Source organism: Salvelinus fontinalis, chromosome 3 (genome assembly GCF_029448725.1).
Source record: "Salvelinus fontinalis isolate EN_2023a chromosome 3, ASM2944872v1, whole genome shotgun sequence".
NCBI classification, from domain to species: Eukaryota; Metazoa; Chordata; class Actinopteri; order Salmoniformes; family Salmonidae; genus Salvelinus; species Salvelinus fontinalis.
In genome coordinates, this window is record NC_074667.1 from 34934916 (window position 1) to 35076623 (window position 141708).

General features: G+C 43.2%; 9 protein-coding genes and 1 pseudogene across 20 annotated transcripts; 7 read left to right on the plus strand and 3 right to left on the minus strand.

Moving 5' to 3' along the window:
* Positions 1-2184: 2184 nt before the first annotated feature.
* On the plus strand, positions 2185-30716 carry LOC129845721 (innate immunity activator protein-like). Of its 4 annotated transcripts, none has more exons than XM_055913613.1 (10): positions 2185-2315; positions 18859-18975; positions 20167-20300; positions 24262-24384; positions 24672-24903; positions 25032-25085; positions 25203-25485; positions 26075-26233; positions 26478-27198; positions 30173-30716. In XM_055913613.1, the coding sequence occupies exons 2-10, from the start codon at positions 18921-18923 to the stop codon at positions 30263-30265; spliced, it is 1854 nt and encodes a 617-aa protein (XP_055769588.1). In that variant the 5' UTR covers positions 2185-2315; positions 18859-18920; the 3' UTR covers positions 30266-30716. The 4 variants fall into 4 exon arrangements, with proteins under 4 accessions (XP_055769588.1, XP_055769596.1, XP_055769583.1 ...); XM_055913621.1 differs by lacking the exon at positions 2185-2315 and adding an exon at positions 6822-12796; XM_055913608.1 differs by lacking the exon at positions 2185-2315 and having other exon boundaries at positions 6822-18975.
* Positions 30717-34394: 3678 nt separating this feature from the next.
* rnpep (arginyl aminopeptidase (aminopeptidase B)) lies at positions 34395-47348 on the plus strand. Of its 3 annotated transcripts, none has more exons than XM_055913633.1 (11): positions 34395-34912; positions 40422-40562; positions 40965-41116; positions 41827-41943; positions 42248-42483; positions 42904-43017; positions 43216-43328; positions 45255-45363; positions 45483-45707; positions 45926-46068; positions 46723-47348. In XM_055913633.1, exons 1-11 carry the CDS (start codon positions 34529-34531, stop codon positions 46867-46869), a joined length of 1881 nt encoding a protein of 626 aa, XP_055769608.1. In that variant the 5' UTR covers positions 34395-34528; the 3' UTR covers positions 46870-47348. The 3 variants fall into 3 exon arrangements, with proteins under 3 accessions (XP_055769608.1, XP_055769619.1, XP_055769624.1); XM_055913644.1 differs by lacking the exon at positions 40422-40562 and adding an exon at positions 40221-40361 and having other exon boundaries at positions 34397-34912; XM_055913649.1 differs by lacking the exon at positions 40422-40562 and having other exon boundaries at positions 34397-34912.
* Positions 47349-47438: 90 nt separating this feature from the next.
* On the plus strand, positions 47439-58171 carry LOC129845774 (NADH-cytochrome b5 reductase 1-like). Of its 2 annotated transcripts, XM_055913683.1 has the most exons (9): positions 47439-47678; positions 51202-51348; positions 54106-54178; positions 54466-54572; positions 54834-54963; positions 55486-55569; positions 55687-55772; positions 55948-56047; positions 56972-58171. In XM_055913683.1, the coding sequence occupies exons 1-9, from the start codon at positions 47664-47666 to the stop codon at positions 57142-57144; spliced, it is 915 nt and encodes a 304-aa protein (XP_055769658.1). In that variant the 5' UTR covers positions 47439-47663; the 3' UTR covers positions 57145-58171. The 2 variants fall into 2 exon arrangements, with proteins under 2 accessions (XP_055769658.1, XP_055769668.1); XM_055913693.1 differs by lacking the exon at positions 51202-51348.
* Positions 58172-59081: 910 nt separating this feature from the next.
* LOC129845755 (adiponectin receptor protein 1-like) lies at positions 59082-70138 on the plus strand. 3 transcript variants are annotated; one of them, XM_055913672.1, is made up of 8 exons: positions 59082-59689; positions 60451-60680; positions 61257-61373; positions 65831-66002; positions 67062-67248; positions 67424-67611; positions 68026-68219; positions 68400-70138. In XM_055913672.1, exons 2-8 carry the CDS (start codon positions 60537-60539, stop codon positions 68526-68528), a joined length of 1131 nt encoding a protein of 376 aa, XP_055769647.1. In that variant the 5' UTR covers positions 59082-59689; positions 60451-60536; the 3' UTR covers positions 68529-70138. The 3 variants fall into 3 exon arrangements, with proteins under 3 accessions (XP_055769647.1, XP_055769640.1, XP_055769631.1); XM_055913665.1 differs by having other exon boundaries at positions 59083-59689; positions 60458-60680; XM_055913656.1 differs by lacking the exon at positions 59082-59689 and adding an exon at positions 59696-60354 and having other exon boundaries at positions 60458-60680.
* A 3799-nt stretch (positions 70139-73937) lies between these two features.
* LOC129845785 (guanine nucleotide exchange factor MSS4-like) lies at positions 73938-76010 on the plus strand. The gene is made up of 2 exons (XM_055913705.1): positions 73938-74453; positions 74762-76010. Exons 1-2 carry the CDS (start codon positions 74301-74303, stop codon positions 75008-75010), a joined length of 402 nt encoding a protein of 133 aa, XP_055769680.1. The 5' UTR covers positions 73938-74300; the 3' UTR covers positions 75011-76010.
* A 3025-nt stretch (positions 76011-79035) lies between these two features.
* LOC129845794 (lysine-specific demethylase 5B-B-like) lies at positions 79036-111790 on the plus strand. Of its 2 annotated transcripts, XM_055913722.1 has the most exons (27): positions 79036-79178; positions 79594-79769; positions 86045-86122; positions 86738-86860; positions 87047-87217; positions 88468-88593; positions 89089-89188; positions 90315-90415; positions 90656-90814; positions 91117-91236; positions 91444-91602; positions 91998-92179; positions 92461-92623; positions 92749-92868; positions 93092-93289; positions 97410-97591; positions 97976-98100; positions 98439-98589; positions 99899-100019; positions 100998-101353; positions 106640-106778; positions 107074-107253; positions 107425-107583; positions 107860-108391; positions 108543-108748; positions 110445-110702; positions 110909-111790. In XM_055913722.1, exons 2-27 carry the CDS (start codon positions 79617-79619, stop codon positions 111041-111043), a joined length of 4497 nt encoding a protein of 1498 aa, XP_055769697.1. In that variant the 5' UTR covers positions 79036-79178; positions 79594-79616; the 3' UTR covers positions 111044-111790. The 2 variants fall into 2 exon arrangements, with proteins under 2 accessions (XP_055769697.1, XP_055769690.1); XM_055913715.1 differs by lacking the exon at positions 79036-79178 and having other exon boundaries at positions 79425-79769.
* Positions 111791-112418: 628 nt separating this feature from the next.
* Positions 112419-118252, plus strand: LOC129845809 (negative elongation factor D-like). Of its 3 annotated transcripts, none has more exons than XM_055913749.1 (15): positions 112419-112637; positions 112795-112948; positions 113031-113140; positions 113311-113420; positions 113614-113721; positions 113820-113972; positions 114397-114527; positions 114896-115061; positions 115857-115991; positions 116199-116338; positions 116472-116586; positions 117080-117175; positions 117289-117429; positions 117587-117716; positions 117797-118252. In XM_055913749.1, the coding sequence occupies exons 2-15, from the start codon at positions 112917-112919 to the stop codon at positions 117829-117831; spliced, it is 1602 nt and encodes a 533-aa protein (XP_055769724.1). In that variant the 5' UTR covers positions 112419-112637; positions 112795-112916; the 3' UTR covers positions 117832-118252. The 3 variants fall into 3 exon arrangements, with proteins under 3 accessions (XP_055769724.1, XP_055769707.1, XP_055769716.1); XM_055913732.1 differs by having other exon boundaries at positions 112836-112948; XM_055913741.1 differs by having other exon boundaries at positions 112839-112948.
* A 1548-nt stretch (positions 118253-119800) lies between these two features.
* On the minus strand, positions 119801-123757 carry LOC129845831 (cathepsin Z-like). Its single transcript, XM_055913756.1, has 6 exons — positions 123583-123757; positions 122224-122387; positions 121444-121623; positions 121168-121318; positions 120643-120808; positions 119801-120406 (listed from the first exon to the last, which is right to left on the minus strand). The coding sequence occupies exons 1-6, from the start codon at positions 123696-123698 to the stop codon at positions 120281-120283; spliced, it is 903 nt and encodes a 300-aa protein (XP_055769731.1). The 5' UTR covers positions 123699-123757; the 3' UTR covers positions 119801-120280.
* A 4677-nt stretch (positions 123758-128434) lies between these two features.
* LOC129851538 (probable aminopeptidase NPEPL1) lies at positions 128435-130504 on the minus strand (annotated as a pseudogene).
* On the minus strand, positions 130283-135807 carry LOC129845840 (probable cytosol aminopeptidase). The gene is made up of 6 exons (XM_055913765.1): positions 133347-135807; positions 133043-133118; positions 132777-132877; positions 132364-132482; positions 131294-131360; positions 130283-131086 (listed from the first exon to the last, which is right to left on the minus strand). The coding sequence occupies exons 3-6, from the start codon at positions 132856-132858 to the stop codon at positions 130983-130985; spliced, it is 372 nt and encodes a 123-aa protein (XP_055769740.1). The 5' UTR covers positions 132859-132877; positions 133043-133118; positions 133347-135807; the 3' UTR covers positions 130283-130982.
* Between the last annotated feature and the right edge of the window lie 5901 nt (positions 135808-141708).

The following is a 141708-nucleotide window of genomic DNA, read 5'->3' on the forward strand; positions in this document are numbered from 1 at the left end:
CATGGGGGCTAGCTCCCCCGTGACAGTCCGTAGCTGGACATGGGTCGGCTCCACCCGCACCCCAACAGGTAGTATGTCTGGTCTCACCAGGGTTACTGTAGAGCCCGTGTCGACCAGGGCCAAACATTCCACCCCCTCTACCTTGACGACGACATTGCAGAAGTCCCCAACGGTGGTACGTCCCACCACAACTACCGGACTAGGAAACACGGCGGCAGCTACACCCTGGGGGAGCAGGACCCCACCCTCTTGTCTGCGCTGCTGGGTACCTCCTTTGCTTACAGTGGGTTCGGGGGCGGGGGGGTGGATCCGCGCTGCCCCCTGCGCGAGAACCCGTTGTCGTTTCCCTGGTGACGGGGGAATCTGCCACACTCCCGCTGAATGTGGCCAGGTTGGCCACAACCCCAGCAGACAATAGGAGTTGAGCTGACACTGCGACGTTGCCTTGAGCCCCTCTCCATGACAAGCGAAGCAGTCTTGACCAGCCCGCCCAACTCGTCAACCCACTCTGGCTTTGTGACCCCTGGCACCCCAGCCACCGCTGCTCTCACCTCTGGTTGACTGGTGACTTCCACTCTCACTCCCTCACCCCAGATCAGCTCCCTCTTCCTGGCTATCTCCACTGCAGCCTGCAGAGATGGTGGGTCCGCCATCTGAACATGCTTACCCAGTTCGGTGGAAGAGAGCGCTCTAATAAAACTGTCCCGTGCCAGCTCGTCTTGCACCCCAATCGGCATAGTTGCATAAGCCCGCCTGGTCAGGCTCAGAATACCACTTGCCAACGCCTTTAATGATTCCCCCTGAAGTCTCTTTTTGTTACACAGTTCAATACGCAGCATGTTGGGCTGCGCGTCGCTGCCGAAACGGCCCCCCAATGCCTCCACTAGCGCACCGTAGTCGCCCCTATCGCCCGGGGCTAGCGTTAGCAGGCATTCCGACGCCTCCTCCGCCAGGCTCAGGGCAAGCTGTAACGCTTTCGTCTCGTCAGACCACCTCCCGGCTCTAGCCAACAACTCGAATTGAGTGAAAAAAACTTCCCATTTACCTTGTCCATTGAACTTTGGTAGTTTAGCCGCTACCGTGGCTAATGGCAATAGGTCGCCGCCATCTCTGTTTACCTTAGCAGGCCCAGCCATTTCCGCACCCGGTGACGTCGATATCCCCGTCGCCGTGACGTCAGCTCTCGAGCGATGCGAAGGAAAACCCGCCAGTTCTGCCATCTTGCTGACTGACAATTTAACTCCCGCCATGTGGCTCTCCAGCTTCCCTACGGCAGTCGCCGCCTGACCCTCCCGACCGGGTACCCCCGAGCCCACAACGGACACTTTGTCCGACTCTTCCTTAATTTTCCGCCTCGCCCCAAGCGACATGACCGTAGATGCGAGTCACGCTAAAGCCAACCCGGCCTATACTGAACAGCTAACTCGCCTAGTCACGATCCCGTAGTTCGAAAGCACTTCTGACACCAATGTAATGACCCGGCTGGGTCATAAAGGGAAAAGAGACGGACTCTAGGTGTGCAGGTCAGAACACAGGTTTATTCATAAACTGGGCTATTGTTCCGGCCACAACCCACGCCGCTAAATGCCGAACGTACACAATGTTACCCTGTCGGGTCAAGAGTCACTCTCATAGGAACAGATCAAGGCACGAACAGAAGAGAGAGAACAATGAGACAGTAATCCCTATTTATGCATTTCCAAATCCCGCGGTATTACCCATCATACCCCCCCAACCTTTCCATCTGTCCTGACATATTCAACCCCTGCTAGTAGCCATGAGAACAATAACACACCCACAAACACAGAACACAATACCGGGTCGTTACAATATATTTGAAATTATGTGAAACCAACAGCTGGAATTAATTACACTGAGGATCTGATCACTGTCGGTAAATTGCTCTTTGATGTGATTGAGAGTCGAAGTTCTTAAGAAAAAAAAAAACTAAAGGAATGGGACATCCCAATAGTTTGGAGATTTGGGGGTGCATTAACTTTTTTAACTTCTTCTTGTATATTAATTTGATATTTTAAAATAATCTAATTATATTAAAATACAATTTTATTAAAGCATATCTGTTGTAGGGGAGATAGATTAATTTATGCAAAAGATCGTAAACTCACTCAAAGTGTCGCCCCTACTTTCGGGGACTGATACCATGGCCCATTCCCGTTGCGACGTCCCTCTTCAAGGTACGTAAAGAAGCAATACTTCTACAACTTCTGGAAAACGTGGATGAATGTTGATATGGACATGCAAATAAGTTGTTCTACGCACTACAAAATTGGATATTTGACATATAGCATAAGAAGGTATGGTTGCTACTTTCCTTTTCGAAGTAAACGGACAACTTTTCCATCGCATTAAACAATGTTTTATTTTTACGAGAGTAGCGCAAGTTTTAGCCATAGCACAATGCTAGACCAAGTTCTGCAGACCTTGATTATAATAATGATGCAAAATTATTGTAAGCGTCTTCATAATATCCTTTACTTTGTATGCAATAATGTATAGGCCTACATTTCCATGCAGTAGTGTTTTTGTTTGATTTGTACTTTACCACTGCCTAACTCCAACTTTTGTTAAGCAACTGGAAAAATTAAGTGTTTACACTTGAATCAAAAGTGAAAAGTTATGGACAGAATACTTTCTTACTGAGGTGGTCCCGTGACGACAACTTTGCAGATTAATGAATGAATGAATGGTAAATGTTAATCCTCCATGGAACGTTGTCATGGAGGATATAGTAGGGCAATTCCACCGTAACAGAGTGACGCTGATACTCCGACTTTTTTCCCTTTAAAGGCCCAGTGCAGTCAAAATTGTGTGTTCCCTGTGATTTTTTTGTTGTTGTTGTATCATATTGTACAACAGCTGATGTAACGAACACTGTAAACATGTGGAAATTGTTTTATCAGTAGCTAGGTTTCCATCCAATGGGGAACAGATTTTCATGTGAATATTCTAAAATCCGCATAAAGAAAATATGCTAATTTTCCAAACTGACTTGTTGCTGATAAAAATCAGTGTGATGACAATGCACACAATGTACTTTTTCTCTTAAGTTATGTACTGAATACAAAACTAAAGTTCAATGTGATACCATCGCATTTTCAACTCTACTAATGTTTTTTTCAAGCTGTTGCGTTAAATAGCAAATGTGCCTACACTGGTCTTGTATAACAAAACGCATAAGATCTCCTTATCACGGACCTTATTTTCGGCGTTTATCCAAAAACCCTACAAAACGTTATTCATTTTCTACTATAGGCTTTGTCCAACGAACCATGGCGGGTTAGTGCATACAAAGACTGCATTACTATTGCTCTCTATAACTTGGCCCAAAATCTGTCTTCTCCGGCAGGTGGCGTTTAAAAAAAGGAAATTGCTCACCAAGCAAGGAGTTTTTGGTTGGAGGACAATGTGTGTAGCGTTTGGAGAACAAACAATATATATATACAGGCTTGTTTGATCAAAAATAAGTTGCATAATGATCAAGTTGTTATGAGTGTACTGATATAAGTAGGACACGTGACATCTCGGTAACTTTGAGAAAAACACTATCGGAGTTGTGCCTGGTCGTCACTAGTTACCACAGCCACAAAGTCCTAAACCCCCCATATTTCTACGTCACTTATAAAAATGTTATTTTAAACCTAATCACACTGCTAACCTTATGCCTAATTGTAAATTAACCCCAAAAATCACATTTGAGCTTTTATACATTTTTATGTTATAGCCAATTTTGACTTTGTGGCTGTGGGAACTAGTGGAAATCGTTGTGCCTGCTGTTCACACTAGGGCCTGGACGAAACCAGTATCGCGATTCTCGTTAGTATCTTGGCAAAGCAACAAAACACAAAGCGGATTTAACGTCTTTAGGAAATTAGCCCTAGTGTTGCAAACAATGTTGTCATCCAAAGTCAGTTATTTATTTTCCCTACTATATCCTCCATACAGAAGTTAAAAAAATATATATTTGTATTTTTTGTAACCCTCTTTTTCTCCCCAATTTCGTGGTATCCAATTGGTAGTAGTTAGTCTTGTCTCATTGCTGCAACTCCCATACGGACTCGGGAGAAGCGAAGGTCGAGAGCCATGCATCCTCCGAAACACAACCCAACCAAGACGCACTGCTTCTTGACACAATGCACATCCAACCCGGAAGCCAGCCGCACCAATGAGTTGGGGGAAACACCTGGCGACCTGGTCAGTGTGAACTGCGCCCAGCGTCGCTAGTGCGTGAAGAGACAAAGATATCCCTGACGGCCAAACCTCCCCTAACCCGGAAGACGCTGGGCCGATTGTGCGCCGCCCCATGGGCCGCCTGGTCGCGGCCGGCTATGACTGAGCCTGGGCTCGGACCCAGAATCACTGGTGGCACAGCTAGCACTGCGATGCAGTGCCTAAGACCACTGCACCACCTGGGAGGCCCAGAAGTTTTTTTTAAGGAAAACTTTATATAACCTCATTGTATTAGTCACATGTGCCTAATACAACAGGTGTAGACCTTACAGTGAAATGCTTACTTACAAGCCCCTAACCAACAATGCAGTTAAAAAAAATATATGGATAAGTGATAAAAGTAACAAGTAATTAAAGAGCAGCAGTAAAATAACAATAGCGAGACTATATACAGTGGGGTACCGATACAGAGTCAATGTGCAGGGGCACCGGTTAGTTGAGGTAGTATGTACATGTAGAGTTATTAAAGTGACTATGCATAGATGACAACAGAGAGTAGCACTGGTGTATAGAGGGGGTGAGACTAGATGTTCAGGAGTTTTATGGCTTGGGGGTGGAAGCTGTTTAGAAGCCTCTTAGACCGAGACTTGGTGTTCTGGTACCGCTTGCCGTGTGGTAGCAGAGAGAACAGTCTGACTAGGGTGGCTGGAGTCTTTTTAGGACCTTCCTCTGACACCCCCTGGTATAGAGGTCCTAGATGGCAGGAAGCTTGCCCCCAGTGATGTACTGGGCCGTTCGCACTACCCTCTGTAGTGCCTTGCGGTCGGAGGCCGAGCAGTTGCCATACCAGGCAGTGATGCAACCAGTCAGGATGCTCTTGAGGGTGCAGCTGTAGAACCTTTTGAGGATCTGAGGACCCATGCCAAATCATCTCAATCTCCTGAGGGGGAATAGGTTTGTCGTGCCTTCTCCATGACTGTCTTGGTGTGCTTGGACCATGTTAGTTTTTTGGTGATGTGGACACCAAGGAGCTTGAAGCTCTCAACCTGCTCTACTGCAGCCCTGTCGATGAGAATGGGGGCGTGCTCGGTCCTCTTTTTCCTGTAGTCCACAATCCTCTCCTTTGTCTTGATCACATTGAGAAATAGGTTGTTGTCCTGGCACCACACGGCTAGGTCTCTGACCTCCTCCCTATAGGCTGTCTTGTCGGGGATCAGGCCTACTACCACTGTTGTGTCATCGACAAATTTAATGATGGTGTTGGAGTCGTGCCTGGCCGTGCAGTCATGAGTGAACAGGAAGTATAGGAGGGGACGGAGCACTCACCCCCGGGGGGCCCCTGTGTTGAGGATCAACGTGGCGGATGTGTTGTTACCTACCCTTACCACCTGGGGGTGGCCCATCAGGAAGTCCAGGATTCAGTTGCAGAGGGAGGTGTTTAGTCCCAGGGTCCTTAGCCTATTGATGAGCTTTGAGGGTACTATGGTGTTGAACGCTGAGCTGTAGTCAATGAATAGCATTCTCACATAGGTGTTCTTTTTGTCCAGGTGGGAAAGTGCAGTGTGAAGTGCAATAGAGATTGCATCATCTGTGGCACTGTTGGGGTGTTATTCAAATTGGAGTGAGTCTAGGGTTTCTGGGATGATGGTGTTGATGTGAGCCATGACCAGCTTTTCAAAGCATTTCATGGCTACAGACGTGAGTGCTACAGGTCGGTAGTCATTTAGGCAGGTTACCTTAGTGTTCTTGGGCACAGGGACTATGGTGGTCTGCTTAAAACATGTTGGTATTACAGACTCGGACAGGGAGAGGTTGAAAATGTCAGTGAAGACACTTGCCGGTTGGTCAGCTTATGCTCGCAGTACACGTCCTTGTAATCCGTCTGGCCTTGTGAATGTTGACCTGTTTTAAGGTCTTACTCACATCGGCTACAGAGAGCATGATCACACAGTCATTCCGGGAACAGCTGGTGCTCTCATGCATGTTTCAGAGTTATTTGCCTCGAAGCGAGCATAGAAGTAGTTTAGCTCGTCTGGTAGGCTCGTGTCACTGGGCAGCTCTCGGTTTTGTTTCCCTTTGTAGTCTGTAATGGTTTGCAAGCCCTGCCACATCCAACGAGCGTCAGAGCCGGTGTAGTACGACTCGATCTTAGTCCTGTATTGAAGCTTTCAAAAGTGACCAAAACATCAGCCAGGAAGCATAGGAACTGAGAAGTGGTCTGTGGTAACCACCTGCAGAACCACTCCTTTATTGGGGGTGTCTTGCTAATTGCCTATAATTTCCACCTGTTGTCTATTCCATTTGCACAACAGCATGTGAAATGTATTGTCAATCAGTGTTGCTTCCTAAGTGGACAGTTTGATTTCACAGAAGTGTGATTGACTTGGTTACATTGTGTTGCTTAAGTGTTCCCTTTATTTTTTTGAGCAGGATATATTGGATTTAAAACAATCAATACTGAAACTTTCAGATGAAGTTTGAAACAATTAAATGTGTTCAATTGCGTTCATTAGCTTATTTTCTCACTTCCATGATTTTAAGACGAGGGTTTTTAGCTATCTTGGAATTAAGAACATTTCCAAGAAGTAATCCTATAATTTTATTTTCAAGAATCTAATTTCGTAACTATTTTCTTAGAAAAAAACATTGAAAATGTTCTTAAGTTTCTTTCTATAACTTAATTGAGAAATAAAGTTAAGGAAGAAATGGCATTTAACCTTGTTAAGAATAACAAAAAAATTTTGTGAATCCGGGCCCTGTATATTTTCGCTCCAAACCTAATCTAGCACACCTGATTCTAATAATTAGCTAGTTGATGAGCTGAATCAGGTTGGTTACAACTGGGGTTGGAGTGAGAACCTACAGGAGGGTAGCTCCCCAGGAATAGGGTTGGAGAACCCTGCTCTAGAGCCTTCAAAGAAAGGAGGGTACGTATGCAAATAAAAGATGACTGGTCATTGGTCTGAATAATCAGATCAGATTGTGATGTCATGCTGTGGGCAAAAACTCTACCACCTGAACAACACATAAGACTTATTTCAACCTCATGGTGTGGAAATATATTTTTTTATTGCACTGCCCCTTTAGCATTAAAGGATTACATTTCCACCACTCAAAACCATATCTGCATCCATATTCTATTCAGACCTCTCAGGAAGTTATGGGTATTTGTTGCCTCTAAGGAGTGACTTTAATGACATTCTGTGAATGAAGTGGTCTTGAAATTCAATGGAAATTGGTGGACGTGCTGGGAACGAGTGTGAAGTGTTGGAATCTGTGGCATTGTGGGGTTAGGGCCAGGGTGATGCAAGGGAAAGGCAGAACAGCATGCCTCTATTGAGCCACTGACAGTTGAGCTTTGGTACTTGATTATAGTCTCAGGGTGTGTGATACTCGTGACTGTCACCTCGGTGAATGATGCTTCAATTTAGTCCATTGGCATGTCATGTTCACACAGCAGCACGCTTACTGTTCCCCTAAATAATGTTGCATAAAGTTTTATGAATATTTAGTTCAGATGCTGTACTCATTTGATTAGACCTAGACAATTTTCTCTGTAACCTTTTATGTTGAGGTCAGAGGACCTCTTTTACAAGGGTTACCTTGCTATACTGCAGTTAAACTCGCCATTATTTCTCTAGCCCAGTATGCCTTTAAAATAATTCTCTGCTGATTTTGTTGTCTTTTTTCTCTGATGTATGTAACATACCCAGAAGGTCTAATACTGGACTGTATTACCACACAGGGTGGCACTACGTTTGGCAGTCTCATAGTCAACATGTCTAGTCGTTGCTGCCCCACCCCCTGCAGTACAGACATCCAGACTAAACAGTAACCCACTCTGACCATTCTGTTGCTGTAATACATTGACCTGAAAGGAACTGTGAACTTCCTCTCAGATGAGCAGGGAAAGATAGAGAAGAGGACCTAACCCTCATGTCATAGGAATTTATAATGAAATACAATGGTAATTGATGAGTACCTATAGGTTAGACTAATGGTTCACTGTCTGATATGATGTTAATTCATACATTCACAACATAATTTATTTTATGGACCTCCCAAATCCTATTTTGAGTTATCACTGAAAAGGGATGGATCCGAGTGAAAAATACTGGATCATAATCAGTACACACTAAATAAGAGCAAATGTTTTAAGAATATTTTTTTTGAGCCATTCAATTAAAGGGAGTAATGTTAGAAATGTCCTGAATAGCACTGTCTTTTATCCTCAACAACACCAAACCCATTTTGCATGAGGCTACTTCCCCCATCTTTTGTGTGATGTGCGTGTGGTAAAACCCATGCTCCCAAAACACATTTGAAGTGCTCGTTAGACTCTTAAAAGCAGTCCCACTGGTTAGCAAGTGTATTTCTCTTGGCCAAAAATATCCAGCACCCCACAGAATGCTAAGTAGAGGGCATGTGTCAGCGACGAGGTCCTTGGCGGTGCTTTCTGTGAAGCGGTGTTGATGGCTTTAAGTGCAGCCAATGTGGTAATGAGTGGGGAGGGTTGTATTCCTGCAGATCACAGCTATCTTTGGTTTGGATGCTGGAGTGGCAGTCGGAGACTGTGGTTACAACCCAAATGGCACCCTATGCACTAGTTTCGTCAAAAGTAGTGCACTATATAGGGAATTGCCAGGGTGTTATTTGGGAGGTAACCTGTGCTGTCCACATCAGAGATGTTCCAGTCTCTGCTTTGGCTAATTTCAAATACATTTCCATTACACATCTTCATTATGGGAGCCTCACAAGGCCACACAGACACCAACCAGAAGGGCGGGAGAGTTCAGTAACCCTGAGAGTCTTGTTTACTTGGAGTTCTCAAAACCTCTTTCAACTGGCAATTACTTTTCAAGGCACCAGTAATTTAGAATAATTGTGAACAGCTAATTACCGATGCCGGAGCTAGAGCGAGTAAAGTTGCTAAATGTTACGTTTGAAAAAGGTCTGACTGTTTCGTTCTCACTCTGGCAGCTGACTGAGGGTAATGCTAAGTTGCTACGTATAGCCTAGCAATTCCGTTATGTTGTTATAGAGACACAATAACATTCAGGGAATGTGTTATTGCCGGCTGCTATGTTCCCTTCAACAAAACACTATTTGTGTCTCTCTGTGATTTCTGGTTGACACAACCCATCCTTTAATGTCCTCTGTGAACCAAGGCAGGGTTTGTTTTGTGCCGGACTGGAGCATGTATGTCTCTCTGCACTCTGCAGCACTCATGGCAATGTCCTGGGTGTCAGCAGACATTGGCCTAGTCTAAGACACTGACCCCAGAGGGTACTCGTAGAACGAGAGAGAGGGGAAGAGTGCACGGCCTAGTCACCCATGAGGTTTTTGTTGTCAAGGTTGGTTGAGTGCTAGTGTAAAAGCAGAATATCCTACTTCCAGCTTTTTCCTGAGACATGGTTCACTGCCACATTCAGTGCACATGAGTTTCCTGTGTGAATGGGCTGGACTGTGGGGGGGGATCACCACAACAACAACCCCTCAGTCGCCTGTGTATACTCAGCTCCCACACCCAATATAGACCAAGGAGTCGTCCCACAATTCACTCTATTCCCTTTTTATAGTGCACTACTTTTGACCAGGGCTATTGGGAATAGGGTGCCATTTGGGACACGAAACCGGAAAGTGCGGTGATGGAAATCTACAGGGCCTTATAGAAAGGCTTAAGGGGGCGGCTCTCCTCAATCCCATGGAAATCTTATATATGTCGAACAAAGCACTGTGTGGCTGTGCAACACATCTCCCTTCTCTTCTTGGGCCAGCTATATTTGCCTCACATTTTGTCTTTGTACACAAGTCCGATCTTTTGATTGTACAGTGAGTTAATTGTGGAATGTGCCAGCCTTTTTGGCAATTGGGCAAGACCTCAGAAACTACCCTACCTTTAGTTTATAACTACTTTTCTACCAGGATCATTTATGAACTTGGAGCGCCTGGGGTTTAAAGTCTGTTTAGTAATGGAATTGGCTGAACCAGATATCTGCCTCCTTTTTTTTCTTTCTTTTTTAACTGCTGCTGTCTTGGTGCCATGTCTTTGGTGATTTGATACCCTGCTGTCTGGGAATTGTGGGGGCTTGTTCAGGGTCTCTAGGCGCCAGCATTCTTTGAGAGACGGAGTGAATATCAGGATTTTGAGTATGTGAGCCATGCAGTGGTAGAGCAGGTGCTGTGTGTCCACACATTCTGATTCCCACCACTATGTTCTTCCCTCCCTGGTGGGCACTGGGCATTTTAGGTCCTCCTCTGGCTCACACACTCCTACTCATACCAAAGGACTCAGACACACCAATAGTGTTTGCTGGTCGAGAGTACTTAGCACCTCAAAGTAATTTGCGCACAAATTTTACATGTAGAATCGTGTAGATAAATGTTGTCAGTCAGACATCTAAAGTGGGTGGTCCCTAATGCCTGGACACTACATGACTTTCAAAAGCCTAATATCTCTGAGCCGCTCACATTAAACGACCATCTCTCCTGTTTTTTTTGTCTTGCCAACCTAGTTGTGCGCACACTAAACTATCTGGCACAGACGGGGTGTCACACTCTGCAAGACTCTTCTCTTGCTCGTGAGGATTCTTGATACCACTACGCTGTCTCGCGAAAACAGCAATGCGATTAGATTGTAGCTAGAACGAGCTGTGGCTCAAAGCAGCCTCTAACATTTTCAGTCACACTCACAAATCAAGTAAAATTTTATGTCACATGGCCTAATACAACAGGTGTTGCCCTTACCACGCATGCCGTACAGAGTTGAAATATCTAGCCAACATTTTGAATTGAAAAACATTGCTTGTGATCATCAGAGCTATAATGATTTGATGCTTTGGTTAAAGGCAAGTACAAACGCTTCTGCTCAAGAGTCTACACATTCTGGGTGATGCGAAACAACATCAGCATCTCAAGGGCTATTGCTGACCACCATTCTCAAAACTAGTTGTTGCACATCTCACACTACAAGAGCATTGCAGATTTTGTGCAAACGTGTTTAAAAACTTCAGGATGTCTGGGACTGCTCAAAGATCAGTAGCCCTCAGATTGCGTCTTTGACCTGCTCACATGAAACAAGCGTTGTGGCAGCCGCACACCCAGACTAGGCAACGACATGGTGATTTTATCTCCGATCTCAAACTTTTCTGGGACGGTGTTTTAAGCTGGGTGTAGTGGTACATAAAAACAGGTAAATATTGTACAATCCAGGTGTGCAAGGCTCTTAGAGTTACCCAGAAAGACTCACAGCTGTGATCTCTGCCAAATGTGATTCTAACATATCTTGACTCAGGGGGTTGAATACTTATCTAATTAAGATATATTAGTGTTTTATTTTCAAATGTTTTATGTTAGCATTTTTCTTCCACTTTGACATTAAGACTATTTTGTGTAGATCGTTGATAAAAAATTATAATTCAATCCATTTTAATCCCACTATGTAACAAAACAAAATGTGGAAAAAGTCAAGTGGTGTGAATACTTTCTTTCTGAAGGCACTGTAAGTGAATCTTTAAGTTATTTGAAGTCTTCTAAACCAGTGGTTCCCAAACTTTGTGTGGGTGTTTTAAAGGAACTCCTTCCGGCTTTCAACGTTGTTATAGTAGAATGCAAAAGATACAATTTCGAAATTGGGTAGTACATCATCAGTTTTCCTCTTGTCATGTCAGTCATTGCAGAACTTAGAGAGCTATTGCTGCAATATTTTATCTACCAACAAGAGGGGAGTGAACAGGTCTTGTGCCCATAGAAATTACGTGGCGCGCGCTTGCAGGATGTTCTCTAATGCCTGAGTGAAGAAGGTTGGGAACCCCTGCTCTAAACTGCTGTATGGATTTAAAATCAAATGCTTAACTCATTTGGATATGCATAGTTCCAAGACAACTTACTGAAGTGGTCAGGAGAGGGCAGTAAATGTACATTCTAACAAATCAGTATCAATGTTTATGCATGTATTAAAACTTGTGTCTGAATATGGTAAATTAATTACTTATACATTTGGTGTGGTTCTCTTTAACAAACCTTTACTGAGCTGTAGCAAAAGTTTTATAGCCATGGTAACATTTATGTGAAGATATAGGAACAAAACATTAGACTTACAACTTACAATGATTCACTCTTATTACTTCTTTAACATCTGCTAAACACGTGTATGTGACCAATAACATTTTATGAAAATGGTATCAACCACTTACAAATAATTGTGATTGAGGTGTTCTTGTGAAATCAATAATGTCAGACTGATAAAATGCGCATTGATATTTGACACAATCGGTTCGTGTTAGCCTAATCTCTCTTCATACTGTACCTGGTTTTCACCTCGCACCTTGATAAGGGACTAATTGAAATGTAACAATTCCCATTATCATCATTGTTTACACATTTCAAAGCAGTGCATTAAATCGCGTCCTGTCCTGAAGGTTCAGCAGTGCACAGGTATGCACCATGCGCGCCTTCGCAAACTACTCCCCTTTTCGTGGTTGAGTCATCCTTCTCCTACCTTACTTCTAATCACAGTTCTCCTTTCAATCACTTCTATTCAAGTGGGGAATACGAGAATAGTTAGGCAGTTTTCAGGAGTCTACTTTTGAACCAAATTATTGAAAATGTAAGTGCATTTCCTTTTAATGTGCTTTAATTTTACACACAGCATATGTATGCAAACTGTTGTCCGACTTGTTGTCCAGTTGAAGTGAACATTTAGTTCACTGTTTATAGTCAAAATACTTTATATATTTTTATCATGAAACGTAACCTATGCTGAGAGTAATTTATTTTGTTGTAATTCCCTGTCCACTATCATTTACTAGGAGAACCAAGTTTGTATTGAAATAGAAAAAGCTTGTTGCGTAATGCCCTGTAATTATAATTTTTTTGACCATCTTCATTTTAGTTGACCCAGTAACCATGGCTTTTGGAACCATGTGGGGGGACGTGTAGACGTGTTCGGTTTTAAATGGTTTCTTGAAAGTGACGGGGGCTGTTTCAATTGGTATACTGTCTTTATGCTTCATGTAAGCTACCAGGGGAGATAATGGACACTTGATTGACGCGGAATGAATCATTTCCTGTTTAACGCCTACGTCAGTATTTTGTTGAAATGTTTAGACTTTGTTTTTTGTGTCTACCTTTGCCTCGCTGTATACCTTATCATTTGGCTTTATAGATATTGAGGTTCGAGTCTTATAATCATGAATAGCCCATTCACAGTCTTGGGTAAAATATATTATGCCCCTGTTTTATTATAACATTTATTGCGTGTTTTATATAAAGAATTCACTAAGATAATAAATATCGTGGCAGCTTTTCCACAAAACAACCTGCCTTGCATACTATAGACCGGAGATTGGAATTTCATTCCGTTATAACCTCATCCCACATGTCTCAATATGTGCATTGCATTGGGATTCAAGAGGTTTCGGGATAATAAACACATTGTTATCATTTACGCCTTCTGCACACAGTAGCATCAGCCAATTTAAACTACCCTTGCTTTTTTCTCTCTCTTAAGTAATCATTGCCTAAACTGAGATTTGCAGTCAGTCACTCTGATGTGGAAGTTTCACAAACCGCTTTAGTCACAGGAAGCTCCCTAGACTCTGTATAGCAAGAGTCGTATGTCGTACTAGTCTTGCATTGGACACAGTGTATGGATCTGGGATCAAGGTGATGTCAGCAGGATCATGTCATACCTGAGTCATTCCACCAACTGGCCTCTAGCTGAAGGAGCCAAAATGGCTCCAAGGACATGGTCAACCAAAGTAGCATTTGGTTGGAGAAACTCCGGTAGTGGACCGACTGAATATGACCCGGTACGGCCAGAAGACTGGCCACCCCTCAGCACCTTGTTCCTCTCTAGATTTCTTCCTAGGATCCTGCCTTCTAGGGAGATTTTCCTAGCCACTGCTTCTGCATTGCTTTGGGGGTTTGGGCTGGGTATCTGTAAATCAATATGTAAAGCACTTTGTGACAACTGCTGATGTAAAAAGGTGCACAATCTCTAATGTTAAGGAAGTCTCAAGGTTCTGCTCGCCTGAGTTAGAATACCTCATGATAAGCTGTAGACCATACTATTTACCAAGAGTTTTCATCTATATTAGCAGTCTATTTACCACCAATAACCATTGCTAGCACTAAGACCGCACTCAACGAGCTGTATAGGGCCATACGCAAAAAAGAAAATGCTCATCCAGAGGCGGCGCTCCTAGAGGCCGATTAGTTTTCCTGCATTAAAATAATCTGTTTTACCTCATTTCTACCAGAATGTCATCTGTGTAACGAGGCGAAAAAAACTCTTGACCACCTTAACTCCACACAGAGACACATACAAAGCTCTTCCTCACCCTCAATTTGGCAAATCTGACCTTAACACTATCCTTCTGATTCCTGCTTACAAGCAGAAACTCAAACCGGAAGTACCAGTGACACGCTCAATACACAAGTGGGCAGATGCTGAGCTACAGGACTTTTTTGCTAGCACAGACTAGAACATTTTACAGGATTCATCCGATGGTATTGAGTAGTTTACCACGTCAGTCACCGGCTTCGTTAACCTTTCTGGCGCAAGCGTTCCGCTAGCGACCGACCTCGACAACATCTGGTGAAATTGCAGAACGTGAAATTCAAATTATAGAAATATATAACATTCATGAAAATACAAGTATCATAAATCAAAATAAAGCTTAACTTCTTGTTAATCCAGCCGCTGTGTCCGATTTCAAAAAGGCTTTACGGCGAAAGCACAACATGCGATTATCTGAGGACAGCTCCCCGCATACAAAAGCATGAAAAACATATTTCAACCAGGCAGGTGCGGCACGAAAGTCAGAAATAGCGATATAATAAATGCCTTTCCTTTGAAGATCTTCTTCTGTTGGAACTCCAAAAGGTCCCAGCTACATCACAAAAGGTCCTTTTGTTTGATAAAGTCCTTCTTTATAACCCCAAAAACTCCGTTTAGCTGGTGCGCTTCATTCAATAATCCACCGGTTTCCCTCCTTCTAAATGCATACAAAATGAATCCCAAACGTTACCAATAAACTTCACCAAACATGTCAAACAACGTTTATAATCAAACCTCAGGTACCCTAATACATAAATAAACTATCAAATTTAAGACGGAGAATCGTTATTGCCTTTTCCGGAGATAAACAGCAAAGAACGCGCTCTCATCCACGCGCATGTAAAACACTACAGCCAAAATGGGAGCCACTTAGAAAAACTACAAATTCTAGATAATTGTTCCAAAAACAAGCCTGAAACTCTTTCTAAAGACTTTACATCTAGTGGAAGCCCTAGGAACTGCAATCTGGGAGGATTTCGCCTCATAATAAACATGACAGCCATTGGAAACAGTGGTAGACTGAAAATATTTATTTTTTTGGATGGTTTGTCCTCTGGGTTTCGCCTGCCATATCAGTTCTGTTATACTCACAGACATTATTTTAACTTAAGTATAGGGGGCAGTATTTTCGTTTTTGGCTAAAAAACGTACCCATTTGAAACTGCCTATTTCTCAGCCCCCGAAACTAGAATATGCATATAATTGTCAGACTAGGATAGAAAATACTCTAAAGTTTCCAAAACTGTCAAAATATTGTCTGTGTTTTTAACAGAACTGATATTGCAGGCGAAAACCTGAGGAAAATACAATAAGTGCCTCTTTTTTTGAAACCTCTGTTCTTATGCATGCCTATCATCTATTTAAAGGGATATCAACCAGATTCCTTTTTCTATGGCTTCCCTAAGGTGTCAACAGTCTTTAGACATCGTTTCAGGCTTTTATTTTGAAAATTGAGTGAGAACGATCACATTGCGTAAGTGGTTAGGTATGGGCTCTGAGTGAGTTTTGCGCAACAGAGAAAGGCGGCCATTGTTTCTCCCGGTCCTATTGAAAACCAACACTCCCGGTTGATATATTATCGAATATATATTTGAAAAACAACCTGAGGATTGATTATAAAAAACGTTTGCCATGTTTCTGTGGACATTATGGATATTATTTGGAATTTTCGTCTGCGTTGTCGTGACCGCTCTTTCCTGTGGATCTCTGAGGATAACGCGCCAAACGAACGAAGGTATTTGGATATAAAAATAATCTTTATGGAACAAAAGGAACATTTGTTGTCTAACTGGGAGTCTCGTGAGTGAAAACATCCGAAGATTATCAAAGGTAAACGATTAATTTGATTGCTTTTCTGATTTTCGTGACCAAGTTACCTGATGCTAAGTGTACTTAATGTTTTGTCGAGCGATCGATCAACTTACACAAACGCTTGTATTGCTTTCGCTGTAAAGCATCATTTCAAAATCTGAGACGACAGCTGGATTAACAAAAGGCTAAGCTGTGTTTTGCAATATTGCACTTGTGATTTCATGAATATCAATATTTTTTAGTAATATTATTTGACTGTGGCGCTATGCTATTCAGCGTTGCTGATGACAATTATCCTGATACCGGAATGGGTAGATCAGAAAGGTTAACAGTTTTAGGAAAGTTAGTGTTTTCTATCCAAATCTACCAATTATATGCAAATCCTAGCTTCTGGGCCTGAGAAACAGGCAGTTTACTTTGGGCACGCTTTTCATCTGGACGTCAAAATACTGCCCCCTAGGCTAAAGAGGTTAATATGTGCATCTACGACTTCGTACCCACAGTGACCGTAGTTCATATCCCAACCAGAAGCAATGGATTACAGGCAAGATACACACTGAGCTAAAGGCTAGTGCTTCCGCTTTCAATGAGTGGAACACTAATCCGGACCCTTATAAGAAATCCCGCTACGACCTCAGACAAACTATCAAACATGCAAAGTGTCAATACAGGACTAAGATCGAATCCTACTACACCAGCTGTAATGTGGCAGGGCTTGCAAGCTATCACAGATTAGAAAGGGAAACCCAGTGACGCAAGCCTAGCAGACGAGTTAACTGCCTTGTATGCTCGCTTCGAGGCTAGCAACACTGAACCATGCATGAGAGCACCAGCTGTTCCGCACGACTGTGTGATCATGCTCTCCGTAGCCAATGTGAGTAGGACCTTTTTACACAGGTTTACATTCAAAAGTCTGCAGGGCCAGACAGGTTATCAAGACGCGTACTCCGAGAATGCGCTGACCAGCTGGCAAGTATCGTCACTCACATTTTCAGTCACTACCCAGTCTGTAATACCTACATGTTTCAAGCAGACCACCATAGTCCCTGTGCCCATGAACACCAAGGTAACCTGTCTAAATGGCTATTGCCCCGTAGCACTCACATCTGTAGCCATAAAATGCTTTGCTCACATCAACACCATCATCCCAGACACCCTGGACCCACTCCATTTTGCATACCGCCACAACAGATCCACAGATGATGCAATCTCTTGCACTCCACACTGCCATTTCCCACCTGGACTAAAGGAACACTTAAGTGAGGATACTGTTCATTCACTGCAGCTTAGTGTTCAACACCATAGTGCCCTCCAAGCTCCTCAGTAAGCTAAGGACCTTGGGACTGAACACCGCCCTCTGCAACTGGATCCTGGATTTCCTGACGGGCCGCCATGCTGACCCTCAGGGGTGCGTGCTTAGTCCCTTCCTGTACTCCCTGTTCACTCAAAACTGCGTGGCCGCGCACGACTCCCAACACCATCATTAAGTTAGCAGACGACACGATGGTGGTAAGCCTGATCACCGACGACGATGAGACAGCCTATAGGGATGAAGTCAGAGACCTGGCCGTGTGGTTCCAGGACAAGAACCTCTCCCTCAACGTCAGTAAGACAAAGGAGCTGATCGTGGACTATAGGCAACGGAGGGCTAAATGCACCATCATTCACATCGACAGGGCTGTAGTGGAACAGGTTGAGCGCTTCAAGTTCCTCTGTGTCCACATCACTAAGGATCTATCATGGTCCAAACACACCAACACAGTTGTGAAGAGGGCACAACAATGCCTCTTTCCCTTCCAGGAGGCTGAAAAGATTTGTCATGGGTCCTCAGATCCTCAAAAGGAGCTACAGCTGCGCTATATAGAGCATCTTGACTGGCTGCATCACTGCTTGGCATGGCAACTGCTTGGCTTCCAACCTCAAGGCGCTACAGAGGGTCGTGCTTATGGCCCAGTACATCACTGGGGCTGGGCTCCCTGCCATCCAGGACCTCTATACCAGGTGGTGTAAAAATTAACACTATATAGTCAATAGGGTGCTGTTTAGGACACAAACCTCAGGTTTAGAGTTAGATAGTCAGTCTGAATCCACTCTGGTTTGAAACCCTGGTGAGGCTGTGCTGACAGGGAGTAACGGGAGGGAATGGCCCATAGTAATAGGAAAGAGTGGTCCACTCCATTGTTTACTGTGCAAAGTCACAGGGAATTTGGTTTGACCCCCTTGATTTTGTGTCACATGGACTTCTTCATGGTTTAAGGTTTAAGTGGGGTGTTGAAAGTGTAATCGTCTCTTAGTGGTGGATGGATCCATTAATTTTGTCAAATTAGATATTCTAATTTTGCTGAAAAGCAACAATTTACTACTATTAAACAGGATTCTTTTCTGTAGTATAGTGAGACTGTTTAGACGTTTTGTAAAAAAAAATAAAAAAGCGTTTTTATGCTTTTTAAAATGAATTTCCATGTAAATGAACAATAAAATGTATTGTTGAAGAAAATGAACGTGTATTTTTGCAGGGCATCGTGAAACTAGACATTTTCCTGTTCCCCCACCTAAGTTAACCACCAGACTCACAGACATGGAGGGTAAAGAAGAGATCAGTGACACAGACAGTGGTATCATTCTCCATTCTGGTAAGCACCAAATACATTTATCAACTTCCATGACACTAACATTTATTCACTATAATGGGACACCTGTAGTGAGAGATTAGTCCCAAAAAAATTCTAACTTGATATGTCATAGGTTTTGTCTTAAAAACCTATTGGTGTTCCAGTTATAATGATGTAGTCGAGCAAGCAAGCAAGCCACACTACTCAAAAGTGGTTTATAATCCTTTTATTTATTCTTTGGTGCTCCATTTCTAAGACGATGCAGTGGCCACTAACAATGGTTTCTATAAACCAGTAGCTGAGCTATTGCTGGTCACATTCTTCACTGCAAATGTTATTTAGTCACGCACTGTCTTTTACCCACAATGGAGATTATCAATCCAGACAGAATCGGGGGTATTGTCATTCAGTCATTGCCATGTTTTCTACTGTTTATATTCTGCTGCATGGTTGCCATTCCGGTGGCAGTTTCTGTGTGACATCTTTATTTCCCCGTCACACCCTCGATGGCTTTCACCGCTGTCTGTCAGTACCTGCAGGGATTGAGTTGATCATCTCTGAAAGCACGTGACACACAATGCAGCTGGCCTGGAGACATTAGTAGCCCTGTGAATGAACTCAGGGTTTTCGTCCCAAATGGCATCCTACTCCCTTTATTGTGCACTACTTTTGGGCTACCCACAGGGCTCTTGTCAAAAGTAGTGCACTATATAGGGAGTAGGGTGTCATTTGGGATGTAAGCCAGTTGTCATTAGTGTACGGTGGTTCTGTAGGGCAACCACATTGTTTATCACCTTAGGATCAACCTGAGAGTGAAACCATCACACTTTCATGACAGTTTCAGTATCAGTCAATAAAACAGTTAATAGTATGAGTACAGACACACATTGTGTTTTAAGAGAACCTTGTCTTGTCTAGGTGTCATCTTGGCTCACCATCTTCAACGTTGCTGCTCGTGAATGGGCAGAACCTCAGGATTGGAGCAACATTTTTGGTTGCATTTGTATTGAAACCTTTTTTTAGTTTTGGTCATAGTTTATTCTTTCCAACCAGTTGGGTTATCTGCGTGATACAGCTGCAACATATGAAATTGACAAGCAAGCATTACAAATTTGAAAACTTGGGCCAACAAATTGTGTCCATCTATCTATAACCTCGCTGTTTTCAATCCTTAAGACTTCACAGTAGCCTCTTTGTCATTGTGTGTCCCAGGCCCTGATAGTCCTGCCACCATTATGAAGGACGTGACCACTCACACCCGGGCCGTCAAGCTCAAGCACAAGTCACTGGAAGACCGGCTAGAGCTCTGCCTACTGGAGCTGAAGAAGCTTTGCATCCGAGAGGCTGTGAGTACCCCTGGATATAGGACACACACGTTAGGTACAGACACATGTTACACAGACTCACTCCACTATCAGGCCATTTTCACCATGACATTAGTTGGAATTTCCCCATCAGTGAAACCATGACCGTGATGGAGGGGAGGGGGGGGGGCGCGTCTTTCATAGAGAGATGTTAATCAAGCTCTAACAAAGGCACAGAGGCCAATACGAAAGCTTAATATACTAAACTGATACTGTCAAGACTAGTGTGTTTTTATTTTGAGATGTTAATGAAATATTTGCCTGGAACTCTGAAACTACTGAGGCAATAAAGACTGCCCATAGTCTGAAATGAAAGGCTTTGGTTTGTTTTGTTGGGCTTTAAGAGAAGTTGGGGCAATTAGGAGGCAGCCAATGGACCTTAAGTTTCCCTATTAGTCAACACTAAATTATCTCTCCCATATCTGGCTCTTAGCAACTAATTAAGCCCTGACAATGTCCCTGTCTCATCTGTCATCGTTATGTGGGGCTGCTTCTCAAACGGCACACTGTTCCCATAGGGCACTGGTCCAAAGTAGTGCACTATGTAGGTAATGGGGTGCCATTTGGGATGCAGCCCAGTTCTGATCATTCTTTTCTGTTGAGAATTGGGCTTGGCTCTCCTGTCGGGACTTGTCTTGTCAAGGTGTGCTGCCCGGTAGGAGGCTCTGATGACACCTCTTCATGCTCTCAGGAACACGACAGTGACTCAGATCATGACCAACCGTTCTGACACTATTGTCTGTGTCTGGGAGAAAAAAATATACCTTTTTATTTAGACTGACACAAAACAAACACAGGGTGTGTTATGTCTGTTCCCAAATGAAATCGATAATAATGCACTTTCTCACACTCACGTTGAGTTTGTGTTGCTAGAAGGTAGACCAGTGAGATTAATACACTGGGCAGGTGAGGCTTTAAGAATGTGTTGTGAAAGAGTAGGAACTATAGAAAAGCAGCATTGCGTAACAAACATTTGAGAACAATTTCCATGTCCCAGCATGTAAGGCAGGATAGATTGTTTTTAAACAATATTTCAAAATGAAGGGAAAATAAAATTAACTCAATGAGGGTTCATGGAACTTGGTAGATTTGGAGGAATGGTGGACCGATTGACTCTGAAGTACTAACTAATATAATATGTATACTGAACAAATATATGAACGCAACATTTAACCTTTTATTTAACTAGGCAAGTCAATTAACAACAAATTCTTATTTACAATGACGGCCTAGGAACAGTGGGTTAACTGCCTTGTTTAGGGGCAGAACGACTGATTTTTACCTTGTCAGCTCTGGGATTTGATTTTGCAACCTTTTCAGTTACTGGCCCAACGCTCTAACCACTAGGCTACCTAGCCGCCCCAGGCATAGAAAACTTTCAAAGATTTTACTGAGTTATAGTTCATATAAGGAAATCAGTCAATTTAAATAAATTCATTCCGCCTTAATCTATGGATTTCACAAGACTAGGCTGGGGTGCAGCCATGGATGGCCCTTGGAGGCCACAGGCCCACACACGGGGGATGAGTTTTAATCCCACAAAGGGCTTTATTACAGACAGAAATACTTCTCAGCCCCCCCCCCCCCCCCCCCCCCCCCTCCCACCTCCGATGATCCCGTGTAGAAGACGGTAGTGGAGGTCCTGGGCGGGGTCTGCGATTATAAGGCTGGTTGGACATACTGACTAATTCAAAAAAATGACATTGGGGGCAGTTTATGGTAGAGAAATTAACATGCAATTCTCTGGCAACAGCTCTGGTGGACATTCCTGCAGTCCGCATGCCAATTGGATGCTCCCTCAAAACTTGACATCTGTGGCATTGTGTTAAGTGACAAAACTGCACATTATAAAAGTGGCCTTTTATTGTCCCCAGCACAAGGTGCACCTATGCAATGACCATGCTGTTTAATCTGTTTCTTCATATGCCACACCTGTCAAGTGGATGGAAATTTGTCCTCCAAATTTGAGAGAAATCAGCTTTTTGTGCATTTTTGGAAAACTTTTTTATTTTGGCTCATGAAACATGGGAACAATACTTTACATGTTGCGTTTTATATTTTTGTTCAATGTATATGAACTCATGGATACAATTTGTATGTCTCTGCATCCAGTATGAAGGAAGTTAGAGGTAGTTTTTCAAGCCAATGCTAAGTAGTGTTAATGCAATGACTGGAAGTCTACGATAACATACTTCCAGTCATTGCGATAACGCTAGTTAGCAATTACCTTCAAACTGCACGCAAACATAAAAATGGTATCCACGAGTTCAACTGACTCTGGGGGTGTAGAGAAAAGGATTAATTGCCAAAATATCGAAGTATTCCTTTAACATACAGTGCATTCGGAAAGTATTCAGACCCCTTCCCTTCCACATTTTGTTACGTTACATCCTTATACTAAAATGTATTAAATTAAAAATGTTCCTCATCAATCTACACAATACCCCATAATGACAACGCAAAAACAGGTTTTTAGACATTTTTGAAAATGTATTAAAAATAAATAAATGAAATATCAGTATTCAGACCCTTTGCAATGAGACTCGAAATTGAGCTCAGGTGCATCATGTTTCCATTGATCACCCTTGATGTTTCTACAACTTCATTGGAGTCCACATGTGGTAAATTAAATTGATTGGACATGATTTGGAAAGGCACAACTCCTGGCTATGTAAGGTCCCACAGTTGACAGTGCATCTCAGAGCTAAATGTCGAAGGAATTGTCCGTAGAGCTCCGAGACAGGATTGTGTCGAGACACCGATCTGGGGAACGGTACCAAAACATTTCTGCAGCATTGAAGGTCTTCAAGAACACAGTGGCCTCCATCATTCTTAAATAGAAGTTTGGAACTACCAAGACTCTTACAAGAGTAGGCCGTCTGGCCAAACTGAGCAATCGGGGAGAAGGGCCTTTGGTCAGGGATGTGACCAAGAACCCGATGATCACTGACAGAGCTCCAGAGTTCCTCTGTGGAGATGGGAGAACCTTCCAGAAGGACAACCATCTCTGCAGCACTCCACCAATTAGGCCTTTATGGTAGTGGCCAGACGGAAGCCACTCCTCAGTAAAAAAGTCACATGACAAGCCGCTTGGAGTTTGCCAAAAGACACCTAAAGAACTCTGAGACCATGAGAAACAAGATTATCTGGTCTGATGAAACCAAGATTGAACTATTTGGCCTGAAAGCCAATCATCCCTAGGGCACATCCCTACGGTGTAGCATGGCGGTGGCAGCATCCTTCGGTGGGGATGTTTTTCAGCTGCAGGGACTTGGAGACTTGTCAGGATTGAAGGAAAGATGAACGGAGCAAAGTACAGAGAGATCCTTGATGAAAACCTGCTCCAGAGCGTTCAGGACCTCAGACTGGCGCGAAGGTTCACCTTCCAACAGGAGAAAGGCCTGAAGCACACAGCCAAGACAACGCAGGAGTGGCTTTGGGACAAGTCTCTGATTGTCCTTGAGCAGCCCAGCCAGAGCCCGGACTTGAACCCGATCGAACATCTCTGGAGAGACCTGAAAATAGCTGTGCAGCTACACTCCCATCCAACCTGACAGAACTTGAGAGGATCTGCAGAAAAGAATGGGAGAAACTCCCCAAATACAGGTGTGCCAAGCTCGTAGTGTCATACCCAAGAAGAATCAACAAAGTACTGAGTTAAGAGTCTGAATACTTATGTAAATGTGATATTTCAGTTTTATTTTTTAATTTCAAAAAAATCTAAAACCTTTTTTGTTTTGATTATGGGCTATTGTGTGTAGATTGATGAGGGGACATTTTTGTTTAATCCATTTCAGAATAAGGCTGTAACATAACAAAATTAGAAAGTCAAGGTGTCTGAATGCTTTCTGAATGAACTGTACATTATTTTTGTTGTGTTGCATTAACAGAATAGGATTCCTCACATTTGAACCATCTGGTGTCTTTTTTCCATGTCATATAGGAGCTGACTGGTCGGCTGTCTGCAGACTACCCTTTGCTGCCTGGGGAGAAGCCACCTCAAATCCGCCAACGAATCGGAGCTGCCTTCAAACTAGACAAGCAGAGCATCCCACAGGGAGCAGTGGTAAAGAGCCTGACAGGGTTTGGGCATGGACAATATTGTAATTTACACTGACTATCCCTTTAACAGTAGTTGTAAAAGCCACACACACAAGTGTACTAAGTAAGTACTGAAGGCCACTTCCGTGGTTCCCCTTGGAGAAATATTATGTTTCTCAATTCAAGCCATGGCCCTACCTTCCTTGCCACCAACCATCAATAATCAGGCTTCTTTCATCGTAAGTGCCAGGAAGAGATCTTTGATGTTCAGTCACTCATGTTTGCCCAACCTCCTTTTGTCACATCCTGTAGAATTCTGAGCTGAACTCTGTGGAAGCTGAGCTATCCCTGCAGCTGCAGATAACCAAAGCGGTCCAAAGACTGTGCTGTGAGGAACACCAGAGCAAGGCGGTGAAGAGAAGCCGGTTACAGCAGTGCAAGCGTGAGGAGAAGAAAGTCATTCAACTGCAGGAAACAGCAATTCAGCTGCGCCTACAGCACAGGCGGTCTTCACCACGGCCAGACTGCACTAGCACACAGAGAGGTGAGCTCCGCCCTGCTGGCCAACTGATAAAATAACATTGAAATCTTTCCTCTCTGACCTGAGAGGAATGGAATACCAGTGCTCTTCCCATGGATTAATACGGTTGTTTGCTATGCTTTTGTTTTCAGATCAGGGCACTTCTGATGATAGCTCTCTGTCGGATTCGGTACTGCTCGACGAAGGTTAGAGTCACTGTGCAAAAATGTAACTTGTAAAAGTTATATGGATAAGCATGCTATGACAATACCACCAAAGTACCTAATAACACTGAATTCAATTGTATCTTTACTTTTCTCTAGTAGAGGAGATTAGTCAGTCATCTCAACCATCCGTGGAGCTCCCTCACCTAGGAGGACCAGTAGATCCTCCCCAGCCTGCTCTTGACCCCTCACAACCCCCTGGGCCTAGCCCCCACCAGCCTCCCACTACTACTCCAACCCTGGAGGAGCTACAGTCACGTTTCAACACCAGCCTGGAATTGGAGGCCCCTCCCATCGAGCACTCGCCCTGGACAGAGTCCAGTCTGGACCAGCCTTACCAGAAGACCAAGAAGAAGTCACGCTCTGGTAGCAGCAAGTCATGGTAAAGGCCAAGGGAGAACCCACTGTGCCTCCTGTAATTTTATATGAATACTACCCTTGAATTTATTGTACAAGAAAGCCCAAGAATAGCTATAATTAAAGCTTCACGGGTTGGTGAAAGCTCTCTTAAACACAAGTCATTATAGCTTGGTAATTGTTTCCATGTAGCCTAATATAAGATTAACTTCACTTTTTGAATTCATGCAGCTCCATAGTTGAACCCAAATGGATCTACCTTTATGAGAAACCACAAGATCAGGAATCTGCTTTGGCAGCACTTATATGAAACTTAAACTACATTTGAAAAATGAGAGTTCCTTTTCAAGTGGTTTCGCTCAAGTTGACATTAATACGTACCTTGTTATTTTGGGGAGGATATTACTTGGGAACATTCTGATTCAAGTCGTGACTCGTCTTTGAGTGAAAGCTCAAATAGACTGATACAAGGGCACATGGAACAGGTTCAAGCGTGCAAATTACACGCACTCATTTGGCCAACTCATGGCTCTCCTCTGAATAAAAACATCTTCAAGGTTTAGTCATTAACCCAGTTCTCTCTCCTTCCTGTCCATGTTGTTACCTTTCTGCAGTAGTCCAGCCACGACCCCTGTGTTGCCTCCTGTGGACGCCTGTTGTAGAGACACGGCCCTGACACTGCAGTTCTCCTCCCATCTCAAACTGAGCTACACCCAGTCCAACAGCGCCCCATCCACCCCGGAGATGCACCTTCGCCGCCAGCTCTCTCTCAGGTCATCACATTAAAATGTTTTACATTTACATTTTGGTAGTGGTTCTTAGAGCGACTTAGTCAGTGCATTCGACTAAGACATCCACACCTCAGTCACACAACACCACTGTCCAACATTTGTATATTTCATTCACACTGTCCCCACACCGCTTGAATCTTGAGACTGTCTCACTGTATCTTACAAATGAGTGTTGAGTTTTGTACTGTTTTGGCCTTGTTTGTAATGCTTTTATGTAATATTTTAGACTTCCCAGCATTGAGCCTCCATTGAACCTGGATAAGGATCGAGGACGTACCCGTGTTCCCAGGAGGCTACTAACGGATTACGTGGTAACGTCTCCAGGCGAGTCCCCTGTCCTGAGGGCAGGCTACGGAAATCCCATATACCATTCCAGCTCTGAGACTGAGGACAGTAACTCTGAACACTCTGCCCCATCCTACACCAGTTCACCATGTCGTGAGATGCCTTGTGACCTGCCCAGGCAGTCTCAGCTCACCTATAAGTACCAACACTCCAGCCCCAATGACAGTCATCGACCAATGGCCTACCCCCCAGGCCCCAGCTTCTACCAGAACCCCCAGCACCAGTCCAGCCCCAGCTTCCACAGGGGTTACTATGACGACAGGATGGTCTACCCTTCAGAGATGGACATGACCAGGCTGTATCATGGCACCCCGCTCCCCTGTCACCCCAGCCAGTATGAGCACTGGTACGAGGAGGCCCCTTTGCACCCCCAGCGGGCTCTCAGGTCCCTGCCCCCTCACATCAGACTGTCCCGCGCCCCTTCGCTCCGGGAGTATCCCCACCACCCATCCAGAGGCCTCCCCCAGCAGGTGGTAAACGAAGAGCTCAAGTCGTGGCACCAGCGCAAACAGTTCAGACCTCGCTCCCTGGACAGACAGGGCACGGCCAGGGTGAGGAGTGTACAGTCACCTCTCACCCAGCACAACAAGTACCATGAACAGGTAAACTGCCACAATGGCACTTCACTCTCTAAATGACTGTATTTGCTTAATTTGAAGTTATTGTCTTTGCAGAAGTACTGTTAGCACCAGGCAGGTTCCCTGTAACTTAATATCACTGGATTATATTACTGTCAGGTCGGTGTCAGTCGGTGCACCGCAGGCTTTAGAGAAGGGGATTTCTAATCAGTTAAGATGGATGATACGGAGGTGCTGTGTCCAGGCCCGTCTGCAAGTTCCATGGACTCAACAGAACTCTTTTAAAATGTTTGCGTCATATATTAATGCGGTCTTTACAAGTTAACTTACTTTGCCAAACTCACACAGTTCAGTAGAACACAATCACACCTGACACACAAACAAGTATTACCTCCATGAACTAGTAAGCAAACTATGTGAGGACAGGACAACACACAACTCTTCAATGATACTCGTCTCAGCACGTTTTATAACGGGGAAGGCAACCCTGTTCCTGGAGTGTCGCAGGTACTGCAGGATTTTGTACCAACTAGACACCACACGGAAATCCAGGACCAGGGATGCCTACCTGTTTTATGACTTTCAATCTACACACAGTACCCCAAAATGACAAAGCGAAAACATGTTTTTTGAATTTTTTGCAAATGTCTTAAAAATACCAAACAGAACTTCATATTAAAAATACTACACCATATTCAGACCCTTTGCTATAAGACTCAATTGAGATCAGGTGTTTCCGTTGATTATCCTTGAGATGTTTCTACAACTTGATTGTCTACCTGTGGTAAATTCAATTGATTGGACATGATTTGGAAAGGCACACACCTGTCTATATAAGGTCCCACAGTTGACAGTGCATGTCAGAGCAAAATCCAAGCCATGAGGTCGAAGGAATTGTCCGTAGAGCTCCGAGACGGGATTGTCGAGGCCCAGATCTGGGGAAGGGTAACAAAAAATGTCTGCGGCATTGAAGTTCCCCAAGAACACAGTGGCCTCCATCATTCTTGAATGGAAGTAGTTTTGAACCACCAAGACTCTTCCTAGAGCTGGCAGCCGGGCTAAACTGAGCAATCGGGGGAGAAGGGCCTTGGTCAGGGGGGTGACCAAAAACCTGATGGTCACACTAACAGAGCTCAAGAGTTCCTCTGTGGAGATGGGAGAACCTTCCAGAAGGACAACCATCTCTGCAGCACTCCACCAATCAGGCCATTATGGCAGAGTGGCCAGAAGGAAGACACTCCTTAGTAAAAGGCACATGGCAGCCTGCTTGGACTTTTCCAAAAGGCACCTAAAGGACTTTCAGACCATGCAAAACAAGATTATCTGGTCTGATGAAACCAATATTGAACTCTTTGGCCTGAATGCCAAGCGTCACGTCTGAAGGAAACTTGGCACCATCCCTATGGTGAAGCTTGGTGGTGGCAGAATCATGCTGTGGGGATGTTTGTTAGCGGCAGGGACTGGGAGACTAGTCAGGATTGAGGGAAAGATGAACAGAGCAAAGTACAGAGAGATCCTTGATGAAAACCTGCTCCAGAGCGTTCAGGACCTCAGACTGGGGTGAAGGTTCACCTTCCAACAGGTCAACGACCAGAAGCACACAGCCAACAAAACACAGGAGCGGCTTCGGGACAAGTCTCTGAATGTCCTTGTGTGGCCCAGCCAGAGCCCAGACTTGAACACGATCGATCATCTCTGGAGAGACCTGAAAATAGCTGTGCAGCAACGCTCCCCATCCAACCTGACAGGAGCTTGAGAGGATCTGTAGAGAAGAATTGGAGAAACTCCCCAAATACAGGTGTGCAAATCATACCCAAGAAGACTCAAGGCTGTAATCGCTACCAAAGGTGCTTCAACAAAATACTGAGCTAAGGGTTGAATCCTTATGTTAGTGATATTTCAGTTAATTTTTTTTTATACATTTGCAAAAAATGTGTCTAAAAACCTGTTTGGTATTTGTGATTATGGGGTATTGTGTGTAGATTGATGAGGGGGTAGAAAACTGTTTAATCCATTTTAGAATAAGGCTGTAACGTCACAAAATGTGGAAAAAGTCAAGGGTTATGAATACTTTCCGAATGCACTATCTTTTGAGTTCAGATACAGTTTAAGAAAATCTATGGAGGCAGGTGGTGAGTCAATGTGATTTTTAAGACCTTGAAATTATTATAATATGAGAGGCAGTGGGTATCCTGAGTTTTTTTTCTTTTCTCCAGAGGGCAAGGTGTGGGAATGTTCATGCATGAGAGGAAGACCCAGGTGCCACATTCCTGTATCGCTTTACTGTCTACCCTTCAGCGATGATTTATATTACCAGCTGTTGAAAAAGCATGGGCAGCTGTAGTACAGTACTGGATCTAATATTTTGCAGCAGTAGTAGTAGTAGCAGCAGCAGTAGTAGTAGCAGCAGCAGCAGTAGCAGCAATTCTTAATTTCAGGGGATGGTCTGATCACAGCAAGTAAAGGAGGTTTGAGAGATGTTCAGACAGCTGCAGTGTGGGAGTGAACATACTGTACGTGTGGGCCCTCCCATCGTCAACCTCACCCCTGAATCATACAGTGTCACGCTGAGTCACATTGTGGCTCACTGTAGAGAAAAATGACACACCCTTGTGGGTCAGCTGCTAAAAGCCAAGCATTTTCAGACACTGGCTGAAGTCAAAGTTTTGATTTGTTTTGAACTCTTATGACCTTGTTATGGAGCTCTCAATGGTGAAGTTATACCACAGTGCTATGTAGTGCACTTCCTTTAACATATTTGTATATCCAACTTCCTGGTGTTGTGAGAACTGAGTAATACAGCAGCTGAGCCCTTGGGTTGCAGGGAACCACCAGTAGAAACATTATTGCAATGATCTACTTTGTTGCCTTCTCTCCGTACTATGAACTTCCAATAATGTTATTTCTTGTGATATTTAAAAGCCTAACTCTGTTAGTACTGACTTGAAAAAACAGACATTGAAATAAATGTTCCCTGTTTTTGTCGTCCTATCTGCAGGTTCCCCAGAGACGTGTCATCCAGAGGGCAGCGGACGGGTCCCAAGTACAGTGGTTTGTGGATGACAACTCTGAGATCGTCAGTCAGGTGTAGGACTAGTGAGAGGGCCCCCAGTGCCACCCTCTCTCTGGAAAGCTTTGACCTCCCCTGGCCCACAGAGCCCTATTTATTAATTAATTTATTACATCACTGGACCTGGTGCTGATATGAGATGAGAGAGAGCGAGAGACTGGGAATAATATCAAAGAGGATCTGAGGCTTTATATTATTTACTTCAAAATGTTACCTGGGCAACAAGAAAGTCAACTTAAGGCACAAAGCAACAGACCACAACGTTCCCCTGGTGCCTCCCTTTTTACTGAAAGAGCCGCTGTGTTGAACATTCTTTCATGGTTAGTTTGTTAGCTGTTTTTTGTACGGATCTATTGATGTGTTAAGTACTATCGAAAATGTTTCTAAAATATATTTAGATGTTGTTTTTATAAAAGGAAAAAGTTTCTCTTTAGAAATGAATAAATAATGAAATAAAGATTTATACTGTTAATCCTATCAGTGTCATTCTGTTAAACTTCACTTTCTTCAGAGTTGGGAATTCAGTTCCAACAGGAAGTTTCTGAGTGGTGGTATGCATAGAATCAGAATAAGTACCAATATTATTATCATTGGTTACACATTATTTTGTCATCATTCGACCATTCAGCATTGACGGTGCACTATCTTTTATCAATTTACTAGTCTCTCCCTGACAGACATTTGCAGCAAAAAGCTTTTTGACTGGCAACCAAGTTCAAGTTACTGTCGGTTGCCTTCATGGCTCATGATTGCCCCCTGCTTTTGGACATGAATTATGCCCATGATAAACCCTTATTTTATAATGCATTATAATACACTTTTTGTATATAGATAATTGGTACTTGACAGTTGGACTTTTATTTAACCATGGATGTCACATTGAACAATACATACTACAAAACAACTTAAATCAAATATTGGGTGGGGCAGGGATTTTAAGAATCACCCCAAGAAGTTGTTTTTGGGATTACCATGCTATTTCAATGTCAAAACATTCTGTTATGCAGCATAATTAAACATTTGATTTCCAATTTTGGGATGAAGTTGGCAAAGCATTGCAATGGCCAATTGGAAAACCAATTGTCATTAAACGTAGTGTCAAAAATCTTAGGAATATGTGGGACAAGAATATAACATACATACATTCTGTTGCTAGTGACAAGGTGAAATTAAACAAAATGGCACAACCAGAATGTAAAAGAGGCTCAGGTACGAAACCTGTGGAGAATTTCAATAAGGGAATGTCAACTGCTCAGAGGAGCCACAGACTGCCAACCTAATATGCTAAATTTACACACTTGAGGATAAAGAACCTGTTAATGATCTTCATCCTGATATAGCCACGAGTTCATATGATGGAGTGTCAGTGGTGCAGCTCAATAAAATCTCAGACACCCAAGAAATTGGGAATGAATACTACCACTTAGAGACAAAGTCGTAGTGGAGGTTTATCAGATGAGGAAATCGTAAGCTCTATGAAAACTGAATCAAATGAGCAGCATGTAATTGGAGAGGTTGACATCGAAATAAGCGAGGATACACTGGAGGATCTACAGACCCTACTAGGTATTCCGTACAACCTTTTTACTGTGGCACCCAGAATAGTTTTTGTCAGAACAGGGCAGAATGCTTCAGGAAACCGTGCTTAGACAGTGGAAAAGTAAGTCAGCTAGCAAGGCATTGTTTTCATTTTATAACAAGTGATGATAAGCAGAAATAAGGGATTACTCTCACTCAGTAGTAGATGTGTTTCCCTTTAAAACAATCCCCTTGAACACAGCTAATAGCTAGCTAACGTTAGCCAAACCAAGCTAACTAGCTACTGTTAGTGCAACCCTAAGTAACAGTACATATGAAGACAAAAAATGATCAGGTCTACTGTACATCTTACTGTAGAAATGATTGTTGAAAACAAGTCTAGGTTGGAGCTGTTGCTGTTAAACTGATTGAAGCAAGATGCTTTTTGAGGCAAACGCACACACAGTTCTGGGTTGCTTATCTACAGCAGGAAGCGGTCTCCTGCCTGACTGAGAAAGCAGTAGATGCTCTGATCCAGTTTGGCACCACATACCTATGCGAGTCAGGGTTCTCAACTCTGGCATACTTTTTTTTAAAGTACAGAAACAGACTCAAAGCTGAGCATGACCTCAGGGTTGCACTGTAATAAACTTGAGCACAGAAAAGGCATGCTTGTTGAAAACTTCAACCAGCCACACACATCTGATTAGGACTGTGTGTGTGTTCTGTTATACATCTGTGTGATGTGATCAATTAGCTAATTCCAGTTCAGAATTAAAATGATTTATTGTATTTTAACAGCAACAGTTTCAACCTAGACAGATATTTAAGTGTTTTTAATCAGGAAAAATAAGCATGAATTGCTATTTATATGGGTATTTCATTTAATTGTCATTTTTTGTCTATATTGCATTTGTTTTAAGCATAAGGGCAATGAAATGTACACATATTTACGTCTAGTTGCATGTTTTCATATGCTTTGGTCCCAGGAAAACATAGAATTTCTCATTTGGGTCCTTAAGAACCCCTGGCATAAGCCAGTATGTATTACATATACAGTGCTTCAAATTGTGGCCACCAATGGAATGGGTGGAGTAAATGGCCAGCAACACTGCGTATTATTAAAAGCTCCATGAAATGACACCATACGTGTACATTTTATATACCCGACGAAGTATTTCCTACAATACTTTTACTGCGGCACCCAGATACAGACCCTACTAAATATTCCCTACTGTAAAAACGGCCAGCTCATCTCCTTTCCAAGACCCCAAATGTATATTTTTTTTTTATTGAAATAAGGTCTTGGTAATCATAATTTTATTAGCCAATCAGCAGCCTTTTTCCCCGGGAATTATTGTAATACTGGACAAGGCTGGGCCTCAGGCAGTCTGTAGTTTCCGTTCTGATGACCAACTGGTTTTTGTCTCCTGCTTATTCTCAGTGGTGTAAAGTACTTAAGTAAAAATACGTTAAAGTACTACGTTTTTTTGTTGTATCTGTACTTTACTTTACTATTTATACTTGACTATTTATACTACTTTTACTTTTACTTCACTACATTCCCAAAGAAACTTTATACTCCATACATTTTCCCTGACACCCAAAGGTACTCCTTACATTTTGACAGGAAAAGGGTCCAATTCACGCACTTATCAAGAGAACATGCCTGGTCATCCCTACTGCCTCTGATCTGGCAGACTCACTAAACACAAATGCTTTGTTTGTAAATGATGTCTGAGTGTTGTAGTGTGCCCCTGGCTATCCGTCAATAAAAATTAAATAGTGGCGTCTGGTTTGCTTAATATAAGGAATTTGAAATTATTTATACTTTTACTTTTGATACTTAAGTATATTTTAGCAATTCCATTTAATTTTGATACTTAAGTATATTCAAAACCAAATACTTTTAGACTTTTACTCAAGTAGTATTTTACTCTGTGACTTTTACTTTTACTTGAGTCATTTTCTTAATATATCTTTACTTTTACTCAAGTATGACATTTGAGTACTTTTCCACCACTGCTTATTCTACCTCCTTAGAAAAATGTTATTTTCTTTATGATGTTTTATTGTATCATGCAGTTAAATAAGCACAATTAGTATCACAGAGAATGGTGTTGTATGTGTGTGTGTGTGTGTGTGTGTGTGTGTGTGTGTGTGTGTGTGTGTGTGTGTGTGTGTGTGTGTGTGTGTGTGTGTGTGTGTGTGTATCTTCATTAAACCCTTGAACTGGAACTACTGCTTCCTTGGGTTCTGAACGGACACCCTGTGGTGGTTGCTACCGGCCTAAAATCCAGCACCTACATTTTTCATCCCTTTTTATTGGATTCTTAGAATTCATAAACAACCCATATTTTTCACCTAAAATACTTCTACTACGGAACCCAGAATAGTGTTTGCTCTATAAGCCAATATGTATTCCATATACAGTGATTCGCATTGGTGGCATTTATTGGAACTTGGAACATGTTTTAAAAGCCAAATGTCACTTAAATATGAACAAATATGAATCATTGTAATTTATTTTTCATATATCATGAATAAATACAGGTTATTGACACTTTTCTACTATTATGTGGGGACTTTTATTTTGAAGATTTCCGTGACCCAGAAGTACTTTTTTGTGTGTTGATGCTGGAGATGTGCAGCTGTTGGATGCCAATCGCCGATACACCCCACCGAGGAAGAAGAAGAAGCGGTGCAGCCAATCGTTGGAGGAAGACTCACGTTTACCCAGTTATTCTTGTTGTAGGCTACTAAAATATGGAAAAATCTCTCAAACTGCACTCCGATCTAGCAGAGGACGTGGCTACGTCTTCGAGCTTTCGTCAATTCAAGATAAAACACTTCCACTTGGATCTAAGCGTGGACTTTGAGAAGAGAACTTTGAGAGGAACTGAAACGCTACAGCTGAAATGCATCCAAGATTCTCAAAGCGAGCTACTGTTGGACATTCATCCCTCCCTCTCAATGCAAGAGGTGTCCTACTGCCGAAGTGAAGATGATTCGGATTCGGTGAAAGTAGAATTCATGACGCGCAATTTCACCAGTTATGGCACCACACTGGTTGTAAAATTCCCAGCACCATGTAAAATTGAGGAACAGTTTCGAGTGGTGGTCAAGTTTCTTGCTTCGGATGGACCAGGGGTAAGAGAATGTCATTCAGCCGTCGTAACTAGAGTCACTCTACCTAGCAACAACAACACTAGCTTGTTACTTCCAGATGATTGGTTACTAAGAATGTATTTCTATTTGAACCTATACAGAAGAAAATTATAAACGCAACATGTAAAATGTTGGTCCCATTTTTAATGAGCTGAAATATATATATATTTTACATACGCACAAAAAGCTTATTTCTCATTTTGTGCACAAATTTGTTTATCCCTGTTAGTGTACATTACTCCTTTGCCGAGATGATCTATCCACCTGACAGGTGTGGCATATCAAGAAGCTGATTAAACAGCATGATCATTACACCGGGCTGGGGACAATAAAAGGCCACTCTAAAATTTGCAGATTTGTCACAACACAATGCCACAGATGTGTAAAGTTTTGAGGGAGTGTACAATTGGCATGCTGACTGCAGGAATGTCCACCAGAGCTGTTGCCAGATAATTGAATGTTAATTTCTCTGAGATAAGCCACCACCTTCGTTTTAGAGAATTTGGCAGTTCAACTGGCCTAACAACTGCAGACCACGTGTAACCACATCCGGCTTCTTCACCTGCAGGATCATCTGAAACCAGACAACTGATGAAACTGAGGAACATTTCTGTCTGTAATAAAGCCCTTTTGTGGGGAAAAATTATTTCTTATTGGCTGGGCCTGGCTCCCCAGTGGGTGGGCCTGGCTCTCAATTGGGTGGGCCTATGCTCTCCCAGGCCTATGTCTGTGTTCCTGCCCAGTCATGTGAAATCCAAAGATTAGGGCCTAATGAATTTAAATAAATTGACTGATTTCCTTATGTGACCGACCACCTCATTCGGTCTTATGTAGAAAAATGTGAATGTTAAAAACAAAAAAAATCAATGTTGGATAAAAGTAGAGACTGGTATATCATGCACTGCAGTTGAAGAACAATGGGAAAGTAATTCTGCTTTAAAAGTTCAGAAACGTGTAACCCCACTTTTGAGAAAATGGTCCTGGAATGTTTTGGCACACCTACTGGAGAGCTCTTCTTTGTCTACATCCATTCAGCATGGTTCACACCTTCTTAGCCTCACCCGTCTCTTTCAGGATTCACATGTGAGGCCGTGTGTTAAACAGAGTGAGTAGTTTAGTAAACAACCAAAGATTAAGACTAAAAGTGGTAAAAGTAGTGGCCTACAATAAGGAAAAATTCCAGGTAAAAATACACTATCTAGTCCTTGGCCTGTATCCTAATCTGATTTTGATGCAGGTCATGTTGTTCTTCACATTACCGTCTTTGGTAACACACACGATATCAAATATGATCTAACTTTATAAGTCACATCCACAGGATACAGAAGGTGTAAACTGTACAGTAAAATGGTTACTTGTGCAGTAGCAATATAAAAAACAGTGTCCAGATACAAATATTTTATAATTATTAGATGATGCTTACCTGACACACATGAAATACAGTAGATGGCCATAAGCACCGCCAGACACACCTGACTAACTTGACGGGTCATTTAATCATCTGTCGAAGTGGAGTCTTGTTTAGCCATGTAGCTAGCTAGCTAAGCAATAGACTGACATAATCCCAACTCACACTACTACCTATACAAACATTGTCATAGCTGTAGTATGAATCTGCAGGTAGCTAAAGCTAACAACTAGGTTCTCTGATTCAAATAATATTACTACACAGATCATACACGTAACGTTCCATAACTAGCTAACAGTACTCTTTATCTTGCAATGAAAACGACTCTGACAAAATTAAAAACGTATATCTTAAAATGTAGCTAGACTCTTACCCGTTCGTATACATGGATGAACACTTCACGGTAGACTGGAACCATTTAACTCTGTGTTTGTAGCTACATCTTGTTTGGCCAGCGTTGTGTCAAGTCACTCCGGTTTACACTGACTTTGGCGTGTGCAGAAAGTAGCCCATCACTTTTTCCAACTGATCTGTCGATTTAGCAGCTGCTAAATTCAGGGCGTCAATGTTGTTGAGAAAGGTCCTTTCTACCGCGCCGTTTTTTAAATTATGAACTGTAACTCAGTAAAATGGTTAATTGTTGCGTTTTATATTTTTGTTCAGTATATTTAAAACCGTAAAACTTTTTTTCTTTTCAAATTAGATCAACTCTGTTGGCTATACATTATATTCATAGTCTGCAACGTTTCATGGTTTTTAGTTTCACATTTCTTGGAAGTATGCACTCCATTTGGAAAGTATTCAGACCACTTGACTTTTTCCACATTTTGTTAAATTACAACCTTATTCTAAAATGGATTATGCCCCCCCCCCCCCTCAATCTACACACAATATCCCATTACGACAAAGCGAAAACAGTTTTTTATTTATTTTTTTTTTATTTTTTTTTGCAAATGTATTACAAATAAACATACACTACCGTTCAAAAGTTTGGGGTCACTTAGAAATGTCCTTGTTTTTGAAAGAAAAACACTTTTTGTCCATTTTAAAATAACAATAGATCATAAATACAGTATAGACATTGTTAATGTTGTAAATGACTACTGTAGCTGGAAACGGAGGATTTTTAAAGGAATATCTACATAGGCGTACAGAGGCCTATTATCAGCAACCATCACTCCTGTGTTCCAATGGCACGTTGTGTTAGCTAATCCAAGTTTATCATTTTAAAAGGCTAATTGATCATTTGAAAACCATTTTGCAATGATATTAGCACAGCTGAAAACTGTGGTGCTGATTTTAAAGAAGCAATAAAACTGGCCTTCTTTAGACTAGTTGAGTATCTGGAGAATCAGCAATTGTGGGTTCGATTACAGGCTCAAAATGGCCAGAAACAAAGCACTTTCTTCTGAAACTCGTCAGTCTATTCTTGTTCTGAGAAATGAAGGCTATTCCATGTGAGAAATTGGCAGAATAGAAAGAGGAGTGGCAGGCCTCGGTGCACAACTGAGCAAGAGGACAAGTACATGAGAGTATCTAGTTTGAGAAACAGACGCCTCACAAGTCCTTAACTGGCAGCTCATTAAATAGTACCCACAAAACAACAGTCTCAATGTCAACAGTAATGGAGGTGACTCTGGAATCCTGGGCTTCTAGGCAGAGTTGCAAAGAAAAAGCCATATCTCAGACTGGCCAATAAAAAGAAAAGATTAAGATGGGTGAAAGAACACAGACACAGGACAGAGGAAGATTGGAAAAAAGTGTTATGGACAGACAAATCTAAGTTTGAGGTGTTCGGATCACAGAGGAACATTTGTGAGACGCAGAAAAAATGAAAGATGCTGGAGGAGTTCTTGACGCCATCTGTCAGGCATGGTGGAGGTAATGTGATGGTCTGGGGGTGCTTTGGTGGTAAAGTGGGAGATTTGTACAGGGTAAAAGGAATCTTGCAACACCATGCCATACCCTGTGAACGGCGCTTAAGTGGAGCCAATTTCCTCCTACAACAGGACAATGACCCAAAGCACAGCTCCAAACTATGCAAGAACTATTTAAGGAAGAAGCAGTCCGCTGGTATTCTGTCTATAATGGAGTGGCCAGCACAGTCACCGAATCTCAACCCTACTGAGCTGTTGTGGGAGCAGCTTGACCGTATGGTACGTAAGAAGTGCCAATCCAACTTGTGGGAGGTGCTTCAGGAAGCATGGGGTGAAATCTCTTCAGATTACCTCAACAAATTGACAACTAGAATGCCAATGGTCTGCAAGGCTGTAATTGCAGCAAATGGAAGATTATTTGACGAAAGCAAAGTTTGAAGGACACAATTATTGTTTCAATTAAAAATCATTTATAACCTTGTCAACGTCTTGACTATATTTCCTATACATTTTGCTACTCATTTCATGTGACCCCAAACTTTTGAATGGTAGTGTACCTTATCTACATAAGTATTCAGAACCTTTGCAATGAGACTCTAAAATGAGCTCAGGTGCATCCTGTTTCCATTGATCATCCTTGATGTTTCTACAACTTGATTGGAGTCCATCTGTGGTAAATTAAATTATTGGACATGATTTGGAAAGGCACACACCTGTCTATATAAGGTCCCACAGTTGACAGTGCATTTCAGAGCAAAAGCCAAGCCATGAGGTTGAAAGGAATTGTCTGTAGAGCTCCGAGACAGGATTGTGTCGAGGCACAGATCTGGGGAAGGGTACCAAAAAGTGTCTGCAGCATTGAAGGTCCCCAAGAACACAGTGGCATTCTTAAATGGAAGCAGTTTGGAACCACCAAGACTTCCTAGAGCTGAGCAATCGGGGGAGAAGGGCCTTGGTCAGGGGGGTGACCAAAAACCTGATGGTCACACTAACAGAGCTCAAGAGTTCCTCTGTGGAGATGGGAGAACCTTCCAGAAGGACCTATCTCTGCACCACTCCACCAATCAGACATTTTATGGTAGAGTGGCCAGAAGGAAGACACTCCTTAGTAAAAGGCACATGACAGCCTGATTGGAGTTTTCCAAAAGGCACCTAAAGACTCGGACCATGAGAAACAAGATTATCTGATGAAGCAAAGATTGAACTCTTTGGCCTGAATGCCAAGTGTCACGTCTGGAGGAAACCTGACACCATCTTTACGGTGAAGCATGGTGGTGGCCGCATCATGCTGTTGGGATGTTTTTCAGCGGCAGGGACTGGGAGACTAGTCAGCATCGAGGGAAAGATGAACGGAGCAAAGTACAGAGAGATCCTTGATGAAGACCTGTTCCAGAGCGCTCAGGACCTCAGACTGTGGCGAAGGTTAACCTTCCAACAGGACAATGACCCGAAGCACACAGCCAGACAACGCAGGAGTGGCTTCGGGACAAGTCTCTGAATGTCCTTGAGTGACTCAGCCTTGAGCCTGGAGTTGAAGCCGTTCGAACATCTCTGGAGAGACCTGAAAATAGCTGTGCAGCTACACTTCCCATCCGACCTGACAGAACTTGAGAGGATATGCAGATAAGAATGGGAGGAAAACCCCAAATACAGGTGTGCCAAGCTTGTAGCATCATACCCAAGAAGACTTGAGGCTGTAATCACTGCCAATGGTGCTTCAACAAAGTAAAGGGTCTGAATACTTAAGTAAATGTCATATTTCAGTTTATAATGAATAACTATGCCAAACATTTCTTAATCTGTTTTTGCTTTGTCTTGATGGGATATTGTGTGTAGATTGAGTATTTTTTGGTTATTTAATCAATTTTCGAATAAGGCTGTAACATAACAAAATGTGGAAGGGGTCAAAATATTTTACGAATGCACTGTACATAAGTGCAACAAATGAGTGCCTATTCATGAAAACTGCATCATCATCCTCATTAAACCCAGCATACATTTGTAGATATCATGGCTGGAGCCTGCTCAGACTGCCGAAAAGAAAGAGCCTTTCCTCTACACCTCTGGCTTCCCTGTGCTGAACCGCAGCCTGTTCCCTGGCTTCCACACCCCCATGACTAAGAGCCCCTACTCGGTTGCTGTGAAGGTAAAGTGTGCCCCTACCACCACACTCAAGCCTTGGTCTCTGCCCCCCCTTACCCACTAGGTGTGCTGGCTGGATCCAGAGCAGACAGCTGGGAAGGCCAAGCCTTACGTCTTCACCCAGGGCCAGGCCGTGCTCAACCGCTCCTTCTTCCCCTGCTTTGACACGCCGGCTGTCAAGAGCACCTACTCGGCCGCCGTGAAGGTGAGCCCCTGGACTGCTCTGAATGAGCCAATGTCCATGGGAGGATAACCACAGAGACAATGCTGTCTCACAATCTATTTCTCTTTGCAGGATAATTAAGCTTCTGTGTTTTTTATTTTTTGTCATTCACATCTTTTTTGTCTATTATCCTGTTTATTGTATTTTGCCCTGTCATTCAACTTCATGTGCTTTGCCTTGTTGTGTTCATTTGTTTTTCAATACTTAAAGCACTCTAAAATATAGGTCTAGTATTAACACACATTGCTGAAAAAGCTCTTAACGTATGGTGGGAATCTCACCTTATCCACCATTCTGACTACTTTGTCTGTATTAGTAATGGATATTGGTACCATCATCGATCATGATGACTCTGGCCCAAGACTGCCCTGTCTGCCTCCACAGGTTCCTGATGGTTTCACAGCAGTCATGAGTGCCAGTAAGGGAGAACACAGGATGGCAGACAACACGTTCCTGTTCACCATGGAACAGCCCATCCCTTCCTACCTGGTGGCCTTGGCTGTAGGAGACTTAGTCTCTGCGCAGGTGGGGCCAAGGTGAAAGAATCTCTACGTTGCCTTTTTAAAATATGTTTTTATTTAACCTTTATTTAAGGTGTCAATTAAGAACTAATTCTTATTTACAATGACGGCCTAGGAACGGTGGGTTAACTGCCTTGTTCAGGGGCAGAACGACAGCTCTGGGATTTGATCTAGCAACCTTTTGGTTACTGGCTCAACGCTCTAACCACTAGGCTACCTGGTGGCCTTGGATAGGTCCCAGATCTGTTTGTGCTGTTGATTTGTTTGTGCTCAAGCCAAATATGACAATTCCACAAGGAATTGTCAAGAGATCAGAAATAGACTGGCACCCAGGCTAGGCCTCTAAATCTTGTGACAGTTTGTTTTGGTCATGTAAGGGGCGTAATTTGACAGTGTTAAGCGTTCTGCTTCTAGTATGGACCTCCCCTACCCTCACGGTAGGTACAAGACAATATTCCTCTCCCGTCTAAAGCATTTATTGATAACAACCTGGGCGTGTTGGTCATTGACCCGCAAAATGCATTCTCTGTGTCAGACTGATTAGAGAGATGAGAATCAAAAAGCAGGGTGAATGTTCAACTTGAATGAAGTTTGAACTTGAATGAAAACTGCACTTGCTATTTATGGGCCATAAAATGCTGCTGAAGAATGTGCTTTGAAGAACATGCATGATAGGGTTATGGAGTTTCAATGCTTGGTAGTAATTGTACATCTGTATCTTTTAGGACCCGAGTGTGGACAGAGCCATGCCTGCTGCAGGCAGCCAAGCAGGAGTATGACGGAGTCATCGAGGAGTTTCTGGTTGTGGGAGAGAAACTATTTGGACCCTATGTCTGGGGAAGGTGAAATTCCCCAATTAACAATATGGTCCAATACTTCAGTGGTCAGTCAACAACCCTGGTTCTGAAGAGCTACAGGGAATGCAGGATTTTGTTCCAGCACTGCACTAAAACACAAGACCTGACAACAGCTAATCAACACCTTGATTAGTTGAATCAAGTGTCTTAGTGCTAGTCTAGAATAAAAAAAACTGCACACTGTAGCTCTTTCCATGACTAGGGGTGGTGACCACTGACTTTGCGCTTTCAGTGTCATGACTTATTCTGCTTATAAACATACAGCTACATAATTGGTTCGTCTCCTCAGGTATGACGTGCTGTTCATGCCACCGTCATTCCCCTTCGGGGGCATGGAGAACCCCTGCCTAACTTTCGTAACCCCATGCCTCCTGGCTGGAGACCGCTCACTGGCTGACGTCATTGTGCACGAGATCTGCCACAGCTGGTTCGGTAATCTGGTAACCAATGCCAACTGGGGTGACTTCTGGCTCAACGAGGGCTTCACCATGTACGCCCAGCGCCGGGTGTGCAGGGAGATCTACGGTAAGAGACTGTCAATCAATCAAATTGATTTTATAAAGCCCTTTCGACATCAGCATAGTACATCACTTTGCCACAGTTTGTCTACTGTAGACCAGGGCTCTCCAACCATGTTCCTGGAGAGCTACTGTCCAGTTGGTTTCACTCCAACCTTCATCAAGTGCCCCTAATTCTAAATAATTAGCTGGTTTATTAGCTGAATCAGGTTAGTTACAACTGAGGTTGGAGTGAACCTACAGGAAGGTAGCTCTCCAGAAATAGGATTGGTGAGCCCTGCTGTAGCATTGTATGATGGGCTCATCCTCAAGTCCCACAACTCTTTCCATTTGAAAGTAAACAGTAGTTGTCTACACGGCTATTTGTGCACACCTGGCTGTCTTATCACTCTCAAAGCCCCGATGTCTATTGTGTTATTATTTGCAGGAGAGGCCATCACTAGTCTGGAGGCAGCGACTGGGAGGGCTTTACTCAGACAGCACATGGACAACACCGGAGAGGACCACCCTCTCAATAAACTGCGTGTGAAGATCAAACCAGGTCAGACTGCTTACATTTAGCCTTGACTGTTAAGGCTAAAGCCAAGACCAATTCCATTAGTAGCCCAGTGGTCTTAGTTTAATTAGTAGTTAATCCGACTGAGATTTGCCTATGGAGCTGCAGACCCAATAGAACTGATACACTTGATCATGACTGCTCAAGTTAAAGCAAAACATTTTATTTTCTCCCATCCCTCAGGTGTTGACCCTGATGACACTTACAATGAGACGCCATATGAGAAGGGCTTCTGTTTCGTCTCTTACCTGGCCCACCTGGCTGGAGACCAGAGTCACTTCGATGCCTTCCTCAAGGTTGGTGTTGCTTCTCATTCTACAGTGCCTTCAGAAAGTATTCATACCCCTTGATTTATTCCACAGTTTGTTGTTACAGCCTGAATTAAAAATGTATTTAAATATGTAATTTTAATGACAAAGTGAAAACATGTTTTTTGAAATGTTTGAACATTTATTGATCATTTAAATACAGAAATATCTATTCACACCACTTTGCTCTGACACTCCAAATTGAGCTCTGGTGCATCCAATTTCCTTTGATCATCCTTGAGATGTCACTACAACTTGATTGGAGTCCACCTGTAGACAATTCAGTTGTTTGGACATGATTTAGAAAGAAACACACCTGTCTATATAAGCAGTGGTGGAAAATTACTCATGTGTCTTTACTTGAGTAAAAGTAAAGATGCATTAATAGAAAATGACTCAAGTGAAAGTCACCCAGTAAAATACTACTTGAGTAAAAGTCTAAAAGTATTTGGTTTTAAATATACTTAAGTATCAAAAATAAATAAAATTGCTAAAATATTCTTAAGTATAAAAAGTAATTGGACCTTTTTCCTGTCAAAATGTAACGAGTACATTTGGGTGTTACGGAAAATGTATGGAGTATAATGTACATCATTTTATTTTGGAATGTAGTGAAGTAAAAGTTGGCAAAAATATGAATAGTACAACAAAAAACTTCTTAAGTAGGATTTTTAAGTACTTTACACCACTGTATAGAAGGTTTTACAGTTGAAAGTGCATGTCAGAGCAGAAACTATACCATGAATTCCAAGGACCAGTCTGTAGCTCTCCGAGATGTGATGAGACATATATCTGGGGAAGGGTATAAAACTATTTCTAGAGTGTTGAACGTTTCCAAGAGCACAGTGGTTGCCATCATTTGAAAATTGGAAAAATATGTAACTACCCAGACTGCTTAGAGCTAGTCGTCCGACCAAACTAAGGAACCGGGCAAGAAGGATCTTGGTCAGGGTGGTGACCAAGAACCCAATGACCACTCTGACAGAAGTACAGAGTTCCTTGGCTGATAGGAGAACCTGCCAGAAGGACAACAGTCTCTACAGCACTTCACCAATCTGGGCTTTATGGGAGTGGCCAGATGGAAGCCACTCCTGAAAAAAAGGCACATGATAGCACGCCTGGAGTTTGCAAAAAGACGGCAAAATATTCTGTGGTCTGATGAATTTTTTAAAAACTACTTGGCCTGAATGCAAAGCACTATGTCTGGTGGAAACCAGGCACAGCTAATCACCCGTCGAACACCATCCCTACTATGAAGCATAGGGGTGGTAGCATCATACTCTGGGGATGTTTTTCAGCGTCAGGGACTGGGAGACTGGTAAGGATAAAGGGAACAATACATGGAGCCAAATACTGGCAAATCCTTGATGAGGACCTGCGTCAGAGTGCAAACAACCTTAGACTAGAGCGAAAATGTTACATTCCAACAGGAGAATGACCCCAAGGATATAGCCAAAGCAATGCTGGAATGGCTTCAGAAAAATAATGTGAAGGTCCTTGAGTGGCCAAAGCCCAGACATGAAACCCATTGAAAGACTGCTAGGTGTGAATACTTACAGTACCAGTCAAAAGTTTGGACACCTACTCATTCCAGGGTTTTTCTTCTATTTTTACTATTTTCTACATTGTAGAATAATAGTGAAGACATCAAATATGTGGGAACTCCTTCAAGACTGATGGAAAAGCATTCCAGGTGAAGCTGGTTGAGAGAATGCCAAGAGTGTGCAAAGCTGTCATCAAGGCAAAGGGTGGCTAATTTGTAGAATCTCTTTTTTGGTCTTTGCTATTATTCTACAATATAGAGAATAGTCAAACCTAAAGAAACTCATTCCAGAGTATGCGTGTCAACTTTTGACTGGTACTGTATATGTATATTAGGGCAACAGTCTGACATGTGGGTGTTTCTTCTCACAGGCCTACGTTGACAAGTTCAAGTTCCGCAGTGTTATGGCAGAGGACGCTCTGGAGTTCTTCCTGGAGTATTTCCCTGACCTGAAGAAGAAAGGAGTAGACATGATTAAGGGTAAAACACAGTAGTTGCTTTTAGTGTTAGATAGTTGCCTTTTTATAATGAGTATTTAAGCTTGGAAGTGAGATTGTAACAGCAAACTGACCTCACTCTCCTTGTGGTCTCTTTGCTAGGTCTGGAATTTGATAGCTGGCTCAATGTGCCCGGTTGGCCTCCCTACCTCCCTGACCTGTCGGCTGGCAAGAGCCTGATGAAGCCTGCTGAGCAGCTGTCAGAGCTGTGGGATGCTGAGGTCCTGGATATGGCCAGCATCAAGACGACCAACATCCAGGCCTGGAAGACTAACCAGGTTGTCTACTTCTTGGAAAAGATCATAGAGAAGTCCCCACTGCCTAGAGGTAGGACACGATGGTAACAACACTTCTGTACTGATACCCTTAGCACAATCGTTGTTCTGAAGATGCATGTGATTCACCCCAATTCCTCAGTGTGTGGATCTCTATTCTTTATATCATTACTTTACTTTTTGTAACTTGCACCTGCAAGTCTGGATGTGCGTACACTACTTTTGAAATGAGTCACACCAATGATGTACCATCCCTCCGACTTTGATAAGGTAATATGGAGAAACTGGAGGAGCAGTACCCTCACATCGTGATGTCAAACAACGCTGAGCTACGACTGCGCTGGGCCCTGATGGTCGCCAAGAATCATCACCAGCCAGGATATCAACATGTGCGCAGCTTCCTCGGCTGCCAGGTCAGAAAAACAAATGTTTGGTCCTCAACTTATAGGGCCTCCCGAGTGGCGCAGTGATCTAAGGCACTGCATCACAGACACTACAGACTCGGGTTCGATCCCAGGCTGTGTTACAGCCGGCCATGAGGTGGCGCTCAATTAGCCCAGCGTCGTCCGGGTTAGGGAAGGGTTTGGCCGGCCGGGATGTCCTTGTCCCATCGCGCTCTAGTGACTCCTTGTGGCGGGCTGGGCGCCTGCAAGCTGACTTGGTCGCCAGTTGTACGGTGTTCCCTCCGACACATTTCCGGGTTAAGCGAGCAGTGTGTCAAGAAGCAGTGCGGCTTGACAGGGTCGTGTTTCGGAGGACACATGGCTCTCGACCTTTGCCTTTCCCGAGTCCGTACAGGAGTTGCAGCGATGGGACAAGACTAACTACCAATTGAGGAGAACAATGGTTAAAAGTACAAAATAATAACAATAAATTATATTATTTGTCAGGCATTTTTTTTAGGCTAGTTTGTTTTATTATAGTAAATATAATATATTTATGTGTGTGTGATAAACCATATGTGTATTTTTATAGTTTCAATTTAAAGTTAAGAGTATTTTTCAGGTGTCTGAAACAATCATGTAAATAGTAGTATCTTACAATTTAATATGCTATCTTGCTCCCAGGGGAAACAGAAGTACACACTGCCTGTGTACCGTGCACTGTGGAATGGATCAGAGGAGACCAGGGCTTTGGCCACAGAGATCTTCAGTGCCACCTCCCATCAGCTCCATGTCAACGTCCGCAACTACGTCAAGAAGATCCTTGCCTGAGCGCATCATAGGAGCTGAACATGAGATCCAGAGTCTAGTCTCACTGACCCTGGCCTAGAGATATAATAGAGGAGTAGTAGTCTTACCCAGTACTTTCAGATGGCCTCCTTTATTTAAATGTACTGTACCAGGTTAGATTGAGATGCCAATGTCATCTAGCTTGGTCAGTGGTTACCAAGGAAAAGAGGCCAATTTACATATTTTACGGTTCAATTTAGGTATTTAAGCAGGCCAGCCTTAAAGGCTCTGCTGTGGGTATGTCTTACTTAAAGTACTTGCTGTGGGAGGGCATAATACTAATTAAGTAGTATTGGTAAAAAAAAAAATTTGAAGGGAAAATAAAACTAGGTATTACTTTGTTGTATTGAGTATGTAAACCATTGATTATGCTTTTTTTCACCCAAGCTAAGCTGAATTTAAATGTTCCAAACAGTAAAAGTACACTCTTTTGAAGTAAATCCAGTAGTTGGTTTTCAAGATTCAATGCATCTTCTTGATTACATTGCATATGCCATCCACAGCATACTTTATTTTACTACCTTTTATGGCAGAATATTTCACTTGAAAACAAAGCTGACGTATACTCCTTGCAGTAGTATCACAATCGTGCTGCTGTAAAATTGGGTTGGTTTTCCTCTTCTCTCCAACGGAAGTTGGACACATTTGGTGTAACCGCTAAATACGCCCTCCCATCAACTCAATTCTTTGGGTGTGCCTTCTCTGATAATTTATAGCTAGCCAAGTACATCTTCGCTTCAACAATATAACCTTGCTCTGGGGCATTCAGAATCGCCATGAAGTACGCATTGGTAAGAATATCCTGTCATTTAAATAAATGATTTCCAGTGTTGCTTGTCTGCGTACAGTAGCTACTTTAGCTAGTTAACGTTTCCAAGCATCACCTGATAGCCAGTCATACGGTTGCTTGCTACCTAACTAGTCAGCTAATTTGCGGTACTTTGTTAAACCGAGAGTGGGAACAAAGCACTGCAGCTATCAAATAACGTCTATTCCCTGAAATGGTCAAATTAAACGCACATATCTGAAGATTTGGCGCTGACATTGAACTGATTAAAATATAACAAACTAGTGACTCATGTTGTAAACTTGTGCAAGTGACTCATCTTGCCTAGCTACCAGCCAAGCAACCAACTGCTGGTATGTCTGTCACTGCAAGCAATGCTTTTTTAACCTTAGAATTCCAGATACCATCATAGTTGTCAACTTTTGTCTGACATTGGTTGTATTTAAAAAGCAACTTCACTGTCAGTGACGAATGTCATCAGGAAGACTGCTATGTTGTTAATTCTGAGACGATGCCTGACGAAGTGCCTTGAAAAAATGTAACGTATAATAGCAGAACATTTGCAGAATGAAAACAGTTTTACAGTGCCTTAAGTCTTCACACATCATGACTTCTTAAACATTTTGTTGTGTTACAACCTGCATTTAAAATGGGGGGAAATTAGATTTTAGGTCACTGGCCTACACACAATACCCCATAAGGTCAAAGTGAATTATGTTTTTTTTTTTTTATGTTTACAAATTCATAAAAAATATGAAATGCTGAAATGTCTTGAGTCAGTAAGTATTCAACCCATTTGTTATGACAAGCTTAAATAAATTCAGGAGTAAAAATCACAAGTTGCATGGACTTGGTGTGCAATTATAGTGTTTAAAACTTCTTATGGCTGCAATCCCGGTAAAGGGATCGATATGACAACAGCCAGTCGAAGTGCAGGGCGCCAAATTCAAACAACAGAAATCTCATAATTAAAATTCATCAAAAATACATGTGTCTTATACCATTTTAAAGGTCTTGTTGTTAATCCCACCAAAGTGTCCGATGTCAAATAGGCTTTTCAGCGAAAGCACAAACGATTGTTAGGTCACCACCAACTCACAGAAAGATTCAGCCATTTTTCTAGCCAAAGAGAGGAGTCACAAAAAGCACAAAGAGATAAAATGAATCACTAACCTTTGATGATCTTCATCAGATGACACTGATAGGACTTCATGTTACACAATACATATGTCTTGTTCGATTAAGTTCATATTTATATCCAAAAACCTCTGTTTACATTGGCGTCATGTTCAGAAATGCCTCAAAAATATCTGGAGAAATTGCAGAGAGCCACGTCAAATAACAGAAATACTCATAAACTTTGATGAAAGATACATGTTTCATATAGAATTAAATATACACTTGTTCTTAATGCAACCGCTGTGTCAGATTTCAAAAAGCTTTACGGCAAAACACAATATTCAATATTCTGAAAACAGCATTCAGCCACAAAAGCAAGCCATACAGTTACCCGCCCAAATTGTGCAGTCAACAAAACTCATAAAAAGCATTATAAATCTTCACTTACCTTTGCTGATCTTTGTCGGAATGCACTCCCAGGACTCCCACTTCCACAAGAAATGATCGTTTTTTCGGTAATGTCCATCATTTATGTCCAAATAGCTATTTTTGTAGCGTGTTTGGTAAACACATCCAACGTCAGGGAAGCGCGTTCACTAAAACCTGACGAAATGTCCAAAAGTTCCGTAACAGTCCGTAGAAACATGTCAAACGATGTATTGAATCAATCTTTAGAATGTTTTTAACATAAATCTTGAATAACGTTCCAACCGGAGAATTACATTGACTTCAGATGAGCGATGGAACAGAGCTCCCTCATGTGAACGCGCATGGTCAAAGAATAGTCAGGTCATGGCAGACCTGACTAATTCCCCTCTCATTCGGCCCCCTTCATAGTAGAGGCATCAGACAAAGTTCTACAGACTGTTGACATCTAGTGGAAGCCATAGGAAGTGCAAACTCATCCATATCTCGCTGTGATTTCAATGGGATCTTGGTTGAAAATCGACCAGCCTCAGAATTTCCACTTCCTGTTTGGATTTTTTCTCAGGTTTTTGCCTGCCATATGAGTTCTGTTACTCACAGACATAATTCAAACAGTTTTAGAAACTTCAGAGTGTTTTCTATCCAATACTAATAATAATATGCATATATTAGCAACTATGACTGAGGAGCAGGCCGTTTACTCTGGGCACGTCTGTGCACCTTTCATCCAAGCTACTCAATACTGCCCCTGCAGCCATAAGAATTTAACATGATTTTTGAATGACAACATCTCTGTACCTCATATTACAAACACTGATTCAACCACAAAGACCAGGGAGGTTTTCCAATGCCTTGCAAAGAAGGGCAACTATTGGTAGATGGGTACAAATTAAATGAATAGATAATGAATATCCCTTTGAGCATGGTGAAGTTATTCATTACGCTTTGGATGGTGTATCAATACACCCAGTCCCCACAAAGATACAGGCGTCCTCCCCAATTAAGTTGCTGGAGAGGAAGGAAACCGCTCAAGGATTTCACCATGAGGCCAATGGTGATGTTTTAAAATAGTTACGGAGTTGATTGGCTGTGATAGGAGAACTGAGGATGGGTCAGCAACATTGTAGTTACTCTACAATACTAACTTAAATGGCAGAGGGAAAAGAAGGAAGCCTGTACAGAATGCATCCTTTTTGCAATAAGGCACTGAAGTAGAACTGCAAAAAAATGTGGCAAGAAATTAACTCTATGTACTGAATACAAAGCATTATGTTTGAAGCAAATCCAACACATCACTGAGTACCACTCTTTATACATTCAAGCCGCATCATGTTATGGGTATGCTTGTCATTGGAAAGGAATAGGGAGTTTTTTAAGATACAAATTAACATAATAGATCTAAGCACAGGCAAAATCTTAGAAGAAAAACTGGTTCAGTCTGCTTTCAACAGACACTGGGAGACAAATTCACCTTTCAGCAGGACAATAACCTAAACCACAAGGGCAAATATACACTGGAGTTGCTTACCAAGACGACATAGAATGTTCCTGAGTCTAGTTACAGTTTTGACTTGAATCAGCTTGAAAATCTATGGCATGACTTGAAAATGGCTGTCTAGCAATGATTAACAACCAACTTGACAGAGCTTGGAGAATGTTTTTTTTAAATGCAAAAAATATTGAACAATCGAGGTGTTCAGGGCTCTTAGAGACTTACCCAGAAAGACTCACAGCTTTAATCGCTGCTAAAGGGGATTCTAACATGTATTGACTCAAGGGGTTGAATACTTGTCTAATCAAGATATATTAGTGTTTTATTTTACATTACATAGTGTAGATCGTTGACAAAAAATGACAAATCCATTTTAGTCCAACTTTGTGTAAAAACAACATGTGGAAAAATTCAAGGGTTGTGAATACTTTGAAGGATTTGTGATTTGTTATTATTATACGACAAAACCTTATTTCTCTCTTGTATATAGTCCACGACCGTAGCTGTGACTGCTGGGGTGGTATTGCTGTCCACTGTGGGCATAATTGTAGCCCTCTATCTAGGCAAGAAGAAGAAGCCTCCAGTCACCTTGCTTGACCCTACTCAAAAATACCAGCTAACACTCATCGATAAAGAGGTACTGTGGGCTATTGAAACAGATACTCTGTATCAAATTAATTATAGATGTTTGGTCTGTACTTCAGAGGCCTGTGCCTAATTCAATAATGTACTTCATGGAAATAATTTTTGTCTTAACATTTTACCAAATGTTGATAGTCGTGCTTGATGCATTGCATTGTGACAACTAATGTACACTACATGACCAAAAGTATGTGGACACCTGCTCGTGGAACATCTCATTCCAAAATCATGGGCGTCAATATGGAGTTGGTCCCCCTTTGCTGCTATAACAGCCTCCACTCATCTGGGAAGGCTTTCCACTAGATGTTGGAATATTGCTGCGCGGACTTACTTCCATTCAGCCACAAGATAATTAGTGAGGTCGGGCACTGATGTTGGGCGATTAGGCCTGGCTCGCAGTTGGCTTTCCAATTCATCCCAAATGTGTTTGATGGGGTTGAGGTCAGAGCTCTGTGCAGGCCAGTCAAGTTCTTCCACGCCGACCTCGACAAAGCATTTCTGTATGGACCTAGCTTTGTGTATGGGAGCATTGTCATGCTGAACAGGAAAGGGCCTTCCCCAAACTGTTGCCACAAAGTTGGAAGCACAGAATTGTCTAGAATGTCTATTTATGTTGTAGTGTTAAGATTTCCCTTCACTGGACCTATTCCTCCTCCACCAAACTTTACAGTTGGCATTGGGGCAGGTAGCAATCTCCTGGCAATCTGCCAAACCCAGATTTGTCCGTCAGATTGCCAGATGGTGAAGCGTGATTCATCAATCCAAAGAACGTGTTTCCACTGCTCTAGAGTCCAATGGTGGCGAGGTTTACACCACTCCAGCCGGCGCTTGGCATTGCGCATGGTGATCTTCAGCACTTCCAGTTGACCGGGTCAGCTGTAGCAGGGTTGAAATTTGACAAACTGACTTGTTGGTAAGGTACGATGCCACGTTGAAAGTCACTGAGCTCTTCAGTAAGGCCATTCCACTGCCAATGTTTGTCTATGGAGATTGCATGGCTGTGTGATCAATTTCTATACACCTCTCAGCAACGGATGTGACTGAAATAGCCAAATCCAGTAATTTAAAGGTCCACATGCTTTTGTATATACAGTTGAAGTCGGAAGTTTACATACACTTAGGTTGGAATCATTAAAACTTGTTTTTCAACCACTCCACAGATTTTCTTGTTAACAAACTATAGTTTTGGCAAGTCGGTTAGGACATATACTTTGTGCATGACACAAGTAATTTTTCTAACAATTGTTTACAGACAGATTATTTCACTTATAATTCACTGTATCACAATTCCAGTGGGTCAGAAGTTTACATGCACTAAGTTGACTATGCCTTTAAACAGCTTGCATAATTCCAGAAAATGATGTCATGGCTTTAGAAGCTTCTGATAGGCTAATTGACATAATTTGAGTCAATTGGAGGTGTACCTGTGGATGTATTTCAAGGCCTACCTTCAAACTCAGTGCCTCTTTGCTTGACATCATGGGAAAATCAAAAGAAATCAGCCAAGACCTCAGAAAAAAATTGTAGACCTCCACAAGTCTGGTTCATCCTTGGGAGCAATTTCCAAATGTCTGAAGGTACCACGTTCATCTGTACAAAAAATAGTACGCAAGTATAAACATTATGGGACCACGCAGACGTCACAACGCTTAGGAAGGAGACACGTTCTGTCTCCTAGAGATGAACGTACTTTGGTTCGAGAAGTGCAAATCAATCCCAGAACAACAGCAAAGGACCTTGTGAAGATGCTGGAAGAAACGGGTACAAAGTATTTATATCTACAGTGAAACGAGTCCTATATCAACATAACTGAAAAGGCCGCTCAGCAAGGAAGAAGCCACTGCTCCAAAACCGCAATAAAAAAGTAAGACTATGGTTTACAACTTCACATGTGGACAAAGATTGTACTTTTTGGAGAAATGTCCTATGGTCTGATGAAACATTAATAGAACCTTTTGGCCATAATGACCATTGTTATGTTTGGAGGAAAAAATGGGACGTTTCCAAGCCGAAGAACATCGTCCCAACTGTGAAGTAGGGGGGTGGCATTATCATGTTGTGGGGGTGCTTTGCTGCAGGAGTGACTGGTGCACTTCACAAAATAGATGGCATCATGAGGTAGGAAAATGATGTGGAAATATTGAAGCAACATCTCAAGACATCAGGCAGGAAGTTAAAGCTTGGTTGCAAATGTGTCTTCCAAATGGACAATGACCACAAACATACTTCCAATGTTGTGGCAAAATGGCTTAAGGACAACAAAGTCAAGGTATTGGAGTGGCCATCATAAAGCCCTGACCTCAATCCTATAGAAAATGTGTGGGCAGAACTGAAAAAGCTTGTGCGAGCAAGGAGGCCTACAAACCTGACTCAGTTACACCAGCTCTGTCAGGAAAATTCACCCAACTTATTGTGGGAAGCTTGTGGAAGCCTACCCAAAACCTTTGACCCAAGTTAAACAATTTAAAGGCAATACTACCAAATACTAATTGAGTGTATGTAAACTTCTGACCCACTGGGTATGTGATGAAAAAAATAACAGCTGAAATAAATAATTCTCTCTACTATTATTCTGACATTTCACATTCTTAAAATAAAGTGGGGATCCTAACTGACCTAAGACAGGGAATTTTTACTAGAATTAAATGTCAGTAATTGTGAAACTGAGTTTAAATGTAATTGTCTAAGGTGTATGTAGACTTCCGACTTCAACTGTATAGTGTATGCATGGCTCTATGGCCTCTTTTCATAGGTGATCAACCATGATACTCGCAGGTTTCGCTTTCGACTTCCCTCAACAGAACATATCCTGGGACTCCCTGTAGGTAAGTCTTCACTTGCACATTGTTCTTTCTGGGTTTTGTCAAGTGACAGTTTTTGATCATTGATTATTATTTTGTAGAAATCAGTTCCATTAATCTAAATAGTCCTTTAGCTTACCAGCATATTAATTAGACTCGCAACGTAATACTTTATTTGCTTTCCTGGAATGCTCTCTACTGTATGAGTCATTTAGCAGAACAATCAGAGGATGAAGCCACACCCAATGACCCTAGCGCTATTTTAAGTCAGTGTTGACTTTGTTTCTAACCACCTTATTTGTTTCTTCTAGGGAATCATGTATACCTCTCTGCCCGTATTGACGGCAGCCTGGTAGTCAGACCATACACACCTGTGTCCAGTGACGACGACAAAGGATATGTTGATCTGGTTGTGAAGGTTTGTATGGCTTGTCCAAGCAATCCTATATCATATTCTGAATATGAACACACTAGTTCTATCAAACCTGGGTCTGTATGTATCAAGCATCTCAGAGTAGTAGTGCTGATCTAGGATCAGGTTCCCTTTGTCCATGTAATCTTATTATTTGTGATCTAAAATTAAAAACGGATCCCTAAATCAGCACTCATATTATGAGAAGTTTGATACATACGGACCCTGATCTGCAAAGTGTATTTCATGGATAAAATTTCTCCCCAGATCTACTTCAGGAATGTGCACCTCAAGTTTCCTGACGGGGGGAAGATGTCCCAATACCTGGAGAGTTTGCAGCTGGGAGATGTGGTAGACTTCAGAGGACCAGGAGGCCTGCTGGAGTACAAAGGACATGGTACGGCCAGTCTGCTGCCTGGCACAACCTCCCTCTGATATATATACAAAAATGATGTGTCCCAAATGGTACCCTATTTTCTATATAGTGCATTACTTTTTACCAGGACCCATAAGAATCAGGAGCTATTTGGGACACACACATAGTCTCCAATGGACTGGGTGTTTTAGCTTTGTGTGCTTAAGTGTGGTGTGGCTGGCTGAGACTGATCATGTGTGTACATACTTGTTTTCAACCTTAAGTCTACTGAATAAGTCGGCAGTACTTGTGTTATGTGGAAAATCTCCACGTAATCACATTTTGCAACTTTCATGCTCCAGAAAAGCACTGCCTAAAGAATATAATTGTACTGTATTGCCACTGAAATGTATTCTCCCAGTATTATTAGATGATAATGGACACAACCAACAACTGTCTTCCATTTTGGACAAGATAGCTCCCCAAGCACACACTGGAAAAGGAAAGTAATAATTGTGTTGGCTTAGTTGTTGTCTCATTGCTTTCTCCCATTAAATTCAACAGGGCAGTTTGCAGTCCAGACAGACAAAAAGTCTCCTGCTGAGATAAAAGTTGCCAGTACTGTGGGTCTGATAGCTGGAGGAACAGGTGAATCTACCCTATGCAACCCTGCCCTCTGAACTTAAACACTTAAATGTTGTCTAAGCACAGGTAAATGTAGAGTGCTTTTAGTTCCTGGTGCTGAACTCCCTTCCCTGTCTGTAGGCATCACCCCTATGCTACAGCTGGTGCGCGCAATCATGAAGGACCCCAGTGAAAGCACCACCTGCAGCCTGCTGTATGCCAACCAGGTGTGTGGCCGCAGCTCACACTGGTCTCTCCTAGACTTTTAATATCATCTCTATAAATAAAGGATAGATAAATGCTTATTACTAGCATCACTGTGGATGTAGCTCATAGGCTTGCTTAGGTTGAGAGTTAACACTGAACCAGACACCTTAACTGTGTGTGTGTATATGTGTTCAGACTGAGAAGGACATCCTGCTGAGGGATGAGCTGGAGGAGGTCCAAGTCAGACACCCAAACCGCTTCAAGCTGTGGTTTACAGTGGACAGGGCACCCGAGGGTATGTGATTTATGGCTTTTGCTTGCGTTGCTTAAGTGTTGGCATCCCAGATTTCAGAAGTCTTAACAAAATGAGTCAATTTGTATTATCATTTTGAATTAGTATTCATTGTGTATATTATGTCACAATAGCTTTTCAGCAGTCTGAAAAGCTAAACCTGGCCGTCTCCCTGCACAGACATGTAACGTTACCTTAGAGACTATTTGCACCAGAGAGACTCCAGTATATGCACCTTGTAAATTATTTGCACTGACTACCCACAAATCCAACCCTTACAGACACACACACACACACACACACACACACACACACACACACACACACACACACACACACACACACACACACAGAAGCACCCATTAACACACACACACACATTCACACTCAGAACTCGTATACACACACATTCAACGCTGCTGTTCTAATATATACTATTGATTCCAATAACCACTATATTACTAAATAGTATAACAGTCCATTTTTACTATGCACACTGACCTCTTCTACTACTTATTATGTTTGACTTGACTCTTCATTGTTATTATCGGTTAATGTACTGCATTGTTGAGGGAGCTAGCACATAAGCCTTTCACTGCACCGTTCGCTGCAAGTAGCCTCGTGGTTAGTGTTGGGCCAGTAACTGGAAGGTTGCTGGATCGAATCCCCGAGCTGACAAGGTAAAAGTCTGTCATTCTGCCCCTGAACAAGGCAGTTAACCTGCTGTTCACCGGTAGGCCATCATTGTAAATAAGAATATGTTCTTAGCTGACTTGCCTAGTTAAATAAAGTTTACATTTAAAATGTACAAAAAAACTGCTGTAAACTGTATGTGACATACATTTTATTTTATTTGAATCCTTATGCATACCGGTACTTGTTTGCGATCCCATGAAAGATTGAATAAGATCCATTTGTGTGGCTCAGGCTGGGAGTACAGTGAGGGCTTCATCAACGCAGACATGATCCAGGAGCACCTGCCTGCCCCCAGTGACGACACCTTGGTGCTCATGTGCGGTCCGCCCCCCATGATCCAGTTTGCCTGCAACCCTAACCTGGACAAGTTGGGCTACCGGCAGAGTCAGCGCTTTGCCTACTAGTCTTCAGCCAAGGGACTTTCCTCTCAGCCACCACCGGCCTGGGCATTCTCAATTCAACAAGGACATCAATTCAGTGCTAGACTTGAGCTGGAACTACTGCTTGAGAACCAGCATCTCTTTATAGAATATTGGGTTAAAAATATTGCAGAGTTCCGCGACCTAAATATAAACAATACCGGCACCCAAAATGAGTAACGGCTCCTATTTCAGTCCACTAGAAGCACTGCATCAGTCTACTGCCAAAAGCCCCATCTGATAAGTGCAGACATGGCCTCTTGTATATCAGGTTGATCATTAAATGCTCACTTGCAACCAAAGTCCTACCTTTGTATTATTGGCCTCCACTAAGCTTTGCCTCATCCCCTGCTGATAGCTACAATTGATTGGGCCCTGTGTATTTTTAGGTGAGCTGTTGAGGCTTTGATTTATTATTGATGTTCTTACCCTTGCGTGTTCTTACTAAGAACAGGACAGAGAGAACAGACCCTAAAGATAAAGCCACATACTGAGCTGAATTACGCCCAGGGGTGCAGTGCTGAATATGAGAAGGCCGCCCAGGCAGCATTGCTTTAAATGCACACATGACACATTATATGCACTTAAGTATTTCAGCTTTTGCAGAGATGCATTATACTGTATTTTGGCATCTGCTTTGAGTGTTACAAATATATACAGTGCCCTTTGTATTTACTGGGATGTTGACAATTTTGTTGTTGTTTTGGCTCTGTACTCCAGAACTTTGAATTTGAAATGATACAATGACTATGAGGTTAAAGTGCAGACTGTCAGCTTTAATGTGACTTTTTGCACTTTTTGTACATCGTCCTCTCATTTTAGGGGACCAAAAGTATTGAGACAAATTCACTTATGTGTATTAAAGTAGTCAAAAGTTTAGTATTTTGTCCAATATTCATAGCAATCGATGATTAAATTAAGCTTGTGACTACACGTGTTGGAGGCATTTGCTGTTTGTTTTGGTTGTGTTTCAGATTATTTTATGCCCACTAGAAATGAATGGTAAATAATGTATTGTGTCATTTGAGATTCTTTTATTGTAAATAAGATGTTTCTAAACACTTCTACGTTAATGTGGATGCTACCATTATTATGGATAATCTTGAATGAATCGTTGATAATGATGAGTGAGAAAGACCCACAGATATCATAGCCCCCCCAATGCTAACCTCCCCTGTTATTGTAATAGTGAGAGGTTAGCATGTCTTGGGGGGGGGGGGGGGGGGTATGATATTTGTATGTCTGTAATTTCTCACTCATCATTGTTCAAGATTCATTCAAGACTATCGGTAATCATGGTAGGTTTCCCATTACCAAATGTGGAAGTGTTCAGTGAGATTGAGTGAGCATAATAATTAAAGGCGCTTTTTGTACGCCTGTGGCAATTGTTTGATATGCAGGGGTGTCAAACTCATTCCACGGAGGGCCTAGTGTCTGCAGGTTTTTGGTTTTTCCTTTCAATAAAGCCCTAGACAACCAGGTGTGGGGAGTTCCTAACTAATTAGTGATGTTAATTCATCAATCAAGTATAAGGGAGGAGCGAAAACCCGCAGACACTCGGCCCCCCGTGGAATGAGTTTGACACCTGTGTATTATACTTTAAGAGCTTTATCTGCAATGCACTACTACACTCGTTGTGAAATGTATTCTGTGTTTATGAAGAGAGAGAAACTAACATTTCTGGCAGCATTTCAAATTGCTTCCGCTCAGACATGATCCATCCTGTTCTGTTTACGCATTAAATCGATTCATTAGATATTATCCCTGGTTGCAAAAATAAAAGAGTATTGAGGAGGGAAACAATCATTGGTACACCTTCAATTTGCTGGAACAATGTAGCTCTGGTTGTGGCAGTTGAATGATATCGCAACGAGGAGTCCTCTGCATTTCAGCAGACGATGTAGTCTGGTCCAACTGCTGGGACAGAGTGGGAGTTGGAAAGGTTCTTCTAATTCCACTGCCTACACTGTTGATAGGGATTAGGGATTACTGAGGATTTGAGATGCTGAATTGCAGTTGATTTGGGTGTAGGAGTAGCTCTCTATCCACAAGGATGCTGGATGAGGATTATTATTATTATTTTAGTAAGCTTTTCTTGTGCTGCTAAAATGTGGCGTCGGCAGCTCCGGGCTTAATACAACTTTTAACATTGTAAAGTACAAGTAACTTTCATGTGGGTTCGTGCAGGAACTATTATGGAGGTAATGCGATTCCACTGAATCATTAATAGCAGAAGCACGAGCATGACCTGGGAATAGAACATTACTATTTTTAGCCTATGTTGATTTGATATTCATAGGGGGTTAAACCTAAAACATTTTAACCGTTGTACAATTGTAATTTTAACCACTACATGGAGACGCAGCGTCATTGTTTATGAGGCCCAGTTAAAAGTAAACCAGTTGCTTGGCATTAATATAACTTGTAATTTTCATTCGTCGTGCTTCGTGACTGTTCGGAGGTTCGGCTTGTTTTTGTAAGAATCCGGAAGGGATCAGGGTCACGTTTCCTTTGCCGTCTGGTGTATAAGGTACGTCTGTTTAACTAGCTAACTTCAACAACGAACAATATTATTGCAGATGCAGTAATTGCAATAGTCAGGGTGTTTGATATTGGTTCGATACAGCCAAATGTGACCAGCTTTCTTTGAATATGCGAACGCTAACCTGCTTGTGCTAGGCAGTTAGCTAGCGATTTCTATTAGCTAGCGTGCGTTAGCTTCGGGCTCAAACTATAATTTAACAGTGTACGTAAGCAATCATGTCAGCCAAATAATAATAAAGGAGTTTGGGGGGTGTCAAGTCGTTATCTTGCTATTTAATTCGATGTTTCTTCTGATACTATTGTGTTGATGTTTTGTTCAAAGCTAGCCAACCAGCTGACAGTCTTGCCAGTTTTGTTTGTTAGCTGTTAGCTAACCAACTACCCTTTCGTCTGTCTACCAAGAGCAATTTTGGTCTTGCCATTTTAGCCGAGTAACATATCGTCTAAACTGTTATTAAATGCTGATTTATCGAGTTAATATTCTCACAACTGTATAGCTGAGCATGATATGACGTTGTTGATGGTGTTAAAATGTTTGTCAAAGTAATACTGGAAGCTGCACACTCAGTGCTGAATGCAAGAGCAGGCGAGGACAATCTCTGTGGGAAATATAGACCTACCAAAAATCCACATCAGGTGCTATTGTCACTGGTGAAGTTAGTTGTAATTTCAAATCGAGTTGTTTCAGTGAAACTACAGTAACTGGCTAGGTAATGTATTTGGCTAATTTAATTGTGATTTATTGAGTCCTCAGTACTGACCAACTGAGAACTGAAAGTGCCAGGCTTAAGCAGGATACACAGGCAGAGGACAGGTCATCAGGCGGTCTCCCTATGTCAGGCCGAAACGGGTCTGCGAGCGATGCAGACTGTCGGATCTCGGAGGACTGCCGGTCCCCGGATGTAGAGCTGATGGAGTTGGGACCCCTGCTGGAGGAGGCGGGCCGGCAGGCAACGGGGAAAGGCATGATGTCGGAGGTGAGAGTGGGGGAGACAAAGTTTTCTAACCAAATGGCACCCTATTCTCTACACAGTTCTCTAATATTGATCTGTTTCCTATGGGCCCTAGTCGAAAGTAGTGCACTATATATGGAATAGGGGGTAATTTGGTATGAAGCCTGACTCAACGGCTGTATTAACACAGGTATTTTCTAAAGCGGAGCTCAGAATCTTCTAAATCAATATTTTGAAAGATTGAGGTGGTCTGCAAACACAAGTTTCCAGTGAAACCATCAGTGTATTCAGAGAGGTGAAAGTTCAGAATGTTGCAGAACTCCCTATTGGCCAATTCTACATGGCAGACACATTGGTTTGTTATACACGCATTTATCTGAATGTTCTGAAGTGTTGCACCCACCTGATTAGACCCCAGTTGAAGACAACAAATGTAGGTTGAGGTCATTGGGCAATAGAGCTCAGCTTGGTGGGGGTCACACCTAAGTATTGGTTAGGGAAATGTAGACCAAAGCCAACTGGGATTCATTCCCATGTGTTCACTATTATCCTGCGTGCTCTACTCACCTAACTAAATCACCTTCCACTTTCTCTCTGCAGGGGGCCTCAGTTCTGCCTGATGATGATGATGATGATGACGAAGAGGTGGAAGAGGTCCTGACACTGCCCCTCCAGGCTCACCACGCCATGGAGAAGATGGAGGAGTTTGTGCACAAAGTAGGCATCATTGGGCTGTTCCAGAAGCCAGGATCATTAAGTTAGCCAGCTAACTTTCATAACAAGCCAAATATATCTCTTGATTTTCTGATTCATTTAGAAAGCTAAACATTTACATTTACATTTAAGTCATTTAGCAGACGCTCTTATCCAGAGCGACTTACAAATTGGTGCATTCACCTAATGACATCCAGTGGAACAGCCACTTTACAATAGTGCATCTACATCTTTTAAGGGGGGGGGGGGGCAGAAGGATTGCTTTATCCTATCCTAGGTATTCCTTGAAGAGGTGGGGTTTCAGGTGTCTCCGGAAGGTGGTGATTGACTCCGCTGTCCTGGCGTCGTGAGGGAGTTTGTTCCACCATTGGGGTGCCAGAGCAGCGAACAGTTTTGATTGGGCTGAGCGGGAACTGTACTTCCTCAGTGGTAGGGAGGCGAGCAGGCCAGAGGTGGATGAACGCAGTGCCCTTGTTTGGGTGTAGGGCCTGATCAGAGCCTGAAGGTACTGAGGTGCCGTTCCCCTCACAGCTCCGTAGGCAAGCACCATGGTCTTGTAGCGGATGCGAGCTTCAACTGGAAGCCAGTGGAGAGAGCGGAGGAGCGGGGTGACGTGAGAGAACTTGGGAAGGTTGAACACCAGACGGGCTGCGGCGTTCTGGATGAGTTGTAGGGGTTTGATGGCACAGGCAGGGAGCCCAGCCAACAGCGAGTTGCAGTAATCCAGACGGGAGATGACAAGTGCCTGGATTAGGACCTGCGCCGCTTCCTGTGTGAGGCAGGGTCGTACTCTGCGGATGTTGTAGAGCATGAACCTACAGGAACGGGCCACCGCCTTGATGTTAGTTGAGAACGACAGGGTGTTGTCCAGGATCACGCCAAGGTTCTTAGCGCTCTGGGAGGAGGACACAATGGAGTTGTCAACCGTGATGGCGAGATCATGGAACGGGCAGTCCTTCCCCGGGAGGAAGAGCAGCTCCGTCTTGCCGAGGTTCAGCTTGAGGTGGTGATCCGTCATCCACACTGATATGTCTGCCAGACATGCAGAGATGCGATTCGCCACCTGGTCATCAGAAGGGGGAAAGGAGAAGATTAGTTGTGTGTCGTCTGCATAGCAATGATAGGAGAGACCATGTGAGGTTATGACAGAGCCAAGTGACTTGGTGTATAGCGAGAATAGGAGAGGGCCTAGAACAGAGCCCTGGGGGACACCAGTGGTGAGAGCGCGTGGTGAGGAGACAGATTCTCGCCACGCCACCTGGTAGGAGCGACCTGTCAGGTAGGACGCAATCCAAGCGTGGGCCGCGCCGGAGATGCCCAACTCGGAGAGGGTGGAGAGGAGGATCTGATGGTTCACAGTATCGAAGGCAGCCGATAGGTCTAGAAGGATGAGAGCAGAGGAAAGAGAGTTAGCTTTAGCAGTGCGGAGCGCCTCCGTGATACAGAGAAGAGCAGTCTCAGTTGAGTGACTAGTCTTGAAACCTGACTGATTTGGATCAAGAAGGTCATTCTGAGAGAGATAGCAGGAGAGCTGGCCAAGGACGGCACGTTCAAGAGTTTTGGAGAGAAAAGAAAGAAGGGATACTGGTCTGTAGTTGTTGACATCGGAGGGATCGAGTGTAGGTTTTTTCAGAAGGGGTGCAACTCTCGCTCTCTTGAAGACGGAAGGGACGTAGCCAGCGGTCAGGGATGAGTTGATGAGCGAGGTGAGGTAAGGGAGAAGGTCTCCGGAAATGGTCTGGAGAAGAGAGGAGGGGATAGGGTCAAGCGGGCAGGTTGTTGGGCGGCCGGCCGTCACAAGACGCGAGATTTCATCTGGAGAGAGGGGAGAGAAAGAGGTCAAAGCACAGGGTAGGGCAGTGTGAGCAGAACCAGCGGTGTCGTTTGACTTAGCAAACGAGGATCGGATGTCGTCGACCTTCTTTTCAAAATGGTTGACGAAGTCGTCTGCAGAGAGGGAGGAGGGGGGGGGGAGGGGGAGGAGGATTCAGGAGGGAGGAGAAGGTGGCAAAGAGCTTCCTAGGGTTAGAGGCAGATGCTTGGAATTTAGAGTGGTAGAAAGTGGCTTTAGCAGCAGAGACAGAAGAGGAAAATGTAGAGAGGAGGGAGTGAAAGGATGCCAGGTCCGCAGGGAGGCGGGTTTTCCTCCATTTCCGCTCGGCTGCCCGGAGCCCTGTTCTGTGAGCTCGCAATGAGTCGTCGAGCCACGGAGCGGGAGGGGAGGACCGAGCCGGCCTGGAGGATAGGGGACATAGAGAGTCAAAGGATGCAGAAAGGGAGGAGAGGAGGGTTGAGGAGGCAGAATCAGGAGATAGGTTGGAGAAGGTTTGGGCAGAGGGAAGAGATGATAGGATGGAAGAGGAGAGAGTAGCGGGGGAGAGAGAGCGAAGGTTGGGACGGCGCGATACCATCCGAGTAGGGGCAGTGTGGGAAGTGTTGGACGAGAGCGAGAGGGAAAAGGATACAAGGTAGTGGTCGGAGACTTGGAGGGGAGTTGCAATGAGGTTAGTGGAAGAACAGCATCTAGTAAAGATGAGGTCAAGCGTATTGCCTGCCTTGTGAGTAGGGGGGGAAGGTGAGAGGGTGAGGTCAAAAGAGGAGAGGAGTGGAAAGAAGGAGGCAGAGAGGAATGAGTCAAAGGTAGACATGGGGAGGTTAAAGTCACCCAGAACTGTGAGAGGTGAGCCGTCCTCAGGAAAGGAGCTTATCAAGGCATCAAGCTCATTGATGAACTCTCCAAGGGAACCTGGAGGGCGATAAATGATAAGGATGTTAAGCTTGAAAGGGCTGGTAACTGTGACAGCATGGAATTCAAAGGAGGCGATAGACAGATGGGTAAGGGGAGAAAGAGAGAATGACCACTTGGGAGAGATGAGGATCCCGGTGCCACCACCCCGCTGACCAGAAGCTCTCGGGGTGTGCGAGAACACGTGGGCAGACGAAGAGAGAGCAGTAGGAGTAGCAGTGTTATCTGTGGTGAGCCATGTTTCCGTCAGTGCCAAGAAGTCGAGGGACTGGAGGGAGGCATAGGCTGAGATGAGCTCTGCCTTGTTGGCCGCGGCTCGGCAGTTCCAGAGGCTACCGGAGACCTGGAACTCCACGTGGGTCGTGCGGGCTGGGACCACCAGGTTAGGGTGGGCGCGGCCACGCGGTGTGAGGCGTTTGTATGGTCTGTGCAGAGAGGAGAGAACAGGGATAGACAGACACATATTTGACAGGCTACAGAAGAGGCTACGCTAAAGCAAAGGAGATTAGAATGACAAGTGGGCTACACGTCTCGAATGTTCAGAAAGTTAAGCTTACGTAGCAAAAAATCAATAAAATTACAAATCTTATTGACTAAAATGATATAGTACTGCTGGCTGGTGAAGTAGCCTGGCTAGCAGTAGCTGCGTTGTTGAAAGTGAAGCTGGCTAGGTGACCTCGACAGTTTCTCTAAATTTCTCTAAACTACACAATTATCATGGATACAAGGACAGCAAAGACAACTAGCTAACACTACGCTAATCAAGTCGTTCCGTTGTAATGTAAGTTTCTACAGTGCTGCTATTCGGTAGAAGTTGGCTAGCTAGCAGTGTTAGCTAGCAGTGTTGGCTAGGTAGGAGGACAGCAGCGCGGCAGGCGAAACTAGCTGGCTAGCTAACCGATAATTACTCAAAGTTACACAATTATCTTAGATACAAAGCTAGCAAAGAAAACTATGTAGCTAGCTAACACTACACAAAACAAGTCGTTCCGTTGTATTGTAATCGTTTCTACAATGCTCTTCGGTGGCAAGCTGGCTAGCTAGCAGTGATGGCTACGTTGCGTTAATTTCGAACGAAAATAGCTCGCTAGCGAACCTCAATAACGACGCAATTATGTTTGATAAAAGACGGCTATGTAGCTAGCTAAGATCAAACAAATCAAACCGTTGTACTGTAATGAAAATGAAAATCAGACCGTTGTACTATAATGAAATGTAATGAAAAGTTATACTACTATTCGGTAGACGGTGGACGTTTGCTAGCTGCTGGGCAGATAGCAGTGGACAACGAGACGACGAAATACGATAATTACGCAGTTATCTTTGATACACAGACGGCTATGTAGCTAGTTAAGAAGAAATTGCTAAGGTTGGACAAATTAAATCGTTGTACTATAATGAAATGTAATGAAAAGTTATAAAAGTTATACTACCTGCAGAGCGAATGCAGAGCGAATGCAAATGCGACCGCTCGCCCCTAAACTTGAATATGGGTTGTTGGTTGTTGAGTCAATTATACCATGCCCATTTCAAGTCTATATTTCTTGAAAATATGAAGTTATTTCAGAAATTCTGGTACAGTTACCTGGCTAACTCATTGATCCTGCTTTCTGGAACAGCCCCTATGGCTGCTCTGTCTTAAGTTCATACAAGAGAGAATAAGACTGGTGAGATGAACAGGACATTCATGGTAGCCTATACCCCTGTGTTTCAGGTGTGGAAGGGTAGCTGGAGGGTAATCCCTTTTCACGTCCTGCCGGAGTGGCTGAAGGACAACGACTACCTCCTGCATGGACACCGGCCCCCAATGCCCTCCTTCCGCGCTTGCTTTGGAAGCATCTTCAGGATCCATACAGAAACAGGCAACATCTGGACCCACCTTCTGGGTGAGTGAGTGTGTGAGATACACTACATGGCCAAAAGTATGTGGATACCTCTTCAAATTAGTGGTTTCGGGCTATTTTATAAAATTGAGTACACCGCCATGCAATCCCCATAGACAAACATTGTCAGTAGAATGGCCCGTACTGAAGAGCTCAGTGACTTTCAACGTGGCACCGTCATAGGATGCTACCTTTCCAACAAGTTAGTTTGTCAAATTTCTGCCCTGTAAGAGCTGACCCGGTCAACTTTAAGTGCTGTTATTGTGAAGTGGAAACGACTAGGAGCAACAACGGCTCAGCAACATCCACCTAAGATCCAAGTCTAAGATCACATGCGCAATGCCTAGCGTCGGCTGGAGTGGTGTAGAGCTCTCCGCCATTGGACTCTGGAGTAGTGGAAATCTTAACGCTACAGCAAGAGAATGACATTCTAGATTCTGTGCTTCTAACTTTGTGGCAACAGTTTGGGGAAGGCCCTTTCCTGTTTCAGCATGACAATGTCCTGGTGCACAAATCGAGGTCTATACAGAAATGGATTGTCGAGATCGTTGTGGAAGAACTTGACTGCCTGCACAGAGTAATGACCTCAACCTCATTGTACACCTTTGGGATGAATTGGAACGCTGAATGCGAGCCAGGCCTTATCGCCCAACCTCACTAATGCTCTTGTGGCTGAATGGAAGCAGCCATGGAATGAGATGATCGACGAGCAGGAGACCACATACTTTTGGCCAATCCTCACATGTTTAACCTTATGCCTATAAAGTTGCTGTGAAGTACAAGTACACGTTCCTGACAGCTAGGGTACATTCAGTAGAAGTTCAGCGTGCTGCTGTTAAGCGATGTATGTATAGTGCCGTCACTTATCCATACTATATAGCGAAGTATTGTGCCTCCTCTACACATAACATTTCCATATACAATGGCCTTGATTGTGCCCCCCACCTTATATATGTAGTATGCCCCATAGAGATCCTGTTCTTTCGCTAATATTCATTTGTTATGATATGCCCAATATGATTACTGATCCACTAATGATGGTCTCACCTCTCCAACCCCCAGGGCTGATCCTGTTTATTTGTCTGGGCACGTACACCATTCTGCGGCCCAACATGTACTTCATGGCACCTCTGCAGGAAAAGGTGGTGTTTGGGATGTTCTTTCTGGGCGCGGTGCTCTGCCTCAGCTTCTCCTGGCTCTTTCATACCGTCTACTGCCACTCTGAGAAAGTGTCTCGCACCTTCTCCAAGTAAGGCCGCATGGCCCCCTCCCAGAACTTCTGTTTGTTTTCTGATTAGCACTACTGTGTTTCTGAGAGGAAATGTGATGTTTCATTTCAGAAATTGTCTTATGTTCGAGTGTCATCCAAATGGATCTGCGTCATTCCTCATCTAACCTCCACGGTGTTGTTTGTCTCCCCTTAGGCTTGACTACTCAGGTATCGCCCTGCTGATCATGGGTTCCTTTGTGCCCTGGCTCTACTACTCGTTCTACTGTTCCCCGCAGCCACGCCTCATCTACCTCACCATAGTCTGTGTGCTGGGCATCGCCGCCATCGTAGTGGCCCAGTGGGAGCGCTTCTCCACGCCCGCGCACCGGCCCACCCGAGCAGGTGCTGCACCACATATTAACCAGCCTGTCAGCGAGTGAACTGTCACGTAGCTACAGAGCAAGGACATGCATGTAAATTTATTAATTCAACATGCTACTATCTTTACAGTATGATTTTTTTTTTTTTTTTTTACTCGTATCTGACAAAGGCTTTGAAGAATTACCTGCAAATAGGCTACCAGTGCATTATAATGTGGGGAGTTCAAAAAAATTAAACAATCTACCAAATCTAATTTTAAAATGTTTTACTTCTTGTCATTATCATTTACCTGATGAGACAAGACATAGGGGGGGGGGGTTGCAAACTTATGGTGGGTTGCTGGGCAAGAAAAGATTGAAGACCCCCGTCCTATACTACGAATGCTCCAGCCCAGTGCTTCCACCAACCAACCTTTCCCCTCCATGTCTCCCACAGGAGTGTTCATGGGCCTGGGACTGAGCGGCATCGTCCCCACAGTGCACTTCACCATCGAGGAGGGCTTCGTCAAGGCCACCACTGTGGGACAGATGGGCTGGTTCTACCTGATGGGCGCCATGTACATCACTGGCGCCGGACTGTACGCCGCCAGGATCCCTGAGCGCTACTTCCCCGGCAAATGTGACATCTGGGTAAGACAGGCACTTTTTTTTCTTCCATTTGGGATGTAGACACAGGCTTGTAGCTAGCTCCTGAACTAACCCTATGTCCTCACTTATATAAGGATAATGTTATTGTCATTTATCAGATGCACTAAATGGAGAAATATGGTGCCATTTGGTATGCTGCCTCTGACCTCCCTCTCTCCTCAGTTCCACTCCCACCAGATCTTCCATGTCCTGGTGGTTGCAGCAGCCTTCATCCACTTCTACGGCGTCACCAACCTGCAGGAGTTCCGCTACGGCCTGGAGGGAGGCTGCACTGACGACACCCTTCTCTGAGAGCAGCCCAGCTGTGGCCCCCTCAGCCATTTCCTGGTCGATGCCCCTCCCTCCCCCGCCTCCCTACCCTATAAAGTGCTGCTGGAACACGCCATGGTCCCCCGTAGCTCCTTTTCTCCTCTCTTCTTCTCCTCCCCTGATTTGCTCATGTCATACTTGGTTTTCTGGTGGTGGTTCTCTGCTTGGGCTCCTTTCTCCCCAATAAAGTATCTTTAGCCAGTGAACTAAATGGAGGGGCATCCCGCCGATGCGGCACCACTTTTTTTTTATCAAGATGAAGCTCTAGGCTTGACTTTAGCTCATTAAGAACAACAGGGGGTTTTTGACCAGATTGATTACATGTTTCCTTGAAGGAAGAGAACCTCAAAGTCATAGAGATATCATGATGGTGTCTTTCTTGGCCTACAGAGCTGCCTACATCAAGTTGTAGGAGGCTTGTGTGATAGAATGGGTCCGGGTTGGGGTCAATACATTCCATATTTATTCTGTCAATACAAGGAATTAATTGAAATTCAATTCATGAATTGAACATTGAAAAGTCCTGATTGAAAACAATGGGCAATTCCAACAATTCATTATGGGCATTTGATTCTGTTGGTTTAAAAAAAAATAAAAGCAGTCAACCCCAACCCAGGTATGGGTTATGGAGCTGGAAGGCAAACAATTTAAATTACTTTCTTACAAGACATGGTGCTTGGTACCCTTATCCCTCATGTCCCTTTACAATTGAACACAATCTTGTATGATTGATAGCTGGTATGAAACTAACCTTGCAACGCACAATGGGCAAATCTGGGAATAGGTTAACTCTCTTCTCATCTTGAGTTTCTTTTCTTTTTAAGGCTATATTTCAGAACTCTTAAGGTCAAATTATTGCACCGTAAGTATGTTATTACTGTTTAAACTTAAGTCATTGCATAAGGTCCACCATGTAGTGTGTATGAATAATCATTTAGTTTTCCTGTGCCTTACATGCAAACCTCACTAGCCACGTTGCGTGCCGCGAGCGTTGCAAAATAAATGTACAAATACATGTTATTCACACCGCTCGCGTGAATGACCGTCTGCGTAGCCAAGCGCTAAAATAGAACTTGGTTCTATTGAGAAGCGCCAGATGCTGCAAGTCCCCTCCTTATTGGATATCAGGAAGATAAAAAGGGAAACCTACTTAGTTTCTAGTTCTGTGGATTAATCGTCGGAGTAGAGAAACGCACAACTGCGTCGTGATCGCATCAAATGTGGATGGACAAAATCAACATATGCACGCGCGTGGCCGGTGTAGTCCGCAGGTTAGGCCAATGGAAATAGTTTTTCAATAGATGGGCCAATATTGCAGTCAAGTGAACTTCATTAGGATCTCCAGATATGATAGGGACCTTATTTTTTTCCTTTATATCAAATCACTATTAAACTTTTGACCTCCAATAGTTCTCAAACTGCTATTTATTAAGACCTTTCTTTTTTTTAAAGCTGACTTTGTGGCTTTATTACAAAGACTAAGCAATCTATGTATTCTTGACTTTGTGTTGTATCCTGTGTAGACAAGTTGATGGATCATACATTTCCCTGAAATGTAAACACATAATAAATATTTATTAATGGGAACCAAATTGAGTCATGCATTTTCTGTCTGATATAGTTATATTGCACTACTTTTCACATACATGAAAATTGTTTTCAATATTTGTTTAGCCATTTGAGTTACTAATGCTGCTTCAATGAGGTCAATTTCTTTGGCGTGTTAATAGACTGACTATATTAATGCCTCATGTCTGTCCACATCTATACTAGTCATAATTTATCTGGGGTGTTGCATATAATGGAATCACTCCTACTCCAGTACATTCGGAAAGTATTCAGACCCCTTGACGTTTTCAACATTGTTAGATTACAGCCTTATTCTAAAATGGATTAAATAGTTTTTCCCCCATCTACACACACCCCATAATGACAAAGCGAAAACAGGTTTTTAGAAGAGTATTCAAAATAAAAAACACCATATTTACACAAGTATTCAGACCCTTTGCTATGAGACTTGAAATTGAGCTCAGGTGCATCCTGTTCCCATTGATTGTTCTTGATGTTTCTACAACTTAATTGGAATCCACCTGTGGTAAATTCAATTGATTGGACATGATTTGGAAAGGCACACCCTTGACGTATAGCCCATCCAGTTTAACAGGATTTTTGATAGTTACAATCTCATCCATAGAATTTGCTTTCTGAGAACAAAAGGCATTGGGGACGTTTGAGTGGTAAGGCTAAAGCAACCGACTGACGAAATTCGAGGAGTGAAGTCAAGGGAGGTGCAACCACAGAACAATGAGCCAGATATTTCACTGGATGTATAAATGTGAAGCATCTGGTTGGCCTTTCCACTCAATACCAAATATGGTGATGAGATGGATTTTGACTGACATTCTGCAAATTTTCTCATGAAACATTTTATCAGTATTTTGTTTCCAAAACTAGAATCGGTAACAAACACTGTGTTTTGTAGACTTTACCCTTTGCTAAAGTTGTAAAAAATTGCCTTGGTTAGGAGTGCAGGGGTGAATTGAGTTATTGCACACGGGCACTTCACAGTAGGTGTTACCTAACAGAAATATGCAAATACATGCTAGAACACACCAATAGGATCTCACTAGCTCAAGCTTGTCTCTGCCCACCTCCTTGCTTGTTCTGCCCACTATGATTAATTTGCTCTCATTGGAAACAACAGGCTCTGGTCTATCTTGGGTTAGTTATACAAATCTTTGGCTGATCGCTCCTGATGACCTGGTTGGAGTCATTTCCAATACTTGACTGAAACAGCTTCCGTCCCTAATAGATAGGCAAAAGAACACAGGCACTGGACAGAGGAAGATTGGAAAAAAGTGTTAAGGACAGACGAAGGCTGTAATTGCTGCAAATGGAGAATTCTTTGACGAAAGCATTGTTTGAAGGGCACAATTATTATTTCAATTAAAAATCAATATGATTCATCTGATATAAGCAAGTCACGTGACATCTTTGCAATTTAGAGAAACAATGCTATATATCGGAGTCTCGAGATATCTCGGAGTCTATGCATATTTATGACATGAGGCTACTCGCATAGCATCTCTCTCCATTGAATACAGGCGGTTGACGTCAACAACCCTCATGGATTATTCAAAATAGGATTCCAATAATGTGATGTATCCATAGGCGGGAGCTAGACAGACGCGGTGCCACTTTGTGGACAACGACAATTGTTAGGGTGGCGAGACATGTACACTATATATACACAAAGGTATGTGGACACCCCTTCAAATGAGTGGATTTGGTTATTTCAGCCACACCCATTGCTGACAGGTGTATAAAATCGAGCACACCGCCATGCAATCTCCATAGACAAACATTGACAGTAGAATGGCATTACTGAAGTGCTCAGTAACTTTCAATGTGGCACCATCATAGGATGCCACCTTTCCAACAAGTCAATTTGTCAAATGTCTGCCCTGTTAGAGCTGCCCCGGTCAACTATAAGTGCTGTTACTGTGAAGTGGAAACGTCTTGGAGTAACAACTGCTCAGCCGCGAATTGGTAGGCCACAAAAGCTCACAGAATGGGAGAGCTGAGTAGCGCATAAAAAAATGTCAACCCTCTGTTGCAACGCTCACTTCCGAGTTCCAAACTGCAAGAAATGGGTTTCCATTCCAGTAGCCGCACACAGGCCTAAGATCACCATGTGCAATGCAAAGAGTCGGCTGGAGTGGTGTAAAGCTCGCCGCCATTGGACTATGGAGCAGCGGAAGCGGAATTCTCTGGAGTGAAGTGATGAATCACGCTACTGGCACTTTCCTGTTTCAGCATGACAATGCCCCGTGCACAAAGCGAAGTCCATATGTAACTGATGTGAAATGGCTAGCTAGTTAGCGGGGTGTGCGCTAATAGCGGTTCAATCGGTGACGTCACTCGCTCTGAGACCTTGAAGTAGTTGTTCCCCTTGCTCTGCAAGGGCCGCGGCTTTTGTGGAGCGATGGGTAACAATGCTTCGAGGGTGGCTGTTGTCAATGTGTGCAGAGAGTCCCTGGTTTGGGGCGAGGAGAGGGACGGAAGCTATATTGTTACACATACAGAAATGGTTTGTCGAGATCGGTGTGGAAGAACAAGACTGGCCTGCACAGAGCCCTGACCTCAACCCCTTTGGGATGAATTGGAACGCCGACTGCGAGCCAGGCCTAATCACCCAACATCAGTGCACGACCTCACTAAAGCTCTTGCGGCTGAATGGAAGCAAGTCCTCGCAGCAATGTTCCAACATCCAGTGGAAAGCCTTCCCAGAAGAGTGGCGGCTGTTATAGTAGCAAAGGGGGGACCAACTCCATATCAATGTCCATGCTTTTGGAAAGAGATTTTCGACGATCAGGTGCCCACATTATTTTGGTCATGTAGTGTATCTGGTCAGTATATCCATCCTCTTTGGGTATAGGTCCTCGCATCTGTATCTTTTTTTCTTCAATGAGGTTTAACGACAGTTAGCATCCAATAAATGTTGCATTACCGCCACCTACTAGACTGGAGTACAACTCCCTTATAATTTGCTTGAAAAAATAAATAAACAAATACCACCTAACACAACACAACACTCACAAAAAATAAAGTAATAGAAAAATAACACCACCCTACTCCACTATTTAGATCTATTTAGTCATACTTCAGGCCAACAACCTGAAAGGATGAGACACCACCACTTAACCCCCTGTAAATCTCGCACACCCAAATACCTCTCTGCAGCTGCCACCACAACCTCCATTTTCTGCGACTAAATGTCCATCCCTGCAGTACAGTTGATAACCATTGCTATAATGCTAAAAATCAAATCTTACTGAAACATATATCACTTGTTGGCCTCTGTACTGTACTGGTACAGATCTACTACTCACACCACTCTTCTCAGGATCCCTCCCCTTTGACCCATCATCCTCTACATTCTTCACCGCCTCAGCATATGAAAACTTCTGCACTACTCTAACCCTGGAAACCTCAATCTGCCTCTCTCGCACGGGACCTGTCTGTCTTCGGTAAACAAGCGCTTGGAGATATGGCCGTGTGGGAACACTAACCCTAACGAACGATTTATTGCAGTATCAGCCACATTCTGGCATCTTATATATTGTTGACCTCACTCTAACGAATTGGTAAACTGGGTGGATATGATTATTACTGTCACAAGGGTCTGTCTGTTTTGATCTTATCCAAAGTAAATAAAATAAAATTGTTTGAACCATATTTGAGCTATAGTAGACTTATTGTTTACCTAAAATATTATCTTAGTGTTTCGATGAAATTACATCATTTAATTTGTTTTATCTCTAGATAAAGAACAATAAAGCAGCAGTTATTTTAAAATCAAACGTCACGACGGAGGAACGCTATAATTTAGCGATGTGGTTTCCGAACGGAAGTTTCAGCGGGTGCACACTGTCCAGCAACGCTTGTTGTTTGATATAGCCGAGTGTTTTAAATACAATTTAGTTACATTATTTGTACTACCGTTTGGTAATACTTTAGGCGTACTATAGCCATTATTTCTTATGGTTGTTAAGCCCAATGTACAGCATTAAGCCCAAGAAGTTCGCATTAGCCGATATTAGCTAGCTAGTTGGGTACTGTTTGCTGGTAAGGCAGGCTAGACGAATAGTTGCAAAAAATATATAGAGCAGTAGTTAGACTATAGCTAACGATCTTAGCATTAGCTGTATAGTGTACTATAGTCACATAAGTTGCCTTCTATTCGCGTTTAACATGGACAACCACGAACAGTGCTCTCCCTCTGAAGGATGCGCCGACCGGTCTACGCTGGTGTCAGAGGATGGAAAGAATATCAAGTCAGTTTTGTGCCAACGTTGTGGATCGAAGGTCCTCTGCCCAGGGGTGGCGGTGTTTGCAGAGAAGGAGGTAAGGTTCACCTCAGACAGGAGTAACCCCAAAATACAAATTACCTAAAATGACAAGTTATTTCATTAATAAGTGAAGTATTTTCTTATCCGAATGGGCATTCATCATACTTGCTTTGTTTTTAGCATAGTGCAATGTCTAACCACCACCTAATGAACGAAATTATATTGTGCATACAATGTGCAATTTGCTATGCCATGATGTGACTAAATGTCAGGGAGTGGAATATCACTTCTGTTTATCTATTCATATTAAGGCTCATTGACATGATGAATCTTGTCTTTTATTTCCTCCCCAATATGCACCAGCTATTCCTTCCCGCAATGAGGAAGAAGACCACTATCACCCAATCAGAGGGATCCATGGATGGGGACAAACTGACTGCCCACTGGTTAGTCGATGATATGTACACCTTTGAGAATGTGGGCTTCACCAAGGACGTGGGGAGAATCAAGTACCTAATTTGTGCAGACTGTGAGATTGGACCCATTGGCTGGCACTGCCTGGATGACAAAAAGAGCTTCTATGTTGCATTGGAAAGAGTCAATCATGCCTAGTGTGGTCCATAATGAGAAACTGAGGAAACATCAGAAGGGTGTACAATTTGGAACTGAAGGACAAGATGGACCAACACGAATGTTGGCCATGCGCAGTAGATTATCTTCTGGGTGTCGGCGGACAGTGTCGATTCAGCATGTAGAATCGTTGGGAAATGAACAGAAAATGACGGCCAATGTTCTGTGGTCAGAGGCAATAGAATGGTCACCCTCTGGGATAGGCTACATTGGTGTTGGTCTGTCTTGTCCGTAACTCTTTACTCTTTCTTTCCCCTTCTGGCTGGTGCTGGATGCTGTCTCGGTTATGATGACTCCTTAGTTCAACAAGGCCAAGCGTCCACTTCTATCCCTTTTTCTCTACTGATAAACAATGGTATTGATGTGGTTCTCTGGACACATGTCTTATCTGTCTTTAAAATTGTTATTCAATCCAATACTGTAACTAACCCATATTCTGGTGTTATGCTTTGGTCTGAGGTTAACCCTACAGCCTCGGCTGAATTTAATTGTTTGTATAGGCCTACTTATTACTTTTTACTTCTGAAATATTACTAATACTTATTGCAGATGGTAATATGAAATTATGTGCAGCATTTTAACTAGTTAGTGTGCTTATCCACTTGGCACACCCTTCACCTTGCATGCTGAATAATGGGAGTGGTTGTATTTGATTAGTGTGCTCTAGGCATTTGTTGCTGATACACTTCACTTCAAGTGTTTTGTCTGTTGATATACCACATTGGCTTCGAAGGCTGCTCTCTTCTGCCTTGTTTGGCTCTTCTATTGCCAGCTGACTCCAGAGGACCCCATTAGATCTCTACAGTACATGCTCATCATGTTCTGGCATTTATTTCGTTTCATCTGCATTGAGGACTGAATTACCCTTGGCTTGACTATGTGAGCTATTGATCATGCATATTACTTTTCTTGCTCTGCACTCAAGCATTTTTGATGCTCTTCTAAACTGTTCTTAACTCATTAAAATAAAACGTATCACTCAGTTCTTTGCTTTTTGACCAGTTTGTGAGTTCAAGGATAGAGTACACCCTCATTGACGTGATTGTATGGGAAATAGAAGTCAGTACTGGTAGCGCAAAACCCCCTGTGGTTGATGGAATTATTTGGGATTAATGATTTTTATTATGCTTTCATTGGACAGTTGCTTCGGGACAGATTTATCTAACTTAAACATGTGTTCACTATTGGTTCAAGTAGCCTATTGTTTTTATTTATTGCATAGCTTGCCAGTTTTACATGTACACTGAGTGCACAAAACATTAGGATAACATTTTATTAGTCACATGCGCCGAATACAACAGGTGTAGCCCTTACAGTGAAATGCTTACTTATAAGCCCCTAACCAACAACGCAGTTTAAAAAAATAAATACGAATAAGAAATAAAAGTAACAAGTAACTAAAGAGCAGCAGTAAAATAGCAAGACTATATACAGGGGGGTACTCGTACCCCTGTACATAGTCCTTCCTAATGTTGAATTGCACACCCTTTTGCCCTCAGACCAGCCTCAATTTGTCGGGGCATGGACTCTACAAGGTGTCGGAAGTGTGCCACAGGGATGCTGGCCCATGTTGAATCTAATGCTTCTGACAGTTGGCTGGTAGTGGATCTCCACTCCGACTTGCTTTTTCCATCATCCCACAGATGCTCAATTGGATTGAGATGTGGTTATTGGGCAGGCCACTGAAGTAAGATTCATTTACTGTCATGTTTGTGGAAACATTCCTGGACAATCCTAGCCTTGCGGCATTGGGCATTATCTTGTTGAAAAAAATCAATTCGCAGATAGATACACTTGCCATTAAGGGATGCACCTGATGATTGGCAATGATGTTCAGGTAACCTGTCGAGTGGCGCAGCGGTCTAACACACTGCATCTCAGTGCTAGAGGTGTCATTACAGACCCTGGTTCAATTCCAGGCTGTATCACAACCGGCTGTGATTGGGATGGTGCTCAATTGGCCCAGTGTCATCCGGGTCAGTGTTTATCAAGGGACCCAACTTTTATCAAGGGACCCAATGTGTGCCATGAAGACACTACCCCACCGCCAGCCTATAAAGCAGCATGTTGGATTCATGTTTTAATTTTTTTATTTCACCTTAATTTAATGAGGTAGGCCAGTGGAGAACAAGTTCTCATTTACAACTACAACTGGCCAAGATAAAGCAAAGTAGTGTGACAAAAACAACACAGTTACACATGGGATAAACAAATATACAGTCAATAACAGTAGAAAAAATTGTATACAGTGTGTGCAAATGAAGTAAGGAGGTAAGGCAATAAATAGGCTATAGTGGCAAAGTAATTACAATTTAGCAATTTACACACGTTATAGATGTGCAGATGAGGATGTGCAAGTAGAAATACTGGTGTGCAAAAGAGCACAAAAACAAATATGGGGATGAGGTAGGTAGTTGGTTGGATGGGCTATTTACAGATGGGCTGTGTAACGTTACAGCTGCAGCGATCGGTAAACTGTTCTGACAGCTGACGCTTAAAGTTAGTGAGGGAGATATGTTTCCAACTTCAGTGATTTTTGCAATTCGTTCCAGTCATTGGCAGCAGAGAACAAAGGAGGTGTTGGCTTTGGGGATGACCGGTGAAATATACCTGCTGGAGCATGTGCTACGGGTGGGTGTTGCTATGGTGACCAGTGAGCTGAGATAAGGCAGGGCTTTATCTAGCAAATACTTATAGATGACATGGAGCCTGTGGGTTTGGCGTTGAATATGAAGCGAGGGCCAGCCAATGAGAGCATACAGGTTGCAGTGGTGGGTAGTATATGGGGCTTTGGTGACAAAACGGATGGCGCTGTGATAGACTGCATCCAATTTGCTGAGTAGAGTGTTGGAGGCTATTTTGTATATTACATCACCGAAGTCAAGGATTGGTAGGATAGTCAGTTTTACAAGGGTGTGTTTGGCAGCATGGGTGAAGGAGGCTCTGTTGAGAAATAGAAAGCCGATTCTAGATTTAATTTTGGATTGGAGATGCTTAATATGAGTCAGGAAGGAGAGTTTACAGTCTAGCCAGACACTTAGGTATTTGTGGTTGTCCACATATTCTAAGTCAGAACCGTCCAGAGTAGTGATGCTAGTTGGGCGGGCTGGTGCGGGCAATGATCGGTTGAAGAGCATGCATTTTGTTTTACTAGCGTTTAAGAGCAGTTGTACTCATGTCATTTTCTCCATACCCTAATCTTCCCATCAGCGTGTAACCACAGGAACCGTGATTCATCAGACCAGGCAATGTTTTTCCAATTCTAAAGTATCCAGTTTTAATGTTTCATAGCCCACTGCAACTGCAGTTTCTAGTTTTCTTGCTCTAAGAAGTGGAACTCCGTAAGGTCGTTGGCTGCCATACGTTATTCGTGTCAAGGTACGACTAGTTGTGCATTCTTTTATGGGTCTTTGGTAACCAATGTTGTACTGGACTGTCAGTTGACTAACTGTAGCCTGTCAGTTGCTCTGCACAGTTCATGTCAGCCTCCTTTGTCCTTTTTCATCAATGACCCATTTGCAACCTGTGGCCTGCTGTTGGCTGGATGTCCTTTGGGTGGTGGACCCTTCTTGAGACACATAGGAAACTGTTGAGCATGAAACTCGGCAGCGCTGCAGTTCTTGACACACTCAAACCAGTGCGCCTGGCACCTACTACCATATCCTGTTCAAAAGCACTTACATATTTTGTCCTGCCCTTTCACCCTCTGAATGATGCAGGTACACAATCCTTATTTAACCTGTCTCCTCCCCTTCACCTACAGTGATTGAAGTGGATTTAACAAGTGACACCAATAAGGGATAATAGCTATCACCCGGTCAGCGGCATGGAAAGAACGGGTGTTTTTAATGTTTTGTACACTCAGTGTATCTCTGGCCCTCGTCTCCGCAACCTACTGCCACCAGAATTCAAGGAATGCCACCCAATCAACGAGCCCACCGAGTCCATTTAATAAACAAGTCCCGGTCACCACGAGGATTTAGTATGAATGCGCTCATCTTTTTCACTGCCACTAGAGTGCATAACTCAAAAGGTAGCATATACATTTGTGTACTATAAACTGAAGAATAAAACATATTTGATTTGCTTCGTTTTGTTAACTATATAAATGACAATTATTTTCTTGGTCGGACCATTTAAATTACAAACGGTAGGTTGTGTACACCGTATTTTCATTACGAGTATTTTGTTTGTTTTTGTTTACTGACCATTTGTTTCTTATTTGCAACAATCAGTTGAGATTTTCGTTGCTATAAGTACATTCTAGTCATTTAGTACATTGATAATGCGATATTTTTGTATATAAACTCCCAAAATGGCATGCCATGATTGAAGCTACCGTGGGTAGTTATTTATAAAAAACAATTTTTGAATGTTTTGTAGCTAGTCTGTGTGTGTGGGGGGTTCTCTAGTTTTTTAAGCGGAAGTAGGTGCTGTTCCCCGACCAGATAATGCGAGTGAGACTTCAATGAGTGAGTGGTGATGTTCTTAATTGACCGAGTTAAAGGGTGCAGTTTTTCAAAGACAGCTTTCATTGAACTTTAATTAATACGTGCAACTCGCAGCTATTTAGAACGAAGATGCAACGATGACCCAGCTTCGGACCAACGAGTTCATTGCTCCACCAGAGTGTCCTGTTTTTGAGCCCAGTTGGGAGGAATTTGCCGATCCATTTGCGTATATCAACAAAATACGGCCTATTGCAGAGAAAACGGGCATCTGCAAGGTCCGACCGCCAAAGGTGAGTGTCTTTAATCAGGGTAGCATTTCAAACTCCTGCTTAAACATTTTCTAAAGGTTGTTGGTGACATTTTTGGTCGTTTACTTATCTTTTTAGACAGATTTTCAACATGGCGGCTTGAGTTGAATTGCCAGCTTCTGTGTATGTGTTCCTCTGTGTGTATATTATGTGTGTGCATGTACACGCACGCGCCCAGTGATCTATGTACGAACAGACGCGCGACAAAATTCTAATAAAGTATCGCATATGTTCCAGAGAGTACGTTACATTGTATGTGAAGGGATCTTTAGAGTCTATTGTTCAAATGGATGGGTGAAAAGGTTGATTAACCTTTCTCTTCCTGGGAGTTGTTCATTGTGAAATGACAGGGAAATAAGACATTTTACCAAGTCACTTGAATGCCTTCCAGTTTATCAATAAAATGTTCTACTGTGAAATTGGAAGATATTCATAAAATATCCTTCCATACTGCTTTTTATATCGACTTGTATTGACCTCACAATGTTTTGATGCTGGATTGCCGTGTGACGGTTACGTGCATCATGACAATCTAGATGATTTGATAACTGGTAGTGGGGCTGATTTAGAGGCCTGTAAATATTGATGTTGTAGGCCTGTCTTCTACCTTGGTAATGCCATCCATGTTGTCTTTGTGGTAGTGGGTGTGTTTTAAAAGCTGGATTGTGTGTGCAAACCAAGTGACTTTTCCTTTTAGAGTTTTTTAACAGTTCAACACTATTACATAATAATCGGTGGAATGTAGCCTAGTGGTAACAGCGTTGATCCTGTAATCTAAAGGTTGCTAGTGTGAAAAATCTGTCGATGTGCCCTTGAGCAAGGCATTTAACCCTAATTACTCCATGGTCGCCTTTTGAAAATGTCTGACCCCGGCGGTGACCTCACTCTCCAAGGGTGTCTCGGAATTGGGATATGCAAAAACACATTTCTATTTTACACATGTATAATTAAGCAATAATGCCTGAGGGGTTGTGGTATATTGCCAATATACCATGGCTAAGGGTTGTTCTTAGGCATGATGCAATGCAGCCTTTAGCCGTGGTCAATTGGCCATATGTCACAAATCTCGAGGTGCCTTATTGCTGTTAACTTGTTACCATCGTAATTAGCAGTAAAAAAAAAATTGTCATACCTGTGGTATACGGTCTGATATTTGTCATACCTGTGGTATACGGTCTGATATACCACAGTTGTCAGCCAATCACCATTAAGGGCTCGAACCACCCAGTTTATAATACACATTTGTACATGTGTGAAAACGGACCACTCACCAATTTTTTTTATCAGATTTTGCTAGGGATATTTGTTGATTCATCTGTGTGAGTAATTGAACCCTTTTTCTAATGGTAACCCAATGGTTCTTGAAGGGCTGGCCTCTGAACATTGGTTATCATAACAAATTCCTCTAAGTAGCCTATGGTAGTAACTTTTTTTTACTGGGGTATGCATGCATTATCGCTGTCGTTTGCAATAAAACATATTACTACAACGGTTGATAGAAGTTGATTAAACATAATTTGGGTAAAACTTTACAATAGTAGTTATACCTATTTGTTAATACTGTAGTTACACTTTGTAGACCTATTAGTTAGTTGCATACCATAGTAAATGCATTATAGCCTAATTGAGTTAATTGTTTTATTAGACCACAGAATAGGGACTGTCCCTCATACCACTGGTGTAATATCAAATTATTGTAATTGACAATCAATTACTAAAATACTATGCAACAACAATGTTGTACACCTACAATAACCTAAATGTAAACTTTGAGAAACCAAGGCAACCTGTTTATGCATTAACATTGTTTACCAGCACATTGTTTAGTCCCCACCATTTGTGTTGTATTATTTAAACCCATTTGTTCCACTCTGTACAGTCAACAATGCTGTTTTCACTTTGCTTCTTAATCTAAATCTGTTCTATAATTACACTATTAGTCTGTTTCTTACATCTGCAAACAGCTAGTCTTTTTTCATAGCAAGTTGGGCCTAAATGTTGTTAGCTGCTAATCGCTAATGTACCGAGTCAGAGCAAATATTTATATATTTTTTTTATTTCACCTTTATTTAGGTAGGCCAGTTGAGAATAAGTTCCCATTTGCAGCAGCGTCCTGGCCAAGATAAAGCAAAGCAGTGCGACACAAACAACAACACAGTTACACATGGAATAAACAAATGTACAGTCAATAACACAATAGATAAGTCTATATACAGTGTGTGTAAATGTAGTAAGATTAGGTAGGTAAGGAAAAAAATAGGCCATAGTGGCGAAATTACAATTTAGCAATTAAACGCTGGAGTGATAAATGTGCAGAAGATGAATATGCAAGTAGAGATACTGGGCTGCAAAGGAGCAAAAAATAAATAACAATATGGGAATGAGGTAGTTGGGTGGGCTATTTACAGATGGGCTATGTACAGGTGCTATGATCGGTAAGCTGCTCTGACAGCTGATGCTTAAAGTTAGGGAGATATAAGACTCCAGCTTCAGTAATTTTCATTCCAGTCATTGGCAGCAGAGAACTGGAAGAAGAGGCGGCCAAAGGAGAGGTTGGCTTTGGGGATGACCAGTGAAATCCTCAGATCCTCAAAAGGTTTTACAGCTGCACCATCGAGAGCATCCTGACTGGTTGCATCACTGCCTGGTATGGCAACTGCTGTGCCTCCAACCGCAATGCACTACAGACGGTAGTACATCACTGGGGCCAAACTTCCTGCCGTCCAGGACCTCTATACTAGGCGTTGTCAGAGGAAGGCCCTAAAAATTGTCAAAGACTCTAGCCACCCTAGTCATAGACTGTTCTCTCTGCTATCGCACGGCAAGCGGTACCGGAGTGCCAAGCCTAGGTCCAAAAGGCTTCTTAACAGCTTCTACCCCCAAGCCATAAGTCTCCTGAACAGCTAATCAAAGGGCTACCCAGACCCCTCTTTTATACTGCTGCTACTCTGTTTATTATCTATGCGTAGTCACTTTAACTCTACCTACATGTACATATTACCTCTTACTTAGACTAACCAGTGCCCCCGCACATTGACTCTGTACCGGTACCCCCTGTATATAGCCTCGCTATTGTTATTTTACTGCTGCTGTTTAATTATTTGTTACTTTTTATTTTTTACTTATGTTTTTCTTAACTTCTTAAGCATTGTTGGTTAGGGGCTTGTAAGTAAGCATTTCACTGTAAGGTCTACTTCACTGTAAGGTCTACACCTGCTGTATTAGGCGCATGTGACAAATCAAATTAGATTTTAATGTAGCTAAAGATTATAGGGTCCCTTAAACACAATAACTCCTCTCTGGCATTTTCATAACAAACACTGTATTCAAAGTGCCCACTATTATATTCTAACCAGAGCATTAGAACATTCTTTATATTCCCATGATTCCAGCAGTTCACCCAAGTGTTTTGCTCTAAATCAAGTCTAATCGCAATTGAAACATTTGGTTAAAATTAGGCCTAGATTGTTTGTCCATATCATGCATCCCTACGTGGAAATGCTCTCCATGACTGTAGAAAATGCAGAAATGGACAAATCGTAATAGTTTAAAAAACATAATTGAACAGTATAAAACAATCAGAATCAAGACCCATTGAAATCCCATAGAATATACAGTATGTGTTGCCACCCTAGGGTTCCGCATTTCTCATAAAGCAAATTTAGAACTTTTACTATTCAAAATCATAAAATGACGTCCAATTGTTTTATTTTTATAACGTGATATGATATTGGCAAAATCACCCAACCCTAATTTACCTTGGAAAAAGTCTCTCTCGATTGACTCGCTTGTACAGCAGTCGTGTCATCTGAATGTTTTGTTCTTACAACTCTGTATTATTATTTAACATTTTGAAATATGATCAAGATCACAGCTGTGCCTACTGTAGGTAGTCTGATGGCCGAATTTGGCTTGTTGTTCAAAGGATTGAAATTGTTTGTACGGAATGGGAGTGCTTATGCAATGGGCCTGCCTGTTGTCATAGCTCCACTACTCCACAAAGGGGCTGATGGAAATGCAGCCAGAGCTGTTTTCATAAACCATGTCCCCATCTGGGCCGTGCACTGCAGACTGAGCGTGCAGGGTCAAAGGGTAAGCTATGGAGGCACAATTTATGGCGCTCTCATCACCCCGCTTCCCCGGCCCCATGGGATACATATTTCTTTCCAGCAAATTTGTGACTGGAGGGCACTTAGATTCGTCCACATCCCCAGCTGGTTCACTTCTCAGTTTGAAGTGACAGTTGGGTTCTCCTGTTTAGGGAGTTGGGTTTTAGGATGGATTCTTACACGTTTGATCAAAAATGGTTCTGTCAGATCTGTTGCTTGGGCTGAAATTACAGAATTGTGCACCATGAAAGTCTATGGTTACTCAAATGTGTAGGTCTATTTATAAATAGTTGTTAATCAGCATCACCTGAGTAGAGTTGGTAACTATTGACAGGGTGCCTGTGTCTATTGACATTGAGTACAGTTACATGCGCACAATAATGCGATTATTGTCGATAGTCAGATTTAATATAATAGTTTGATTAAAAGATTTACATGCATTTCAAGAAGAATGGTTTCCCTAATAATCCTGTTTACAAGGACACGTCTGAAATCGTCTGGGTATCACTGAAAGGTTAAAGTTGGATGCCAACCATCATATAAAGTCCAAAAAAGAAGCCTGAAGGAGAGATTACAAGAAACTAACTCTGTTTACTCTTTTATCTCTGGATTAATTGTCAGAGTAGAGGACCTTGTGCATTTCAGATAAAATAACAACCCAATGTTTATCCTAAGACAAATTAGCTACTAACAGCAAGCTAGCTAGCTAAATTACCATAAATGTTTAATACATTTCGACCTGTCCCCAAATTAATATAGTTGGTTCAGAGTTCGTTTTGATATTTCAACCTGCGTGTCCTGATTTGCGTGTGGGTGGACAAAATCAACATCTGCACGATCGCTGGTCAGACTGTGCACGTGTCTGCGTGCACCATCGCAAGGATGTTTATTTTGTCCACCCACACCAGACGTGATCAGGACACACAGTTTGAAATATCAAAACGAACTCTGAACCAACTATATTTATTTGGGGACAGGTCGAAATGTATTAAACATTTATGGTAATTTAGCTAGCTAGCTTGCTGTTAGTAGCTAATTTGTCTTAGGATAAACATTGGGTTGTTATTTTATCTGAAATGCACAAGGTCCTCTACTCTGACAATTAATCCAGAGATAAAAGGGTAAACAGAGTTAGTTTCTTGTAATCTCTCCTCCTTCAGGCTTCTTTTTTGGACTTTATATGATGGTTGGCATCCAACTTGAAGGTGCACTACCAACTGGACTGGAGTGTGGACATCAGTTCATCTTTCAATCACCCACGTGGGTATATGTTCCTAAAAACCAATGAGGAGATGGGAGAGGCGGGACTTGCAGCGCTTCAAATGTCACAAATAGAACCAAGCGCCTGGCTACGCAAACACTCGTGAGCAGTGTTGGTTCAATGATTGAAAAACTTTTATGTGTACATTTATTTTGCAGTGCGGTGTGGCCAGCATGTTAGACTAGCTTGTCGCTAATGGGGATCCTAATAAATGAAATTGAACTGACTTCAGTCGTGCTAAAGAGGGAGGCTCGCTCAGCTGGTGCTAGCACAGGTCAAATACACCGTTGTTAAAAATAAAAAAAATCTTAAGTATGGCGTTTACATGTCCTAATTCGAAAGGTTGCTCAGAAAACCAGGTGTTTTAATCAGCATATGTTTACTTTGATTCTGACTTTACTCAGATGAAGATTATTCGAGTAAGGTGTTTACATGACTATTGCATAATCTGCCATAATCAGTTCAATATAAAATTATTACTTTGCATGTAAATGTGCTGTGTGTCTGTCATGCACCCGTTGGTAAAATATATTTCATATCCACTCAGGTTCTTATTTAAAGCAATCAGGATCAAATTGTTTTATTAATGTGATATTTGAAATTATGTTTGATTGGCATTTAGCCTAGTGTTAATTAGTAAGAGTGTAACCAGAGGAGATATCAAATATGGCTTTAGGCTGAAGAGGAACAGCCTACGTGACTTTCTGCATGGAACATAACCTGTCATGTCACAATGTTCCTAAACACTGTAGTGTAAATAATATATTTAAACATGAATTCAAATTCAGCACAGACTATTGTTGAATTGATAATGATTCTCCTAAATGGAAGATAAACTAGAAAAAAGGTTTGTCAGTTTGACAAGATGGTGTTGTTTACTCCTGCAGGGATGGCAGCCACCGTTTGCATGCGACGTGGACAGTCTGCACTTCACTCCCCGTATCCAGAGACTTAATGAATTGGAGGTACGTTCATTTCACTACATAACTGGTTTAGCCATTACAGTACTGAGTAAAAATGGCATCTACTTACCTTTTTTATTATGAACGACTGGATATGTACCTAACCAAGTTTTTATTTTGATTAAATATGTGGATTACTTTTTACAATGATGATCCACAGATATTTTGGACGGATTTTGCCTTTTGTACATTTTTCTAATTATCCCAGTCTTTCATAAGTGCTAAAGAAATAAAAGAAAATGTACAAATAAGTACAGTAGTCTGCCAATGCTTTAAGCCTAATTGAAGGTGACTCGGAAGGCTACTTTGGTGCATCAAGTGACGTTGTCAGTAGAACAGTGTCTTCAGCAGGCTTAGAACCCACAGCAGCAGGGTGTCTATTGAAGCCAGAGTGCTGATGACATCAGGTTAAAGGTCACTGTGACCCCCTCCGATGAGCTAGTTAAAATGTCAGTGTCCTGTCATTTGCAATTAAAAGTAGCACAGCAGGGGATGTTATTATATAAGCAATGTTAATAAGGGCATGTAATGCACCATTTGTGATCAATATTATTTGTTTTATGTTGGCAATGTGTAAAATGTACCATCTCTTATTGTGTTTATGTTCATGTTGAGTAGGCTCAAACCAGAGTCAAGCTCAATTTCCTGGATCAAATCGCAAAGTTCTGGGAGCTACAAGGGTGCACACTTAAAATCCCTCATGTGGAAAGAAAGATTCTGGACCTATACCAACTCAACAAGGTATGTAGCTACAACTTCTAGCACACCCTGGATGCAGGAAACTGGCCAGCTATTCTTGGATAGGATCCAGTGTGCATTTGTGTTATACACTCGTATAAGCATGGTGTGTTCTAATTGCTTCTTATGTTGACAAATTTGAACACCCACACAATAACAAGGTCATTAATTGGGGTGCTCCTTTCCCAGTTGGTGAACGATGAGGGGGGTTTTGATGCGGTTTGCAGAGAGAGACGCTGGTCTAAGATAGCCCTGAAGATGGGCTTTGCTCCAGGAAAGGCCATAGGCTCTCATCTGCGCTCCCACTATGAGAGGATCCTTTACCCCTACAACCTGTTCCAGACTGGAGCCAACCTTCTGGTGAGTCAGATGGGTTTTTCGCTCTCTCTCTTTCTCTCACCACCCTTGTATATTCTACATTCTCTCTTTTCTTTCTCACTCACTCTCTCACCCGCTATCCGGTGTCTCCCAGTACTCTCTCTGCAGAGTCCTCTTCCACCCCTCCCTCTCATCCTCTTTGTTGTTCTCTCTCGATGGGTAGCATTGTCTTGGTCCTCCGCTCTGTTTACTAATGTGTAATTATCTTGAGTTGTCTAAGATTGTGCTGCGTCAAAGGTGTAGATATTGTTCATAGCAAAATGGCAGGTAAATCTCAATTTAATTCGTCCATGTTTTTGCTGTTGATATAAGATCCATTTTCCATAAAATACCTGCTCTAAGATGAAATCACAAATTAAGTCATAGGCTAAATGAGGCCTGGGATGTTTAAAAAGTATGACTGGAATCCTGAAAATAAACCAACCATTTTCATAGCGTGCTCTCCTCCCCATTGGGTCATTTAAAAAAAAATGTAGTACCGGTTCCCTCTTGTCTCCATGTTTATTTTCATTGAAGACCTCAGTTGTCTCTTGCAGCCTCCCTGATTGTACCTTGGGGCCCTGGTTGGGGTTTTGTGGTTAGCAGCAGCTCATCCTCTCTGCAGTGCTGCATGTCTCTCTCTCTCAGCCTGCTGGCCTTGACCTCTCCTGTTCCCTCCTCCCTCTCGCCCAACACTCCCTGTAGCAAAGTTAATGAGCTAAACACTGTCCTCTTGATATACCAGAGAGCAGAGCGTCAGTGTTCCCATCCCCCACCTCAACCGACAGTGTTGCTGCCGGTCTTCCTCTTTGTCATGTTAGTGGTGTCAACAGAAAGAACAGAGACCACGTGTTGATCTGGCAAGACAAAAACAAGTATCAATAGTTGAAGCCCGTGTGTAGTGGTGGGTGGAAGTTTGTATTGGATGATTGTGTTTATAATCAAGCCATGGTATTCAACAACTCCATTACAATGTCAGACAACTAGGCACCTGAACAACCAAATGGCCTGTTGTATATAGATGCCTGGTTTGTTTTTGGCAAATGGAATTTGTCACAACATAATAGTAGTTGGAGTGACAAGGAGCTAGCAAAGCTCATTCTGTTCAAACAGAATGATTGTCCTTTTCTTATAATTTTCTGACAAACATATCAGTTTGAGATTTGGTGAAACATTTCTCATTGATGATCTTATGGGGACTTTGTGCTGAAAAGCTTTACATGCCCATTCACTCCCCCATGTCTCCCCTACAGAAGCCCACCCTGACCAACGACATGAAGGACACTGACTACATCCCCCATGACCTGCCCCAGCGGCAGTCTGTTCAACCCCTGGAGACCTGCAGCATCGCCCGCAGAGCCAAGCGCATGAGAGCTGAGGTGGGCCTCTTCCTGGGTCTCCATAAGTCACAGTTCTATCTCTAGGTCCCCATAAGTTACAATAAGTCCATCCGCTCATTTTTCATGCCTCTGACATGCGGTAATAATAAAAAGTGGTGTAATTGCCGACAGCTTTGTTGACATTTTGTTTTAATTATTGTGATCTGTTTTACTGGTACAGCATACCCCCACTATTTGTTTTGCCGGGAAGCCGTATTTCCTTATTTCACCCTGACTATAACTCACAATAGTTCTCGGGTCCTCATAAGACCGAGCTCTTCCTGAGCCAATGGATGACTAACACCCTGTAAAACAAAAGCCCAGTGACCCAATGCAGACAAGCGGTGGTTTGCAGCTTTGCATGTATTTCTGGACACCAAACCAAAGAGCTTTTGTGTGTATGCAATTGTGAGCTCATAAAAAGGATGTTGCTATCCCTGAATTTCCTGTCGTGGTCCACATGGCATGGACCCCTCTTCTCTTTCTCTCTGGCAGGAAGGCTGTATGAAGACGGTGACCGAGGAGGACTGTGAGAACCGGCCCAATCTGAGGAGGAGGATGGGCTCCTACGTAGCCAAGCCAGAGCCACAGGCTGGTAAGCGCTGTCCTCTGGAAAAGTTTAGTGCAATGTGAAAGAACTGAATATTTTTCATGAAGTAAAAAATGTTTTTCTGGGTTAACTTATGTCTTGGGAATTATTGCATTTTAAAGAAATGTTTTAAAAGTAAAATTATTTAGAAAATGTACCTTTTTTATCATATTTTAAATGTATACTGAACAAAAATATAAATGCAACAATTTTAAAGATTTTACTGAGTTACAGTTCATATAAGGAAATCATACAATTGAAATAAATTCATTAGGCCCTAATCTATGGATTTTACACGACTGGGAGTATGCAGGCCATGGATGAACTGGGACATTTTCAGTTTCCAGGAACTATGTACAGATCCTTGCGACATGGGGCTGTGCATTATCATGCTGAGACATGAGGTGATGGCGGCAGATGAATGGCATGATAATGGGCCTCAGGATCTTGTCACAGTATCTCTGTACATTCAAATTGCCATCAATAAAATGCAATTGTTCGGTGTACATTGTCCATGCCTGCCCATATCATAGCCCCATCGCCACCATGTGGCACTCTGTTGACAACATTGACATCAGCAAACCGCTAGCTCACACAACGCCATACATGTGGTCTGTGACTGAGGCCAGTTGGACGTACTGACAAATTCTCTAAAACGATGTTGGAGGTGGCTTATGGTAGAGAAATTAACATTCAGTTCTCTGGCAAGAGCTGTGGTGGACACTCCTGCAGTCAGTTTGGCAATTGCAAGCTCCCTTAACTTGAGACCTCTGTGGAATTGTGTGACAACTGCACATTTTAGAGTGCCCAGCACAAGGTGTGCCTGGTGTAATGATCACGCTGTTTAATCAGCTTCTTGATATGCCACACCTGTCAGGTGTATGGATTATCTTGGCAAAGGAGAAATACTCACTAACAGGGATGTAAATAAATTTCTGCACAAAATTTGAGCGAGATAAGCCTTTTGTGCGTATGGAACATTTTTGGGATAATTTATTTCAGCACATGAAACATGGGACGAACACTTCATGTTAGGTTTATATTTTTGTTCCGTGTATATTAGAACAGGGTTGTTTATATTAGTACATACTGTATTCCTTGGCCTCCATTAACAATGTGAAATTTATTTCAGTGAAAGTGTTACCTGTTCAGGTGAAACAGGAAGCCACCGAGCATGAGGAGCCAATAACAAGTGACAAAGAAAACGTGCTGACTAAGAAAAACGATCCCACAGTGAGTAAAGTACCTTTATATATGCTAATGTATTTTAGCTAATCAGGGCTAATTGTCTCTTCATTATTACTATGATGATGGTAATGATTATAATAACCATAATGGGTAGCATTTATACAGGTCAGTTTTCTCTCAAAAGTAACTCATCCCATCCACCCACCTGGTTGACCTATGGCAGCCATTTTGCAATGTTTTAGCTGAAAAGTGGATAAGAAGTATCGCTGTGCGTGTCTGTCTCAGGTGGACCAGTACATGTGTCTGGTGTGTGGCAGCGGGAGTGAAGAGGACCGCCTGCTGCTGTGTGACGGCTGTGACGACAGCTACCACACCTTCTGTCTGATCCCGCCCCTCCACGATGTCCCCAAAGGAGACTGGAGGTGTCCCAAGTGCCTTGCTCAGGTGACAGATAGCCTCTCTCTTCCAGACCCAATTACCATACTACTCTGTCAACACACTCCACACACCCCGTCCACTGGGGAAGCTGTTGAACACTGCAGTAGCAGTAGTATGGAAATTGAAACTCAATATTGTTTTCACTGTAAAGGCAAACGCACAGCTAGACAAAAGCATGCTCAAATTCTGCTCTTCTGTATGTTATTTTCTGTAGCTACTCAATGGAATTCTTCTCCTGATTAAAATAAATAAATAAAGGTGACATTTGCTGTATTAGTGCTTACATCCCATTCTTGTCTTCCCCACAGGAGTGTTGCAAACCTCAGGTAGCCTTTGGTTTCGAGCAGGCTGGCAGGGACTACTCTCTACGCACTTTTGGGGACATGGCAGACTCCTTCAAGTCAGACTATTTCAACATGCCGGTTCATGTAAGTTTGGCAGTATATGTGGTGTTTAGTAGAGAGAGAACTGGAAAATATTTGTATTTAACAAGTTTGAAATGGAGCCTCCATTACAAAATATTTTCTCAGTGGCGTGCTTCTGAACTCCAGCCTGATATTGACTGTATTAGATGGAGCTCATCCATGCTCAGTCAGAAGTTGAGGTAACGGTGTGTCTTTCTCTCTCTCTGTCAGATGGTTCCAACAGAGCTAGTGGAGAAGGAGTTCTGGCGCTTGGTCAGCACAATCGAAGAGGACGTTACTGTGGAGTATGGGGCAGACATCGCCTCCAAGGAGTTTGGGAGCGGCTTCCCCATCAGAGGCGGACGATTCCAAGTCTCCCCTGAGGATGAGGTACAAAGGCTCTCCTACAGGTTAACATAGGCTAGGTATTGGGAGGATTATGAAGTTTATTTTACCGCAACATCATGGCAACAGTACATCATCTCAGACCAAGAGAGCGGTTTGTCACCTAAAGATTATTCATTTCTTTAGAATCTACTTCTCACAATATTTTCTAGATCTAGAGTTGAGACAATTATTAGCTAGCTAGTAGCTACATCACAACCTCCCAGAAATCTATGCCCCTCAGAGACCTTGGTAAAACTTGTTGCTAGTATTTATGGTGATATTGGAGTTCTAATGCAGATGAAACCCTTCCCAGTAAAGTAGCATCTCAGACCCAGTATCTTAGACTGTCACCCTGAGTTCAGTCTAGCCTGAACTTGTGCCCTTTCTCTGACGCTTAGGATTACCTGAGCAGTGGCTGGAACCTGAACAACATGCCCGTGATGGACTCCTCGGTGCTGACTCACATTACGGCCGACATCTGTGGGATGAAGTTACCCTGGCTCTACGTGGGCATGTGCTTCTCCTCCTTCTGCTGGCACATTGAGGACCACTGGAGCTACTCCATCAACTACTTGCACTGGTACAGAAAGGTGTCCTCTTAAGGCCCCACAGGCCATCAGTATAGTATAATATGACCTTGTGGCTGGACCTGGGAAAACTTGGCCCTAGGTATAAAGCATTGTGTAGAGGTCTAAGCAAATATCTCTGCTTCTTTTATTCTGAGGAATCTTTTGAAACCCATATGCTTGTTTAGTATTGGAGTGAGTTTATTGGTTGACATAGTATTAAACACACAAGAATGCACCTCAAGCTTAAGTGATAACGTCAGTGTTTTTGAGAAAATGACATCTGTGTTCTCAGGGGAGAGCCCAAGACGTGGTACGGGGTTCCGGGATACGCTGCAGAGAAGCTGGAGTGGGTGATGAGGAAACTAGCCCCCGAGCTGTTTGAGTCCCAGCCTGACCTCCTGCACCAGCTGGTCACAATCATGAACCCCAACACACTCATGAACCATGGCGTCCCCGTAAGTACCACACCCACCAACAACACACATACAGTGATGAAGGCAGGTGGGCAGGTAAAAAAATATAACATTGTGTGTAGCTATGGTATTGGTCTAACCATGACTTCATACCTACTCTTCTCTAGATTTATCGCACCAATCAGTGCTCTGGTGAGTTTGTCATCACCTTCCCCAGAGCCTACCATAGTGGATTTAACCAGGGCTTCAACTTCGCTGAGGCTGTCAACTTTTGCACCATGGACTGGGTAAGATGCCATGAAGTCCCTCATAAATACCATACAGAAGCTAGTAATTGAATAGCCAGAAGATACTTCTAATGAGCAGTGGACAAAAGCCTGTATACCCTGTAGTTCTTTGGATCAAGTTTGGTTATCACTGATGTAACCAGCACTATATATGGATCTTGTTGATGGTGTTAAATCGATAGTAGAGTATAGTTCTAACCCAAAGCCTCCCGCTATTTCTCAGATGCCCATGGGCCGCATGTGTGTGGACCACTATCGGCAGCTGAATAGGTACTGTGTCTTCTCCCACGACGAGATGGTCTGCAAGATGGCGTCCAAGGCGGACACCACCATGGATGTGGCCCTGGCCTCGGCTGTGCAGAGGGACATGACCGTCATGCTCCAGGAGGAAGACAAGCTGAGGGACAAAGTCAGCCTGATGGTAAGAGGCCTCTCATACCGGCACGTACAGTGCATTTGGAAAGTGTATATATATACAGTACCAATCAAAGGTTTGGTCACACCAACTCATTCTAGGGCTTTTCTTTATTTTTACAATTTTCTACATTGTAGAATAATTTATGAAGACATCATAAAAAATATAGAAATAACACATGGAATCATGTAGTAACCAAAAAACAACAAATCAAAGTATATTTGAGATTCTTCAAAGTAGCCACCCTTTGAAGAGGGGTGTGCAAGAGTGTGCAAAGCTGTCATCAAGGCAAAGGGTCGTTACTTTGAAGAATTTCAAATATCAAATATATTTTGACCTTACACTCTTGGTTACTACAGGATTCCATGTGTTATTTCATAGTTTTGATGTCTACACTATTATTCTACCATGTAAAAATAAATACCCTTGAATGAGTAGGTGTGAGAACTTTTGACTGTGTGTGTGATATATAAACTCAGCAAAAAAAGAAACGTCCTCTTACTGTCAACTGCGTTTATTTTCAGCAAACTTAACATGTGTAATTATTTGTATGAACATAAGATGCAACAACTGAGACGTAAACTGAACAAGTTCCACAGAAATTTAATAATGTGTCCCAGAACAAAGGGGGGGGGGGGTCAAAATCAAAAAGTAAGTCAGTATCTGGTGTGGCCACCAGCTGCATTAAGTACTGCAGTGCATCTCCTCCTCATGGACTGCACCAGATTTGCCAGTTCTTGCTGTGAGATGTTATCCCACTCTTCCACCAAGGCACCTGCAAATTCCCGGATATTTTGTGAGGGAATGGCCCTAGCCCTCAGTCTCTGATCCAACAGGTCCCAGACGTGCTCAGTGGGATTGAGATCCGGGCTCTTCGCTCTTGGCCATGGCAGAACACTGACATTCCTGTCTTTCAGGAAATCACGCACAGAATGAGCAGTATGGCTGGAGGAGGATGTCTTCCCTGTAACGCACAGGGTTGAGGTTGCCTGCAATGACAACAAGCTCAATCCGTTGATACTGTGACACACCGCCCCAGACCATGACGGACCCTCCACCTCCAAATCGATCCCACTCGAGAGTTCAGGTCTTGGTGTAACTCTCGGATTCCTTCGACGATAAATGCGAATCCGACCATCACCCCTGGTGAGACAAAACTGCGACTCGTCAGTGAAGAGCACTTTTTGCTAGTCCTGTCTGGTCCAGCAACAGTGGGTTTGTGCCCATAGGCGACGGTTGTCGCCGGTGATGTCTGGTGAGGACCTGCCTTACAACAGGCCTACAAGCCCTCAGTCCAGCCTCTCTCAGCCTAAGTCTGAGCACTGATGGCGGGATTGTGCGTTCTGGTGAATATCTGAAGTAATTTGTTTTTTACGAATTATCTTTGAAAGACAGGGTCCTGAAAAGGGGACAATTCTTTTTTTGCTGAGTTTATATATAAATAAGTTATTCTAAAATTGATTAAATACACATTTTCCTCATAAATCTACACAATACCCCGTAATGACAAAGCGAAAAGTATTTATCTTTTATTTTAGCACATTCTAGACATATCAGTGTGGATGACGGATCACCACCTCAAGCTGAACCTCGGCAAGACGGAGCTGCTCTTCCTCCCGGGGAAGGACTGCCCGTTCCATGATCTCGCCATCACGGTTGACAACTCCATTGTGTCCTCCTCCCAGAGTGCTAAGAACCTTGGCGTGATCCTGGACAACACCCTGTCGTTCTCAACTAACATCAAGGCGGTGACCCGTTCCTGTAGGATCATGCTCTACAACATTCGCAGAGTACGACCCTGCCTCACGCAGGAAGCGGCGCAGGTCCTAATCCAGGCACTTGTCATCTCCCGTCTGGATTACTGCAACTCGCTGTTGGCTGGGCTCCCTGCCTGTGCCATTAAACCCCTACAACTCATCCAGAACGCCGCAGCCCGTCTGGTGTTCAACTTTCCCAAGTTCTCTCACGTCACCCCGCTCCTCCGCTCTCTCCACTGGCTTCCAGTTGAAGCTCGCATCCGCTACAAGACCATGGTGCTTGCCTACGGAGCTGTGAGGGGAACGGCACCTCCGTACCTTCAGGCTCTGATCAGGCCCTACACCCAAACAAGGGCACTGCGTTCATCCACCTCTGGCCTGCTCGCCTCCCTACCTCTGAGGAAGTACAGTTCCCGCTCAGCCCAGTCAAAACTGTTCGCTGCTCTGGCACCCCAATGGTGGAACAAACTCCCTCACGACGCCAGGTCAGCGGAGTCAATCACCACCTTCCGGAGACACCTGAAACCCCACCTCCTTTAAGGAATACCTAGGATAGGATAAAGTAATCCTTCTAACCCCCCCCCCCCCCCCCCGCCCCCCCCCCCCCCCCCCCTTAAAAGAGTTAGATGCACTATTGTAAAGTGGTTGTTCCACTGGATATCATAAGGTGAATGCACCAATTTGTAAGTCGCTCTGGATAAGAGCGTCTGCTAAATGACTTAAATGTAATGTAAATGTAATTCTATAAAAAATGTACAGAAATACTCTATTCAGACCCTTTGCTAATGGACTTGAAATTGAGCTTGGGTGTATCCTGTTTACATTGATCATCCTTGTTGTTTTTAAAACTTAAGTCCACCTGTGGTAAACTTAATTGATTGGACATGATTTGGAAAGGCACACATCTGTCTTTATAAGGTCCTACAGTTGACAGTGCACGTCAGAGCAAAAACCAAGCCATGAGGTCGAAGGAATTGTCCGTAGAGCTCCAAGACAGGATTGTGTCGAGGCACAGATCTGTGGAAGGGTACCAAAAAAGAGTTCCTCTTCTGGAAGGTTCTCCCTTCTCTTCAGCACTTCACGAATCAGGCCTTTATGGTAGAGTGGCCAGACAGAAGCCACTCCTCAGTAAAAGGCACATGACAGCCCGCTTGGAGTTTGCCAAAAGGCACCTAAAGATTATCAGACCACGAGAAACAAGATTCTCTGGTCTCATGAAACTAAGATTGAACTCTGCGCTGAATGCCAAGCATCACGCCTGGAGAAAATCAGACACCTCCCAACAGTGAGGCATGGTGGTGGCAGCATTATGCAGTGGGGGTGTTTTTCAGCAGCATGGACTGGGAGACTAGTCAGGATCGAGGGAAAGGTGAACGGCGCAAAGTACATTGAGATCCTTGATGCAATCCTGCTCAGGACCTCAGACTGGGGTCAAGGTTCACCTTCCAAAAGGACAACGACTCTAACCGCAAAGCCAAGACAATGCAGGGAGTGGCTTCGGGACAAGTCTCTGAATGTCCTTGAGTGACTCAGCCAGAGCCTGGACTTGAACCTGATCGAACATCTTCTGGAGAGACCTGAAAATAGCTGTGCAGCGACGCTCCCCATCCAAACTGACAGAGCTTGAGAGGATCTGCAGAGAAGAATGGGAGAAACTCCCCAAATACACGTGTGCCAAGCTTGTAGCGTCATACCGTAAGACTTGAGGCTGTAATCGCTGCCAAAGGTGCTTCAACAAAGTACCTAGTAAAGGGTCTGAATACTTATGTAAATGTGATATTTCCTTTTTTTTATACATTTGCAAAAATGTCTAATCCCGGTTTTGCTTTTTCATTATGGGGTGTTCGGTGTAGATTTCAACAATTTTAGAATAAGGCTGTAACGTAGCAAAACGTGGGGAAAGTCAAGGGGTCTGAGTACTTTCTGAATGCACTGTATATACTGTATTCTAGTCCTATCCAATTGAACTATTGCTCTACATATATTATTCTATCCTACGTATTCTTCAGATATACTATATATTCTATCAATCTACTGTCCATAATGTCTATACATCCCATTTATTTATACTCTGACATTGCTCTTCCTAATATTTCTTAAATCCATTCTTTAACTTTTTTAGAGTTGTGTATTAGATTACTGCACCGTTTCGCTACACTTGCAATATCATCTGCTAAATATGTGTATGCGACCAATACAATTTGATTTGAAATGGCCACAGTTAACTTTCCTCCACATGTGTCTATGTGCCCGGTTCATCCCTGTCTCTCCTCCTAGTATGGCTCTAGGTGTGGGTGTCTGTGTGTGATCTCTTTGACACTACTAATCTGTGTGTGTGTGTGTTGATGACCCTATCTGTGTGTTCCCAGGGCGTGCAGCGTTCCCAGCAGGCGGAGTACGACCTGCTGCCAGACGAGGAGCGCCAGTGTTCCAAGTGCAGGACCACCTGCTACCTGTCTGCCCTCACCTGTCCCTGCAGCCCCGGCCAGCTGGTGTGTCTGCACCATGCCCACGACCTCTGCTCCTGCACCTCCAGCAAACTCACACTCAAGTAAGTCAATCCACACCCAAGTTAGTTCTAAATGCCCACATAATGTTAATATACTACATGTCCCCCTCATTACGTACATCCCATGTTTTACAGTAACGTGCAGTCAACAGAAGCTCAAATGCTAATTTACAGATCCCATGCACAAATGTATTTTTTTTAAATTATGTTCTCGACTAAAATGCCCCTTTTTAAGAACGTGTCAACTTAAAGTAAGGGTCAAAGTTGGAGTGCGCAGCATTGAAACGTCTAAAGGCCTAGACCTTCTGATAAAGACGAAACACTAAAAAGATATGGGTCACCTGGCTAAAATCACCAATTGTGACAGCTGTTACTCAGCCAGGATTAGTCCTCAGAAACATACTAGACCTGTGTCTTGGTCTACAGCTACAGGTTTACCATGGCTGAGCTCTACCCCATGATGGAAGCAGTCACTCTGCGTGCTGAGTCCTACACATACTGGGTCTCCCATGTCAGTGACATCCTGGAGGCCAAACAAGACAAGAAAAGTGGTAAGTAGTAACCCTAAGTAGGATACCTCTTTGGGTTCAGGCATCTATGTAATTCAAATTGTTCCTTACGTAATAAAACGCAAAATGTTTTGGTTGCTTATTTGCATAACCCAAAGACGACAAGATGTTCTTAAATGTCTCATGGAATGTTTTGTCCTCCTTATCACCCAGATATGTGGTCTTTGTCTAAGGATGCACACAGAATACCAGAATAGTTTAAAATAGATTATTCTCTACTCTTTGCTAATTGTACAGCTTACGTGATCATTGGACCGTGATTCTTTGAATGCGTTGATGACTTTGTTTAAAGCCATGTTGGTTTATTTATGTGTGTTCAGGCTTGGAAGAGCTGCGCTCCCTGGTGGTGGAGGCAGAGGTGAAGCGGTTCCCTCAGAGTGACCTCCTGCGGCAGCTCTGCACAGTCACCCTGGATGCTGAGAAGTGTGCTGTGGTGGCCCAGCAGCTACTCATTGGGAAGAGGCAGACCAGGTAGGCTGTGTGCGTATAAACACACATGATTTGTATTATCATGCTTTTTTAATAAAAACATTTTACCCCCTTTTTTCTCCCCAATTTCGATCTTGTCTCATCGCTGCAACTCCCCAACGGGCTCGGGAGGCAAAGGTCGAGTCATGCGTCCTCCGAAACATGACCCGCCAAACCGCGCTTAACACCCGCCCGTTATCCCGGAAGCCAGCCAGACCAATGTGTCGGAGGAAACCCGTTGAACTGACGACTGAGGTCAGCCTGCAGGCGCCCGGTCCGTCACAAGGAGTTGCTAGAGCGCCATGAGCCATGTAAAGCCCACCCAGCCAAACCCTTCCCTAACTCGGACGACCCTGGGCCAATTGTGCTATTGTGAAACAGCCCGAGATCGTGCCTTAACCCACTGCACCACTCGGGAGGCCCATTTAAAATGCTTTCTAATGTTAAAATTAGGGATGAACCGAAATTACAACATCCTCCACGACAGAGAACAGTTGATTGTCAAGGGCAATGAATACCATTATCTTGGCGTTAATGGTTTTCGCCTTTGAGTTGTCTCGCTGAAATGTTGTTACTCTTTCAAAGGACTGCTCGACTTGAACTTGTTGGAAGTGTGAGCTTAGTTTTTTTTCTTCTTTTGTTCTAAGTAGTCGCCGAACGTTTGGGGATAATGCACTTTAAAATTAGTAATTAGGTTTGTGGTATTGAAAGATATCACTTTCTCCTGTCCTCTGGAAATAATAGCAGCACAAACGTTGCATATGGCCTTTTTTATCTTCCTTTGAAACTTCTTCAAAATAGATCCACACAGCAGACATTGTGGGCTAGGTTAGAAATGCTGTGTTGCACATGTAGTGCAGTATTTTTCGTGGCGTCATTGTCATCTACCTACGTTATATAGGTATGCACATCAGCTTGGACATTGGTTTTTTCACATCAGTGTTAAACTAGACATCGGGCCCATGCCGATGTTGGCATTTTTCGCTAATATCGTCCGATATGCTTACCGATATATTGTGCATTCCTAGTTAACATCCTTTACCACACCTGATTCTTGTATTCTTAGCCACATAGTTAACCAAATGGTAGCTAATTCTGAAACCAATAATGTAAGTAAGTAGCTTTGCACAAGCCTTGGCCTGACAAGCCAGAACAGCTTATAGTGTCGGAGCCAAAGGCAGCTTGATGTATAAGTACACCCCCTGGACAGGATGCAAATCTATCGCAGATCAAATGTGCTTTAGTGAAAATGTATTTCAGCTTGTGTGCCCTGAATGTTAGCCATGTCTCTGATCTAGTGTGTTGTTGTCAGGTATCGTTCAGGTGGAAGGAAGTCCCAGAGCCAGAACCTGCTGACAGTGGAGGAGCTCAGGTCGTTTGTCAGGCAGCTGCACAACCTACCCTGCAGCATCCGCCAGGCCCCCTTACTCAAGGTAGGCGTCAGGAAGGTTTTACTTGATATACGGTTGTCTTAATTACCTTACATGTTGACCACACCAAAAATAAATGTACACATACATGTTATTCAATCATTGCACCCACACTGCTCGTGCGCGTCAACGAGCGTCTGCGTAGCCAGGCGCTGAAATAGAACTTGGTTCTATTTGTGACGTTTGATGCGCTGCAAGTCCCGCCTCTCCCATCTTCTCATTGGTTTTTAGGAGCATATACCCACGTGGGTGATTGAAAGATAAACTGAGGTCCACACTCCAGTCCAGTTGGTGGTGGGAATGCACCTTAAAGTTGGATGCCAACCATCATATAAAGTCCAAAAAAGAAGCCTGAAGGAGGAGAGATTACAAGAAACTAACTCTGTTTACCCTTTTATCTGTGGATTAATTGTTGGAGTAGAGGACCTTGTGCATTTCAGATAGGATATAAACATTAGGTTGTTATTTTAAGACAAATTAGCTACTAACAGCAAGCTAGCTAGCTAAATTACCATAAATGTTTAATGCTTTTCGACCTGTCCCCAAATGAATGTAGTTGGTTCAGAGTTTTGATATTTCAACCTGCGTGTCCTGATTGTGTCTGGTGTGGGTGGACAAAATCAACATGCGAATGATGGCGCACGCACGTGCGAGCGGTGTGGTCAGCATGTTAGTTGAATGCACTGGTTGTAAGTCACTCTGGATAAGAGTGTCTGCTAAATGACATTAAAGTAAATGCATGGTGATTGGGGCCGGAGGACCTACTACCACCACAGTAACAAGTCGAGTACTTTGTTTCTCACTTCACTAACACACCTGACTCAGCTCAGCAGTCTTGATGAGTTGATTGATTACTTGATGTGGCACTAGGCTGGGACAAAAGCCTACCTACAAGCCACCGTAGTCTTTTAGGACCAGGAGTACACTGAAAAACAACAACTTTAATTGATTAGTGCTTTAACCTGCTTGTATTTCTCCCAGGACCTGCTGACCCGCGTGGATGACTTCCAGCAGAGCAGTGAGCAGCTCCTCTCTGACGAGGCCCCCAGCCCAGCGGCGCTGCAGGGCCTGCTGGACCTGAGCTTGGGCCTGGATGTGGAACTTCCCCAGCTGGCCCTGCTCAGGGAGAGGCTGGAGCAGGCCCGCTGGCTAGACGGGGTTAAGGGGGCCAGTGTCCGGCCCCACAGCCTATGTCTGGACACCATGCGGAGGCTGATAGACCAGGGGGTGGGCCTGGCCCCACACGGCTCAGTGGAGAGGGCTATGGCCCACCTGCAGGAGCTGCTCACCATGTCGGAGCACTGGGAGGAGCGGGCGCTCCGCCTCATGGAGGCTAGGTGAGAGGCAGATTGACGAGGAGGGGCGAGTGGCAAGTGGCTTGTAATTGAATATGCAATGATTTATATATACACTAGATGACTGATAGGGGGCGCTGTGTTTAAGCCACCATCTTGGCACTCATCACCATTGTAGAAAATATTTTGGAAGCTATAGAAAAAACTTTGTCTACATTATTCTATTACAGACACCTTAATGCATACTTTTTTACATTATATTATGTGAGCTTAACATAAATGTCTGAAAATATATAAACATTTTCCTTAAAGTATCATTTTTAGATATTACTGATGTTACTGTCCCCACTACAACAAAAAATACTTAAATGCATGTAATTTTGTCCTTAACATTTAATTGAAATACTGTAGAATTCCATTCAGCCATTCAATGGCAAAGACAGCATGATCAACATCATCAATTCGTTGGGGCATGGATTCCACAAGATGTCGAAAGCGTTCCATTGGAATGCTGGTCCATGTTGACGCCAATGCTTCCTACAGTTGTCAAGTTGGCTGGATGTCCTTTGGTCCCCCACCCATTCTTGATACACATGGGAAACTGTTGAGTGTGAAAAACCCAGCAAATTTGAAGTTCATGAGACACACACTGGTGCGCCTGACACCTACTACCATACTCTGTTCAAAGGGATTTAAATATTTTGTCTTGCCCATTCACCCTTTGAATGGTACACATACACAATCCATGTCCATCTTTTAAACTGTCTCCTCCCCTTCATCTACACTGAAGTGGATTTAACAAATGACATCAATAAGGGATCATAGCTTTTACCTGGTCAGTCTGTCATGGAAGAGGTGTTTGTAATGGTTCTATTCTACATGAAACAATGTACATGGAAAACTCTTGGTTCAGTTGTCACCTTTCTTTCTTGCCCTGAGACAGGGCTGTAGACACCTAGCTGTAGTAGGAGTCAACCTGAGACAGGGCTGTAGACCCCTTTCCTGACTTGAGTAATAAATCATTTTTCAAGCGCAACTAAACCGAAAAACCAACTTCTCTGGTTGAAGACAGCCAATGTGGCATCGATATGAGTCAAACATTTATTCCCGTGTCTCAATTTACCACAATGTGTAAATAGGATAATTTTGGTCATAAAGTCGGCATCGTCCAAAACTGAGATTTGCGATATGTAAGGAATCTAGTATGTAACAGATTGGGTTGGGCAGCATCGTAATGGCGCCGGGGGGAATGGTGGCAGTTTTCTGGTCTCCTGGCCAATTGTACAATTTTTTTTTTTTTTTTTTTGTTGCTGATCATAGGATGCCCCTTTCCAACAAGTCAGTTTGTCAAATTTCTTCCCTGCTAGAGCTGCCCCGGTCAACTAAGTGCAGTTATTGTGAAGTGTAAATGTCTATGAGCAACAATGGCTCAGCTGCGAAGTGGTAGGCCACACAAGCTCACAGAATGGGACCGGTGAGTGCTGTGGTGCGTAAAAATCGTCTGCAACACTCACTACTTTGTTCCAAACTGCCTTTGGCAGCAACGTCAGCACAATAACTGTTCGGGAGATTCATGAAATGGGTTTCCATGGTCGAGCAGCAGCACACAAGCCTAAGATCACCATGCGCAATGCCAAGCGTTGGCTGGAGTGGCGTAAAGCTCGCCGCCATTGGACTCTGGAGCAGTGGAAGCGCTTTCTCTGGAGTAATGAATCACGCATCTAGCAGTCCGACGGATTAATCTGGGTTTGGTAGATGCCAGGAGAACGCTACTAGTTACTTTTTTTTTGTTTTTTTGCAGCAGTGTATTTACCACCACAAACTGAAGCTGGCACTGAGATCGCACTCAAAGAGCTGTCTAGGGCCATAAGCAAACAAGAATATGCTCACCCAGCTGCTCTCCTAGTGGCCGGTCAAAAAAAAATTATGTTTTTTTACCGTGTCACATGTGCAACTAAGGCGACAAAACTTTAGATCACCTTTTACTACACGCGCATACAAAACTCTCCCTCGCCATACATTTTGCGAATCTGACCACAACTCTATACTCCTGATTGCTGTTTACAACCAAAAACTCAAACAGGAAGTACCAGTGACGCGCTCAATACAGAAGTGGTCCGATGAAGCAGATGCTAAACTACCGGACTCTTTCACTAGCACAGACTGGAATATGTTCTGCGATTCATCCGACGGCATTGAGGAGTTTAATACATCAGTCACTGGCTTTATTAATAAGTGCATCGATGACATTGTCCCCACGTATGTACATCTCCCAAACAGAAGCCATGGATTACAGGCAACATCCACACTGCGCTAGAGCTGTCGCTTTCAAGGAGCGGAACACTAATCGGGAAGCTTATAAGAAATCCTGCTACGACCTCAGATGAACCATCAAACGGGTGACGTGTCAACATAGGACCAAGATCGAATCCTACTACACTGGCTCTGATGCTTGTCGGATGTAGCAGGGCTTGCAAACTATCACAGATTACAAAGGGGAAACCCAGCTGCAAGCTGTCCAGTTGATGCGAACCTACCAGAAGAGCTAAATACCTTCTATGCGTGCTTCGAGGGTAGAAACATTGAACTATGCATGAGAGCACCAGCTGTTCTGGATGACTGTGTGATCATGCTCTTCGTAGCTAACATTCACAAGGCCGAAGTGCGAGACAGATTACCAGTACACATACTCCGAGCATGCACTGACACCTTTAGTTGGTTCTCCCCATTTTGATTTCTAGAAAAACAATCCTTAATCTGATTTCCCTGATTTTTGTTTTACTTCACTTATTTGGGTTTCTTCCTGTATTTAATTTGTGTGGGTTTCCTTTTATTTGCGTCTTGGGAAAATTTAGTGGGTACACATGGTGGGTGTCTTTTTTAGGTTCCAGTTGTTGTTGCTAGTCAACTTTCAGTGAGTCATGTTTTTCATTTTGGTTGTTGGTCAGTGAACCTTTGTTAGTTCCCCCTTCTGTTTGAGTGACATTTTTGGTTTTCTTGCTGGGGAACGTAACGGTATCATGTGTTTTTTATGACCTTTCTAAACAAAATATTAATGGATGTTTTTGATTTGTGTATATTAAATGGATTTATTAGACTGGTGACTATTGGTACTCGTCGAGGCGCAACTATTCTAATGTTAAATATGCCTACAGTCATTTTGATTGTCGTGCACTTTTTTAAAGGATGAAATGCGAAAGTTTAATCTTATGATATTTATCTCAAAGTACTGATAGTGTAAAAAGACATTTAGGAAAAGTCAGGGACAGGTGGGTTCAAGGTTTTTATTGAAATTACAAATTGAAAAGGTGCAATTGATAGTCTTGGCGGTTCTAGTGTTAAGTGTGGTTTGAACTACTGTGGCTGCCATTTTAGCTATGCCATCTCGTCTGCATATTTGTCACTGCTGTAACCGTTACTGTTCCTACTGATGTTAATAGTCTTTTACTGGTCACTGGTGTTAAACAGCTGTGTAAAGTTATATTGTGTGAAGTAAATTGTTACTAATCAAAAAATATATATATATTATCATTTGCCTTTTCTGTCTTTCATTATATACTGTATGCAAATTAAATAATCCAATTACATTCTGGAAAGCCTGAATTGTCATCTAAATTATAGGTAACAACAGTGACAAAGGCAGTACAAGCATTTTTTTAAATGTTTTGTTGTAAAAATGCATTAGGCTGGAACTTATGTTGATTTATAATGTTAAAGGATGACTAATACATTTTGGTTAAAAAACAGATTGACCATTTTCATAGAATGACCCAGAAGTGGAATTTTGATAATATTACCGTTGCATCAACACTCGGCACGCTAAATGGCTTATGGCACAGTAGGCAATAAATTACTTGCCGATAATGTTGCTTAAAACATTTTGAAAGGTCTATCATTAATCCCCGAACACACAGGCCCTTGTGTGTGCTGTCAATTGGCCAATTTTAAAGTGTATAGGCTTCACCAATTTGGCCATCTTTTTTAACAATGTGATAATACACTCCAAAGTGATAATATGATGTAAATTAATGAAATAATCAAAATAAAAATGTAATTATTTATTAGCCTAGTGGTTATAACTATTTTGGCATATCATGTAAAATCTTTGTCAAAAGCACAAGAGATACTGTTGCGTGTAGGTCTGTATTATTTATGAGTTGATCATATAGAAATATCAGAACATTCTTTCAGCTCCAAAGCAATTGCATGTCTGTTGCGCAGGAACCACTAACTCGCTTCCTTTTTCTATAATCAAGACACCTGCTGGTAGCTCTTAACTGGTTAGGACAGCTCTCCTAAATATCTGTCGAGTAGGTGGGACTCCTTATTACTAGAGGCTTCGTGCATAGTTTTTATATTTTACCCGTAAGAGTAGAAGTAAAGTGTCTCTTCTCAGTACTTATGACCAATTTTCTACTCTGACAAGCTTTGTGGATATAGGACCTGGTTAAACTGTTTCAAGTTGTATAGAAGGGTGAGTGACTAACTGTTTTGGCAGAGTGAATGTACAAACGCTTCCCACGTTCGAACACACACGAGACACCCACTGCAAATTATGCCCCAAAGACTGAAATCTTGTTCTCAGTGTTCCTAATGAGACTGTTTGTAACCAAGGCTAAATCAGTAATTTCTGCCCCCCTTCAGTAGTAAAGCAATATAAATGTTTTCATTAGGAAATGGCTACGAGATACACAAATCAAGTTAAATAAAATTGATTGAGACTCGTAAAACTAAATAAGGCACATTGAAATAGTACATAAATAGCACTGACACCTTCCTTGCGAAAGCTGCTTAGAAGTTCAGTCAGCAGAGAGTGAAAAGTGCAAGGTTTGCATTTTGGAGTTGAAAGCTGCTTCCTGGTGTATTAACTGGATCAGTGGGTTGGGACAGTGCTCTGCTCTGCTGGCTTACGCCACAGTTTACACAGGTGGTAGTAGCAGAGCATGGGCCCATAGCCATTAGGCTAAACTGTGGCCTAAAGTGAGACATCTTGGACCATAAGGTCATTATTTAACAACTGAACTTCAGTCAACATTTTGAATAGAGTAACATGGTAAACCGAGCACTAATTCCACTGTTTTATAAGCAACATTGCTTCAAAGAGTTGTCTTGGTTTAGTTAGATTTCAACACGTCTGAAAAGAGAACTCCTTAGTGCTAATGTGATAAGTGACTACTTTAGAGCCATATGAACTGTGAAATGAGTGACTCATTTGTACCACCTGGTTTGGGGAAGATATGAAAAGGTCTTGACAGAACTTGACACTGAAGATAAAAGCAGTACTGTGCATATTTTTTTGTTTTTAAACCTAGCTTCTATTATCTCCAGGCCACGTCACCGTGTGGAAACTCTTGTGGAAGCTCTGCAGGAGGTGGCTAGTATCCCTGCCTATCTTCCCAACTGTCTGCTGCTGAAGGACACGGTGGACCAGGCTAAAGACTGGCTTCAGGAGGCAGAGACCCTACAGGTATGAGCCTCTTAGGTTATGTCCCAAAGTGCAATACATGGGGAATAAGGTGCCATGTCTTTGACAATAGCCCTGGGCAAAAGCAATGCACCACATTCTAGTTTATGATCCCATGTAATTGGAAACATTTCTGAATGAATATAGTTTTATTCTATATTGGTATCTTTTTAAATAACAATACAACTGCTTCTGGTTAGCCAGACCGAAAAGAAAAAAGCGAGAGAAGAGAAGGAAAGAAAGCCAGATTTCTTATGAGTGTCTATATGCTTGTCTTTCTGTGTTTGTTTGTTTGTAGCTGGGAGGCCGTATCCCTGTGCTGGATACCCTGACTGACCTGGTGTCCCGGGCCAAGGCCATACCAGTCTGGCTGGACCCCCTGGCTCGACTTGATTCCCTGGTGTTTGACGTGCAGGCCTGGAAGGAGAGCGCTGCCAAGACCTTTCTAATGAAGAACTCTGCTTACTCCCTGCTGGAGGTAAACAATCTACAACAATCTAATGCCAACACATATAATCAGACACCTTAGGAGTTGTCAAAAGTAGTACACTATAAAGTAAATGGTGTGCCATCTGGGTGTTCGTCTTAGAATCACTCATAAGATCCTGAGGTCTTTTGGGATTTGGCTCAGTGTCTTTTGTGTGTTTAGGTGCTGTGCCCCCGGTGTGAGGCTGGGACGGAGCCTCAGAAGTCAAAGTATAAAAGGGCAAAGGATGCGGCCCAGTGCAGCGAGAGAAACAGCGCCAGGCTGGACTGCCTGAGTGATGTGCAGAGGGCCCTCTCAGAGAGCAAGGACTCCGCCTCTGCTGTACGTGCTGCTTTTTCTCTCTGTCTACGTACATGTTTTTTTTAAACCAAAAGCAGACCATTGAACTCATTAAGTTCCACTATATTTTAAAGACACCCACTACACCCAGCTATTGCAATCAGTGAACCCCTCTAAATTGATATGAAGGTGCATGATTAAATGCATGTATGGTTTGATACAGTATTCCATATACTGTAGCTGTTTGGTTACATGTATGTTGATGTAGTGAGTATTGCGTGTTGTCACGCCAACCTGTGCTGGTTCCCCTCTCTGTAGATGGCCACTCTGGCCGAGGTACGTCAGAAGGAGATGGAGAGTCTGCTGGCCCTTAGGGCCTCCAACGAGTCCAAGCTCCTCCTGGCCGGTGACTGCGGGGCATTGAGGGTGTGCGTGTGCCACAAGGCTCCGTCAGGTGCCATGCTGCAGTGCGAGCTCTGCCGTGACGCCTTCCACCGCAGCTGTGTCTTAGGCTCTAACCAGGATCCCTTGCCCAACCAGGCCTGGGTGTGCCCCCAGTGCCAACTCTCGGAGAAACCCCCTCTTGACCGGGTGCTGCCCCTGCTGGCCTCCCTGCAGCGCATCCGGGTGCGGCTGCCTGAGGGTGACGCCCTACGCTTCCTCATCGAGAGGACGGTCCGCTGGCAGCACCGCGTGCAGCAGGCCTCCGCCGAAGGGGAGCTGGGGCAGGGGGTGGCTGTGACATCACATCAGCGCTGGGCCTCGTCTATTCCAACCTGGGCGCCGTCTCTGACTCAAGAAACAAACAGCATGTCGTTCTACACGGAGCACCAGTGCATTCCTCTGCAGGGTCAGTGTCGGGCTAGGAACAACATCTAATAACCCAACCTCTCAGAACAAGTCACATTTCTAACATATTTATCAAATTAATGACACGTTAAAAAATATACATATATTCCTGAAAGGGCTGTGTTGAGCCGTATTGTTGGTGTTTGTTTCAGGACTGAGCTCTGAGCTGGAGGAGCTGATGGTAGAGGGCTTCCTGCTACAGGTGACTCTACCTGAGACCCAGCAGCTGTACAGGTCCCTCCTCATTAAACTGGACCCCCGCCATCACCACCACACAGACAGCCCCTTTCCACAGCACAGCACAGAGCAGGATCAACACCAGCACAACTCTCAGGGAGGGAGCCCCCCTCACAACCAGGTAACATACTAGTCTACTACTTTAAGGCAGAGCTCAGGTAGCAGGCTAACCACTTGATATAATGGTTATATTGATGAAGTTTCTGAAAATGTGTCCTTCAGTTTGACATTCATTTTTTCCCTTTTATTTGGGTAATAAATAATACGACAAGATGTGCATTGGATCCCAGAGGATGGCACTTAAAAGCATGAATGAAAACACTTATTTTCAAAGTGGGCCTCGAACATTATTCAAATCAAAACATCACATTCATATGTATGACTTTAGAGATCCTAATAGATGTGGTAAAGGAGTCAATGGAATGCAGACATTCAACAAATCTGATCTAACAAAGTGGATATTCATCAAATCCGTCATGATTTATGTATTGTTACAGGTCCACAATGTGCTTACTTAAGTTAGATTTGGCTGTTTTCGCTGCATAACATGTAGAAGTTGTTCCTTTTCAGGTTTAGAAGACTGTGACTGCTAAATGCTAACTCCCGCTCGTATCACTTGGTTAGCATACAGAAATCGTTGATGGTAGTCATTTTTAACTGTAATGCAGATGATTGGTAACGATGACATGAACGTGTGGGGGTTGACATCCATACAAGCATTATACTCAGATTTTTACGTCAACATCGTGTGAAATACACATATAAAGAATAGCCGAAATGTAGATTTATTTTGCTGGGGTGCAATGGAGGTGTCATAATACCCATAAAACCTAGCGGTCAAACAGACAAATGGTTCCAAAAGTTTTTTGCATAGGGAATTTTAGAAACACTTAAAATAAGGTCTGTTTCGTGTAGGCTTAGCCTGGCGTGACATTTTGATAACCATGTAAATCTCTCTCGGACAAGGTGACTTATCAAAACTATACACGGTTATCAAAATATCACACCAGGTTAAGCCTACACGAAACACCTTATTTTAAGTGTTACCAAAATCCCCTATGGGAAAAATGAATGGTGGAAAAACGATTAGACCGTTTCTTTGTTGGACCATTAGGTTTTATGGGTATTATGACTCGTACTGTGGTACTCTGAGGAGACACGGGATCATTCCCCCATGGCCCTTTCCCCCACAAGATTCCATGGCAATTCCATTGTTTTGGTCGAGTTCAATATTAAATTACTAGAGGGGGTATGTCAAAGTTTCATAACTGGGTGGAAATGGCAGCCATCTTGGTCAGCGAGAAATCCAAAACCAGTGTAATTGGAATGAAGGGCAGTAGAGGCATTTCCTGCTTTGACTTATGCAGGAAAATAAAAGGCATCGGATGGATCAGAAATTGTGTAATGGAATTATAGTAAACAGGTTTTATATAAACATTTCTGTATAAATGGCCTGTAAAATATATGTAAACAGAACTATTATATGATACAATATCAGTACTTGTTGCATTTACAACATGTCTAAATCCTATCAACTGATTTCAGCCAGTGTCTGGCTGTGGATTGACTACATTGTTTGAATGGAATGTTGGCATATTGGCGGTTAATTTGAAAACATTTATGGAATTATTCCTCTAAAACTGGCTGGCTAGCTAGTTGACACGCATATAGTGCCGATAAATTACTACAGCACTGGCAAATCATGGTTGACCAACTCTCTGACCAACATGGCTGATCTTTGGACCATCATAAGAAGGTTTATGTCCATTCTAGTGTTCTAATTATGTATGACCTTCATGTGTGGTTACTGTTACCAGAATGGAGTAGCCTGTCCCAAGAAGGAGGCTGTGAACGGAAAGAGGACCAAGCGGCACATAGAGGAGGTGGGCTCCGAGCGCAAGGACAAAGCCAAGAAGCACCGCAAGAAGAAGCCCAAGTTGAACAAGGAGAGGAGCCAGGAGGCCAAGGGGACCTCTTCACCCACTGCCACCCACTCTGACCTCTCCCTGTCGGACTCGGATGAAGACTTCACCCTGTGCGCTGCACCGTGGTGCCGAGAGCCAGAGGGGAAACAGGTTAGCATTACACCCCCCTCCACTGCGTAATGTTGTGGGTCATTTCAATGTGCTTTCCCTCCCCTCGTATCAAATTGTTTTAGAGATCAACTAACAGACTTATTGTAGTATATTCAAAATAGTATGTAGTATGATTTGTATAAAGTGCGTATACAGCAACAATACAGAATCTGACCAGTGTCTCTTTCCCCCTCTCGTTTCATCAGGTGAATTGGGTCCAGTGTGACGGAAGCTGCCAGCAGTGGTTCCATCAGGTCTGCGTGGGAGTGTCTGCAGAGCAGGCTGAAAAAGAGGACTACATCTGTATCAGCTGCACACAGCCAGACCATACCAGGGAGTGAGGACCAAAAGGAATGGTTTTGAAGTATCATCAGTTTAGTTTAAGTCACAGCTCTGGGTGCATAACCACCCAGTGAACCTCCTTTCTTCGCTGTGCTCTGGTCCCACTGCCTCCTCATTGACCTTCCTGATCTGGCGACAACGGTGCTACTTCCTCCTTGTTCCCAGCCCAAACTGCTTTTCAGAGCTATTGAGGCTCTTCCATCACCGTTTTGTTATAGTGGCTGGCTTTACAGCCAATCAATTTCATCTTTCCAATCAATGACATGATGCAGATTGTACTGCATGAGGTTCCAACTGTCTACGAAGGAGAATAAAGTGGAGGAAACAAGACTTTTTCACTTGACTGACTTGCATGTGTAACAAGACAACAACAGGGATTTTTCAAACAAAATAAGTCAATTGGATAACATTTTTGGAACCCAGTTTTTGTACATGCATCTGAAATGTGAACCATGTTCTTCTCATGTAGAGCTAATATTATTTATCTGAGCAAATACTGAACTGCTAATTAATAGGAGTTCAGTTTTCGTCTGAGCTATGTTTGTGCTTAGAAATGGTTCTATACTAGAACCTATAGAATGCCCTCCTAGGCTGTAGGTTGAAAGTGGTGTTTTTGACTTGCAAACCTAGCTAACATAAGGAACTGTGTGAATTAACTGGTATCGTTTTACTTTTTTCCTCCTTTGGGTAAATATGAATCATATGTTGCAGTTTGCATAAGGAATAAAATATTTTTTTTCTCACAAGTGTATGTTGTCCTTTATATTTTTGGAAGCTATCCAAACTCTTAACTAGGCCTACTAGTAAATAGGCATCTAATACCTGTCTCTCTCATGGACATGAATGATATTTAATTATAGAAAGCATAATGGGATTGTAATGGCTGAGAATTAATAGAATAATCCATAGTGGTGTAGAGGGCTAATCATGATTGCTTTCAAGGAAATATTGGATATCTTCCAAAGACTTGCAATAAGCCCTAATATCAGTTAACATTCAAATAAATGAAAATATTTCAAAATGTATTAAGCGCACGCAATGGTGCTGGGCTATTTCGTTCCATATTTGTATCAAAATACTTTAATTCCCACTGAATTTTCTTTAACCACTGCGAGTGAAGACACGACATTTATTTCCCCAACACTCGATTTTCCACCATTTTGTTTTCTTCTAGCGATTCCTAAAACCGGTTAACAAAACTGTTCCATATCGTTCTTTTTTACTCTTGTTTACCCCTCAGTCGTGCATCTAGTTAAAGTAGGCGCAGGTATTCCTATTATTTTAGAGGGCAAATCAACAGGAATTACTCTGCATTTGTCTGTTTACAGAAACATGCATTTATTCTGCCGAGCCACAAGGTGGCGTATGTTCTACAGACCTTTAGTTATACGACGGATTTATATATTTTTAACTACCCCTTTAGCTAGCTAGCTTAACCGAAGGCAATTGTTTTGTATTCAAAATTATTAGCGATACTTGCTTTATTATAGCTTGCTGGGTGCTTCATATTGTAAAGCTACTTACTCTCTCGTCATTATGGACGAGGAATATTACGAAAGGAATATTGGAGACTGGGATGGTCCGGATGGCAATGTAAGCATAATCTTTACAATGTAACTGGTGAATGTACAATGTTAACCTTACAACAAAATGGTAGCGTTCAGGGAGCAAGCTTTAAATTGTTGCTGACTGTTGATTCATTGCTTGACAGACAAATCGCAAATGTATTTGGTGATCGCTACAATCTTAGGATGTTCCTTCCTTGGCTGAAGTGATGTGACTTCCATCTAGCAGGACGACTATGTTGAGGGGGAGAACGATGGGAAAGTTCAGGAGGACTGCCTACAGAAGTTCTCCAGCAGAGATTACATCATGGAGCCTGCTGTCTTCAACACCCTCAAAACGTAAACCCATTATTGAATGTGTGTGTGTCTAGTAGTGTATGAAGAGTCAAACCATTTCCTGAAGAGACTTCTGTTTTCACAGATATTTCCAAGCTGGTGGCTCCCCTGAACATGTCATCCAGCTCCTGTCAGAGAACTACTCTGCCGTGGCACAGACTGTCAACCTGCTGGCAGAGTGGCTCATCCAGATGGGTAAACAACACTAAACTGAGCTGCAAATGGCACCCAATTCCCTATGTAGCTGGCTGTTTGGGACCAAGGCCCGGACTCGTCAATCACTGAAAATGTGTTTTGGTTTCTCACATTGTTTGAGAGAGAGCCTAAATTACATGTTTTTCCCCCCATCTTTCTGTGTATTTCAGGTGTAGAGCCTGCTCAGGTGCAAGAGCGGGTAGAGAATCACTTGAAAAGTCTCCTGATCAAGCACTTTGACCCCCAGAAGGCAGACTCCATTTTTACTGTAGAGGGAGAGGTGAGATCTCTGTCGCCAGTGAGACAAACTACTAATGCTTTGGACGTGAACGATAGCTGAAAAGTGATCTCCTGATTTCCTGCTGTTTTGTCCCACTCTTACTGTATTTTTTCACTCTTACTGTTGTTTCCCTCAGAGTATAGTCATAACACTATAGTATACAGAGTAACCCTGTCCTTCTGTGTTTGTTCAGACTCCTGCCTGGCTGGAACAAATGATCGCCCACACCACCTGGAGAGACCTTTTCTACAAGCTGGCCGAGGCCCACCCTGACTGTCTGATGCTCAACTTCACTGTCAAAGTACTGATGATCACCCAGCAGTTAATAACTGATGTAATTATGGGTCAAACAGTGCCATCTTCCTCCTCTCCTTGCTGACTGTGTGCGTGTGTCCTCAGCTCATATCAGATGCAGGCTACCAGGGGGAGATCACCAGTGTGTCGACGGCGTGCCAGCAGCTAGAGGTGTTCTCCAGGGTCCTAAGGACCTCTCTGGCCACGCTGCTGGATGGAGGAGAGGACAACCTAGAGAAGAACCTGCCAGAATTCGCTGTGAGTCTCACCCAGCCACATGCAGATTCTGGGCCTGTAGAGAAGGAGTGCTGATCTAGGACCAGGTCCCCCTGTCCATATAATTATATTCATTAGCTTGTAAAAAGGCAATACTGATTATAGATCAGCACTCCAACACTGAGTCACTTTATGAATACCGGCACTGGTGTTCCCAAGAAAAGATCTAGGCCTATCTGTCATTCTCACTCAGAACAAATCCTTGGTTTATGGTTTTGACAATGGGATGTATTTGAGGTTTTGATTCATTTGAAAACGATACTACAATCAATATTGTTCTAAGTAATATGGAATTGCATGAACGTGGGTAACACCACATGATGTTACAGGCTACCTGTCTTTTGGCATGAGTGTCTCTGTTGGTTTGGAGCTGAACTGTTCTCTCCTCCTTTTCTGCATTCCACAGAAGATGGTGTGTCACGGGGAGCACACATACCTGTTTGCCCAGGCCATGATGTCCATCATGTCTCAGGAGGAGCAGGGGGGGTCGGCAATGCGCAGGATCGGCCAGGAAGTACAGAAGTCTGCACATCAGAGGTATCCTGTCCTCTACATTATTTTGCCAGCATTCACTTATGCTCTTATAAACAGCAAAGGCCATTGACAAATATAATCTATCTTGGCAGAATTCCGTACTGATTAGAGGAAATGTATATTGAATTGATTCCTACGTTTTGTAAAATTATTGTATTATTATTTGTAAAATCCAGTGTTACAATAAACATTGAGTGAGCAGCTTTGTGGAACAGACAGTCTAATGAAATGATGGTCTCACCTATCACACTCAACTGAATGGGATTGTAACTCATTTTATTACAGGCTATATGTTCCTCCGGGAACAAAGCAGTTGAAGTACGTAAGTTCATTTGAGTGTTTTACTGTTCCTTGTGATGTTTTAATGTCAGGGGCCATGATGCCAGTCAGATCACTCTGGCATTGGGCACAGCAGCAGCCTACCCTCGAGCCTGCCAGGCCCTGGGTGCAATGCTGTCCAAAGGAGCACTCAACCCTGCCGACATCACTGTGCTCTTCAAGATGTTCAGCAGCATGGACCCACCTCCCGTAGAGCTGGTTAGTGTGGAGCATTCAAACACTTTATAACCTCTCCTAGATTGCACCCTATTGCAGTCCTTTTTTTTCTTCTTTTTTTTACCCCCTTTTTCTCCCCAATTTCGTGGTATCCAATTGTTAGTAGTTGTCTTGTCTCATCGCTACAACTCCCGTACGGGCTCGGGAGAGACGAAGGTCGAGAGCCATGCATCCTCCGAAACACAACCCAACCAAGCCGCACTGCTTCTTAATACAGCGCGCATCCAACCTGGAAGCCAGCCGCACCAATGTGTCGGAGGAAACGCCGTACACCTGGCCCCCTTGGTTAGCGCGCACTGCGCCCGGCCCGCCGCAGGAGTCGCTAGTGCGCGATGAGACAAGGATATCCCTACCGGCCAAACCCTCCCTAACCCGGACGACGCTAGGCCAATTGTGCGTCGCCCCATGGACCTCCCGGTCGCGGCCGGCTGCGACAGATCCTGGGCTCGAACCCAGAGTCTCTGGTGACACAGCTAGCACTGCGATGCAGTGCCTTAGACCACTGCGCCACCCGGGAGGCCCTAGTGCAGTACTTTTGATCAAAAGTGATGCACTACATATGGAATAAGGTGCTATTCTCCAAGTTCGATGGAGGGATATTTTCAACGGCCTTGCATGTTGGACGTGACAATAAACAATATGAGTTAGCAAGATGGCACCATCAGATCTGGAACCAGGCTAGCCTTACCAGAATGCTAAACCTGAGAATTACTTGTGTTTCAGCTGTTTATATTGTCTTTTGAGATAGTGGGTGAAGTATTTATTTTGTCTCTTCAGATCCGAGTGCCTGCGTTCCTCGACCTGTTCATGCAGTCGCTGTTCAAGCCGGGCTCAAAGATCAACCAGGACCATAAACACAAATACATTCACATCCTGGCCTATGCTGCTAGTGTGGTTGAAACATGGAAAAAGGTACCAGAAACAAAAACATCCTTGACATAAATCCCTCATACTAGCAAGTCTATCAGATTTTCTCTCGTTGCTCATACGTATGTGCAAAATTCGAAATGTTTTTTTCCCCCGGTATGTGAGAATATTTTATTCAATGATGCATGTTTTTTTTTTTTTTTCAAGTGAAAACATCCAGATAACAGTGTCTCTCTTTTCATCCATCCACAGAACAAGCGAGTGAACATCAACAAGGACGAGCTCAAATCCACCTCCAAGGCCATTGAGACAGTCCATAACCTGTGTTGCAATGAGAATAAAGGAGCCACAGAACTGGTGGCTGAGCTCAGCACCCTGTACCAGTGCATCCGGTGAGCCCAGCAGCCAACCTAATGAGCCCATTGGTCTCCTGTATGTAGCTAACAGGGTTCCAAGAATGTAATTGGTTACCACTGTCGATTGAGACTTCCTTTGGGTGACCATCGTCGCTTTGTCCATTTCCAGGTTCCCAGTTGTTGCCATGGGGGTACTGAAGTGGGTTGATTGGACTGTCTCTGAGCCCCGCTACTTCCAGCTCCAGACAGACCACACCCCTGTCCACCTGGCACTTCTGGATGAGGTAGGGGTTTGTTCTTTTCCTCTGGTTGAGGGAGAACGTTTTTGTTGTGGTATTATGTTAGACTCACTACCTATAATATATGAGTCCCTAATGGCAACCTATTACCTATATAGTGCACTACTATTGCCATATGTGTCTGGTCGAAAGTAGCGCACTACATAGTAAATAGGGTGCCATTTGGGATGCAGAGCACAGATGGTGCCTTTAACTGTCATTCTTGGAATTATTTTGGTGGTTAAAGACTAGGGCCAGGTTTTTAATCCAATCACCGCTTTTTAGCTATGCATCATTTAAAGGCAACGTTACTGCAGTCGCGGAGATCGCGTTCAAAATAAACGCTGCAGATGTTGGCTCAATCGGAAATGACCTTTTAAACATCAACCGCACTACAACACGGATCTTCTGCGGTCCGGATTGAATCCTGGCTTTGGACTGATCTGCAATTCCGTGTTAAGGACAGAGAGTAATGAGAACATCATTTTTTATTTCCCAGATCAGCACCTGTCACCAGCTTCTGCACCCACAGGTCCTCCATTTACTGATCAAGCTCTTTGAGACCGAACACTCCCAGCTCGACGTCATGGAGCAGGTGTGTGTGTTTTGCGTTTGTGCGTAGGCTTAATCTGGACCCATGCAACTGTCCGATAGACTTTCAGTGGATGACTTCTTAGCTGACTGTATGGGTGTTGTTGTCCCTGTCAGATGGAGCTGAAGAAGACCCTGTTGGACCGTATGGTCCATCTGCTGAGTCGAGGCTACGTGCTGCCTGTGGTCGGATACATCCGCAAGTGCCTGGAGAAGCTCAACACAGACATCTCTCTCATCCGCTACTTTGTAACGGAGGTAAGGCACACTTTGAGCCAGAAACTACTGTCAAAGAGGTCCCATTTTAAAGAGAAGTGAAACATTCTAAAGAAACTGTTGGTCTGTCGGTCCAACGTAGTTGCGCTTGAGGAAATGGTAGTGGAATTGAAAATATAATTATTTTTTTTGCCCTCAGGTGTTGGATGTGATTGCCCCTCCGTACACTTCAGACTTTGTCCAGCTGTTCCTGCCCATCCTGGAGAACGACAGCATCGCTGGCACAATACGCACAGAGGGAGAACACGATCCTGTTGCTGAGTTTATAGGTCAGTCATTATACATATTGATTATATGACTAAATATTTTCATTTTGCCCAACTTGAAATATCTTTATGCTCTGTTTCAGCTCACTGCAAATCCAACTTCATCATGATGAACTGAGAATGATGCTGGTGGGTCCACCTTGGATGAGGATGTAGTGGGAATACCAGGGAGGGGCAGAAGGCGTGACCTCGGTTATGAGCCAATCATACCTTGACGTGTTCTGCTGTGGACTGGTGGACGAGGAATAGAAAAATTGAGGCAGACCATTTGCATATAGACTGACCTGCGATTTTGCGTTCTTTTCAAATGTGGCGTAAACACGAGAATTAAAAGGATGTAGTAGTGTATCATTGCTTATCACAGTTAATAAGGGTCTGGAGGTTTGAGGATAACTTGTTTTACAGTGCAGCTCCATCATTGGTTTCACTGTAGTTTCCATTGGTATGTGCCAAGTTCCATTTTCTGTTGCATTGTCTTTTGATTTTTATAAATGTTAAAATATGACTGCTCAAAAGATTAAAAAAATGTTAATTGAAAAGGTTGGCCTTTTTCCTAGTTCCCCTTTTCAATTTGTCCAGAATCTTGACACATCTTGGTTTTATTCGTTTTTCGCACCTAGCAACAGTTAATTGTAGATCACCAGTATTTATAGGACAAGACAATGAGTTACAATCATCCACCATGCTGCATCGTTTCCATCTGGCCTGGATTCAAACACACTAGTGCCAACACATTGCACAATTTCTGACATTACCATGAAACACCTTGAAGACAAGCGTAAATTACATTGAGATTTCAGTGCCAACTGATTGTATTTTGGAATGCATAAATGTAACTTGTATTTCATGAAGTCACAAAAACCACCATTTGGCCCCCATAAGAATACAGTTGAAATGCCTTAAGGATAGCTTTTCCACTCCCTAATAAAACTTGCGACTGGCTGGGTTTGAACCAGGTCTCCTGCATGTCAAGGTTAAGCCCAGAAGTCTCAAGCAAGGTTACTCATCAAGCCATCTCACGTTACACCTCAGAGCACGGCACCAATAGAACTGACTGGGTTTTTATTCAGGCTTACTTGCACAACACTATGGCAAACAAGCAGAAGGATCTGTGCAACAGAGGTGACGAATGCATGTGATGAACAACCTTGCCTGAGACGTCAGTTTAATTTGAGTTCTAACTCAGGTCTCCTGTGTGCCAGACAATGCAACGGTTCAGGTCTCCAACCATTTATTAGATGTCTCTTCAACGAGGTCGTCACACGACCAATGCTTAGGCTTTGGCTAAACCCAGTCACATGTTACCTTTGCCGGGAGATTTTAAACGAACACGTCGTCGGATCTCAGGCAAGGTTCTTATCACGCTCTTCTGACGAGTAACCTTGCTGGATCTTGAAGACCTGTTTTGCATGTGGGTAGTCTAAAGTGTCGCCCCTTGCGCAATTAAAGAAGTTTAATCAGCGTGATGTCCTTTACAATGGTGCCACTGGACTCATCTACAGTTGCACTGGTTCAACCACTGGGGGGGGGGGGGGGGGGGGGGTCGCTGTGGAGTGAGTTAGGGTGAATGTAGCAGATGTGGATCTGTGAAACTCACTCAGCCTAAATTGTCACCCCTTAATCAATTGAAGAATGCCACTTTCAATAGCACGGTGGGCTACAATACTTCAGGAGGGTGGTGACGTGTGTTGTGAAGCAGATTGAGTTAGTCTCTGTATAAGTTGAATCTGTCCTTTAAATTAACTTGTCCCTATAGGCTTTATCTAAGTGTGCTAACAGTATCGTGACATGCAGGAGACCTGGTTCGAACCCAGTCAGTTGCAAGATTAAATAGGGAGTCAAAAGGCTATCCAACTACTCTTATGGAGGCCAAATTGCAGTTGACACTCCCTTCTGACACAACCTGTGATCAGAGGGAACCAGAACACACGGCCATGGTCGAGAGTCTTAGCTTTCTGGAATGGGGTCAATAGCCTGAACGGGTCAAATTCTTCAGAAAATACAATCAACATGCCACATAAGTTTCAGAAACATCTAATTTTGCTCCAGGCTGTCTCTGGTTTTGAATCGGAAATGAATGCAATAGCTTCCATATTGAAACTCAAATTTAATTACATTTTAAAAACAATAGACCCAGCTTAAAAAATGTTACTTGAATCATTGACTTAAATCAAGAAATACAACTTGTACATTCAAACATAGACATTTAAATAAACTCTTAGCACTGAAATCACACAAGTCAGTGCCTTACCGGGTTAATTATTATAGAACAAAAGACATATGGCATCAGAATTGATGAAGGCTACCACTGCAAACATTGACAGCATCAATTTGTTTTCTGGCATTGATCTTTGGCTAATTGTGCACATTGCAGTCGTACTTGTTCCCAAGGCAAAGCACAATGTCTTGTTGCCACATTAAGAAAAAAAACTGAATGTATTCCCTTTTCCTGATTTTACGGTGTTAAAATGTCGATGTAGCCTGAGATTGTCATAGAAAACTGTAGATATGCATAGAATAGACAGCATTGTGTTTAAAATAAACTGGTTGGCTCCACTGCCTGTTGTCTACATGTAAGTCTTGGGAACGATGGGATCTCCATACATGCAGTCTTCCTCCAGGGCCAGGTTGTACTGACTGCCACTTCCTCCCTTGTAGGCGCTGGTCACGATCCTCAACCAGCCCTTCTCTCCCTGGCAAGAAAATAGAAACTTCCTCAATCTGGAGTGTCAGCTAGATAAATATGCTTGATTGTACATGAGCGTCAGAAAAGTCAAGTTAACTACAGGAAAAGCTGTAGGCTAGGTTTGTTGCCGCATCTTGAGCGCAATGTAATTCTGTAGCAGAACAGGATTCTCTGCTGCAGTTTCCATAGATCACTAGAGACATATTATGGCATTGCATGGTGTTCATTTGATAAGAAGCTTACCCAGGGCTCTCCCCAGGAGTTGCGGACGATCCAGAATTCCACACCATTCTCATCCAGGCCCCAGCCGGCAACGGACACAATGTGGTTGATGTAGGGCTCCTTTATATACTCAGAGTACAGGCCTCCTGTGTAGGCGTCCAAATTGTCTGTTGCCATGATCCCACAGCTACCAAGGACAAAAAAAGGAGTCTGTATTTAGTTAAAGCGACATGTTGGTGTACGTTTTAAGGGGCAGGAAGGGAAAGAGAATACTTGGACAGAGTTGCATGGCTGCAGTAAGCCAATGAACATTAAGCAGCAACTCCATACAGACAAGCATAATTATTTGCTCCTTCACTAACTTCCTAAGTCATAGTGCTACTATGGGGTCACTGTTTCACAGCAGACATGGGCAAACTGACACTGAGGTAGGTGCCTGTTTGACTGACTTTGCTCTACTTCTCATGCAAATCCATACACCGTCACGACAGGAGGAGCGCATGATCAGAGAAACAGTCACCACGTTGACCAAGTCCAGTTCCTAACCTGATCGGTCCGCCAGCATAGATCTCAGCCATCATCTTCTCCCTCCCACTGACAGCGCCGAAGTCTCCGACCTTCCACAGGGTGTAGTTCTGGATGATGTTGCAGACCCCGAATGTGGTGCAGGTTCCACACTGGTTGAACAGTTTGCACGCTGCAAGACAATATGGAGAACATGTTAAATCAGAGAAATGGCAAATGAACCACAATCTTAATTTTGTGATCAAGTCTAGAATGGGAAAGACTGTTCGGCTGGGAGTTAAGATCTTGAGGCCTTACTCTGATCCTTGGCCTGGTAGTTGTTGCAGGTCTCGTCAGGGATGCCATGTTTGTTGGCATACTCCCACACCCCAGTGTGATCACCTCCATGACAGGAGCCAGCCTCACCACAGTCCACCACATTCTGGACTGACAGATAGGCAGAGGGCCAGGCTCCCTTCCGCTTGATGTTTATGCGATCTGGGAAAAGGAGCAGACCAACAACCAGTCCATTAATTCAGTACTTGTTCCAGAGTCTGCTCATAAATGTTGAAAAGTCATCAAACTTAGTAAGGACAAGTCTAGGATTCTGAAGTCATTGTATTATTATGATAAAGTACTACTTGTATGAGCAGAGGAGGAAATTGCATTTTAAAAACAGATTTACCAGAAACCCAAATGACAGGAAACCATGAAGCTATAACTGCACAGTCAGGTGTTGCCACAAACTTCCCTGCCAGGCCACCCCCCGAATGAGTCAGATGTGTTAAATGCCTGACAGGCATTCATGTTTGAAATATTGCAATGTTTATTCCACTTACGTTATAAAATCTAGTTTAAGTGACTTTAGATTAGTAAACCATCTTTATGACCATCATCTTGAAGGGCAAATACCAAGCTTTGAAAGACTGTACCTATAGAGAATCAAAAGTTTGCAGACATCCATAGCCAAATAGAATTTTACAGTCTGATCTTCATCCTGTCCATTTGTACCATGTAAACTGTATGCTTTGTTAATTTCTATGAGCTGTACAAATTAGTTGACAGCAGAGCAGAAATGCTAGCTGGAGGTTAGGCTACCTGCCATGGCGCTGGTGCTGCCATGTGCCCAGCAGGATCCACAGTACTGGGGGATGTGCTGGTTGCGGGTAGTGCTGACGTAGTTGGTGCCGTTGATGTTCCTCCAGTCCCAGGCCTTGGGGAGCTCATTGAGTTCAAGGAACTCGTAGGGTCGGGGCATCGTCCTAATGAAAGACATGACGTCAGGGTACAAGGTGCTCTAGATATTCTTTTTTGGGGGGGGGGGGGGGTAAAGTGGTCGTTAGTCTTGTCCCGTCGCTGCAATTCCGGGAGAGGCGAACGTCGAAAGCCATGCGTTCTCCGAAAACACGACCCCGCCAAGCCGCACTGCTTGCTTAACCTGGAAGCCAGCCATACCAATGAGTCAGAGGAAACACCATACAGCTGGCAATCGAAGTCAGCGTGCATGTGCCCGGCCCGCCACAAGGAGTCGCTAGAGCACAATGGGACAAGGACATCCTGGCTGGCCAAACCCTCCCCTAACCCAGACAACGCACACTCTGCCAATTGTGCGCCACCTCATGGATATCCCGGTCAGTTGCAACACAGCCTGGGATCGAACCCAGGTCTGTAGTGACCCCTCAAGCATAAATGCAGTGCCTTAAACCGATGTGCTGCTCGGGAGGCCCTAGATAGAGTTCTAAATGTAGAGCGGCTCAAACTGCAAGCATGAAGGATCTAAGCACTCATAAGGTCCCATGCAAAACCGGACCAGATTGAGCTTGGCAGAGCTGCCTCTCCAAGTACAAGCATTCTTTCAAAACGAAACTACCCCTGAAAGGGCCATGCATGTTTCGGGGGGAGGGGGTGAGCACCCAATAGCAAAATGGGATGGTAAGCTTTAAACGACAGGTCATAATCTGCCCATACTACGGTCATCTCCTAACCACAGACAAGTCAGAAACCTTGTCTCCGTCGGCTTTGATTGCTTTAAAACTTTAGATAGCCATGATGTGCCTTCTGTAATAGACTGATTAAGTCTTAAAAAGGGGAGGAACTTGTCAACATTTAAACGGGTTGTACAACAAACTCGCTCAGTGACTGACTAATGTCAATGGAGTGCAGAAGATGCAGGTAAAGTACGCCTGAACAACTCAAGAACACACAACAAAAAACAATTGAAACCACTAGAGGCAAAAAAAATAAGCATGCGCCTGCTGGCCGCCCTACTTCCCATATCAGATCTATGATTATATGAAATATATAAAAAAGTAAACCACAAAACAAAATGCTGTGGAGGAAAAAGCAATCTAAGTTTCTACTACAATCATGTTGCAACAACTAGCTACTATTTATAGCTCAAGAGCAATCACTAGACATATCAAATTTGGTGATGGAAGACATCACGGCTAAAGTTACCTGAATCCATTGTGCTTGTTCAGCTGGGGTCTATAGCATGGCTGCTTCTCGTTAAAATAGCGTCCAGCAAAGACACCCGACACCATAAACACGAATAACAACAGTGACCGTGCCATGTTGAAAAATATTTGTCATATGACTTCTTAGAAACTCCGTGGGATTTTTATACTGTTTCACCACGAGGGTCAACCTGAACAAGGCGTAAACGCGGCGCAGACTCGCAGAGTTTTGTGTCATAAGGATTATACTTCCCTGCCATTTATTACTGGTTTTACAGACAGCACGATATGGTTTATAGATCAGTGCTAACTGCAGTTCGACCTAAGTGAACAACCACGTAGCAAACGCCATCCCGTGATTAGTGACTCATTGCAGTACACTATACACATAGGAACAGCTGAATTTATTTTGTTTTTACAAACATTGCACATTCTAATTAATTAATCAACCAAACACTGCCCTTGGTTTTAATCATAATACGTTTAAAAAGTTACATTTTGGGTGGAGGGGTAATATTGCCGAATGGACATAACATGGGCAGAACCTGCACTTGCAAAATCCAGGAAGTCATGCATTGGTATGCTACAATTTGAGGCTTGCCAAAATATGACATTTCCATTTTACAGGCTTGCCAACATGTTTCATTGCAAGTTTCATTCAAGAGAGCTATTGATACAATGTTAACAATTTTACAGGCTTGCCTGCAACAATGTGGCCAGCGACCTAAGGCACTGCATCTCAGTGTTAGAGGTGTCACAACAGACCCTGGTCCGATTCCAGGCTGTATCACAACTGACGCACAATTGGCCCAGCGTCGTCCGGGTTAGGGATTGCCGGTATAGGCCGTCATTGTAAATAAGAATTTGTTCTTAACTGACTTGCCTAGTTAAATAAAGGTTAAATAAATAACAACCCGTGGCATTCAAATGTTGCTCCGTGCAAATGATCCGTGGTGGAAAAAGTACCCAATTGTCTTACTTCAGTAAAAGTCATGATACTTTCATAGAAAATGACTCAAGTAAAAGTAACCTAGTAAAATACTACTAGAGTAAAAGTCTATAAGTATTTGGTTTTAAATATACTTAAGTATCAAAAGTAAAAGTATAAATAATTTCAAATGCCTTACATAAAGTAAACCAGACTGCACCATTTTCTTGTTTTTTTAGCCAGAGGCATACTCCAACACTCAGACATAATTTACAAACGAGTCTGCCAGATCAGAGGCAATAGGGAAGACCAGGGATGTTCTCTTGATAAGTGTGTGAATTGGACCAATTTCCTGTCCTGCTAAGCATTCAAAATGTAATGAGTACTTTTGGGTGTGAGGGAAAATTTATGAAGTAAAAAATAGATTAATATATTTAATGTAGTGAAGTAAAAGTTGTCAAAAATATAAATAGTAAAGTACAGATACCCCCAAAACGACTTAAGTAGTACTTTAAAAGATTTTTACTTAAGAACTTTACACCGCTGTAAATGATATAGGGTGCGTTCCTTTGTCTAGGCGTTGCTGACAGATCTTACAACACTTGGATAGGTTTTACATGTCACAATAATCACAATACAGCAATCTGTCAAGTCGATGACAGTCAATGTGCTAGGCAACCATTGGTTGATGCTTTCAACAACTGAGCAGTGGAACACAACCACAGCTTGCTTGTTACTTATAAAAGTATTCCACATTACCAGGCAAGGTTGTCAACTTTTGTATTCCATGCAGTTATAATTTTACAAGGAATATGACAAAGCATATAAGATTGCTTAATGTTTAATTCCAAGAAAAGCAGAAGACACATTTCCATCTCATGTGGACTAATAAAGTTATAGGGACCCTTCAGCACCCAGCTGTGCCCTGGACACCATAAGTGAATTGATCACCCCCCATCTATCTTCAGAGTTCGTACTGTTAGGTGACCTAAACTGGGACATGCTTAACACCCCGGCAGTCCTACAATCTAAGCTAGATGCCCTCAATCTCACACAATTTATCAAGGAACCTACCAGGTACAACCCTAAATCCGTAACCATGGGCACCCTCTTAGATATCATCCTGACCAACTTGCCCTCTAAATACACCTCTGCTGTCTTCAACCAGGATCTCAGCGATCACTGCCTGCGTACGTAATGGGTCCGCGGTCAAACAACCACCCCTCATCACTGTCAAACACTCCCCAAAACACTTCAGTGAGCAGGCCTTTCTAATCGACCTGGCCCGGGTATCCTGGAAGGATATTGACCTCATCCCGTCAGTAGAGGATGCCTGGTTGCTCTTCACAAGTGTTTCCCTCACCATCTTAAATAAGCATGCCCCATTAAAAAAATGTAGAACTAAGAACAGATATAGCCCTTGGTTCACCCCAGACTTGACTTCCCTTGACCAGCACAAAAACATCCTGTGGCGTTCTGTATTAGCATCGAATATCCCCCCCCCCCCCCCACCCCCCGGTATGCAACTTTTCAGGGAAGAGGAACCAATATACTCAGTCAGTTAGGAAAGCTAAGGCTGGCTTTTTCAAACAGAAATTTGCTTCCTGTAGCACTAATTCCAAAATGTTTTGGGACACTAAAGTCCATGGAGAATAAGAGCACCTCCTCCCAGCTGCCCACTGCACTGAGGATAGGAAACACTATCACCAGATACATCTACGGTAATCGATAATTTCAATAAGCATTCTTCTACGGCTGGCCATGCTTTCCACCTGGCTACCCCTACCCCTGCCAACATCTCAGCAACCCCCTGCAGCAACTTGCCCAAGGCCCCCCCCCCCCCCCGCTTCTCCTTCACTCAAATCCAGACAGCTGATGTTCTGAAAGAGCTGCAAAATCTGGATCCCTACAAATCAGCTGGATTAGACAATCTGGGCCCTCTCTTTCTAAAATTATCAGCCGAAATTGTTGCAACCTCTATTACTAGCCTATTCAATCTGTTTCGTATTGTCTGAGATTCCCAAAGATTGGAAAGCTGCCGCAGTCATCCCCCTCTTCATAGGGGGAGACACTCTAGACCCAAACTGTTGTAGACCTATATCCATCCTTCCCTGCCTTTCTAAAATCTTCGAAAGCCAAGTTAACAAAACAGATCACCAACCATTTCGAATCCCACCGTACCTTCTCCACTATGCAATCTGGTTTCCGAGCTGGTCATGGGTGCAACTCAGCCACTCTCAAGGTCCTAAACGATATCATAACCTCCATCGATAAAAGACAGTACTGTGCAGCTGTCTTCATCGACCTGGCCAAGGCTTTCGACTCTGTCAATCACCGCATTCTCATCGGCAGACTCAATAGCCTTGGCTTCTCAAATGACTGCCTCGCCTGGTTCACCAACTACTTCTCAGATAGAGTTCAATGTGTCAAATCGGAGGGCCTGTTGTCTGGACCTCGGGCAGTCTCTGGGGGTGCCACAGGGTTCAATTCTCTGTATATATCAATGATGTCACTCTTGCTGCTGGTGATTCTCTGATCCACCTCTACGCAGATGACACCATTCTGTATACATCTGGCTCTTCTTTGGACACTGTGTTAACAAACCTCCAAACGAGCTTCAACGCCATACAACACTCCTTCCATGGCCTCCAACTGCTTTTAAATGCTAGTAAAACTAAAGTGCATGCTCTTCAACCGATCGCTGCCGGCACCCTCCCGCCCAACTAGCATCACTACTCTGGACGGTTTTGACCTAGAATATGTGGACAACTATAAATACCTAGGTGTCTGGTTAGACTGTACTCTCCTTCCAGACTCACATTAAGCATCTCCAATCTAAAATTAAATCTAGGATCTGCTTCCTATTTCGCAACAAAGCCTCCTTCACTCATGCTGCCAAACATTCCCTCGTAAAACTGACTATCCTACCGATCCTCGACTTTGGCGATGTAATTTACAAAATAGCCCCAACAAACTGGATGTAGTCTATTACAGTGCCATCCGTTTTGTCACCAAAGCCCCATATACTACCCACCACTGCAACCTGTATGCTCTCATTGGCTGGCCCTCGCTACATACTCGTCGCCAAACCCACTGGCTCCAGGTCATCTATGTCTTTGCTAGGTAAAGCCACGCCTTATCTAAGCTCACTGGTCACCATAGCAACACCCATCCGTAGCACACGCTCCAGCAGGTATATTTCACTGGTCACCCCCAAAGCCAACACTTCCTTTGGCCACTTTTCCTTCCAGTTCTCTGCTGCCAATGACTGGAACAGATTGCTAAAATCACTGAAGCTGGAGTCTTATATCTCCCTCTATAACTTTAAGCATCAGCTTACATATCACTGTACCTGTACACAGCCCATCTGTATATAGCACTCCCAACTACCTCATCCCCATATTATTACTTACCCTCTTGCTCTTTTGCACCCCAGTCTCTCTACTTGCGCATCTATCACTCGTGTTAATGCTAAAATTGTAATTATTTCACCTCTATGGCCTATTCATTGACTACCTCCCTACTCTTCTACATTTGCACACACTGTAAAGATTTGTATATATTTTTTTATATTGTGCTATTGACTGTACGTTTGTTAATTTGTAACTCTGCAGAGTTGTTTTTGTCACACTGCTTTGCTTCATCTTGGCCAGGTCGCAGTTGTAAATGAGAACTTGTTCTCAACTGGCCTACCTGGTTAAATAAAGGTGAAAACTTATTCCAAATATCCAGCTTTACTATTCACATGGGTTATTCCCAATGTCCAGAATGACAAGTTGGCCATCAGTGGCTAGGCTATGGCTAAAAGCCAAAGTATGTGTTTGCCTGATACCTAAACAAGCTAATTTGCTCAAGGACATTGAAACAGAAAAATAAACCATCACTTACCACACAGGATCAAACACCTTATTCAGTTACTTAACCATTTAAGGCTGCATTTTGATTTTATTATAGCTATGGTTAATTTTGGAGAATTGTGATAATGCTCTGGTAATTCATTCAAGGAAGGCAGAACCTTAAAGTGTTCAATATGCTATAAACATTTGCATATTCATCATCCCTCCCAATTATTCATGGCCCATTTGGAGACAAAATGGGCCATGAAAAAAATGGGCTATATTTTGGCTCCCAGCCCCCATTCCCTTAGCTCCTACACATTTCTTCACCGTTCTATAAGCACTAGATAGATAAGCTATACATAGGAAGATCCTAGAAATTCTAGCCTCTTTTTTCCCCAAAATGTCACTGCATTGTGAATGAGTCTAATAAAAATTGGGGATTGGAAATATTTTCTAGGTGTTCAGTGTATGTCGGTGTAAAGAGTGTAGGTGGCTGGGTCCAGAGGTGGCTGCTTGGAGATTTTACACCAGTCTCCTCCATTGGCAGTCGCGCTCCACCGGGTCCCTGGATGCAGCATTCATGGTAGCGGCCCCCAGAGGAGATACCTGGTTGAGCATGGGGTCGTCTGAGGCCTGGCCGAACAGAGCCATGAGCAGAGCCACACCAAAGCCGGTAGTGCGCTCCCCCTGCAGAGTGTAAGGGAGGGAAAGAGCGAGAGAGGACAGGTTACACCACGACTCAACTATATTTTGGCTTCCCGGCCCCCATTCCCTTAGCTCCTACACATTTCTTCACCGTTCTATAAGCACTAGATAGATAAGCTATACATAGGAAGATCCTTTGTTTATACAAGTCAGTCAAGATATGTGAGGGGCTGAAATGAATTTAATATAGCATGTCTAGTCTATACTTTCTAAATATTAATTGAAACACTTTAAGGAGCTGTTCCCAGACACATTAAGCCTAATGCTGGACTATAAAGCCTTTTCAGTGAGAATTCTCCATTGGGTTTGCTTTTTAGTTCATGACTAGGCTTAATCTGTGTCTCGGAAATCACCCCTACTAAACTCAAATATCCAGTCACTTACAGCATGGACAGGGGAGGCTATGTCCACATGGACCCAGACCCCAGGCCAGTCAAAACCCAGGTGAGAGCCGATGAAGAGGCCGGCACAGGAGCGTGGCGTTCTTCCTGTCCTTTCACAGACACAGCAAAGACATGCATTTACATTTTAGTCATTTAGCAGACACTCTTTTTTTAATTTTACCCCCTTTTCTCCCCAATTTTCGTGGTATCCAATCGCTAGTAATTACTATCTTGTCTCATCGCTACAACTCCCGTACGGGCTCGGGAGAGACGAAGGTCGAAAGCCATGCGTCCTCCGAAGCACAACCCAGCCAAGCCGCACTGCTTCTTAACACAGCGCGCCTCCAACCCGGAAGCCAGCCACACCAATGTGTCGGAGGAAACACCGTGCACCTAGCCCCCTTGGTTAGCGCGCACTGCGCCCGGCCCGCCACAGGAGTCGCTGGAGCGCGATGAGACAAGGATATCCCTACTGGCCAAATCCTCCCTAACCCGGACGACGCTAGGCCAATTGGGCTTCGCCCCACGGACCTCCCGGTCGCGACAGAGCCTCTGGTGGCACAGCTATCGCTGCGATGCAGTGCCCTAGACCACTGCGCCACCCGGGAGGCCTAGCACACTCTTATCCAGAAAATATATAATAGGCTGAAGGAAAATTATCAACAATCACAATAGGCTGTAGAGGCTATTTGATTGTACTCAGATCCAGGATTCGGACCTGCTAGAGACTGGGCATACAGCAGAGTAGTGGTACCACTCACAGCCACAGAGTTCTTCATGTCTGCCACGGCTGAGGTGAACTCATTGAAGTGCAGCTCTGGGCAGTAGACCAGGGGATGAGCCAGATCCCCGCTGCTGCGGCCCGCCTTCACACACGCCGTCTCCCACTGCTCACTGTTGGTCATCACAGCACAATGGTACTTCCCTGTGGAAATCCCCTATTTCCACTAGGAGAGCCACACACAAATTCAACCATTGTTGGAAACATATACTAATGTAGTCATTTGTTATATAGGAACTATGGTTATTCACTAAAGTGAAAGAAGGTAAGATGATGTATGATGACATGTTTATATTGAATGTACACTGTACAAAAATATAAACGCAACATGTAAAGTGTTGGTCCCATGTTTCATGAAGTGAAATAAAAGATCTCAGAAATGTTCCATTCACGCAAAAATATTATTTCTCTAAAATGTTTTGCACAACTTGAATTACATCCCTGTTAGTGAGCATTTCTCATTTTCCAAGATAATCCATCCATCTGACAGGTGTGGCATATAAAGAAGCTGAATAAACAGCATGATCATTACACAGGTCCACTTTGTGCTGGGGACACAAAGGCCACTTTAAAATGTGCAGTTTTGCCACCCACACAATGCCACGGATGTCTCAAGTTTTGAAGGAGTGTGTAATTGGCATGCTGACTACAGGAATGTCCACCAGAGCTGTTGCCAGATAATTGAATGTTAATTTCTCTACCATAAGCCACCGCCAACATAATTTTAGAGAATTTGGCAGTACTTCCAACCGGCCTCACAACCGCTTACCACATGTATGGTGTCGTGTGGACGAGTGGTTTGCTGATGTTAGCCTTGTGAACGGAGTGCCTCATGGTGGCGGTGGGGTTACTGTATGGGCAGGCATAAGCTACGGACAAGGAACACAATTGCTTTTTAAAATCGATGGCAATTTAAAAATACCGTGACGAGATCCTGAGGCCCAAAGTCGTGCCATTCATCTGCCGCCATCACCTCATGTTTCAGCATGATAATGCACAGCCCTGTGTCGCAAGGATCTGTACATAATTCCTGGAAGCTGATAATTTTCCAGATCCTCCATTGCCTGCATACTCACCAGACATGTGACCAATTGAGCATGTTTGGGATGCTCTGGATTGATGTGTGACAGAGTGTTCCAGTTCCTGGAGTGGGACAACATTCCACAATCAACAGCTTGATAAACTTTATGCAAAGCAGACTGACTGGTTTTCTGATCCACACCCAAACTCTTTTTTTAAGGTATCTGTGACCAACAGATGCATATCTGTATTCCTAGTCATGTGAAATCCATAGATGAAGGCCTAATGAATTTATTTCAATTGACCGATGTCCTTAAATGAACTGTAACTCAGTAAAATCTTAGAAATTGTTGCATGTTTCATTTATATTCAGTATAGATTTAAACCTTTTCTGGTCAGCAACAAAAATCAGCCCCAATTTTGTGCTGATCAGGCCTCAGCGACAAATGTTTCACTTGCAATTAGCTACTTCACTAGCTAGCACAAAAAAATCCAATATGGTGCATCATGTGGTGTTTTCAGAATGAGCCGAATCAGCACATCATGAGGGTTACCACAGGATGTGGTGTCGTCATCACCAGCACGAGGTGTGTTTTGAGTTAGAAAATTATTGTTCTAAGGAAAATCTCTTTATGTAGGCTAACAATTTTGTGTGATTAACACCATCCACTTGTGTGAGACACCAGTTGTTTTGAGTTCCTCAGAGATTGTGGGGAATTTTAGCTTTAGCTCAAGACAATGTCAGTGAGGGCAAAGATCAACGGAAAGTAAAACTTTTTCGTTACTAGGCATTATGTCTGTCACAAGCCCTGTTAACCTTTGCTCTGATCGAAGTGCAGTAAATGTAAAACAGTCACAACTGGCTTTTATGAGTGTTTCAACAATGTACATGTGATGACTTAACTTTCTTGGGCTAACATTTATTACCAAACCATCACTTCCGATTTTTTTTTTGGACTAAATCTTATAGAAATACAAATACTATTATATTATTGCAAAATGATATCAATCTCTTGCTGCAAAATGACAATAAGTGATTAAAGAAGCGTGGGGCATCAAAGTAATGTAGGCCAGTGTTGTTGCCAAAGCTGCACTGCTGTGGCTCTAGAGGCCACCCGTCACACACCTGTGCCCCTGTCAGAGTGGCCATATCCAGGATGATGTCAGCAGAGAGGTCCTTGCTGGCATACACCACACCATCAGAGAGCACTAGCCTGCCTTCAGCATCAGTGTTCTTGATCTCCACTGTGAGAAAGTTAGCAAAACAAGAGGGGGAAAAATGTATTTCAGGCCATAGATTCTTCAATCAGAAAGGCAGCAAAAAGAGAACAAAAAGCTATTGAAACCATAAATTAACCAAACAAACTAAATGTAAGCCAATAATGAATCCTTGCTCAAATGCCAGCTAATTGTTTCTTTCCCACACAAAAGCCCATCAGAAGGAAAAATTCTACTTACCTCCATCAGGTTGCCATCATATTAGCCCGGTTCCCATTACCTTGCCTAACTGATTTACATGCTCCCCCAACGGCTACTCACTTTCCAGAGTAGAGCGTGTGGATGTCATCTGGCCGTGTGGCAGTGGGTCCGACTGCATTCTCCGCCAGGCAGAATACGGCATGGAGATTGTCCTTGAAGCCCTGAAATAAAGACACATTTCAAAAGGTTTGCACACAACTTTTCAACAGCTCTAACCAAACTTTCAGTACATGTTCCAATAGGGTGTCTCCTAACAGGACCTTATGTTTCAAATAAGAAGTTGACTTGAAAGAGTAAGCAGGGGTAGTAGGTACAGTAGGCCTCACCTGATTGACAGTAGCTTTGAAAGCTCCTAAAAATGGCTGCTGCCTCACCAGTCTCTTTCATCCCAGGCATGTTGGTCTTGATGCAAAAGAAAAATACATTCAGCCTTTACAACATTGTAATTTAATACTTATTTGGCTGGCAACTCCCTAACATCCATTGAATTGAACAAAATAATCACATTAAGGACTCGTTCCAAATGGCACTCTAATTCCCTTTACCCATAGGTCTCTCTTCAAAAGTAGTGCACTATAGGGAATATGGTGCTATTTGGGATGCAACCCAACTGACCAGCCATAAGCATACCTTTTTACCTTTCCCTTGATGCGGAGACCTCCGGTGTCATACACGATGCCCTTGCCCACCCATGCAATAGTCTGGGTGGCACCATCTGGTTTGTGACTCAGGACTGCAAGGGCAGGAGGGTTCACCCCTGGCTTGCCCACTCCATAGATCTCTGAAGGCCCAAACGGTCCAAAGTGATCGAGTTGATGATCACAGAAACTAATGTTGTGTTATCAGTCAGAGAACCATGATGAGTGTATGTGCATCATGACAACTCATAAACCAGAATACACACTTTGTTCCAATGTGGAAAAATTAATTTAATTTGACATTCCTTTTTGCCAAAATCTCTTGGGTCCCATTACATCAGCTTGTTTTGTTGAGAAAGTAACAAAGCTGAATAGAAACGTTGTACATTCAAAGACAAAACAGAGAGGAGAACCACCAAACGAACATACAGAGCTGTATGCCCCCTTTTTAATTTGCTCTACTTCTTCAACCCAAACCTATATTAGATAAAGGGAACCTGAGTGAACAAATAACACAACAATTACATACTTTATTTAATAAACTAAGTTATGCAACACACAATGCCCCTGTGTGAAAAAGAAATTGCCCCCTTATACTAAATAACTGGTTGTACCACCTTTAGCTGCAATGACTGCAACCAAACACTTCCCGTAGTTGTTGATCAGTCTCTCACGTCGCTGTGGAGGAATTTTGGTCCACTCTTACATGCAGAATTGCTTTAACTCAGCGGCATTTGCTTTAACTCAGCGGCATCAAGCATGAATTGCTCGTTCCAAGTCCTGCCACAACGTCTCAATTGGGATTAGGTCAAAAAAAAATATATATATATATATATATTTGATTTTATTATTATTTTTTATTTTTATTTTACCCCCTTTTCGTGGTATCCAATCGCTAGTAATTACTATCTTGTCTCATCGCTACAACTCCCGTACGGGCTCGGGAGAGACGAAGGTCGAAAGCCATGCGTCTTCCGAAGAACAACCTAACCAAGCCGCACTGCTTCTTAACACAGCTAGCCTCCAACCCGGAAGCCAGCCGCACCAATGTGTCGGAGGAAACACCGTGTACCTGGCCCCCTTGGTTAGCGCGCACTGCGCCCGCCCGCCACAGGAGTCGCTGGAGCGCGATGAGACAAGGATATCCCTACCGGCCAAACCTACCCTAACCCGGACTACGCTATGCCAATTGTGCGTCGCCCCACGGACCTCCCGGTCGCGGCCGGCTGCGACAGAGCCTGGGCGCGAACCCAGAGACTCTGGTGGCGCAGCTAGCACTGCGATGCAGTGCCCTAGACCACTGCGCCACCCGGGAGGCCGATTAGGTCAAAATTTGATTGATGTAGACTTGATTGTGTGTTTTGGATCATTGTCTTGCTGCATGACCCAGCTGCGCTTCAGCTCGCAGACGGATGGCCTGACATTCTCCTGTAGAATTCTCTGATACAGAGCAGAAATCACAGTTCCTTCTATGAGGCAAGTCGCAGAGGTCCCGAGGCAGCAAAACATCCCCAAACTATCACACTATCACCACCATTCTGACCGTTGGTATGAGGTTTTTACTGTGGAATGTAGTGTTTGGTTTTCACCAAGCATAATGGGACCCATGTCACCCAAAAAGGGATACTTTTGAATTATATTCTCATAGGAAATTCTTCCAAGAGTCTTGATGATCATCCAGGTGCTTTTTGGAAAACATGAGCCAACTTTTTGGATGACAAGGGTCCCATTATGCAAATACTTTTTCACGGCAATGTACCAAGAAAACTCTAAAAGGGAAGTGGAAGAAAGCATGTGGTCCACACGTGACCTGATACATACAGTACATATTTATGTTGTTGTTTAAACACTGCACAAGAGTACAGCCAGTTTGAAAAACGCTTTTCTAACTGGCCCACACACATCTGTGTGATTGCAAGCAAAGAACCCAACAGATTGGAGTTCCAATCCATAGCTAAAATGGCTTCAAATGGAAGCCTAACACCTAGCCAAGGCTTTGGATGCATGGCCATTATAACAAGCCTTCTCCTGATACAGTACCTCCAAATCCTTTCTGTTTCAGTTCCTCTCCACGAATTATGACAGGAGTAACGCCCAGTTCTGTCCCCACTGCCTTAATCTCCTGAAGACAAAAATACATACCCAGTCAAATACAGTATATTTGACGCAACTCCAGTGAGTTGCGTCTTCTCTGTCCTGTGGGAAGAGGCAGAGCAACGGGAGAATATGGGGAAGGCCGGGCGATGGCACAGGCCGAGGCAAACACATCAGACCGCTCTCTCACACCATCTGTACAGACAGGAATAAACACACTTTTACTGTCTGATAACAAAATGTAACAACGGTCAGTCTAAAATGATCAATACAGTGTGTCAATCACAAAGCAGGCATTGACATATCTTCTTAGAAGTAAAACCAAATGTAGACCTAACCTAGATTTGTTTGAGACTTTGGAAAGCTGTAGGGGCAGATCTATGGCTTAATGATCACATTAACACTAGGGATCTAATAATAAATGTCTGGTGTCTGATGCATAATGGCAGATAAGGTCAGCAGTGCAGTAAACTCCACAGGCCTGTTTCCCGCCACAGATTAAGCCTAGTACTGGACAACAACAAAAAACATTCTCAATGGACAATTTCCATTGAAAGTGCATTTAAATCCAGGACTAGACTTAATCTGTGTCTGGGAAACCGGCCTGTGGAGTTAACGGTGCTGCTGACCTTATCTGCCATTATGCATCAGACATTTATTATTAGATCCTTATTAGCCTCCAAATTAGCCTTTAATCCCAGTGAGTATGTTGAACTGACTGACCAGGATGCATCGGCTCGTCCCTCCAGGCAGGCAGGTGCGGACCAGACGGGAGAGGAAGTGGGCAGAGGGGCTGTTGTGTCTGCTAACCCGGGAGGGCAGGGCTGCCACGTCTGCATGGCTCAAGTACAGAGGGCAGCTGTCCGTAGGGTAAGGGTTCAGAGCACTGAGGGCAGCCTGCCAGATCTGGATAGAAATAAGGGCCAGTAGGAGGCACTCTTTCCTCTGCTCTAAAAAAAGACATCTCAATGTCCCAGAGAAGTGATTGGGGACATTGCCCTGTGTAGGGTGCTGTCTTTCAGATGGGGTGTTAAATGGGTGACCTGACTCTCTGTGGTCACTAAAGATCTCATGGCACTTATCTTAAGAGCAGGGGTCTTAACCCTGGTGTCCTGGCTAAATGTGCAATCTGACCATCATGGCTACCTAATCATCTCCAGCTTCCAATTGGCTCATTCATCCCTGTAACTATTCCTCCGGTCATTGCTGTAAATGAGAATGATTTCTCAGTCAACTTACCTGGTAAAATGTGAGTGACAATCATTGGCTATATTATGGTGATCACATAAGTGCTGATTCTGAATGACGCTGACTACAGTAGAACTAATGAAGGCATATGACATAAGTTGTCTGACAACAAATTGTTGACCAATGCACATGATGTGATAGAGATTTTTGCAAAGCAGAAGACCAAATAGGAGTCAAAGGATGCATTTATAGAGGCAGCCCAATTATTGGCAAAATATCTGATTGTGCAAAATACCAATTTGTGGCAAAAGATCAGAATTGAGACTCCAAAGTCAGCTGGCTGGACCAAACATTAAGTCATGTCACAAGGAGTAATAGCTAGGTTAGTCGTTGCCTGGGGTCCAGGTGGTGAATATCTAAATACACCATCTGGAACATGATAGTGTTTGTTCCTCTCAGATTCTCTACAAGCCCGGAATGTTGAATACCATTTTTTAAATTTACTCTGCGTTGTTGGTCCTTCAGTTGCTCGAAATTTGAGACAAAATATCCACAGGAAAGTATTGTTTAACCAACCTTTTAAAGCATCGGTACTGAAGTTAACATTTCTATCTGGCACACACGTAAAACCATATAAACACCTGCAGTATACATGGTTCATGTGTGTCCGTCTTGTGCACCTACCTTCGGTGATTAACAAAAAAAACAATTGCGGCCAGCAATTGTGAAGTCACTCAGAAAAATGAATCAAGTCAGTAAAAATAGTTGTTGTAAAATAACGAATTGTTCGCGAACTGAACATCACTAATCTTGATTGCCACACACATAGACCTGTGTTTTGAAGTCGGTTTAATAATAACGTTACCTCCCTGTGGATAGTTTGTCAAAAATTGACCAGCTGAGGGACCAGCACCACGGACAATCGGCAGAGTAAGTTTAAATATTATTGTATTCAATATTCGTGACAAACAAGGGGCATTTAGAATGTTTATATGTAAATGTGCAGAGTGTTGTCTACATAATGTGAAGACATCGCCACATTTCGTGACTAGGTTAGTAGGGGAAATGCGATTTGACACATGAACATGTTGAGAAGGATGGAACATGCTAGCTAGCTAATCCAGCAAGACTGACTTTCCTACAGGCCGGCTTCTTCTAGTAAAATGGGGGAAAAGTTGAATATGACTTTATTTAATTTTATTAAGAATAGAGGCCCATTTTTTTTTGTCAGGGATCAAGGAACTAGTCAATATGGTTGGTTGGAGAATAGAGATGGCATGTTACAAACTAACAGTGGTTATGACCAGTAGCGGTCGGTGACGTACATCTTTTTTATGAGCATGGCCTTATTTCTATTAGGCCTACAGCAAATATTGGATGACTGTCATTCATATTCCATTCACCCAGCTCAATGTACCATCGACAAGATTTAAGCTACTACATGATAGGCTACCCGAATTTGCCCTATAAACATCACGAGGTTGCTACAACCTATCCTACAAATTAAAGTTTATAATGTGGGTGTGTGTGCAGGTCAAGAGACAAATTGGAGGAATAAAGGTGACATACATTCAATATCACCTTGCACACTCTTACCTGCATCTAGCTTATCTGGACTGCAATAATTTCATTCCGTTTGCTTCCATTTAAGAAAAGTTCATCACTTTGCTTGTTGTATAAATTCTTTCTTGCATCTACGCACTCTCCGCCTTTTAGCTTTTCCCTTTGCTTGTGGACTTCAGTGCACAACACGACTGTTTGTGACTAGGCGCAAAAACCTCTCCAAGCCTAACCTTTATACCACAACTGCTACACAGCCTAGATCATTGTCAACAAACTAGAACTACCACGTTAGTAAACCCACAATCCAATCTATGTATGCAACCACACAGTACAGCAAGCAGTTTAGCAGTTGTCCCGGTGGCAATAGATTTATACAACCGAAAGCTTACCTTGACTAGGAAGAGTTGCAGTGTTGGATAGATAGCCAGCTAGTTAAAAAAAAAAGCCTACTCAACAACCTGAATCTCTGTTTGAGTCATGTTGTTGAGTAGGCTAAATTAGCTAAGTAAGTGAAAGGTAAACTAAGAAAATATTTACGACATATAGCTAAGCTCCATCACTCTGCTGCATCCCCTTAATTTTTGAAGAAATGGGTCTTTCTCGCTCTCTGAGTCAACTGCGCAACACTTCATGCACTGCAGTGCTAGCTGGTTGTAGCTTATGCTTTCAGTACTAGATGTATTCTCTGATCATTTGATTGGGTGGACAAGATGTTAGTTCATTCTGCAAGAGCTCTGATAGGTTGGAGGACGTCTTTCGGAAGTGGTCGTAATTACTGTGTAAGTCTATGGAAGGGGGTGAGAACCATGAGCCTCCTAGGTTTTGTATTGAAGTCAATGTACACAGAGGACAGAAAATAGCTGTCCTCCGGTTATACCATGGTGCTACCCTAGATGGTACTGTTGAGGTTACTGTAGACCATTGTAAAACAGTGTTTTAATCAGTTACGGTATTTGGAAACATTAATATATTAGTTATATCTAAAAATGATAACTTTTCAAATGTTTCACAATTTTTATTCAAATTCACTGAGTAGGATGGTCCTCCCCTTCCTCTGAGGAGCTTCCACTGGTTTTGACCAGAATGCTTCTCTCCAACGCTCTACATTCAATTTGCATAAAGTAGAGCAGAGTTCCGCTTTTGCTACCGCTCTGCTAGCAGGGTTCTAATGCTCATTTTCGCATCGGGTGCCCTCCTTGAAAATGAATGGTGGCAGAACTTCTGCCGAATTCGTTGTCGGTGAAAAACCCACTTTTCTAGCATGACTTGATTTGTGGTAGCTAAGCTAGTTTGCGAGCTAACTTTGTTAGCATTAAGTCAGATTCAATGTACGGAGCAATGCATTAACCATTTAACTATTTCACAAAATACCAAGCGTAAAAGCATTGTCATAGTATAATTACTAGGTAGAAAAAAGTTACTGATACAGGCTAGCCAGCTAGCTTTGAGTGCTTGTCGGAGAACTCCAGCGCCGCACAGTTCAGCGCGAGCAGCCCTGATTGTTTATTTTTATTTCCTCACCTTTACGCTGACAGCTGGCTGTAATTCCCCCTTGACTTGGGTCCAGGTTGGTTGCTGCAGGTTATTCAGTTGACCAAGAATTAGGACAGAGCGATTTTGGGGCTCCGAGTCTCCGGCAGAAGCCTTGAATTCGAGCACCACATTTGCCATCTTTGGACAAAGCGATGGATTGATGCACTTTATTGTACATCCTGCTTTTCATAGAGAAGTGTCACAGCTGAGGTTGAATTGGATGCCTTTCCATATTTTTGTATAGTAACGTTAGTCTTTCCATTTAGTCTTTTCCACTTTGATTTTACAGGGGAAATGACCAAAACGTACTGATTTAAGAAATCTATTTCACACACTATCTAAGCCTCCTTTTGCAAAGTTTTCTTGGATCTCTGAAACTGCTGCTACAAACCTAATGCAATGCAGCACTTATTTCTTTTTTTACTGCTAATATCCACAATCGTTTAAAAAAAGATAAGCTAATGTAACAGATGTATGAAACTGCTGCTACAAACCTAATGCAATGCAGCACTTATTTATTTTTTTTACTGCTAATATCCACGCGTTGTGTTTTTTTTTCATAATAAATCACTTCGGCCAGTTGTCCCAGTTGAGCATCATTTATTTATGCTGTTGTTAAATGGGAAACAGCACGTTAGTTGTGCAGGGCTTAACAGTGTTGATGGCTGTCGATGACAAAATCCCTTACATCACATTCTCATACTGGGAAGACCTGACGTTCGCGATCTCCCCCTATCTGCAAGTGGGGCCAATCACAACACCCCTTATTGTCATCAGAGTTGAACTAACCAATAAGAATGCTTGAACATCAAATACACATTTCTTTAGAGGCAAGTGGAAACATAACCAACCCTGTTACATTCTCCCCTGCTGAATTACACTTGCATACTACAAAGAAACTAAATGAGGTATGCAATACCTTGCAATACATATGTCACCAAATATTCCAGTGCAAAGACTATTCTCTAAAGAGAATTAGGGGAATTCAAAGACCTCATAGGAAAACATGCCTGTTACATGTTCAGTACACTCAGTGACAATAAGAACCTCAGACAGAAAAACCTTGGCCCACATGACCCCTGACCCATTACCTCTATAGGGTCTCTTGAACGTTAAAAGTAAAAAAAAAAAAAAATGTGGCTACAGACTTGGATTCTAATCCTACACCCACACAGGTACTCTAATGAATTCTGTATGAAAAACCCTCTGTGTCTGCATAGTCTCAATGAGTCTCACTGGGCGTTTCCTAACTCGACCAGCCCCTGACCTGACAGTCCTAACAGAGTTATCATTACGTTTAACCTGTTCAACTACAACCACCATTGGTGGGTCACTGTCCACAGTCGATGGGTAGTCAAGGTCAAGGGTTCTGTGACTGTTGCTGGAACTTGTGCCACCAGTGGCATCTTCAGAATGTCTTTCTTCCACAGAGGGTTCGGACATTTCTTCTCCAAAGGTTAGCTCTGACATGCTTGTGCCACCAGTGGCACCCTCAGAATGTGGTGAGTTGTGAAGGTCCCTCGCCAGTGGCCCATCTTCCATCACATCTGGGGTCTCTTTTTCAGAGGGCTCCGACTGTGTTTCCTCCGAGGTCTGTTCTGATACCCACACACTAGTCCTCTCACCGATGTCCATTTCTGGTATATCATTCATGGATGAGTCCTCCATCTCCTCACTCGGATCCTCACGGTCTCCCGTATTAGGTGTCTCTAAGGCAGTGTCAGGGAGAGGCAAGAAGTTTACAGGCATTATCAGATTACGGTGGACCATTTTCTCCTGGCCAGTCGACATGTTCTGTATCTTAAAGATGTGGATGTCACTATTCTTCTCCGTAACAATATAGAGGTTGTTCTCCCAGCGATCTGCCAGCTTCCTCTTTCCACGTTTACCCTTATTCGCCAGCAGCACCCGTTCACCGACCTCCACTGGAGCTCCTCTGATCTTCCTGTTGTAGAGGCCCGACAACTGTACAGTCT

Bases quoted from the DNA above. Each gene is read 5' to 3' on its own strand.
- LOC129845774 (XM_055913683.1), top strand. The intron at 51,349-54,105 runs GTACTGTGGGCT...CTCTTTTCATAG, and splicing joins TAACACTCATCGATAAAGAG to GTGATCAACCATGATACTCG. The intron at 56,048-56,971 runs GTATGTGATTTA...TGTGTGGCTCAG, and splicing joins AGTGGACAGGGCACCCGAGG to GCTGGGAGTACAGTGAGGGC.
- LOC129845785 (XM_055913705.1), top strand. From the start codon at position 74,301: ATGGACAACCACGAACAGTGCTCTCCCTCTGAAGGATGCGCCGACCGG. The intron at 74,454-74,761 runs GTAAGGTTCACC...AATATGCACCAG, and splicing joins CGGTGTTTGCAGAGAAGGAG to CTATTCCTTCCCGCAATGAG.
- LOC129845794 (XM_055913722.1), top strand. From the start codon at position 79,617: ATGACCCAGCTTCGGACCAACGAGTTCATTGCTCCACCAGAGTGTCCT. The intron at 93,290-97,409 runs GTAAGAGGCCTC...GTGTGTTCCCAG, and splicing joins GGGACAAAGTCAGCCTGATG to GGCGTGCAGCGTTCCCAGCA. The intron at 97,592-97,975 runs GTAAGTCAATCC...CTTGGTCTACAG, and splicing joins TCCAGCAAACTCACACTCAA to CTACAGGTTTACCATGGCTG.
- LOC129845809 (XM_055913732.1), top strand. From the start codon at position 112,581: ATGGACGAGGAATATTACGAAAGGAATATTGGAGACTGGGATGGTCCG. The intron at 116,587-117,079 runs GTAGGGGTTTGT...TTTATTTCCCAG, and splicing joins ACCTGGCACTTCTGGATGAG to ATCAGCACCTGTCACCAGCT. The intron at 117,717-117,796 runs GTCAGTCATTAT...GCTCTGTTTCAG, and splicing joins TCCTGTTGCTGAGTTTATAG to CTCACTGCAAATCCAACTTC.
- LOC129845721 (XM_055913613.1), top strand. From the start codon at position 18,921: ATGGAGGGTAAAGAAGAGATCAGTGACACAGACAGTGGTATCATTCTC. The intron at 18,976-20,166 runs GTAAGCACCAAA...TGTGTGTCCCAG, and splicing joins TGGTATCATTCTCCATTCTG to GCCCTGATAGTCCTGCCACC. The intron at 25,086-25,202 runs GTTAGAGTCACT...ACTTTTCTCTAG, and splicing joins TTCGGTACTGCTCGACGAAG to TAGAGGAGATTAGTCAGTCA.
- rnpep (XM_055913633.1), top strand. From the start codon at position 34,529: ATGGAAAAATCTCTCAAACTGCACTCCGATCTAGCAGAGGACGTGGCT. The intron at 40,563-40,964 runs GTGAGCCCCTGG...CTGCCTCCACAG, and splicing joins CCTACTCGGCCGCCGTGAAG to GTTCCTGATGGTTTCACAGC. The intron at 45,708-45,925 runs GTAGGACACGAT...GACTTTGATAAG, and splicing joins GAAGTCCCCACTGCCTAGAG to GTAATATGGAGAAACTGGAG.
- LOC129845840 (XM_055913765.1), bottom strand. From the start codon at position 132,858: ATGCCGTATTCTGCCTGGCGGAGAATGCAGTCGGACCCACTGCCACAC. The intron at 132,483-132,776 runs GTGAGTAGCCGT...ACTTTCTCACAG, and splicing joins CACACGCTCTACTCTGGAAA to TGGAGATCAAGAACACTGAT. The intron at 131,361-132,363 runs GTGTGTGACGGG...GTCCCACTCCAG, and splicing joins CCACTCTGACAGGGGCACAG to GAACTGGAACACTCTGTCAC.
- LOC129845831 (XM_055913756.1), bottom strand. From the start codon at position 123,698: ATGGCACGGTCACTGTTGTTATTCGTGTTTATGGTGTCGGGTGTCTTT. The intron at 122,388-123,582 runs GTAACTTTAGCC...GTCTTTCATTAG, and splicing joins AACAAGCACAATGGATTCAG to GACGATGCCCCGACCCTACG. The intron at 120,809-121,167 runs GTTAGGAACTGG...TGTCCTTGGTAG, and splicing joins TATGCTGGCGGACCGATCAG to CTGTGGGATCATGGCAACAG.
- LOC129845755 (XM_055913656.1), top strand. From the start codon at position 60,278: ATGCAAGAGCAGGCGAGGACAATCTCTGTGGGAAATATAGACCTACCA. The intron at 60,355-60,457 runs GTGAAGTTAGTT...TTGAGTCCTCAG, and splicing joins ATCAGGTGCTATTGTCACTG to TACTGACCAACTGAGAACTG. The intron at 61,374-65,830 runs GTAGGCATCATT...CCTGTGTTTCAG, and splicing joins TGGAGGAGTTTGTGCACAAA to GTGTGGAAGGGTAGCTGGAG.